General features: G+C 42.5%; 2 protein-coding genes across 3 annotated transcripts; both read right to left on the bottom strand.

Annotated features, from left to right (window-relative positions):
• Window positions 1-34,997: 34,997 nt before the first annotated feature.
• On the bottom strand, window positions 34,998-110,297 carry LOC139533942 (PRKC apoptosis WT1 regulator protein-like). Of its 2 annotated transcripts, none has more exons than XM_071332472.1 (7): window positions 110,045-110,297; window positions 109,010-109,732; window positions 64,065-64,196; window positions 47,969-48,003; window positions 45,159-45,282; window positions 42,621-42,725; window positions 34,998-38,265 (listed from the first exon to the last, which is right to left on the bottom strand). In XM_071332472.1, exons 2-7 carry the CDS (start codon window positions 109,574-109,576, stop codon window positions 38,179-38,181), a joined length of 1,050 nt encoding a protein of 349 aa, XP_071188573.1. In that variant the 5' UTR covers window positions 109,577-109,732; window positions 110,045-110,297; the 3' UTR covers window positions 34,998-38,178. The 2 variants fall into 2 exon arrangements, with proteins under 2 accessions (XP_071188573.1, XP_071188574.1); XM_071332473.1 differs by having other exon boundaries at window positions 45,159-45,279; window positions 110,045-110,292.
• Window positions 110,298-123,244: 12,947 nt separating this feature from the next.
• Window positions 123,245-139,404, bottom strand: LOC139533944 (putative ferric-chelate reductase 1). The gene is made up of 15 exons (XM_071332474.1): window positions 139,114-139,404; window positions 138,780-138,913; window positions 130,861-130,958; window positions 130,535-130,676; window positions 129,366-129,560; window positions 128,964-129,065; window positions 128,643-128,787; window positions 128,209-128,316; window positions 127,941-128,056; window positions 127,434-127,520; window positions 127,166-127,257; window positions 126,991-127,049; window positions 126,709-126,846; window positions 126,420-126,445; window positions 123,245-126,288 (listed from the first exon to the last, which is right to left on the bottom strand). The coding sequence occupies exons 1-15, from the start codon at window positions 139,304-139,306 to the stop codon at window positions 126,199-126,201; spliced, it is 1,725 nt and encodes a 574-aa protein (XP_071188575.1). The 5' UTR covers window positions 139,307-139,404; the 3' UTR covers window positions 123,245-126,198.
• Window positions 139,405-144,179: the final 4,775 nt, after the last annotated feature.

A 144,179-nucleotide genomic window follows, 5' to 3' on the forward strand; every position in this document is an offset into this window, starting at 1 on the left:
GTAGATACACTGTGCATCTTCAGTTAGAAGCCGTTTGACGCCTGGTGGTGCCTCTGAACAACTGCTTACCTCGTACAGATAGTCATCACAAATACCTACAGTACACTCTCAGCAAACAGTCTCTGTGCACTCGGGGATGGGGGAGCACCAATGGAAGTCCTCTCTAACTAACTTTGGTGTGTAGCACCAACAGCTGCCTGGTCAGTGGCTATAATAACATGATGACAAAAGCTAGTCCTTCAGAATGGTAAAGATCAGTCGCCATTTTAGCCAAGAAGATTATTGGTATAGATGACCTTGGCAATGACAGCTTGAACCCCCCTCCATACAAATGTCAATTTGATTTCCTTTGCCTTTCAGTCTATATCTTTACTCTACATAAGAAGGTCATTTACATGAATACAGGCACATGACTATATCTACTAGATTTTACAATGCACATCAACATAACTGGAAATCAAGCTTCCCCTGGTCTAATTCATTCACAAAAGGCAATGAACATTTTCATATGCAAGCCCCATTACATCCAGTAATTGCCCAATGTCCAATTTCCTCATAAGACACTCGTTCGAGAATCACGATTTACAACCATGATTCCCAAATTCTAAAGCTTCTCTCTAAAGGTGAGTCACCAAGCTCCCTGCTGAGCTATCCCCACCTCCCACACTCCAAGGTCATCCTGCTACCACACACCACAGTTACACAGAGCCATTAGCAGAGAAACATTAGAATATTCATACTTACATGTAATTGCCTTGGAACTTTGCAGCCATTCAAATTCCTCATCTCAAACTGAGTTCACTGAACTGTGTATTGGACAATTCCACAGTAACACAGTGACACAGACTCAGATTGTTCACTTTTTTTTGTTGTCAAACAATAAAGAATGATTGCAAAGTTAAACAAATCATACAGCACCATGCACAATAACTACTTTTAACAATTTCCACAGAAAATTTTACAAAAACTAATTTACTTGAAGAACGATGATTTGTGCTGTTTGTGCCGTCATTCTCTTACAAAACGTTGCGTCTGCACTGTTCTTCAAGTAAATGTATTCTTGTAAAAAAAATCTGTAGCAATTGTTCCAAGTAGTCCTAGAGTAGTGCATAGAGTTGTATGTTAAAGTGAAGAATGTGTTACTCTGTTAACGTGGAATTGCCCTACTATATTATTGGCTTTGGCCATAGATCTCTGTGCTGATTGTAGAGGGGGGGCCGGACCCATCCCATTTGGAGGCCATACGGCAGCTCAGTGGCTCTGGGCTGAATCCCCGTCAGCAGAGTTGGCCTGGCTGTGCGCTCCACAGTGGGGACACCAGCTGTACCCTTCCCGCTGGCCTTCACACATAGCCTGGCCCAGCGGCAGCCTGGCCAAGCCCCAGCCAACACCTCAACCCACTACGCTCCAACAGGCCCTGGCTGGCCCAACAGTAGATTTTCTGGAGGTTAGACTTCAGAGACTAAGAGGGAAGGGGGGGGGGGGGGGGGCAATATGAGGTTAGCACAGGGGATTGACGTAATGTCATTCACCCCTAGTTGTGATTCCACAGTCTGCAGTCACATGGTCTCTATAATTTAATGTCCTGACGAGAAAATCAAAGTGACAATATTAATCATGTGGTGGGGTAAAAAAAATGACAGACTAATAAAAAAGTTAATTAATCCCCCCTTCAGCCATCTGCACGGACAGATTACTGTTTGGCCGAGTGGGTAATGAAAGTGTGCATGCCTGTTTCTGCATGCAGTCATCAACAGCCAATCCGTCCGCAGACACCTGAAGTCTTTCTGCCCTAATAGAGAAAATATACAACCCAATAAAACTGTCACAGTCTTCATTTCATCACCTCAGAGTGAAAACCACAAAATCACCTCGTCAGTCCTGAGTTGAGGGGGTTCATCACGATTTTTTTTATAATTTGGACAACTCAAATGTTCCGGTATAATTTTTTTAAATGTAATCCTTCTCGCCATGAGTTCTTATGTGCATCACCGCTCCAGACAAGTGGTGATGTTTTGAGAGATATACATTCTGCCTATGGTTATGCTATAATGAGGATTTAGGTTTGCCGTTGCCAGACAACCTTAGAAGAATCCTTTCAACGTCTCAATTTAAGCATGTTGACAAGAACAACCACTCCACCAGGCGCTCTATCAATTCCTATTGATATAATGACATCATTCCCTCATCACAGAGTAACATAGTTCATTGATCATGCTCGTGGTTCCGGCAGGGTGTGCAGACACAGAAACAACATGCATCAAGAGGTGTTGGTCATTTCCACCTGGCGGTGTGCTGATCAGAAGTAGCTTCTGTCTGTGTCTTTGTGTGTCCCTTCTGGCGTGGCGTGGGGGAGAGTGAGTCATTCAGGAGGAGAGGCCTGCTTGGCCTGCTGGACGGGACACAGGGACGGCTGCGTCTCTCACTCCATTGTTTACAGATCCGTGGCATACCCGGTCCGGTCGACAGCCTCTGACAGCCTGATGGATGATGTGACACGGCAGAGCGCCATGTCACCCCCAAATCTACCCAGGGGGGGAGGATGGGGGGATGGGGGTGTAGGGGTGTAGGTGGATCAGGAGGTGTTACGGCACATACAGCATAGACAGCGGGGCCGAGTGGGCGGCTGTCAGCACGCGTGGTTGTCAACGGCTGGATGACAAGGCCAGACCTGCCCCAGATGATGCTGCGAGGGAAGCGAGGAAGACGAGACGTGCGACAGGCGGAGGACGAGAAATTACGAAAACGAGGCCAAATGCATCTGCATGGAAATGAGAGCCGCAGTGTCCAAATTACACATCTGAGGTCTTCTCTTTGAGAGGCACACCTTCCCCATCAGGTGAAGGAAGTAGAGGAAATTGAGACCACAGTCAGAGTAGCAACACGGCCTGTCAAGAGGATTACTGACCATATTTCCGTCGGGCAAATGGCATGCATAACTAATCTAGTTTTCCTCTCCACGTCGATGCTTCCTTACTCAGAATCGCACCAGAGGTGACTCAGCCTATGCATGTTCCTCGGATACGCACACAAACAAAACAACAGCCACGGACTACAATAGATTCATTAATTGCAAACGAATTAAGAGACGGTTCAAGCGATCAACATTGCTATTGAAGTATTCTTTCTTCCAATCAATACGATGTCTCCAGGAACATCTTAATATGTATGAAAAGCGGAATGACATCAAAATGATGAACTGTGATCGATGCTCTTTTAGATGAGACATTGTTGTTGATCTATGAAATTCATAGACCTTTAAATAATCCCATCATCGCCCTGTCTTATTAGTAATGCTCTGCATGCTGTTGGCTCAACCCATCGGCCTTCACATTGATCTGTTTTGTCTAGCAAAGCACTCGCTCACATAATTAAACCCGTTTTACACAGAAAAGACAACAGAGAGAGGTCACCGGGGTTCAAACCCCAGACATAATGGGTAAGGTGTTCAACGTGACACACATTCTCCATGGACCAACTACTGACAAATAATTACAAGAATTTCTAAAGCTGAATTGATTTTTCTATGAAACATTATTTGATTCCCCCAGAAGGACAGGGATGGATGGTTAGGGAAGAATGTTTGGCTGGAAACCATAGAATTTACTAGCCATTAGGAGTGACATTCAGATTAGAATGTTGGGCTTTACAGTCATGTTAATTGGATGTAAGTTTGGGTAATATACCGTTTATACTGTGTACTGGGGTATTTCAAAAATACCTACACTACCGTTCAAAAGTTTGACCTAGAAATGTCATTTTTTTAAAGAAAAGCACATTTTTTGTCCATTAAAATAACATCAAATTGATCAGAAATACAGTGTAGACATTGTTAATGTTGTAAATTACTATTGTAGCTGGAAACGGAAGATTATTTTATGAAATATCTATATAGGCGTACAGAGGCCCATTATCAGCAACCATCACTCCTGTGTTCCAATGACACGTTGTGTTAGCTAATCCAAGTTTATCCTTTTAAAAGGCTAATTGATCATTAGAAAACCCTTTTGCAATTATGTTAGCACAGCTGAAAACTGTTGTTCTGATTAAAGAAGCAATAAAACTGGCCTTTTTTAGACTAGTTGAGTATCTGGAGCATCAGCATTTGTGGGTTCGATAACAGGCTCAAAATGTCCAGAAACAAAGAACTTTCTTCTGAAACTACTGATAGGCATCAACAGGAGTGTTAGGAAATCATTCAACAGCAAGGTTCCAAACTGACATTCCAACTGAATTTTAATCATTTAAATTTAAATCATAATTAATTTTAAGAGGCCATGAGTTTACCATTTCCTGTAAATTAGGCAAATTGTGCTTGAAGTCAGCCAGATTGGATTCCACTTCCAGGGCTGTGCATGTTACACTCCCAGTAAACCTATACTCTCTCTTCCTTCCAATCAAGGTGACCCCAGGTACGCACTGGGTCAATGAGGGCCCACCGCTCCTCAGGCTGTTTGACTTGCTAATCCTCTCTCTCCCTCCGTATATCTCTCTTTCTCTGGTCTCTGTGTGTCTCACTCTCTCTCTATTTTACTGTCTCTCTCTCTCTCTCTTGCACTCCCTGTCTCTCTCTCTCTCTCCCCATCTCTTTTCATCCCTCATCTAGGGAGGCTGTGTCGCTGTGCTGGGATTTTATTGGCAGATTACTAATACTAATCGTTTCTTTTTGTCATATGGAAATTGAGTTCAGGAAATGAGCCATTAGACGAAACGTGAGGCAATCCTCTGCATGCACAATGTGCATGATTGACTTAATGGGGAGCTGTCATTATTATCTTGTCTGTCAAGTAAACAAGCAGCAAATACTCAAAGGAGAAGCTCCCTTGAGATGAAGAGCCAAGGTTACTCAGGTCATTAAATGAAATGATCACAATCATATCGCATTCTTCTTCTCTAATGCCAGATAATGTATATCATTTGGAGTGATACTGGCCATATTGACCGCTAATAATTTGCCATATCTTAAAGGTAGACTCAGCAAGATGTCGTTGCATGCACTACATTACAAACACAAAGTCTGGCATTGTGCTCATCTCAATAACTGCAGTGCTCTTCGTTGCAACATCGTTTCACTGGGTCTACCTTTAAGGTAAATCAGATTTACACCAAATGCTTAGAGACAACTGCAGGTGGTGGGGGACTACAGTAGCTTTAAAGGGTTCAATCCTCTTAAGGGTATACCGAGCACACAGGTCTTAAACTGAAGACCCACCTCTGATGGCGGGGAGCCACTTCTTATTATCAGTGGATCCAGACCTCCAGCCACCTGATCTCTGCTCATGCCCTTAGAGATGAGCCTGCAGTCACCATATGCCCAGGAGGCTCCACAGACATGTGCATCATATACAATCGACTTGTCTGTCGTCTCAGCCCTCTTTAGGAGAGGGTCTGCCTGAGAGCAGAAACGTTCTTCAGGAGCCATATGAAGATGCCTCCCACTTTTGCCCTCCAGCCCAAATCCAAGTCCAAAGTGCCTGTAGTGTGCCTTGCTGACAGTATTGATAGGATGTTGTGTTTCAGTTCATACCAAACAAGAGGGGTTTAGATCTACATTGAAAACATAGGAAATCCTTGGGCAACAGCTGATGGGAAAAAAATCTATATTTTGAGTTCCTTCTCCTTCATAGGACCACAGGTAATGTATGATGGCATAGATTGAAATATTTTTTTTAAATATTGTTGTTTAACAGGAGAAATGTCATCAAAGTAACAATTGAATATAGCCATGGGTAATGCCAAGCCTTTACAAAACAGAGGCTGAGCTGCCCGAATTGGTTACAAGCTTACATAAACACAGAGAGAGCTAACAGGCAGGCCTAAGGTTATCCCCAACAGAACACTAAAATATTCAGATCCATGGATTTGATCAGGCCCTCTCTGAGAGTGTCTTAATTGCACATTCCCTGCTTCCAAAACTTGCCCCCGGAGGCTCTTTATTGAAAGTGGATGGTTTAATGAGATGTGTAATCACATTATGTGGTCTTGAGATGTTTGATGGCTCATAAAACAAACAATAAGGTATAGATGTAGGATCTTAATTAGAGAGAGTTTGCTACAGCAGGAAAATAATCCTGCAGCAAAAGGAAATGTGAATTATTATGTGGATAATAATTAATGGACATTTTTTTGAAGGGGTTAATACATTTTTCATTAGGGCAAATCAAGTCTGACATTTTAAAGTGGAAATTACAAACTTTAGAAGCGTTTTTAATAAACCTTGAATAAACTACAAGTTAGCATTTTCATCAGCAGAAAAAATGTTGACCAAATTAAGATCCTTTTATGAGCCGTTTCCGGCCTCCTCAGGCTCAGCCTTACCCTGAACGTTCTGGACTCTTTAGTATGCTGCCTGATGCTCATGGTCATTTCCATGTAAAAGGACCCATGAGAACCAACATGTGAAGTTTATAGGAGCATACCAACGTTGGTGTCCTATGAAAACTAAGAGTCTATATTTTTGGGAAACGAAGGCATAGATATGTTTCCTATAAACAAGGGTTTTGATTTCTGGTCACACAGATGGGAAAATGGGTCTTAAAAAACATCTACGATAAAAGTCTTAAAATGTATTAGAAACACATACAAACAGAATAATGTTAAAGAAAAGATCCCTGCCAACTAATATCAACATTTATATTTAGATTTGCAGAAATGATTTGCCTTCCATAAGTTTAAGAAATATTGTCTAGTGTTTAGTCATTCTGTTACCAAAACCCCACATATCTTTAAGATAGTCTAATTTCTCTCCTCCGTGAGGAGGGAGCATTCTGAAAGTTCACAGAAGTAACAAGTAAAGGCAAATATAACAGTTATTAAGTGATTAAAAGGAGTCCCTCTGTTACTAAATCGGTAATGGAGTGACTGAAAAATCTGTTGCAGTAGATCACAGTAGAGCACAGTAGAGCACAGTAGATCACAGTTGAGCACAGTAGATCACAGTAGAGCACATTACAGCACAGTAGAGCACAGTAGATCACAGTAGAGCACAGTACAGCACCGTAGATCACAGTAGAGCACAGTAGAGCACGGTACAGCACAGTAGAGCACAGTACAGCACAGTAGATCACAGTAGAGCACAGTAGAGCACAGTAGAGCACAGTAGAGCACAGTAGAGCACAGTACAGTAAAGTACAGTATACTACTCTATTGGACTGTAATATACTCTACTTTTCTTTACTCTACTGTCTTTATTTTACATTTATTTAACTAGGCAAGTCAGTTAAGAACAAATTCTTATTTTCAATCACGGACTAGGAACAGTGGGTTAACTGCCTTATTCAGGGGCAGAAGGACAGATTTTTACCTTGTCAGCTCGGGGATTCGATCTTGCAACTTTTCAGTTACTAGTCCAACTCTCTAACCACTAGTCATTTTCTATCTTTACTTTTACTCAAGTATGACAATTGAGTACTTTTTCCACCATTGCAAATTTGGTCTTGTTTGGGGGAAGATTTCATTACAATAATAGCCAGTGTGTAGAATAATACCCAAGCATGAAAAAGAGGCTTTTACATTTGTCTACCTTTGTGTACTTATTCAAGATACATCACAGTGAAGACAATGACATTCATAATTATGTATTTCTGTATAGTACAGATCAAAGACCCATGATGTCATTCTGTTACCGTCATTCTGTTACCAGATTTTGATCCACTTCACTTACTGTAATTCAATAACCAACATAAACTCAGCAAAAAAAGAAACGTCCCTTTTTCAGGACCCTGTCTTTCAAAGATAATTCGTAAAAACCCAAATAACTTCACAGATCTTCATTGTAAAGGGTTTGAACACTGTTTCCATGCTTGTTCAATGAACCATACACAATTAATGAACCTGCACCTGTGGAACGGTCGTTAAGACACTAACAGCTTATAGACAGTAGGCAATTAAGGTCACAGTTATGAAAACGTAGGACACTAAAGAGGCCTTTCTACTGACTCTGAAAAACACCAAAAGAAAGATGCCCAGGGTCCCTGCTCATCTGCGTGAACGTGCCTTAGGCATGCTGCAAGGAGGCATGAGGACTGCAGATGTGGCCAGGGCAATGAATTGCAATGTCCGTAATGTGAGAAACGTAAGACAGAGCTACAGGGAGACAGGACGGACAGCGGTGGCAGACCACGTGTAACAACACCTGCACAGAATCGGTACATCCGAACATCACACCTGCGGGACACTTACAGGATGGCAACAACAACTTCCCGAGTTACACCAGGAACGGATAATCCCTCCATCAGTGCTCAGACTGTCCGCAATAGGCTGAGAGAGGCTGGACTGAGGGATTGTAGGCCTGTTGTAAGGCAGGTCCTCACCAGACATCACCGGCAAGAACGTCGCCTATGGGCACAAACCCACCATCGCTGGACCAGACAGGACTGGCAAAAAGTGCTCTTCACTGACGAGTCGCGGTTTTGTCTCACCGGGGGTGATGGTTGGATTCGCGTTTATCGTCGAAGGAATGAGCGTTACTGTACTCTCGAGCGGGATCGATTTGGAGGTGGAGGGTCCGTCATGGTCTGGGGCTTTGTGTCACAGCATCATCGGACTGAGCTTGTTGTCATTGCAGTCAATCTCAATGCTGTGCGTTACAGGGAAGACCTCCTCCTCCCTCATGTGGTACCCTTCCTGCAGACTCATCCTGACATGACCCTCCAGCATGACAATGCCACCAGCCATACTGCTCGTTCTATGTGTGATTTCCTGCAAGACAGGAATGTCAGTGTTCTGCCACGACCATCGAAGAGCCCGGATCTCAATCCCATTGAGCACGTCTGGTACCTGTTAGATCGGAGGGTGAGGGCTAGGGCCATTCCCCCCAGAAACTTTTGATTTTGACCCCCCCTATGTTCAGGGACACATTATTCCATTTCTGTTAGTCACATGTCTGTGGAACTTGTTCAGTTTATGTCTCAGTTGTTGAGTCTTGTTATGTTCATACAAATATTTACACATGTTAAATTTGCTGAAAATAAACACAGTTGACAGTGAGAGGACGTTTCTTTTTTTGCTGAGTTTAGATTTTTTTCAAAATCAAGGTGTTATATTAATACTGACACCCCATTCTCTCTGCAGACATCTTTGAATCTTAATTTGGAGTAGATATTTAACAGTGTTTTGGAAAATGTGGTTGCATAAAAAAACTGGAGATTTTACTGTCATTCTGTTACCAAACTTTGCATCTGCTCTGATCCTCAAGTAAATGTGTTTTAGTAAAATGTTCAGAGGCAATTGTTAAAAGTAGACTTCTGCATATTCTGTATGTGTGTGTGTGTGTAAAACTTCACAATCAATGGTTTTTGCTTGGCATATATCTTTTGGTGAAAAAGTCAGTCCCAGCATCACTCTGTGACTGTGGAATTACCCTCATGCATTAATAATGAGGACTTAGCTGGGGCAGGTGGGAGCAGTGTACAGACTGCATTTCTATTCATTAGATTAACGGTTGAGTGCCTTAGCGAGACTCTCAGGAGTCTCATCAACACTCCAGCAGGGGCTCAAGGCCCCATTTGAATGAATGCATAGGGAGGTGGACATGGGGTACAGGAAGGACAGCAAAATGGCTGCCATGGGGAGGTGCATGTCATATACATGTATCTGCATAATGACACTGTCTTTGGTCATGAAAGCAGTATTGTCTGAGACCTGAGAGTGGCGCCTGCACAATATGAGCATCTATTGGCCCTAGTCCTATAGGCTAAAGTGAAACAACCCATTCAAACTATTTTAGCAGACGCTTTTAGCCAGAGCGACGTACAGAAGCAATTATGGTTAAATGTTTTGCTAAAGGACACTTTGACAGATTTTTCATCTAGTCAGCTCGGAGATTCAAACCAGCAACCTTTCAGTTACCGGCTCAACGCTCTTAACCGCTAGGCTACCCGCCTTAATTTCTTAATTTTAATCTTAATCAAACCATTCCTGTGGCAACTAGCAGAAGAGGATTCCCATTGATGGGCGCATAGCATAGTACAGTAATGGGATGAGCCTCATTTACCTGACAGATACTAATTACAGCACAATGCACATTACTATGTCACTGACGGCACTGGAATCAATCTATTGCTCAATGTTGAAACTCCTCCTTATGGCAGACATCGGTAACTGGTGATTTAATCCCCTACTTCCCTCCAGCGAGTCTATTTAGAGTTATGGGCATTATCCCCATTGTATGTTGGGAGTGAGGTTATTTTTAGGCGGGTAGACACGTGATCACACCAGCTAGCTCGAGATTTAATTATGGCTCTCGTAACGAGAATACACGGCATGTGGAGTCACACAGCTCCAACATGCTAGACCCACACAGCCCAGAGCCTGAGACAAATAACTACTATCCTGTAGCTTTCAGTATATTCAGTAATACTCAATAATGCATGGCTATCTACAGACATTTTAGTCATTTCCTACGCCCTGAGGCTCTGTCAACCAACAGGCTAGTAGTTAATGTAATGGCACTGGCACTTCCTCCAGCGAAGTCTGATGGGAACCGTGATGCTTGGGGAGCCCCTGGGCAGTACATCACCTTTACTGTAAGACAAACACACATTATCTTCACCTTACACGCCCCAGTGAACAGATATTACCCCAGTCAACCACTGTCATGTTAACTCTCTGTTGTTTAGCCTACACCCCTCTGTATGTGGTATTGTACTCACTCACCTCAACACAGGTTTAGCATGGACAAGAGAGGTCATTACTTATCAATACATCACACTTCTACGACAATGTCTAGAAATCGCGACTGTCCTGTAAAAAAAAAAAAAATGCACTAACAAACAACAAACTGCTCTTAATGCAGAAGTTTGTGCCAGACTAACACCCTCACACACTCCTGTAGGGATCGAAGCTGATCTGAGGCCAATACAAATGAAACGGGTGTTTAAGTAGAAATGACAGAGATGACTGACACACTATAATTTACCGATGCGACTCTATCCATAATTTACCTCATTACATGGCACAAAGGGGTCATTACTCAAAAGCGCTCTATTAAATACTTTTGTTTTATAAGAATGGAGGCTTTGTCACACATGGCATGCTTGAGAGACAACTCTGTCATTTAAATTTCAAATCATCGGTGGGGGTTATAGTGGGCGGCAAGCATGGTCAACTGCTTCTGTTAAAAACAGTCACAACTCCCACACCTGAGAGAAAAATGATCTAAACCTGGGGTGGTGATTTCCTGCGGAACAATGAGAGAGATGTGTTCACTGTCAGTCACTGCACTTAAGGGGTGGACCTCTCATTATCTCTCTCGTCTGAAGCTATAATCACCAAGCAGATTGTCTGGTGTTTTGCAAAGTTCAGCAACAGGAGCAGCAGTTTGTGATGAAAATGAAAGTTCAGGTGTTTCATGAATAAGGTAAATCGGTACATTTACTGAGAGCGTGCTGATGCACACATGCTCTCCCTTTTGTTTATCTGTTGAATTAAGAAGTTTGAGCAGGTTTTCTTAATCTCACACAGATGCAGCAAAATACTGATGGGAATTGCGGCGTATTGCCTCACTATGGGGGATATTAAACCACATTAATTTCCAGCCGAATAAATTTCCATATAGCCTTTCCTCTTTCTCACCATTTGTCTCTCACTGTATTGCTGACTGACATTAGCAGATGTATTTCTGCTTTCTCCATTTGCATTACAACTACTCAGGCTTTTAGTGCATCGAAAAGAAAAAAAATTATAATGGCAAAACAGATTTGCTCCATGTTCAGACCTTTTACTAACGGAAAGGCTTTCAAAGCTTATTTTTACACAAATTATTCAAATACAAAGAGGAACGTCGTCTTTCATAAAACATGAGTTTCAGTGGAAGTCCCAGACCACTTTATAATGCCATTTTAAAGTGGGCTTCATATACACTAAGTGAGCTTCATATACACTATGCAGCAATGACAGGATAAATAGCAACCCACTGTGTGTCGACATAAAACATGCTTAGGCGGCATGCAGACACGTCCACGTCGCTCAGGGAGAGAGAGAGAAGAAAGAAAGAAAGAAAGAAAGAAAGAAAGAAAGAAAGAAAGAAAGAAAGAAAGAAAGAAAGAAAGAAAAAAAGAAAGAGAGATAGAGAAAATTAACAGACATCTCCTTGGAGGCCCTGAGGCATTGTTCGAGAAACCCTCTCCACCGGCTTCCTGAGACACAATGTCCCAGCCTCATTTCAATTACGTGATGCCAACTCATGCAGATCGATAAGTGGCTATTATGAAATTAACCAGTGATAAGCCATTCATTTATCTGACAAGACTGTGGCTGGAAAGCAGTGCCGAAGGAGGAGATGGTGGCAGGAGAGAGGACACAAATGCAGGGGGACAACACAAGGCATGAACCGCTGCTTTAACTATCTGGTACAAATGGAACTGAATGAGTATTGTACTCAATATATTTTAAATGTTAGATGTGGGTTACTATAGATTGGCTTGGTATACTCTAAGCCTAACTCGTAGCTTCGAGCAAGTACAACGACTAAGGTAGATGTGATCTTGGGTATTTTGTACCTCAGGCACAAGGTGCCCTTTCTTGATCCGCTGTCAGAGAGTCAGAGAGGCAGGGTTTAAACCTGCTTAGTTATGCTTCTAATCAGATAGATCACATAGTCGCTCTCCTTCTCAGAGTTCAACGTACGACCAGACAAGGTCTAAGGGTGGCACAGTGCCTCAATATTCAGGTCTTAAACAGGGATGTTGATAAGATGTATAACATGCATCATCTTTTTGCTGTGAAATACATATTGCTGTATGCTCAAAGGCATGCTTTCAGTCATTCTTTCTGAAAATGTCTTGGCATCCAAACAATCCTTTTCATGAATGAATTCACATCACACAAATACTCACAAGGGGTAGAATAGCATTTAATGGTACAGTTTTCATGAACCTCGTCAACCACAACAAACATTGAGTCATGATCCCATTTCCCCTTCTAACTCTCACACAGCAGGCAAATCAGAGTGTGAGGGTCGACTGATTGCAGCTTTGCAGCCAGTCAGCTGGAGCCGCTCAACCACCATTGTCTAATCACCAGAATGCTCTCCTACAGGGTTGTGACTAGATGGAGTACAGCTACAATCAGAAGTGACTTTTCATAGCAGGTTAGGAAAGCATTCAATCTAACGCTAACCTTTTTCCTAACCTTAACCTGATTCTCAAACCTACTACGTTAATTCTCCTAACCTGCTATGAAAAAATCACTTCCATTCATCGCTGTATATCACCTAGTCAAAACCCTCCTGTAGGGGGCTGTTCCTTTCTGCTGCAGAGCCACCGAGGGATGTGGGTACTGTATACCCCACAGTCAAGCTCCCCACTGAAACCTATACCTAAAAACCCAGAGACAAATGTGTTTTGAGGGCACACTGGGCCAAGTCACAAGATCAGACGGACACACTCGCTATCCTCGCCTCCCAGCTGTGCACCGCTGCACAATGGCATTGTGGGAGAACACTCCCTGGGCTGAGAACCTACCTGATCCCCTAAGCTGAGCGAACGTCAAGTCCTTAGATCCCATTGCCCCATATCCTGCTACTGCCAAGTCCATCTTCCCCTGGTACATGATTGTCTGTGGAGTGGCAAGTGGATATATCCCTTTCAAGTCCTTTTATGACAGAGCATAATGGCCATTCTATACAGGCTATGAAGTGAACAGCTCGCAGGCCTGAGAGGATATCTCAGCTGCAGTCATCGAAGGAGTGTGTTCAAAGAGGCGGTGATGACCTGCAATTGTTTGGCTGTGGAGTCGCACCCTAGTCAACTGTGCACTTAGTACCTACTATAAGGAGTTAGTGAAAACGTATCATGGTGTCTTTCATGGACACTGAATCATGACTACCTACAGTACAGTTTGGCCCGAATATTATACGGTCTATAACTCCATCAGTAGTCGTGATGTTTTTCTCAAGAAGTTGCTGTTCTATATTGGAGTCATTATTCTGCAGGGACAATGGCTGTAAAATCAAGCCTTTTGTTTTCTGTTCCCAAGACATGTTAATTAGAGCAAGAATATTGTCTTTTTCACACATCAGTTACTCCAGTTGGGAAAGAAGGACCGTGTTGAGTGCAACTATGATATTATCTATTTTCCGCTCTCAATTATTCTGTTTAAATTAGGGAACATTCAGAGTGTTTCTTAGAATGCTCTGATGCACACCAACAGAAAAAAGTATGTTTATTTCACGCAAGCTAAAAACGACCAGCAAAACTACAGTTACTGTCAATTGCTGATTGGTTATCCGTTTCACTTTGGAGTGCAGAGTGGTTTTGTAAATGAGATGTTTGTGTATTTCAGGAAAGCATTCAAAACAGAAAGGAGAGAGTGATAGCTAGATTATAACAGGTGATGCTAGTTCTGAACGGTATGATTTAATATAAAAAGTTTGAATGAGGATGAAAAAATATGTACCGGTATATCGTGTATACCCTGAAAGGAGATGATGTCAACAAGGCACTGAAAGAGTACGTCAAATTAAATCAAATTGTATTTGTCACATGCGCCGAATACAACAGGTGTAGTAGACCTTACAGTGAAATGCTTACTTACAAGTCCTTAAACAAACATTGCAGTTTTAAGAAAATCCCCCAAAAAGTAAGAGATAAGAATAACAAATAATTAAAGAACAGCAGTAAATAACAATAGCGGGGCTATATACAGGGGGTATCGGTACAGAGTAAATGTGTTAATGTGTAGGGGGCAATGCAAATTGTCTGGGTAGCCATTTGATTAGCTGTTCAGGAGTCTTATGGCTTGGGGGTAGAAGCTGTTTAGAAGCCTCTCGGACCTATACTTGGCGCTCCGGTACCGCTTGCCGTGCGGTAGCTGGGAGAACAGTCTATGACTAGGGTGTCTGGAGTCTTTGACAATTTTTAGGGCCTTCCTCTGACAACGCCTTGTATAGAGGTCCTGGATGGCAGGAAGCTTGGCCCCGATGATGTACTGGGCCGTACGCACTACCCTCTGTAGTGCCTTGTGGTCGGAGGCCGAGCAATTGCTATATCAGGCAGTGATACAACCTGTCAGGATGCTCTCGATGGTTCAGCTGTAAAACCTTTTGAGGATCTGAGGACCCATGCCAAATCTTTTTAGTCTCCTGAGGGGGAATAGGTTTCGTCGTGCCCTCTTCACGACTATCTTGGTGTGCTTGGACCATGTTAGTTTGTTGGTGATGTGGACACCAAGGAACTTGAAGCTCTCAACATGCTCCACTACAACCACGTCGATGAGAATGGGGGCGTGCTAGGTCCTCCTTTTCCTGTAGTCCACAATCATCTCCTTTGTCTTGATCATGTTGAGGGACAGGTTGTTGTCCTTGCACCACACGGTCAGGTCTCTGACCTCCTCCCTATAGGCTGTCTCATCGTTGTCGGTGATCAGGCCTACCACTGTTGTGTCATAAGCAAACTTAATGATGGTGTTGGAGTCGTGCCTGGCCTTGCAGTCATGAGTGAACAGGGAGTACAGGAGGGGACTTAGCATGCACCACTGTGGGGCCCCCGTGTTGAGGATCAGCATGGCGGATGTGTTGTTACCTACCCTTAACCACCTGGGGGCGACCCACCTGGAAGTCCAGGATCCAGTTGCAAAGGGAGGTGTTTAGTCCCAGGGTCCTTAGCTTAGTGATGAGCTTTGAGAGGACTATGGTGTTGAACGCTGAGCTGTAGTCAATGAATAGCATTCTCACGTAGGTGTTCCTTTTGTCCAGGTGGGAAAGGGCAGTGTTGAGTGCAATAGAGACTGCATAATCTGTGGATCTGTTGGTGTGGTATGCAAATTGGAGTGGGTCTAGGGTTTCTGGGATAATGGTGTTGATCTGACCCATGACCAGCCTTTCAAAGCATTTCATGGCTACAGACTTGAGTGCTACGGGTCGGTAGTCATTTAGGCAAGTTACCTTAGTGTTCTTGGGCACAGGGACTATGGTGGTCTGCTTGAAACATGTTGGTATTACAGACAGGGAGAGGTTGAAAATGTCAGTGAAGTCACTTGCCAGTTGGTCAGCGTATGCTCGGAGTACACGTCCTGGTAATCCATCTGGCCCAGCGGCCTTGTGAATGTTGACCTGTTTAAAGGTCTTACTCACATCAGCTGTGGAGAGCGTGATCACACAGTCGTCCGGAACAGCTGATGCTCTCATGCATGTTTCAGTGTTACTTGCCTCGGAGCAAGCATAGAAGTTATTTAGCTCGTCTGGTAGGCTCGTGTTACTGGGCAGCTCTCGGCTGTGCTTCCCTTTGTAGTCTGTAAAAGTTTGCAAGCCGTGCCACATCCGACGAGCGTCCGAGCCAGTGTAGTACGATTCGATCTTTGTCCTGTATTGCCTGTTTGATGTATCATCGGAGGGCATAGCAAGATTTCTTATAAGTTTCCGGGTTAGAGTCCCGCTCCTAGAAAGCGGCAGCTCTACCCTTTTGCTCAGTGCGAATGTTGCCTGTAAACCATGGCTTCTGGTATGTACGTACAGTCACTGTGGGGACGACATCCTCAATGCACTTATTGATAAAGCCAGTGACTGATGGGGTGTACTTCTCAATGCCATCGGAAGAATCCCCGAACATATTCCAGTCTGTCTAGCAAAACAGTCCTGTAGTTAGCACCTGCTTCATCTGACCACTTTTTTATAGACCGAGACTCTGGTGCTCCCTGCTTTAATTTTTGCTTGTAAGCAGGAATCAGGATCAGAATTATGGTCAGATTTGCCAAACGGAGGGCGAGGAAGAGCTTTGTGTGTGGAGTAAATGTGGTCTTGAATTTTTTCCCCCTCTGGTTGCACATTTAACATGCTGATAGAAATTAGGTAATTAGGTAAAACTCATAAAAAATCCTACAATGTGATTTTCTGGATTTTTTTTTCTCATTTTGTCTGTCATAGTTGAAGTGTATCTATGATGAAAATTACAGGCCTCTCTCATCTTTTTAAGTGGGAGAACTTGCACAATTGGTGGCTGACTAAATACTTTTTTGCCCCACTGTATGTGCTTTCAGTTCGTCCCATTTATTTTCCAGCGATTTAACGTCAGCTAGCGGAATGGGAGGAAGGGCAGATTAGCCACCCGTCGCCTGATCCTCACAAGGCATCCTCATCTCTTTCCGTGAAACCTACGTTTCCTTTTCCAGCAAATCACAGGGATCTGGGCCTGGTCGGGTGTCCGTAGTATATCTCTCACATCCGACTCATTGAAGAAGAATTCCCCGTCCAATATGAGGTGAGTAATCCCAGTTCTGATGTCCAGAAGCTCTTTTCGGTCATAAGAGACGGTAGCAGCAACATTATGTATAAAACATTTTTTATCCTGATTGCGTGAGATTACTCACCTAAGTGGTATTTTCAATGTTATTTTTGTATGGAGGGGAGCCTTTGATTTATCAAAGCACTTCTAATACACTCATACACATCTTTGTAAGAGCTGATGCCCATCATCCATTCAAGGTAAAGCTTGCCTATATATTATGTTGCTTGCTTACTAACAACCAATGATCAAAGCAGAAAGATGAAATTGTCAAGGCAGATTACCCTAACACATTGCCTGTAGTAGGACTATTTTGAATAATTCCCACCACAACAAAGGCCCATTGAACTCTAACCCGCTTTCATCTACCTGATGGTACACACACACACACACACACACACACACACACACACACACACACACACACACACACACACACACACACACACACACACACACACACACACACACACACACACACACACACACACACACACACACACACACACACACACACACACACACACAGCCATCTTCTTAGTTCACTCACTAATGGCTTTGGAAAAGTATTAAAACTACCTGTTACTCTCCCTTTCTAGAATCAATGCACCAGAAATGTCGATCTAAATGCCATGATCATCTAGGCCAATTACCTCAGTTGGTCAGGTGTAGTGCCTAGTTGGAACGTCATCCTGCAGTACCTGCATCACTCCAGGAACAGGGTTGTCTACCCCTGATCTAGGTAGCTAAATGTGCCATTTGAGATGCTGTGGGATGTTTCCAAACTACATTTAAATTATATACAGTAATACAATTGAACAAAATTCAAGATGACTGATCTGGTGATGGCTGCTGGAATGACACCAGTCTCTCATATTGGCAGTGATTTTGGAGTGAAATTTGAACTGAATGTGCAGAACATGTCAACAGCCTGTCACATTGCCTAAACATCAGACTGTTGCCATGGTTACTCCAGAAATGTTCAGTCTGACCGAAGTCACCCTAAAAAAGACTCAATGCGATCTACAAGCCAGAATGTTGAATAAAATGATACACTACATGACCAAAAGCATGGGCATTAATATGGAGTTGGTCTCCCCTTTGCTGCTATAACAGTCTCCACTCTTCTGGGAATGTTTTCACTAAATGTTGGAACATTGCTGCGGGAACTTGCTTCCATTCAGCCACAACAGCATTAGTGAGGTCGGGCACTGACATTGGGCGTTTAGGCCAGGCTCGCAGTTGGAGTTCCAATTCATCCCAAAGGTGTTCGATGGGGTTGAGGTCAGGGCTCTGTGCTGGGCTTTCAAGTTCTTCCACAACGATCTCAACAAACCATTTCTCTATGGACCTCGCTTTGTGCATGGGGGCATTGCCATGCTGTAACAGGAAAGAGCATTCCCCAAACTGTTGCCAATAAGTTGGAAGCACAGAATCATCTAGAATGTCATTGTATGCTGTAGCATTAAGAGGCCTAGCCCGAACCATGAAAAACAGCCCCATTATTCCACCTCCAAACTTTACAGTTGGCACTATGCATTTGGGCAGGTAGCATTCTCCTGGCATTAGCCAAACCCAGATATCTGTCAGACGGTGAAGCGTGATTCATCACTCCAGAGAACGCATTTCTACTGCTCTAGAGTCCAACGGTGGCGAGCTGTACACCACTCCAGCCAACACTTGGCATTGCGCATGGTGATCTTAGGCTTGTGTGCGGTTGCTCAGTCATGGAAACCGATTTTATGAAGCTGGATGAACAATTCTTGTGCTGACATTGCTTCCAGAGGCAGTTTGGAACTCAGTAGGGAGTGTTACAACTGAGCAAAGACAATTTTTACATACTACGCGCTTCAGCAGTTAAATTCTGTGAGCTTGTGTAGCCTACCACTTCGCAGCTGAGCCATTGTTGCTCCTAGACGTTTCCACTACACAATAACAGCACTTACAGTTGACCAGGGCAGCTTTATTTCTTTATTTATTTTACCCTTATTTTACCAGGTAAGCTGGCTGAGAACACATTCTCATTTACAGCAAAAACCTGGGGAATTGTTACAGGGAAGAAGAGGCGGGATGTTTAGGCCAATTGTAAGTTGGGGATGATTAGGTGACCGTGATGGTATGAGGGCCAGATTGGTAATTTAGCCAGGACACCGGGGTTAACAACCCTACACTTATGATAAGTGCCATGCGATCTTTAGTGACCACAGAGTGTCAGGACACCCATTTAACATGCCATCCAAAAGATGGAACCCTACACAGAGTAATGTCCATTTAGACCAGAGGAAAGGGTGCCTCGTACTGACCCTCCAACACCACTTCCAGCAGAATCTGGTGTCCCATCCAGGGATTGACCAGGACCAACGCTGCTTAGTTTCAGAAGCAAGCCAGCAGTGGGATGCAGGATGGTATGCTGCTGGTAGTTTAGCAGGGCAGAAATTTGATGAACCGACTTGATGGAAAGGTGGATTCCTATGACGGTGCCACGTTAAAAGTCACTGAGCTCTTCAGTAAGGCCATTCTACTGCCAATTTTTGTCTTTGCATGGCTGTGTGCTCAATTTTATACATCTGTCAGCAACAGGTGTGGCTGAAATAGCCAAATCCACAAATTTGAAGTGATGTCCACATACTTTTGTATGTGTATTTACAGTTACTTTACCGGTTGTACAGTACATGCTGTTGGTGCTTTTGGAGGTAGGAGGTAGAGATTTGGTATCCACAGGAAAGTGTTCAATTCTGTCACTTGTATTTTCAATCTCTTAAAGCATAGCAGATGATGCACAATATGTAAACACTAGCCAAATGTAACCGAACGTAGTCGACCGAAGCACATTTCCTCACAATCAGCTGAAATTGTTTGCAGTTTGGTCTGTGGTTCAGTTATGTTCAGCCATATATTATTCTCACTTGCGAATTGCATCAGTATTGAAAATAAAAACCGGACGTACAAACCGATATACAGACCAGTGTACTGAAGGTCGGGTTGATAACACTTCCCTGTGGATATGTTGTATCAGATTACCTCCGACATAGGGAGAAAAACGGCGGACAACAGGCAAAGTAAGTTGAAAATGAAGTATGTGCAACATTCTGACTTGTAATGGGACTTTTGGGGAATGCTGAGCCTACAAGTGTGTAAGTATTTCACTCTCCGATTCTAAAAGAAGCTACCTGTCACGGTGACCCTTGCATACAACAGTGAAATCTTATTCAGTTGTAAACAATATGTTTGTGGCGGTCTGACAATGGCAGTGTTTTCAGAAATGCGAGTAGGTCTACTAGGCTATTCTAATGAATAATTTGCTTCCAGGAAATATGTTTTGTTTCATGACTAGGTCTTATGACCTGTCCTTGTTATGATAAATTGAGAGATCCTGCAGTGGCGTCTATTGTTTTGCAAATGTGATTGGCCAGTGACTCACCTTCCTCCCGTGGGATGAAGCTCACACAAAATTTTCCATCTACACTTCGGTGCTGTCTCAACACTTGTGATTTTGAAAATTTCGGTGACATTTTTGAAAGGTTTGTTTTTAATGAACCGTTTCCTAGCTTGTTTATCTTAAGTGTAGTAGGGAAGTAGCCTGCTAGTAGGCCCGTGCTAGTAGAACGCGTGTGCGTTCGACGTTCAAACAAGCAGATAGATATGTTGTTTTATGGAAAGGAATGACTACATGTCATGAAGTCATCATTCCTTACATGATCTGGCCAATAGAATATATTTAAGTAATAAGGCCCAAAGAAGTGTGGCATATGGCCAATATACCACGGCTAAGGGCTGTTCTTACGCACGACGCAACGTGAAGTGCCTGAATACAGCCCTTAGCGGTGGTATATTGGCCATATACCACAAACTCCCGAGGTGCCTTATTGCTATTAGAAACTGGCTACCAACGCAATTAGAACAGTAAACAACAAGTCATTTTGCATCATAACCGTGGTATATTTAAGCAATGGCCTGAGGTGCCTAATTGCTATTATAAACTGGTTAACCATATAATTAGAACAGTAAAATGAAATGTTTTGTCATACCCGTGGTATACAGTCTGATATACCACAGCTTTCAGCTAATCAGCATTCAGGGATCAAACCACCAAGTTTATAATTAAGTGATAATGCTTGAGAGGCCAGTGTTTGGAGGATATGTTGGCACGGGTGTTGTTAGGCCCGAGACGAAGTCGAGGCAAACCGTGCCAATATATCCTCCAAACACCGGCTACGAGGGCATTATCCCTTTTATACAAAGGGTTACCAACCTATTCAAATAATGATTGACATATTTTCATGAAAAACTTTATTTTGATTAATTTATTTATACTATTTCATCCTTCCACAAGATATAGTCCCGAAAAACAAATCTACTGTAGGGTTGCTACCCAAGCCGGCTGGTCATTCGTTCTATTGGTTCGGTTGCCAGAGACGCAACCCAGTCGGTCAGTCTTTTTGTTCTGTATCTACGGACGCGACCCAGTCGTTCGTTCTACATGTTCCATTGCCATTCTGGCTGCAATATTCTTTTACCTTGCTTGCTAGCTAGCCAACTACGGCTGACTTACATTCACGTCAAACAGTGCAGACAGAACAGTAGCTGCATTTGCTTAAGCTGGGACATTTATTTGGATGCATCCATAACAATGAGCTAATGAGGCACGATTTCGCCTGGCATAGAAAATGTGCTCTCTCTTTAGTATACAAATCTCCGCTGTTGAAAACTAAATGTTAGCCTAAAGGAAATGTGAGATAATGTCTAGATGCTTTTTATAGTGGAGATCAAGTTTATAACTGCCCTGGCTGGGCTGATGAGACAGTGGATTGTGCAGTCAGATGGAACAGAGTAAATAGGCATTTTAAAGTCATAGATTTAGCCGGTGATAACTTGTGGAATAGACACCGGCTGTAATACACTTTTAACCAATCAACATTCAAGATTAGACCCACCTGTTGTATAATGTATGATATACCACGGCTTTCAGACAATCAGCATCCAGAACCCAAACTACCTGGTTTATAATTTAAAATATATATCTGCAACGTTGCGCCATCTGAATGTCCCTATTTCATTTAGTGAGAAACGTTTAGCCTTGTGAAATAGATACATTCCTCATAAATCATTTCTGTTTTTCTAAGTAGGCTATTCATTACAAAATGAGTGTGGAATTATAATAACTTCAATGCCAGGTCTTGAATGCAAAATATCCTCTGAATTCTGTAGCTACACGGTTTGTTCTTTGGAATGAAATAGTCTATTCACAGTCACTAAGGATTCCATGATATAGTATACAAACAGAGCTCTCATCCATTGGGCAAAAAACATTGATTACACAACTAGAGTAGTGTCCTCCATCTCTCCCCAGTAACAAGCCAACATGACCCTGGCTATGGCACCGCTGTCGTTCCGTGAGGTTGGTGACGTGCCGTGGCAGGGTGGACCCGTAGGCAGGACCACGCAGAGAGCGACCTTTCCAGTCATGTGTCACCTGCTTCTTGCGCTCAGGGAACCGCAGCGACTCTGAATGTCACTGTTGTGCTGCTCCACTGGAGCAACAAAGCACTGGAGCCAAGCATCAGCCGAACATACCCTGATGGTGTGAAATCACTTCTATTCATTAAGGACTAGTGCGGTGGTGTCAGATTGTATTTCCAGGGAGGCATTTGTATAATTCATTCCACATCCAATATGGATGTTTTCTTTGTATTGTTGTTGTTCTTGCCTCTGTGTTCCTCCTATGTGGAGGCTTCTCAGAAGACCCTGCTGCCCCTTGCAGGGTCTGTGTCCACCATCCTTCAGAGTGTCATTTAACCTGTGTCAGAGGGGCATCCCCAGTGGGATCAATGGCTCGTTAGATCCTCCTGTGATACTAACCCCCAAGTTGGGTTTTTATTTTCAAAATGTTTTTGTTTTCTGCTACCTTCGTGCCTGTAATTGGTTATGGTGATATCTTGTACGTACGTGTATGCCCCTGTGGCCTTATTACGTAGGCTGGACACTGTGTACTGTTGGGCGATGAGCTTTGTTGCAAACTCCAAAGCCCTCACTCATCACTGTACCGTCTATAAGAGAGTGGGCTGGCCTTCCTTCAGAGACTAAGTCATTGTTACGTTTTTGTTTATAAGGCCATACTGAGACAGCTCCCATTTTACCTGTGCATCTGCATTGTCCAGTAGATAAATGACAACTATCGCCTGAGCTCACATGACGGTGTTTTGTTGACTGTGACTGATGCTGCATTCGTAACCAAGTGGGAAGTTGGAATTGACCACTTACGACTGGGGAAAATCCACTTTAATAGCCCTCTGGCAATTACTATACATTTATCTTATTTGAATATATTTTACAAGATATTTGACCTTAATCATCTCATTAAGGTAAAATATGTTGAAAAATATATTCAAGTAAGATCAATTACTTTAGGTTAGGGCTTTTCAGGTTAAAATAAGCAAACTCATCATTAGATAATTTAGCTTGGTAAGAAAAAGGAAAAGAAAAAAATACAAACGTTAAGTGAATTATCACCTGATGTAAGACACACTTTTTGTAGTGGGGAACTCATCTATCATCCTGAGCTCCCACTTTTTCTACATGCTGACTAAGGAACTTTACTCTAAAACAGCATTTTTGGCAGTTAAACGCAACAACAAAACATTCTTTTTCTTAAAGCAATCTATTCATACGGTTTTGGAACATAATATAATTTGTTTACAAGCGTGATAGCTGTACTTTTACTTTATGGTTTACGCCGCTTGTTGGCCATTAGCAAATCGTTCAAAGCACGTGAATGCATCCAACTGGTATTTTTGACTTCATAACTGGTAAATCTCAACCTCCCATTTGGTTACGAACATAGCATAAGGCCTGTACATAGCTAGGGGGAAAAGCATTCCAGTTCTCTGCACTTATGTTTGGAACAACCTTCAAAAGGTCCTGAAATTGCAGGTTTAAATCTAGGGTAAACACTATGATGGGAAATTAAGTGGAGGGTCGTCAATGTTTTGACCCTTGGTTGCAACACACCACACCATCTTGCTGCTCAATGTGTAAATGTATGTTTTTTAAACTGTGGTGCTTCGTGTTTATGTTGTAAATGTGTCTGAAGCTTTGTGTGCTGCTATTTTGGCCAGGTCTCTCTTTTAAAATATATGTTTTATCTCAATGAGACACCTGCTAAAAATAAAGCTAAAATAAAAAAATAAAAAAGTGAAGGCTCATGGAAACGGACATGCATAGATGAACCGTACACCCACACTGCTGGCAATCATCTGTGAGTTCATAACTGGAAAATAAAGTGTTGATCATGTCAATGGAAATGGATGGATGGATGGGTGGGTGGGTAGATTCCATAATTGATTGATTCAATGATAGCTGAATGTTATTCTACCACAGAACCTGAATTGGAAGTTTTTATACATGACTTGTCTGATACAGTCCTATCACAGCTGTCAACAGAGTGTGAGTGAGAAAAACTTCAGGCACTTTGCTTACTGCACAAACATTATCCCCTGGAGGTATTCCGCTGTCTCTGCGTCAGCCCAGCGGATGAGTCGTGTTGTTCGTGTTTGCGTCCCCGGGGAGTACTGAGAATGAGACTGCCTCTCTCCTACAGAGAAAGGCAGCTTGTGTGTGTATGTATGTGTGTGAATCCTTAAATCATATTACATAACAACAAAACCACAACAAGCTTTCCCAGAAGGGGAGCCAGACAGGCTGTCATGGAAACAGTGTAAAGTGACCTTCAGGGACCATTGATGCTCCCCAGAGATGTTTCACATTCTGTATGTCGTGTGGCTTTATGTGTAACCATCACAACCTGGAGATCCATGCACTTTCACTGGAACGTGACAACTACTGTTATTGTGTCAAGAATTACATTTGGGATGCGTCACTATCATGAAACAAATGAAAGTGTCCAACGGTCACAAATATTATCAGGTTTTACAGTCCAGAATATTGACGGACTCAAGAGATCCTTTCTTTTCTCTGCCTCCATAGTATTGACAGTAACAGTCTTCTGCTTTTGTGTTTTGTCCATAGCTAGTGGTGGTGCTGTGAGAGGGAGGCTATTGTAGAACACAGGACTCCCACAGGGGCTTTATGAGTTTCCACAGGCTAGCATGCCACGTTAGCATAATAACAACACCGGTTTTCAGAACATGCTGTTCAATTGTGACTGTACAGTGCAAAGGGTATTTCTATGTAAGACAAAGAACAGCATTTGACTTAATTTGACCAGCACAAAAACATCCTGTGGCGTACGACATTAGAATCAAATAGCCCCCGCGATATGCAACTTTTCAGGGAAGTTACGAACCAATATAGACAGGCAGTTAGGAAAGCAAAGGCTAGCTTTTTCAAACAGAAATTTGCATCCTGCAGCACAAACTCCAAAAAGTTATGGGACACTAAAGTCCAATGGAGATTAAGAGCACCTCCTCCCAGCTGCCTACTGCACTGAGGCTAGGAAACACTGTCACCACCAATAAATCCACAATATTTGAGAATTTCAATAAGCATTTTTCTACACCAATACCCTGGTCCACAGCCCTGTACCCCCCACAGCAACTTGCCCAAGCCTCCCCCATTTCTCCTTCACCCAAATCCAGATAGCTGATGTTCTGAAAGAGCTGCAAAATCTGGACCCCTACAAATCAGCAGGCTAGACAATCTGGACCCTCTCTTTCTAAAATTATCAGCCGAAATTGTTGCAACCCCTATTACTAGCCTGTTCAACCTCCCTTTCGTATCGTCTGAGATCCCCAAAGATTGGAAATCTGCCACGGTCATCCCCCTCTTCAAAAGGGGGAGACATTCTAGACACAAACTGCTACAGACCTACAGTGGGGAGAACAAGTATTTGATACACTGACAATTTTGCAGGTTTTCCTACTTACAAAGCATGTAGAGGTCTGTAATTTTTATCATAGGTACACTTCAACTGTGAGAGAAGGAATCTAAAACAAAAATCCAGAAAATCACATTGTATGATTTTTAAGTAATTAATTTGCATTTTATTGCATGACATAAGTATTTGATACATCAGAAAAGCAGAACTGAATATTTGGTACAGAAACCTTAGTTTGCAATTACAGAGATCATACGTTTCCTGTAGTTCTTGACCAGGTTTGCACACACTGCAGCAGGGATTTTGGCCCACTCCTCCATACAGACCTTCTCCAGATCCTTCAGGTTTCGGGGCTGTCGCTGGGCAATACGGACTTTCGGCTCCCTCCAAAGATTTTCTATTGGGTTCAGGTCTGGAGACTGGCTAGGCCACTCCAGGACCTTGAGATGCTTCTTACGGAGCCACTCCTTAGTTGCCCTGGCTGTGTGTTTCGGGTCGTTGTCATGCTGGAAGACCCAGCCACGACCCATCTTCAATGCTCTTACTGAGGGAAGGAGGTTGTTGGTCAAGATCTCGCGATACATGGCCCCATCCATCCTCCCCTCAATACGGTGCAGTCGTCCTGTCCCCTTTGCAGAAAAGCATCCCCAAAGAATGATGTTTCCACCTCCATGCTTCACGGTTGGGATGGTGTTCTTGGGGTTGTACTCATCCTTCTATTCCTCCAAACACGGCGAGTGGAGTTTAGAGCAAAAAGCTCTATTTTTGTCTCATCAGACCACATGACCTTCTCCCATTCCTCCTCTGGATCATCCAGATGGTCATTGGCAAACTTCAGACGGGCCTGGACATGCGCTGGCTTGAGCAGGGGGACCTTGCGTGCGCTGCAGGATTTTAATCCATGACGGCGTAGTGTGTTACTAATGGTTTTCTTTGAGACTGTGGTCCCAGCTCTCTTCAGGTCATTGACCAGGTCCTGCCGTGTAGTTCTGGGCTGATCCCTCACATTCCTCATGATCATTGATGCCCCACGAGGTGAGATCTTGCATGGAGCCCCAGACCGAGGGTGATTGACCGTCATCTTGAACTTCTTCCATTTTCTAATAATTGTGCCAACAGTTGTTGCCTTCTCCCCAAGCTGCTTGCCTATTGTCCTGTAGCCCATCCCAGCCTTGTGCAGGTCTACAATTTTATCCCTGATGTCCTTACACAGCTCTCTGGTCTTGGCCATTGTGGAGAGGTTGGAGTCTGTTTGATTGAGTGTGTGGACAGGTGTCTTTTATACAGGTAACGAGTTCAAACAGGTGCAGTTAATACAGGTAATGAGTGGAGAACAGGAGGGCTTCTTAAAGAAAAACTAACAGGTCTGTGAGAGCCGGAATTCTTACTGGTTGGTAGGTGATCAAATACTTATGTCATGCAATAAAATGCAAATTAATTACTTAAAAATCATACAATGTGATTTTCTGGATTTTTGTTTTAGATTCCGTCTCTCACAGTTGAAGTGTACCTATGATAAAAATGACAGACCTCTACATGCTTTGTAAGTATGAAAACCTGCAAAATCGGCAGTGTATCAAATACTTGTTCTCCCCACTGTATATCTATCCTACCCTGCCTTTCTAAGGTCTTCGAAAGCCAAGTTAAACAGATCACCGACCATTTCGAATCCCACCGTACCTTCTCCACTGCAATCTGGTTTCCGAGTTGGTCATGGGTGCAACTAAGCCAAGCTCAAGGTCCTAAACGATATAATAACCGCCATCGATAAGAGACAATACTGTGCAGCTGTATTCATCGACCTGGCCAAGGCTTTCGACTCTGTCAATCACCGAATTCTTATCGGCAGACTCAACAGCCTTGGTTTCTCAAATGACTGCCTCGCCTGGTTCACCAACTACTTCTCAGACAGAGTTCAGTGTGTCAAATCGGAGGGCCTGTTGTCCGGACCTCTGGCAGTCTCTATGGGGGTGCCACAGGGTTAAATTCTCGGGTTAACTCTTTTCTCTGTATACATTGCAGCTGGTGATTCTCTGATCCACCTCTACGCAGACGACACCATTCTGTATGCTTCTGGCCTTTTTTTGGACACTGTGTTAACTAACCTCCAGACGAGCTTCAATGCCATACAACTCTCCTTCTGTGGCCTCCAACTGCTCTTAAATGCAAGTAAAACTAAATGCATGCTCTTCAACCGATCGCTGCCCGCACCTGCCCACCCATCCAGCATCACTACTCTGGACGGTTCTGACTTAGAATATGAGGACAACTACAAATACCTAGGTGTCTGGTTAGACTGTAAACTCTCCTTCCAGACTAGCATTATTCATCTCCAACCCAAAATGAAATCTAGAATCGGCTTCCTATTTCGCAACAAAGCATCCTTCACTCATGCTGCCAAACATACCCTCGTAAAACTGACTATCCTGCTGATCCTTGACTTCGGCGATGTCATTTACAAAATAGCCTCCAACACTCTACTCAGCAAATTGGATGCAGTCTATCACAGTGCCATCCGTTTTGTCACCAAAGCCCCATATACTACCCACCACTGCAACCTGTACGCTCTCATTGGCTGGCCCTCGCTTCATATTCATCGCCAAACCCACTGGCTCCAGGTCATCTATAAGTCTAGCTAGATAAAGCCCCGCCTTATCTCAGCTCACTGGTCACCATAGCAGCACCCACCCGTAGCATGCGCTCCAGCAGGTATATTTCACTGGTCACCCCAAAAGCCAATTCCTCCTTTGGCCGCCTTTCCTTCCAGTTCTCTGCTGCCAATGACTGGAACGAATTGCAAAAATCACTGAAGCTGGAGACCCATATCTCCCTCCTAGCTTTAAGCACCAGCTGTCAGAGCAGCTCACAGATCACTGCACCTGTACATAGCCCATCTGTAAATAGCCCATCCAACTACCTCATCCCCATACTGTTATTTTTGGTCCTTTGCACCCCAGTATCTCTACTTGCACAGTCATCTTCTGCACATCTATCACTCCAGTGTTTAATTGTTAAATTGTAATTATTTCACCACTATGGCCTATTTATTGCCTTATCTTACCTCATTTGCATACACTGTATATAGACTTTTTTTCTCTATTTTGTTATTGGCTGTATGTTTGTTTATTCCATGTGTAACTCTGTGTTGTTGTTTGTGTGGCACTGCTTAGCTTTATCTTGGCCAGGTCGCAGTTGTAAATGAGAACTTGTTCTCAAGTAGCCTACCTGGTTAAATAAAGGTGAAATAAAAAATAATTAAATAAAAATTGCAGTTGTTGAAGTCATTATTTTTTATTTCCTCTCAAACATACATACTGAGATATGGCAGGGAGGACTTTTGTATCCAAACAGAACAAGGGTATAGCATTAACAGGACACCGTGTGTGTAGGAAAGAGAGATATGAATCAGTGTAGTGCATATGTCAAACTCATTCCACGGAGGGCCGAGTGCCTGCAGGTTTTTGCTCCACCCTTGCACTTGATTGACAAATTAAGGTCACTATTCAGTAAGGAACTCCCCTCATCTGGTTGTCTAGGTCTTAATTGAAAGGAAAAACCAGACACTCGGCTCTCCGTGGAATGAGTTTGACACCCCAGTGTAGTGGCTTGAATAGGTTGCATGGATGTGGTGAGAACACTGCCATCCACTGGTAGAGCAGAGCAACTGAAGCAGGGTAGAAAAACATATCTGGTACCGAACATGATTGCTATCTACCTGCACAGTGTAGGTCGTGTGAGTCATTCTTTGAATTTAAATTCCTTTGGAAGTTGAAGACATTGGATATGTATGTTATTTCAACTCGTTTCTTCCACATAATTAAAATACGTGGTGCTCAAGGTAGTTTTGTCCAGCAATTTTTTTTTAAGTGGCACCAAAATTCCCAGTCTATATATGAGGTATTCTGTCATTAGTGTTCTCACCCAACAATGCAAAGGATGTTGGTGGAATTAGCAGCCAGGCAGGTTGTGTGTGTGTGTGTGTGTGTGTGTGTGTGTGTGTGTGTGTGTGTGTGTGTGTGTGTGTGTGTGTGTGTGTATTCATGGGTGTGCGCAGACCATGGTTTAGAAAGATTGATCGGGATTCGCATCATAGCTCGTTGCCATGGTGACCAAAATGATCTTTTGGAACAGCCAACTTTATTCCCAGCTGAGAAAAGAGGTACTGAAGCCTGTTGTGCTCTGGTTCTAATCATGGGACTTGACAATTCCATATGTTGTATGAGGATTTCTTGACTAGAGTATCAACAACTGTACACAAATACTATTGAATACATTCTGATTTACACAATCCATGTTGAGGCTGATGTAGCTCATTTTGAGGATGCAGCTTCAAGGTGACATTGATGCCTCCAACGTGACAGTGATCAGGACAATGAGGCACCAGTGGATTAAGAAAATAAAATGACATGTTACAACTACCATTACTACAGTGCCTGGCTATCCAACTGTCTGGCCTTAAAGTGAACTTGACCTCAAGTTTGACAAAAGGACCACATATAGAAATTCAGTTCCAACAATGTCTCTTGTCCCACTGGCCATCACAGACTAATGTCTATGTGGCTTTGAGGAGAGGCACTCAACTAAGAGGAAGAGAAACTGATTGTCATTTCAGAATGCAGTGGGGCACTCAGCAAAGCCAAGAGGACATGGTGTGCTTCTGTTTTTGTTTTTACTTAGATGTCAACCCCCCCCCCCCCCAAAAAAAAAAAAGTTGAATATACATTTTAAGTCAACAAGAGGAACAACTTCCTCAAGTCTTACCGATTCCTTATTATACCTATGTAGCCCCTGAAGGGACTCCTAACAACAAAGGGGGTTTATTGTCTTCTCAGGAACTCAACATTCTCTGTGTTGTCTTGCCAACCCCTCATCACACCTCTGAGAAGAAGAGGTTCTGTTGTCTTTACATCCTATAGGTCTGATATCTGATTGAGGTTAACTTTACAGTAATAATATTGGTCAACAACTCCGATTTTGAATAGAAACAACTCGGATGTTATAAAGGGGTCTTAAAATTCATTGTTTCTCTCTTTTGTTCTAGACCTGCGCCGGTGAGATACACTTTCTTCCTTCCTTCACCCCAGGGACTCTTGGTGCATGGTCTTTCAGGCTATGACCTCTCTCACTCTCCATGAGCATCCTTAGAATAGTGCCTTGTAATGCTTGTTAATGCTTTGTAACTTAAGTTTGTGCCTTGTATAATGTAGCATTCATCTTACAAATGAATGAAATACACTTGTATTTAGAATTTCATTCCTATTCCTTTATTGTTTGCCTATTACTAACTCAACAATAGTCTCTTGCATATTTGATTTATCTTTATGGAATGAGATAAACAGGCTAATTGCATAGTCTTATCATGGGTCACGTGAGGTATACAGTCGTGGCCAAAAGTTTTGAGAATGACACAAATATTAATTTCCACAAAGTTGGCTACTTCAGTGTCTTTAGATATTTTTGTCAGATGTTACTATGGAATACTGAAGTATATTTACAAGCATTTCATACGTGTCAAAGGCTTTTATTGACAATTACATGAAGTTGATGCAAAGAGTCAATATTTGCAGTGTTGACCCTTCTTTTTCAAGACCTCTGCAATCCGACCTGGCATGCTGTCAATTAACTTCTGGGCCACATCCTGACTGATGGCAGCCCATTCTTGCATAATCAATGCTTGGAATTTGTCAGAATTTATGGGTTTTCCGCGTCTTGAGGATTGACCACAAGTTCTCAATGGGATTAAGGTCTGGGGAGTTTCCTGGCCATGGACCCAAAATATCGATATTTTGTTCCCCGGGCCACTTAGTTATCACTTTTGCCTTATGGCAAGGTGCACCATCAAGCTGGAAAAGGCATTGTTCGTCACCAAACTGTTCCTGGATGGTTGGGAGAAGTTGCTCTCGGAGGATTTGTTGGTACCATTCTTTATTTATGGCTGTGTTCTTAGGCAAAATTGTGAGTGAGCCCACTCCCTTGGCTGAGAAGCAACCCCACACATGAATGGTCTCAGGATGCTTTACTGTTGGCATGACACAGGACTGATGGTGGCGCTCACCTTGTCTTCTCCGGACAAGCTTTTTTCCAGATGCCCCAAACAATCGGAAAGGGGATTCATCAGAGAAAATTACTTTACCCCAGTCCTCAGCAGTCCAATCCCTGTACCTTCTGCAGAATACCAGTCTGTCCCTAATGTTTTTCCTGAAGAGAAGTGATTTCTTTGCTGCCCTTCTTGACACCAGGCCATCCTCCAAAAGTCTTCGCCTCACTATGCGTGCAGATGCACTCACACCTGCCTGGTGCTATTCCTGAGCAAGCTCTGTACTGGTGATGCCCCGATCCCGCAGATGAATCAACTTTAGGAGACGGTCCTGGCGCTTACTTTAATTTCTTGGGCGCCCTGAAGCCTTCTTCAAAACAATTGAACCGCTCTCCTTGAAGTTCTTGATGATCCGATAAATGGTTGATTTAGGTGCAATCTTACTGGCAGCAATATCCTTGCACAAAAAGAGCTTCACAGGCAAAGCAATGATGATGGCATGTGTTTTCTTGCAGGAAACCATGGTTGACAGAGGAAGAACAATGATTCCAAGCACCACCCTCCTTTTGAAGCTTCCAGTCTGTTATTCGACCTGACAGAGTGATCTCCAGCCTTGTCCTCGTCAACACTCACACCTGTGTTAATGAGAGAATCACTGACATGTCAGCTGGTCCTTTTTTTGGCATGGCTGAAATGCAGTGGAAATGTTTTTGGGGGGATTCAGTTCATTTGCATGGCAAAGAGGGACGTTGCAATTAATTGCAATTCATCTAATCACTCTTCATAACATTCTAAGGTATATGCAATTTGCCATCATACAAACTGAGGCAGCAGACTTTGTCAAAATTAATATTTGTATCATTCTCAAAACTTTTGGCCACGACTGTATAACTATCGCACTATAGGAGAAATGGCAGTCATATGCAGTATATTCTATCACACTGAAATGCTTGCAGAGTTTTACAAATCATGTAAAAGACATACTGTATCAGAAATGTAATACTACAGCAATAACATATAACTTACTATAAGCCTAACCAAAGTACACAAACACCAAGAATGTGTGATTTACACCAAACCATATCTCAGTCATTGCTATGGTAACAGTTGTGGAAAAATTAAAGTATGAGAATCTATCGCACTATGAATCATACAGTCGTAGGAGCTCTGTGATGAATGAAATGCCTTTGGTCTGTCAACGGTTTATGTTACTTATTGGTGTGAAAATGGCGCCTTTCCTCCTTATTGACGTTTACAGGGCATTTCCGAAAGGGCAGCCCAGCTCGTGGTCGTGGCCCTGGTGTGTTGAGGGAAATGCATGTGTCTTGTGTTTTTCCACCTCCCCCTCTCTCTGACATGGTGTTGTTCGCGTTTCAGAGTGTTGGTGGGAGAGCACGAGTCGAAAAAATCCCTCACTAGTCCAGTAGCAAGCCACAGAGGTCCATCAGGCTTCCACAAATGCCAACGCTATTAATCTGTGTTACAAAAGACTCACTGCAGAATGTATCCTAATTTTGACACGAGTGTAACGTGTGGGAGATCTCGTAGGCTCCATATCAGTAGAACATGATCTACTGTTTACAAAAGGTTTTAGAGAAATGTTATCTTATTCTAAACAAAACTCTATATGGGCAATATTATTTTAGGAGGTATTTTTCTGAGCAGATGGTTCCAAGCCAGCCAGCCAATTCAGGGGAGACGAAATAACCCACATATATTCTCTCCCGCTTTCGCTCTCCCCGACCCCTGCCATCCTCAGCTGGGTGAGTGGTCGCTTGCACCAGAGATCCCAGAGATGGAAGAGATTGGCTCTGAGGACCAAGAGCAAGAAATCGCTGATAATGAAATATGGCCTCCTTCAAGAAACAAGATAAGGGTTTATTTTATTTTTTCTCCAATGACTATCAGTTCCACAAGATCAAATGCATTTCGGTGTACACGGATGTGCCCATTCCATCCATATCAACTAGCCTCCAGGCCTCATCTCAGTGAAGATCTTTAAGGTCACTGAAATAAAAAATTCTACCTCCATTACATTTCAGATCTACCAAAAAAAACAAAGTTATTGCTTAAAAGTACAAAGGTAAAATGATATCTGATAACGCTGCAGTCCTGTAATTTCATTAGTGCCGTTAGAGCTTTGATGAGAGCCCAACTGTGTCGTGTACCAGTAAGAATAATAATTACATTAATTTAGCATGAACAAAACCTACATACCTCCATTTTCCAAACATGTCCCCGTGAGGCTGTGTGGTGGTGGTGAGGGCCTTTCAGAGGGCTGGTTGAGGAACAGATGAGGGGTTTTAAATGAAGATACAGGTAGTGGGTTAAAACTCAGTTACTGCTAGTTTTACTACGCAGAGGAGAAGCAGTCAAGACTGTCAGGTTTGTGAATAACAAGACGGGAAAAAAGACAAAGCAGGCGGTTTAAAAAGGAGATTATTTCACAAACTAGAGGAAGGATGAGGAATGAACAGAATAGTTTCAGGCCTCCTATAATGTATTACTAAATCACATGCACCTTACAACTTCCTATAAAAATGCTAATAGGAATGGTGCTGGACCACCCTGGGGCAGTTCTAGGAAGATGAGACAATTACCTTTACATTAGTCCTGATAGGAAGCCCTCCTGTCCCTCTTCTCTCAAGGTGAGGGAGACTAATGACTTGGATGGCATTGCTATATTAGTCCAGCGTCGCAGTGTCTTGGAGACGCGGCTTGCCAGGGATGGGTGGTCCCTCTCCAGTCAGACTGCGAGGTGATTGGCGATGATGAATAACCATGGTCGGGGAGCACACAGTGTGTCTATTGTGACAACTGAACCACCGCTGTCACGTTACATTACCGGCTCAGTGGCATCGTATCATCACATCAAATTAGCCTTAATGAACACTAACGAGTCGACAGAGATAATCAAACTTTTATTAAATGACTTCATCTTTTGTACATGCATAATGTAGAGAGAGAAAGAGGTGTGTCCCTTACAGAAAAAACATGTCACATGATCATGTGAAGTTCATGTGATAACATGTGACATGTAAAACGTGATAACATGATATTATGTGAAATAAATGTGACAACGTGACACCATTAAACTACACTTGACACCATTTGAGTAAATGTGGGGATGGGGATGCAAAACTTTAACATGTGATAGCTTGAAACTACATGTGACAACATTTGAGCTAGACAAAAACCTTCAGGGGACCATGACACAACATACCAAGAATGCCCTAAAAACGTCCTGGAGAATATCCTTTCCTTGAAACAAACCGGGAACTAGATAAAACCTCCAGGGGACCACGACACAACATCCCAAGAACGTCCCAACAAGGTCCTTTGGGGTCATCCCTGGAACAAAACTGGAACTAGACAAAAACCTCCAGGGGACCACGACACAACATCCCAAGAAAGTCATTGAGGAACATGTTAGGATGTTTGTAAGATGTTCTCAAGACCTTTGCTTTACCATTCATCAGGACGTAACGTGATGATAAGTAAAGTAATTACATGGTATGGAGGTTTTAAAGTAAGTGGTAAGCTGTTCCGCTAAAATAGTTCAAACATATTTAATCAATGTCATTATGATTACATTAGACATGATCACTTAGTAGTTAAGTACTGACTTTTCAATATGACCCCACCTGGGATTTGAACTAACAACCTCTGGATTTGGGGTAAACTGATCTTTCTGCTGCGCCACAAACTCTGTAGCATTCCTCTACACCTCTACACTTACCAAAATAGTGGCGTCTACACTGCTATTTTAGTTAGCAGTTAATCTGACTATTCTCTCATCATTTAATTAATTAACTTATTTCAGCAATTTGAGGATTTTCTGTACAGTTGTCTAATGTTTGTGAGGCATATTATTCTGTTTTAACATTACTCCTGAATCACTCCGATAAATATGTACTTTTAACAAAGCTGAGATTTACTTTGAAGTCCAAAGTGTAGGAATATGTCAGAATGCCATGAACAAAGAGGTTGTGAGTTGAAATCCTAGGTGAGGACATGTGGAGTAATAATTACTGTGTAAACAAACATAAACAACGTAATCATGCATGTCAAAGTGTGCCAAATATGTAAGTTGAAAACATGATGTTAAAAGCACTGTTTGTGTGTTCTAACAACTCTGTTTTATTTGCAGGGCATCACCTGTGAAATCTCAAGTGAAAAATATCCCCCAAAAGATTCACATTTGATTCAAATGTGAAAGGTTATGTGAAACTTCACATGTGAAACATCATTACGTTGAAGTGTTCCAAAAACACATTGTTTCACGTGTTTTTTCCTGTAAGGGCTATGTGTGTGTGTGTGTGTGTGTGTGTGTGTGTGTGTGTGTGTCTACCGGTAAGAGGGGTTTCTATATCAAGATGTACCCCAGTAAAGTCTAAAAACCTGTGGGCTTTACAGAATACATGATGCAAACAGCCACACATTTGTTTCAGCACAAAAATGGGCCCCTGTATGTAATGCAAAGATCTAAATACGCCCGGGTTAAAGTAATTGAACTTCTCACAGCCACATCACTGTCTTGAGAAATCAAGAAGAGATGCATTTCAAAAAGTATGTTCCTTCAGTTGATTTGGTTATCATACAACAAAATGCACTGCAGTAGCGTACTCTATAAATCTTGCTCACTATATACCAAGAGCAGCTACATCTATCAATATTGCAAACAATTATAGTTGTAAACGCTTGAGCTACAGATGAAAAATGCATTTCAAAAGATTCCACGTGTGTTTCTACTGGGGTGTAACCCCAAGACCTCTCCCCATCAACAATACTATAACATTTCATTTTCAACATTGAAATGGCTATAAAGCATAGAATTAATGAAAACAAGTTTCTTGCTTTTTATGATTTATAATGGGGATATATATATTTGAATGACTTCAGGTTTAAAATATACCACCTGGACTAAAATCAGGGCGTCAATTGGGTTTGGCAGAGTATGGCAGTCATCATATCCTAGCTCAACACCAACAATATAAAATAGGCTACTAAAATCTTTCCAATCCCCATTAAAAGGCAATAGCAGTTTAGCGTATTATGACTGGAGTAAATTTTGCTTGTTTTTGCTGTTCTCTGAATAGCATTTTAGAGTTTTAAATTGTGTAGAAACGCAGTAAATAAAGTGTCAACTTTATCCCCCCACCCATGTCACTGGCATACCCTAGGTTTCGCTGAAACGACCCCACTGATTAAAATGTACCAAGTATAAATCGGAACAAGAGAGTAAAAGCTGCATCGACATGAACAGAAAAAGCACCAGGCTTTTTTTTTTATCCCCTTGGGGAAATGGAACTAATGGATTTTAAAAAAGACGCCCGTAACATGCAAGGCATTATGCCCACTTTGGCTGATGGTAGCAGGGATTTTGTCTTGAATTTGACACAGGCTCCATCACAGAGCCAGTTCTTTCACGTGCAGATGGAGACCAGGTTTTAGTGCTTTGAAGGACAATACGGCCTCTGGGCTGACAATGCATTTACACTGTAATAATGCAGATAAACAGAAGCACAGAGAGCCGGTTGCACATAATCTACGCAAGTACTGTATACCTTGGTCGACAGATCATTAGAGTCAAAATGTCCAAGAACTATTTTAGTTCCTAACACAAACAAAGCATCCCTCATGTGCTCGGTGATGCACCACGTACATTCAATTTCCTTTTTAAGATTCATCAAAAAGAACAACAAATCTAAATTGCCTATGTACAAGAGATTTACATTAAATATACCATCACAGAACCTCATTTAGACACCCCATGGGATCTAAATAGGACTAGACCTTTCGGTGGCTTCAGTTTCCCCTCAGAACTGAATAAAAGCATCCTTAGGGAGGACGCTTAAGACACAAAGGCTCTAGAAGCTACTTTTAAATGTCCTCTTCCACCCAGCGACAACAACAGAGACACCACCGACACAGAGAACGGACATGCTGCTGCTGGACTTGGAACGAGGGTGGAAAGGGAAGGGTGGGTGAGAGCAGGGGGTGTAAGGCCTTGAGAGGGGCACTCCGTTGGAGGGGTGGGGGGTGGTTTGTTTTCTTTTTGGAAGTGGGGATCCGTGGCCCGTTGGGTTCTACCTCGTCAGCTGGCCCACCACCTTCAGGAGAGTTTTGTTCTCCTGCTTCAGCTGCTCGTTCTCATCCTCAATGTCATCGAGGTCCTGCAAAACAAAAACAAAGGAGACAGCTCCACTTCAGCTTGATCGAAAGGAAGTCATATACCATCATTATGCAAGATCTGCCTTATTTTTACCTCAGAGGAGTTAGCGTGTCAGTTTAGAGAAAGATGAGAGTGAGAGGTGGAACGAAGAGTTTCACCTCCCGGGTCTCCCTTCAGCAGAATTGCCTTGATAATAACGAATTAAACTTGAACAGCTCCAATTAGGCACAAATGAGGAGCCCTGTTGCCACGACGCCCTCTCATCAAAGCGCTGATCTAAAAGTGACACTTCTCATTTTCGGCTTCCTCCATCACTGGCGGCAGTGACAGGCGACCGTCAGGATTAGCTAAGCCGCACTTGTCGGAAACTTAAAAAGCGAGATAGTCTGCGAATCAAACACTGGAGGTCACAGAGCCACAGACATGGTGTGGCTACAGAACAGCTCACTGTCTGAGCTCTGACAAGGGGAGAAAAGCCGTCTCATTTCGCATCAGACGGCTGCTAGATTCACTCGATAGCCATGACATCGTTTTTCTGGCCTCCGGCATACCACTTGAACCTTTTTAAGTTACAACCGACTAATAACTTTATTCACATTTCATTGAATCTCCCAACATAGATTATATCTACATGTACTTGCAACCTGCTTGAGCCTGTATTCTATGTAGCCAATACCCAGAGTCAGATGTTCTCCGGGGTCATATTGTCTGCCAGCACCTCAGCCTTATCCAAGCCTTCCCTACAAAACAAACTTTGCTAGTGAGTCACAGTTCAATCTTCAAGCGCCGCGAGAAAGAGACGCCACACTGGATCTGTTCCTTATCTCCTGCCTTCCCATCAGGCCTTGCAGTAACCTCTCCGAGGGACATTTCTGATCACTATCGCCCCGGCGAGTGTTCCCACAGGGAGACTTCCTCTTATGAGGTCCTGTTCATGTGATGCTATCAGGGCTCTCTGATCCAACAGTTATATGGCCTCCTCCACATGGCGAGATGGCTCATAGGCTGCAGACTGCAGTGGCTATCTTAACGAACAAATGTGATGATAATAAAGATAGTCAGGCATAGAGGACCCTTGCAAGTTCCTGAAATGTGCAAAATCAACACTGACCAGCAACTGTATTTGTTGGCAGGGGAGACACAGTGCTTGTTTGCATTGGAATGCCTCATCGAGGAGGGCTGCAAACTCTCTTTTGGAATATTTCAGAGATGAAAGGCTTTTGGGAAACCCAGCAGGAGGCCAAAAACATTGCCAAAACCTGTGACCCAGATAACGGGAGCAGGGGTCATGCGATGGGGAGATTTTGTTGATGGTCTCAGAGCGCTGGGAACACTGGAATACTGGCCCAAGACTGTAGACTCAGGAAACAGAAACTCTGACCTCTGATGAAACCAACAGCAAAGAGACCCGCTGTTGATGTTGCTTCTCAATATTCAATGCCAGGAGCTAGACAATGATCTATGAAACCTTCAAAGTGAGTGAATGCCATCTACTTTAGAAAAATACAAAATAACAACATCGGGGGAAATGCTGAGGAATTTGTGTTTCTGAGGACCCCAGAATTTGCCTCTCTGCATATTGTGGGTCTACAGTAGGTATGGAGACAGGTGGTGGGGTATTTGCCTCTCTGTATACAGTGTGGGTCTACAGTAGGTATGGAGACAGGTGGTGGGGTATTTGCCTCTCTGTATACAGTGTGGGTCTACAGTAGGTATGGAGACAGGGGGTGGGGTATTTGCCTCTGTATACAGTGTGGGTCTACAGTAGGTATGAAGACAGGGGGTGGGGTATTTGCCTCTCTGTATACAGTGTGGGTCTACAGTAGGTATGGAGACAGGGGGTGGGGTATTTGCCTCTCTGTATACAGTGTGGGTCTACAGTAGGTATGGAGACAGGTGGTGGGGGTTTTGCCTCTCTGTATACAGTGTGGGTCTACAGTAGGTATGAAGACAGGGGGTGGGGGTTTTGCCTCTCTGTATACAGTGTGGGTCTATAGTAGGTATGGAGACAGGGGGTGGGGGTTTTGCCTCTCTGTATACAGTGTGGGTCTATAGTAAGTATGAAGACAGGGGGTGGGGGTTTTGCCTCTCTGTATACAGTGTGGGTCTATAGTAAGTATGAAGACAGGGGGTGGGGGTTTTCCCTCTCTGTATACAGTGTGGGTCTACAGTAGGTATGGAGACAGGGTGTGGGGGTTGTGCCTCTCTGTATACAGTGTGGGTCTACAGTAGGTATGGAGACAGGGGGTGGGGTATTTGCCTCTCTGTATACAGTGTGGGTCTACAGTAGGTATGGAGACAGGGGGTGGGGTATTTGCCTCTGTATACAGTGTGGGTCTACAGTAGGTATGGAGACAGGGGGTGGGGTATTTGCCTCTGTATACAGTGTGGGTCTATAGTAAGTATGGAGACAGGGGGTGGGGTATTTGCCTCTGTATACAGTGTGGGTCTACAGTAGGTATGGAGACAGGGGGTGGGGGTATTTGCCTCTCTGTATACAGTGTGGGTCTACAGTAGGTATGAAGACAGGGGGTGGGGTATTTGCCTGTAGGCTGTCACAGATCTGACTCCCTGGTGCCAAGGAGAGGTAATATAATTGGTCTCGGGAGAAAGAGGCACATGAGACACAGCTGTCTCTTTAAATTCAGAGTCTTCGGATTTAGCCTAATGCATGGACTACTAAATGGTTACATAGCATTCAGGAGCGAATAGGAGTGGAGATTTAGTAACTCTTGACTAATGACGAACTAATTACAGGCTGATAACCCTAGTGGTTATAAGTCACGTTACATCAAGGGATGATTGAAATCAGACTTGTACTCCACACTAGAAGGGTTTCTCTTAACCACAGTGTGTAGGATGTTGATTGGCATAAGGACTCTTGACATATAGCAGGGGCCTAGTGTTTTCTTAAGACTAGATCCAATAGACTGTCAGGGAAGGGAAAATGTCATGTTTTGAAAAGAGCAGCTGTTTTAAGTTAGGCGGCACACAGCGAAACTCAAACGTTGTTTCTCCAAACTGCCAAGGGGTGCAGGGGAGTGGAACTGAAAAGCTCTGCACCTTGAACAGGTCTGCATATCGTTTACTTCAGGCTCTGCAGACCAAAACCGGATGGGGTTACGAACCGTGCGGTTGACAATGAGTTTAAAATGTTGATAAAATACCAAATCAGATCCAGTTCAGAGGTTGGGGTACGGAAGATAAATAGAGCGAGAGAGAACATGAGAAAATCACTTTTTTGGGGGGTGCCTGTGCGAGTGTTAATCCTTGCAAGCGCTGGATAATTGTAATCTTCTGCTTATCCGAGAAGCAGCTTTACAATATCAAGCTGATTGCCTGCAGATAGCGACGTGGTAATTTGGCAATCGGTTCTATTTAGTCCTCGGCTTCACTCAACACAGCTGTGTGAGACTGAATATCTCCAAGTTTCCTCTGCAGTGCACAGTTACTAAAAATGACAAGCTTTCAACTGACAAATAAGAGAAACTATAATAAGATTCACATAGAAATGGGTGTTATAGATCAGTCACTCATTGAAAGCAAGTCTAAGAAGTGGTAGATCTGTTCAATGTGTGCTATTTATATGCTTCCCTTACATTACATTTTTTACTTTTAGTTTTGTACACCAGCTTTAAACAACTGAAAATACAATATTTTGGGTTATGGAAAATATATTTCCCAACAGCTTAAATGGTGCAATGATTCTCTACACTATACTTGCCAGTTGTCACATAAACTGAAATTAAGCGAACTATTCTAATTTTTGCAACCAGGAAATGGCGGAGCGATTTCTGCTTTGTGCATCTTTAACTGTGGCAGTTAGACGTGGCAAGACAGAGTTGTCCATCAAAGGATTACTGGTAAAAAAAAACACATAGATATACATTACTATACCTGTGTTCAAGACTAGAAGGGCACCATACATATCACACATTATAATTTAAGGAGCATACTATTAATTACTAATAATTGTGAAAGTATATGTATTCAAAATACCTGTAAATGACTTTAACTAACAGTGCCTTAGTGGCTGCCCACCCTAGCCCACCTCTACCCCCTCAACCCTGGGCGACCGTCTCCAAAACTCCCCACCCTAGCCCACCTCTACCCCCTCAACCCTGGGCGACCGTCTCCAAAACTCCCCAGCCTAGCCAACCTCTACCCTCCCAACCCTGGTGTGACCCCCCCAACACTCTAGCCCACCTCTACCCTCTCAACCCTGAATGACTGTCTCCGACACCCCCCAGCCTTGCCCAACTCTACCTTCTCAACCCTGAATGACTGTCTCCGACACCCCCCAGCCTTGCCCAACTCTACCTTCTCAACCCTGGGCGAACCCTCTCCAATACTCACTCTATTCAGCAAGTCAATCTCCTCCTTCAGCTTTCCAATTAGGTCGTCTTTATCCTGGTGGGCTTTCAGCAGCTGCCCGTTCTCCTGCCTCTGTCTGGCCAGCTCCTGAGGAAGAAGGGACAAAGAGCTCTTTAACGTTAGAACACATACAGCAGCACGTTGGTACGGTCCACACACACACACACACACACACACACACACACACACACACACACACACACACACACACACACACACACACACACACACACACACACACACACACACACACACACACACACACACAGAGAGACAGAACAAATATAGACGCCTCAGCCATGTGGACATATGGTCATGCTTCACGTTGATCTTTACGCTGCTAAATGAAGGCTCGCCAGGAATCTGCCTCTCCAACTTATCTGTAGTAAAAACAAAGTTAAGTGTGAACTGGTTTCCATGGAAACCCATATAGCAACGAGAAAACATCAAACATAATGAATATAGCATGACGTCCATACCGTGGCAACAATAAACCTTCAGGATGCGGAAGACAAATGTTATTTTATGGAGGGTTACCCGAGTTACATGGGTAACTGAAGGTTCAAAGTAATACTTTCATTATCATGATGAATGACACTACAATGCGATACTCAAAGCAATCAAGGACACTGCACATTTGTCAATGTTGTATAAAGCTATGAAATCTACTGCATTTAAACAACAAGCCTGAGACCAGCGACAGAACTTGCTGAAATCAATACAAAACTAAAGTGCACCGACTGCTCTCTTGAACTCGCCAGTGATGTGCAAACTCTTAATTTTACAGGCGTCGTGGCAAGTGAAAGCAGTAGATTTTCTTTTATAAATGGACTGGACCGGGGTGACATTTGAGAATCTAAAAAGTGATTGAGAGGGAGTACAGAGTGTTTCATAAGAACAGGCTGTTGGGGAAGAGAGAACTCCCACTCTTCCTAACTCTAGTAAAATACATTCTCTGACTGAACACAGAGGAGTTATTGCCGCCAGGATTATAGGAAGGGCTACATCTGACTGAAGACGAACAGCGAGGCCAGACTGGGCAGCCGCTCAAACGATTCCGAGAGGAATTCATCTTTTACAAATAAATCCTCAAGATTTATCAGGATGCTGATAGCCGCTTTAAAAACAATTATAGGTCACCTCTCCCCAGGCCCTGTGCTGCTATCAAAGTATCTCTGCCCCTGTGACGGAGACAGACAATACAGGGCTTTCAGGAAATGTGAGATGGATATAGAAAGAGAAATCGCAGTAGACCGGAAGGATATCAAATACCAACAATGAAATGTCAAATGTGCCAAGAAGCATAACAGTCATTCTGAAGTAACCAACTAAAATATGTCGTATTTTAATATTTCAAACATCAGTCACATTATAAACATTAAGCATCTCCAATCCAAAAATTAAATCTAGAATCGGCTTCCTATTTTGCAACAAATCATCCTTCACTCATGCTGCCAAACATACCCTCGTAAAACTGTCCTAGCGATCCTTTACTTCGGCGATGTCATTTACAAAATAGCCTCCAACACTCTACTCAGCAAATTGGATGCAGTCTATCACAGTGCCATCCGTTTTGTCACCAAAGCCCCATATACTGCCCACCATTGCGACCTGTATGCTCTCGTTGACTGGCCCTCCCTTCATACTCGTCGCCAAACCCACTGGCTCATGGTCATCTACAAGTCTCTGCTAGGTGAAGCCCCGCCTTATCTCAGCTCACTGGTCACCATAGCAGCACCCACCCGTAGCATGCGCTCCAGCAGGTATATCTCACTAGTCACACCCAAAGCCAATTCCTCCTTTGGCCGCCTTTCCTTCCAGTTCTCTGTTGCCAATGACTGGAATGAATTGCAAAAATCACTGAAGCTGGAGACTCACATCTCCCTCACTAGCTTTAAGCACCAGCTGTCAGAGCAGCTCACAGATCACTGCACCTGTACATAGTCCATTTGTAAATAGCCCATCCAACTACCTCGTCCACATACTATATTTATTTAGTTATCTTGCTCCTTTGCACCCCAGTATCTCTACTTGCACATTCATCTTCTGCACATCAATCACTCCAGTGTTTAATTGGTATATTGTAATTACTTCGCCACCATGGCCTATTCATTGCCTTACCTCCCTTATCTTACCTCATTTGCACACACTGTATATAGACTTTTTCTATTGTATTATTGACTGTATGTTTGTTTATTCCATGTGTAACTCTGTGTTGTTGTATGTGTCGAACTGCTTTGCTTTATTCTTGGCCAGGTCGCAGTTGTAAATGAGAACTTGTTCTCAACTAGCCTACCTGGTTAAATAAAGGTGAAATAAAATTAAAATAAATAAAACATTGGATAGTGATGCTGGATAGACCTGCGTTGACATTCAGTTGTCAACTAGATAGGCAGAACTAACGCAGAACCTTCCCCCAGCTATGCTTGCTTGCACTAATCCAATGCGTTCAATGCATGAGGGGGAGTGACCGAGTGCACATTTCTGGCGGAATGGTAGAGCAAGCCTAATTTTGAGTACCTTTTCCAGTTCCTCCATCCTCCTCTCCAGTCCTCCGGGTGCGGCGGCGTTGCCGTGGCGGTTGCGGCGGTGTCGGCAGTTCCCCCCCGCCGCCTCCTCAGAACCAGGACCTCCAGAGCTGCTGCTGCCACAACACACACATCAATACTTCTGACCAACACCAATGTCCATGCTTTCAACACTGACTCATGTCCATAATAGAACTGGGTACGGTACACGTGCACAATGCGCACGCACACACATAGTTTGTGAAGTAAATCCAATAAACAACGTGTAAACCTTTTGAAAGTTCCCTGACATTGAAAAGCATCACATAAAAACTGAAAAGCTGTTGCAGCGTATGACTCAGAGCCTGCTGAACACACAATACAGCTCTAATGGTCAGACTTAAGTGTGAGGAGAACAAGTATTTATACCTTTCTGAAGCTTTTTTACCCTTTATTCCATTAGAACATAAAAGCTGTCAGAGTTCTATCTCGAAGGGCAAAGAATGGATCCTGAATATGAGGCAATTTCAATATGACCATCTTGAATGCTGAGATGTGTAAAGAGCGCCCTGCATAAATCCACTTCATGTCATTAGCAAACAAAGCGTCCCTATTCATTGGCTAGTGAAGAGAGGTGCTACGGGGTCCTTGGTCTGCAGCTAGTGAGGAACATAAACCTCTCTCTCCCCCCCCCTCTCTCTCTCTCTCTCTCTGAGAGAAGACTCCCGAGGGCAGCGATGGGAATATTGGAATTTATTTCCTAGTGGCTTATTTAAAAAAATTACCAACGTGGAAGTCCAGGAATGACTTGCGCTCCTCCTATTTTTACCCATGCGGATTGTGCCCGGTCCAATAACTCTCCCTGGGAATCAAATTATTGGGCAGCCTCTGGGCTTGCCTCATTGCTTGAGAGTGTTGTCTGCATATTTTTCAATGAGGACCACCAAAGAAAAAGTGAAGCTTCTGGAATTGCTACAGAACAGCATAATATTCCATTGTATACCACCTGTAGACATGTGTTCAGGCTGCTACCCACTGAGAATTCAATAGACCAGTTAAGCTAAGAGTGATCCCAGTCTCGTGGAGGAGTACAGTATGTCTGCATTACAGGAAAGTAAACTTCAATACTTTTTAAACGAGGTTGAATACCTACTTATGCTGAGCAGTAAAAAAATATTCAATTTCTGAGACTAAACAATCACAAGCTCCCTAGAGGCAGACCTCTCTCTCCCCTTCCATCTCTTTTTTTAGCCAGGAGGCACCACCACTCATAATAAAAACACTCAGATAATAATGCCGTTTTTTGGGGCTATTTGACATTTACTTCCCCACAGAGATTATTTTCACTCTTTTCAGAACTAAAGAGTGTTGTGCCCATTGCTTTTGATATAAAGTCCTTGAAATGCTCTCCATGGCACTTGCCTACGGCAATTTTTTTTTGCTGAGGGTCTTCGAGGCCACTCTTCCCTTGTAGATGCACGCACGCACACACACACACACACGCTCTCTCTACATCCCTCTGTCTCTAGGGCTTGCAGCATCTGCCAGGCACCCAGTCTAAACAGCCATGTCCTCAGTGCTAATCACCCCATCTGGTCCATTAGCACCCCGCAGAGAGCACACGGGAGACAGGCAGAGGCAATGATCCACTCCTGGAGGTCTCAGTAGGTGGGGGTTGGAGAGGAGAGGCAGAGCCAATAACAGAGTAGTAACCCAATGGCCACACACAACAAGCACTGAGATGCCTGGTGTGGTCTGCTAGCAGAGCCCAGGGGAACAGAGAAGGCCCATCCATCTTAAAGTCATAAACCATCTCCAAAGACTGACAACCAGCGACAGGCTGATCGCTATAATAGCCCATTTCGACCATAACGATAGTGTATTGAGAGAGGATGGTGTGAATGCATTAGCAGCCTGTTGTATTGTTTCGTTGGCGGTCCCAGAGACAGGGTTGTCCAATCTCTCAGCCATCTTGTGGCGCCCACCTGGCAGCCACTCCGCTCCACAACACCTGACCATCCGACAGTGGAGGCCAGCCAATCCCAGGAGGACATCTTTACTGGGCCAGATTGGGAGCGTCAGCCGGTGTGAACTTGGCCGGGATCACACAGAACTTAACAATTTGATGGTGATTGTCCTTATGCAAATAGTGGAAAAGAATGTCCAAATGGTGGTTAGGAATTTAGCAGTGTGGTGTCCAGAAAAACTGAGGTGTCAATGGCCACACCATAAACAACAAATATACTGATTTGGTGTGGATTAATTGGCTCTTGTATGCTCCAATATGTCAATCCTAGTAAGTGTGTGGTATAAAGAGGATGTAAGCTGTAATCAGCAACAACTCTTTCCGACCTTGATTGAACTTCAACCCCTTATCGAGACATCGGATCGGCTTGATATGCCCTCATGTCACGTCAACGTTGCATTGCCTGCAAACGATAGTCTGAACAAAATGTACACGCCTGTTGTTGGCGTACAGTCAACTACTAGAGCAGGGTCCGAAGTTGAGAAATCCTGTACTGGAGGACACCCGGCGAGTTAAGCTGTGTTGTCATTTCTGATGCATTGAAATAAAAAACTGGAACTAGATGTTCTGACAGGCACCGTAAACACAGAGGACATTTTCGATTGTGAAACTTTTAAATCTATTTAAGTACATGCAAGGTAATCTGCTATGGTAATTAATGACCTAAACTGCTGCCTTCTCTTCCTGGTCTTCCAGGTTCTCCGTTTCTTCACTTATCACCACATTTACTCCCACCATACCAGAAACAATAATACGCGCCCTCATTCTCAACAGAAGTAATACGGAAGGTTTCTCACCTCTGGTGGTGGCCACTCCCGGATCTTGGAGTATCCTAGGAAAACAAAGGAGAACCATGTTAGAGGAAGGGGATACTCAGACAACAAAAGGGCCAGGGTTCTTTTGTACAGTATATTACATACTGGTGGGCTATGTCAGGGGGAGGGCCATTTCTAATGGCTAAGAAATACATGAACAAAGGCAAGGGACGTCTATCATACACAGAGGTGGATATGTTTGTTAGGATGAATACTCTATGTGCCTGAGGAAAATTGATGATCTGTAGCTTGAGTTATGAAACTGTTTAGTCAGCATTTTCGTATTCAACACTTGTGTCCAGATTATGAAATGCACCGAGGAGACTCTCTTAAAATAATCAGCTTGAAAAGCTCATCACTGCCTGACACAAAGCCCACCTTTCCTCATTAATCTGCCTTGGGTGCAGACAAACACGCACGCACAGACAGACGTACGCGTACAGACGCACACCTAGGCTCACACACATACAGTGCAGGGGCATGTGGTTGTGTGCAACAGAAACACGACAACAAAATAGCATTGCGTCAACATCAGCAGAGAGTCATCAGGAGTAGCTACTACAGAGAGCCTGTAGGTTGTGTTATAAACCTTCTTGAACCTCTACTGCTGAACTGATATAGATCGCTCCTCTGAATCTAATAGCTCACCTATCACCACACAGCCTCCAGTTGTACCATGCATACAATCAGTTGTGTAACGCGAGGTGCACATATTAATCATTTTTCCCATTCTAGTATAATCTTAGAGTTAAAGGTCCATACATTGGCGATGTCCCCACTGATCCCCTATGGTACAAAAATTGCATAAAATAAATTACATTTTAAAAAGTCAGGACCAGAGATGCATACACACTACGGATGGATGCCCTGAACAGTGAAACTCCTCTGGTGTGCTTGAGGGTCTCTGCCTCTCCTCCACTCGATCAGAGTGGTTTAGTTGGTGCCGGTGGTGGACCTTAGTCCCTACTGTAGCTGTCTCCCTGACAGTAGAACCAGAAAGGCCCCTAAATAAACTCTGGAAGAACTTCAAAAGAATCACACTTACTTAGAGGCTTTAGGGCTTCAAATACGTAAGACGTAGGTTTCTCGCTATAGAGAAATCAGAATCATTTTGTATGGTACAGAACTTCCACAGAGCACTTCAAATGGTTGTCTAAATGCAAATCTGTAAGTGTAGTGTGTAAAGTACTATGTTTTATGAATTGACTACAGTTGTTCCTAGAGGCTCTGGCTTTCTATATCTATCTACTCATGTCCTTGGGCTTCGGGATGATTATGCTTATATCCTGCTCTATGGTGGAAACACTGCTGACAGTTTAATGAAAGAGGCACTGACACAGGGCTTTACTGTCAACTGTTGTTTTTCTACTTGTGTTAGTATGAGAAATACTAAATAATGCATTGTGTGTACACCAGCCACATACAGGTAACTGCCAAAATAAAGGAAACGTCAACATAAATTGTCTTAATAGGGTGTTGGGTCACCGCGAGAACAGCATCAATTCGCCTTGGCAAAGATTCTACAAGTGTCTGGAACTCTATTGGAGGGATGCAACACCATTCTTCCACGGGAAATTCCATCATTTGGTGTTGTTGATGGAAAACATTGTCTCAGGCGCTGCTCCAGAATCTCCCATAAGTGATCAATTGGGTTGAGATCTGGTGACACACACACACCCTGTAAATTCTCTATGCTCCTTTGAGACCCCTCTTTCAAAGTCACTGAGATCTCTTCTAGCCATAGTAGCCAAAATAATGAGCAACTGGGCATTTTTAGACATAACCCTAAGCATGATGGGATGTTAATTGCTTAATTAACTCATGAACCACACCTGTGTGGAAGCACAGCACTTTTTATCCCTCATTTACTTGAGTGTTTCGTTTACTTTGGCAGTTGTCTGTATATTTCCATAGTGATAAGATCAAATCAGATCCAAAAGGTTAGTGAACATAGCAAATGTTTTCCTATAAACCCTGGGATTTATAAACACACGATCAAGAGAGTAGTAGATTACAGCAGCTCTCGCATGTTGTGGTGCACAATGCATTGATCAAATAGATATTTGACTAGATAAAACAAGATGTACTTTATTGTCCATTAGCTTGCAGAGAACGGAATTAATGTTTTCCTGCTCACAACCCAACATGCATGCATACCTGAAAGTGTCTTAATCTGGTGTGTATAAAACACACACATGGTTACACAACCATACTGGCTTAAATGTGAGTGTCTGTCAGCCCTTTTACGGAGCTGTGTGCTGCTCTGCACGACTCCATGAATACCAAGGGAGTCAAGGACTCTGAGGCCTGCCTGGCTGTTCTGTCGAGAGTTGTGTGAGAGAGAAACATGACGCTGCTGCTGCGTGTCACGTTGAAAAAAATAACTTGTTCTCAGATATTCTCCCAGTTTGCATTCATCACATTAACAGTCCACCGTGCGGCAGTTGCTTCCCTTTGTGCTATCTTGCATCCCGGGCTGGGAGTTGCTGAGACAAGGTTAATGAAATTTAAGTGAGGAAACTTCACAGCATTGCATTATGGGGCTGTGGGCTCTATTTATCTTGCTTAACAGCCTCTGCTGCGGCCCTAAGAGACACTATCACAGAGAACAGACAGGCCTCAGAAAAGCAAAGAGCATCGGAAACAACACTATGAATGAGCTGTATTCATGTTACACTCCCAGCTCTTATGTTTAAAGTTTTTTTGGTTTCAAGTTCTATTGATAACACTCATATAGAAGTCAATACAAACAGAAATCCATGAGCATACAACATATTAATGGATAACAGCAACAAAATAAACAAGATCAATGTCTTGTGGTCTTAAAGTGACTCATTAATCAATGAGCAGACATATGGGATTGGTTTTGTCATGTACCTTTCTGTTCTAGACTTTGGTATAGTCCGTTCGTTTTGGCTGCGGCTGTTCCTGCTTCCGGTCAGGGGGTAGCCAGTCTCTGAATTTAGACTTTAGGAGGCTGACAGCTAAGTCAGTGCAGAGTTGTGTCTTTCATGAAGCCACGGTAGGTACAGTTGGCGTTCTTTTGATTTCATAGGTATACATATGATGGAAGAAAGATATGTACAACAGGATCTTAACAATAGAAAACAATCAAACTGAAACCATTTATATATACTGTGCACATGCCGGCACCGGTGATAGTGGGAGTAGGGGTATGCAGATGTCGGTGGGCGTCTATTTTAATAAATCCATTGAATATACACCATCACAAAGAAATCTATGATGATTTGGTTTAGGCAGGTGCTCAGAACCATAAGACTAATAAAATGCATTTTCAAAGGAATGAAATAGCATATTTACTGTAACATAATAAAATATCAATAATATTTTCCCACAACTTGAGTGTCACGGTAGCGCATGGAAACGCTGCCATGTAACAAAAAAGTTTTATTTTGAAACGGAGCCCATGCCCTCATTTTTCAGAGTTTGTAAGTGATTGTATGTTAGAAACCTTAGAATCTGCTCTTTCCAATAATGTAAAGATGGATGAACCTCCGTAGGATGATTTGAAAAAGTCACTGTTTTATCCATGTTTCATATTTTTTCCTACCCTCACTCTGCTTTGTTAGATATCATGCACATTGATATCTTGCTCACAAACGTCCTCGCCAACTGCCTTTTTAATAGTAGGCAGCAGATAGTTATCCACAGTAAATAGGACTAATTGTAGGATAGGGCAGCTCAGACCCCGAAGTCACTTAACAACCGTATGCAAGAATCTCCTCTGTGTTGTCTTAGGAATTCAGCATTCTCAGTTTTATTTCTCCAACCCCCATTGTCTCACCTCTGAGAAGCAGAGGTCACATCATATAGATCTGATACCTGATTGGAGTTTAACTTTACAGTAATACTATTGGCCAACTCAGATTTTGAATCCAAACAACTCAGATGCTTAAAAAAAGAGTCTAAGATTCATTGTTCTTTATCTTTTTTCTTCCTGACCTGCTGTAGTGAGATACCCCATAGATTTCTGGGGCATGGCCTTTCAGTCTATGATTTCTCTCCTTCTCTCTCTGATCAGGTATAGAATAGTGATTTGTTCATGTCAGTATTGCCTTGTAACTTCAGCTTTATGCCTTGTATGTGAATCCATTCATTTTCCAAAGATGTTCCATTCTCAGACATTTCTTGATTGCCTATTACTGTAACTCAACTATAGTGTTCTTTCATATTGCTAATTATCTTTATGGAGTCAGATAAACATTTTAATAGGCTAAATACTTAGTCTTATTACGAGTTGCACTTGAGGTATTTATAATATCATCTACACTGTACAAATATCTACACTGTCAACTATTACTTCCCACTACAGTAGCAAAACATGTCAACAAGATATTGTAGCCTATAGCTTTGTGTGACTCCAGGAAAAGAGGAATAGTGCCGTGGCAATGCTCTCCCTCTCATAAATCACATGCACATTGTTTAAAAAGGAATTTATGGGTGTTTGCGATGTGAAAGCCTTTGGCGCTTCACAGCCCATTAACATTTCAGAAATCCCAGAAGGCATGCTTAATAAAAGTTCACATTAAAAGGCGACTTGTAGTTTAAGTTTGACACGTATGTATATTTACCCATAATTTCTTAGGTAAATATAAGGACCTTTAAAAATGTACCTGTTAAATGTCAATACAAAAATATGAAATGGCACATTCCTGTGTGCGTTCCCTCAGGCTAAATGCTAAAGCATTTCTGTGACAATAGACAAGTCCAGCTCAAGGACAGAACTACAATAATGTAAATGGAGAGAATAAATGCATTAAAAGGAATTCAGTGAAGCTTTGTAATTGACAGGTTTGATGTCTGACAAAAATATAAATGTTCATGATTTATTGTGTGCCAAAGCCGGTAAGATAAAGGGCAATGTTTTATACTGAGGTGTTGGCGGGACTATTAAACATATTACTGCATTAAAGACTACCTCGCCAAAGAAATCAATGTACAGGCTTTGTTACAGACAATACCTTTCATGGTAAAGGTGGCAGCATTTCGAGTCAGTCAGTCTTTGTCGGTCTTCCCATCTATGCATGGCCAAATATATAATTCATGACAATGTTCTCCCACTCATAAATCACATGCACATTTTTTTTTTTTTTAAAGAAGGAATTTATGGGTTCGCAATCTGACAGCCTTTGTGCGCTAGACAGCCCATTAGAATGTCTGAAATCCCAGAAGGCATGCCTAATAAAAGTTCCACAATAGGCCTACTTTTGCGTTCCAGCATCCTCCATCTATGTCTCCTTGCAAGGCTGCTAAATATCCCTATCTGTTACTCTGGAGGCTCTCGGTCATATTAGGAGTCCACGATTGACATTTCAAAAGGTGAAGCCGAAGAATTCAACTGGAAAAATGAGAAGACTACAGCCAATGACCTATTTTAGCTGGCAGCAGTCTTGTAAAGGATAAATATTAATCTGGTTAACCTGATTTACAGACTTGTAATCTTGATCAACCAAGGTGATACCCTCTGAAAATATTGTCTCAGGCTATACAACCAAACTTCTGAACAGCTTAAAGAACATTACATCTAAGCAGGGAAGCTTCAGTTAATGCATTTGAAAACTGTTTAGGCAGGGAGGAGAAAGTGCCTGCCTTAAAGAAAAGATTCTCAAGCTTTGCTGGACTGACAGGTGCAAATAAAAAATGGAAATGAGGGTTGTTAAGGTGTTGGATACCACAATGGGGTGTGTGTAGGGGGGGTGTATGTGTCTTATTCATGTAGTTATGCTCTAGAAGGGTTTGCTTTAAAATAATTTGCACATACAGTACCACAATCAAAACATAATTGTTTTGCAAAACCATATACTGTAGCTACATGTGTATATATTTAAATGTAGTATACAACACCTGCTCTTTCCATGACAGACTGACCAGTTGAATCCAGGTGATAGGTATGATCCCTTATTGATGTCACTTGTTAAATCCACTTCAAATCAGTGTAGATGAAGGGGAGGAGACACGTTAAAGAAGGATTTGTTTTACCCATTTTTCTCTCCAATTTCGTAATATCCAATTGGAAGTTACAGTCGAGGCGAAGGTCGAGAGCCATGTGTCCTCTGAAACACAACCCAACCAAGCCGCACTGCTTCTTGACACAATGCCCACTTAACCCGGAAGCCTGGCGACTGTGTCAGCGTGCATGCGCCCGGCCCGCCACAGGAGTCACTAGAGCGCGATGGGACAAGGACATCCCGGCCGGCCAAACCCTCCCTTAACCCAGACGACGCTGGGCCAATTGTGTGTCGCTTTATGGGTCTCCCGGTCGCGACCGGCTGCAACAGAGCCCGGGATTGAACCCGGATCTGCACAACTGTGCCACTCGGGAGTCCCCCCCCAAAAAAATGTAAGCCTTGAGACAATTGAGACATGGATTGTGTATGTGTGCCATTCAGAGGGTGAATGGGCAAGACAAAATATTTAAGTGCCTTTGAACGGGGTATGGTACTGTAGTAAATGCCAGGCGCACCGGTTTGTGTCAAGAACTGCAACGTTGCAGGGTTTTTCACAATCAACAGTATCCCATGTGTATCAAGAATGATCCATCCCAACAAGGACATCCAGCCAACTTGACAACTGTGGGAAGCATTGGAGTCAACTTGGGCCAGCATCCCTGTGGAATGCTTTCGACACCTTGTAGAGTATATTCTCAGTTCAAGATGGCGGCGCAGTAGGACGTGTATATCTGTCTTTGTCTTATCCCGTGTCTTATCCCTTGTAAATAACCAGTCTTTTTTCGTATATATCTTAAGCTCACTTCTATCTACGAACTAAATCTACTTTCCTGCAACCTGCCTCACCCAATGTGGTACGGATCTGCTATTTTTATTCCTTATAACTGGAACTTCCATCAGGTGCTAGCCAGCTAACTAGCTAGTAGTCTGTTAGCCACAGCTAGCGATCCTCAAATCCCCCCCCCCCCCCCGGCATCAGCCAGCCCTAGCTCAGACAACACCTGCCAGTCTTGCACAGCGCGATATCAATCCCAGAGCATATCGGACTGCTTCTCTCTACCATATCACCGGATTCCTGCCGCTCTGGATCATTACACTGGATCATTACTCCTAGCTAGCTGCTAGCTAGCTGCAAACGAGTGGCTACTGTTAGCTAACACCTCTGGCCCGAAGTAAGCACCAGCTAGCCTCGAGTTAGGCCCATATACCAACTAATTCTAGGGCTACAATTACCTCCTTTGCCAATTGGCCTGGACCCTTTATTGTCGACACAGAGCCCCGCCGATCCATCACGACTGGAGTGCCGACTTGATCGCCCGATGTGGACTCAACAGGCTATTCTGTTACGATATCGCCGCATCTACAGAACCATCTACTAGCCCCGGCCAGTTAGCTTTTTCTGAATGCTGTGTCCTCTGCTCGCTCAGCGTTGTAGTGAATACCGTACAGCACCCTGACTCACCTATTGCTACTCTTTTGACCCAATGATCACTCAGCTACACAGCTGATGCCCCCTGGACTGTTTCAATAACACGGTACCTCATTTTGTTAACCTGTCGGCAATTTACCCGTTGTTGTCTTAGCTCTCCTGATCAACACCTGTGATTGCTTTATGCCTCTCTCAAATATCAAAATGCCTTGTCTACTGCTGTCTTGGCTAGTTTTTATTGCTTTATTTCACTGTAGAGCCCTCAGTCCTGCTCAAAATGCCGTAGATAGCTTTTTCGTCCCACCCCACACACATGCGGAGACCTCACTTATGTTAATTGATGCCTCCAGAGACGAAACCTCGCTCATCATCACGCAACACATAGGTTTAGCTCCACTGTACTCACATCCTACCATACCCTTGTCTGTACATTATGCCTTGAGTCTATTCTACCACACCCAGAAATCTGCTTATTTTATTCTTTGTCCCCAAAGCACTAGACAACCAGTTCTTATAGCCTTTAGCCGTACCCTTATCCTACTCCTCCTCTGTTCCTCTGGTGATGTAGAGGTTAACCCAGGCCCTGTAGCCCCCAGTTCCACTCCAACTCCCCAGGCGCCATCATTTGTTGACTTTTGTAACGGTAAAAGCCTTGGTTTCATGCATGCATCAGAAGCCTCCTCTCCCTAAGTGTGTTTTTTTCCACTGCTTTAGCACACTCCGCCAACCCTGATGTCCTAGCCGTGTCTAAATCCTGGCTTAGGAAGACCACCAAAAATTCAGAAATTTCCATCCCCAACATTTTCAACCAAGATAGAACTGCCAAAGGGGGTGGAGTTGCAATCTACTGCAGAGACAGAGTTCTGTCATGCTATCCAGGTCTGTTCCCAAACAGTAGAGCTTCTACTTTTAAAAATCCACCTTTCCAGAAATAAGTCTCTCACTGTCACCGCTTGTTACAGACCCCCCTCAGCCCTCAGTTGTGCCCTGGACACCATATGTGAATTAATTGCCCCCCATTTATCTTCAGAGTTTGTACTGTTAGGGGACCTAAACTGGGATACGCTTAACACCCCGGCCGTCCGACAATCTAAGCTATATGCCCTCAATATCACAAAATGATCATGGAACCTACCATGTACAACCCCAAATCCGTAAACTCGGGCACCCTCATAGATATCATCCTGATCAATTTTCCCTCTAAATACACCTCTGCGGTCTTCAACCAGGATCTCAGCGATCACTGCCTCATTGCCTGTGTCCGTAATGGGTCCGCAGTCAAACGACCACCCCTCATCACAGTCAAACGCTCCCCAAAACACTTCAGCGAGCAGGCCTTTCTATTCGACCTGGCCCGGGTATCCTGGAAAGACATTGACCTCATTCAGTCAGTAGAGGATGCCTGGTGATTCTTTAAAAGTGCTTTCCTCACCATCTTAAATAAGCATGCCTCATTCAAAATATTTTGAACCAGGAACAGATAAAGCCCTTGGTTCACTCAAGACCTGACTGCCCTTGACCAGCACAAAAACATCCTGTGGCATACTGCATTAGCATCGAATAGCCCCCGCGATATTCAACTTTTCAATTAAGTTAGGAACCAATATACACAGGCAGTAAGGAAAGCAAAGGCTAGCTTTTTCAAACAGAAATGTGCATCCTGTAGCAAACTCCAAGAAGTTCTGGGACACTGTAAAGTCCATGAAGAATAAGAGCACCTCCTCCCAGCTGCCCACTGCACTGAGGCTAGGAAACACTGTCACCACCGATAAATCTACGATAATCGAGAATTTGAAGAAGCATACTTTCCACGTGGCTACCCCTACCCCGGTCAACAGCTCTGCACCACCCACAGCAACTTGCCCAAGCCTCCCCCAATTCTCCTTCACCCAAATCCGGGTATAGCTGAGGTTTTGAAAGAGTTGCAAAATCTGGACCTCTACAAATCAGCTGGGCTAGACAATCTGGACCCTCTCGTTCTAAAATCTGGACCCTCTCTATCGGCCGAAATTGTTGCAACCCCTATTACTAGCCTGTTCAACCTCTCTTTCGTACAGTCCGAGATCCCCAAAGATTGGAAATTTGCCGCGGTCATCCCCCTCTTCAAAGGGGGAGAAACTCTAGAACCTGACTGTTACAGACCTATATCTATCCTACCCTGCCTTTCTAAGGTCTTCGAAAGCCAAGTTAACAAACAGCTCACCATTTCGAATCCCACCGTACCTTCTCCGCTATGCAATCTGGTTTCTGAACTGGACATGGGTGCACCTCAGCCACACTCAAGGTCCTAAACAATATCATAACCGCCATCAACAAAAGACAATACTGTGCAGTCGTATTCATTGACCTGGCTAAGGCTTTCGACTCTGTCAATCACCGCATTCTTATCGGCAGACTCAATAGCCTTGGTTTCTCAAATGACTGCCTCGCTTGGTTTACCAACTACTTCTCAGACAGAGTTCAGTGTGTCAAATCGGAGGGCCTGTTGTACGGAACTCTGGCAGTCTATGGGGGTGCCACAGGGTTCAATTCTCGGGCTGACTCTTTTCTCTGTATATATCAATGATGTCGCTCTTGCTGCTGGTGATTATCTGATCCACCTCTACTCAGACGACACCATTCTGTATACTTCTGGCCCTTCTTTGGACACTGTGTTAACTAACCTCCAGACGAGCTTCAATTCCATACAACTCTCCTTCCATGGCCTCCAACTGCGCTTAAATACAAGTAAAACTAAATGCATGCTCTTCAACCGATCGCTGCCCGCCCACCTAGCATCACTACTCTGGACGGTTCTGACTTAGAATATGTGGACAACTACAAATGCCTAGGTGTCTGGTTAGACTGTAAACTCTCCTTCCAGACTCACATTGAGCATCTCCAATACAAAATGTAATCTAGAATTGGCTTCCAATTTTGCAATAAAGCATCCTTCACTCATGCTGCCAAACATACCACCGTAAAACTGACTATCCTACTGATCCTCGACTTCGGTGATGTCATTTACAAAATAGCCTCAACACTCTACTCAGCAAATTGGATGCAGTCCATCACAGTATCATCCTTTTCGTCACCAAAGCCCTATATACTACCCACCACTGTGACCTGTATGCTCTCGTTGGCTGGCCCTCGCTTCATATTCGTCGCCAAACCCACTGGCTCCAGGTCATCTATAAGTCTAGCTAGATAAAGCACCGCCTTATCTCAGCTCACTGGTCACCATAGCAGCACCCACCCGTAGCATGCGCTCCAGCAGGTATATTTCACTGGTCACCCCAAAAGCCAACTCCTACTTTGGCCGCCTTTCCTTCCAGTTCTCTGCTGCCAATGACTGGAACTAATTGCAAAAATCAGTGAAGCTGGAGACTCATATCTCCCTCACTAACTTTAAGCATCATCTATCAGAGCAGCTTACAGATCATTGCACCTGTACATAGCCCATCTGTAAATAGAACATTGAACTACCTCATCCCATATTATTATTATTATTTATTTATTGCTCCTTTGCACCCCAGTATCTCTACTTGCACATTCATCTTCTGCACATTATCACTCCAGTGTTTATTTGCTCAATTGTAATTATTTCGCCACTACGGCCTATTTATTGCCTTACCTCCCTAATCTTACTTCATTTGCACACACTGTATATAGACTTTTCTATTGTGTTATTAACTGTACATTTGTTTATTCCATGTGTAACTCTGTGTTGTTTGTGTAGCACTGCTTTGCTTTATCTTGGCCAGGTCGCAGTTGTAAATGAGAACTTGTTCTCAACTGGCCTACCGGTTTAAATAAAGGTGAATTCTTTTATATTTTTAAATATGCCCTGATGAATTGAGGCTGTATTGAGGGGGAGGGGGGTTGTTAGTGTTCCTAATGTTTCATATACTCAGTGTTTACAGCGCACACCGTTTCAGAACCCAAAGCACTCCCCCCTTTGGACCAGGCGCCACATTAGAAGCAGATGAGTCGGTGGAATGTTACCTATGGTTTTGTTTATCTGACAAGGCTCCAGGTTTAGGGAAAGTGTTTTCCTTGTACGGCTCACATACCACAGAGGGGTAAGGCCTGATAACCAGGACCACATGGGGTCCCCAGAGAGAGGGCCTCTGTGACACGAACATCACTGAAACTACACTTGATTACACTACCTCACAGAAGAACGCAACCACAGGCAAGGAGAGAAAGACACCAATGTGTGTGTGTGAGTATTTGTATGTGCGTGCGTACAGGTGTGTGTGCGATTCCATGTGTATCACAAGGTGATAGTGTGTGGGGAGGACGGGTTGGCAGCAGGAGATAGGGATATGAAATAGATGAGTAGGAACAGAGAGAGGATGACAGTGGAGGAGATAGTGCTGCAGCCATTACAGGACTCCCTCTCTTCTCCCTCTCACTGAGACGGGCTGGTCAGTAGTGCCGGGAGGATACCAGTATCACGATACTCGTTAGTGGCAAGGAAACAAAACACAAAGTCGATTTAACGTCTTTAGGAAAACAGCCCTGATGTTGGAAACAAAAATCATTATGCTGTCATCCAGAGTCACGTTTATTTATTTTCCAAACTGTAGCACACAATATTTTACATACAGCAGGTTTTTAAAGGACCAAAGAGTTTGGTCTGCTTCGTGTTTTCATTTTTTTCCATGGAAAACATATTGCAATACTGGTATTGTCACAGCCCTACTGGTCAGTGCTAAAACGCTATTACCTAGTCTGATCTCCATGAACGGGTTGTTCTAGGGCAGGAACACACAGTGCTCACAGAGGAAGAAGAAGGGGAGGACAGTGTTTTACTTGGTTCAGATAGACAGACCCAAGAAAGGATGAAAAGAGAGAAATACGAATCAACTATCAAATGAAAGTCAGAAAGCTCATTAATCAAGTTCACTTCTTATTGATGCAACACTGTGTGGACTCAAAACGGTAGGGGATTATTTTATTCTGCAGAAACGTCAACGTTTCTTAGTATTTGAAGTTGCCAGTCCTGCCTCAGTCCAGACATCTTGATACCAGTGCAGAAGCTAAAAAGCCTGACAGTTTGATCTCGAGGTAGCTGTATATTACACAGACAACATGGAAACGCTTGTCTGTGTGATAAATGGGGTCAGAATGAAGTGGCACATTTTTGGAATGCTCTGTCTTTACAGATGTCGGCTTGACAGCTCCCTGTAAATCCACTCTCCAAATTCTCTACTGCTCTCTCTCCCCCCAAACCCCCACCCTCTCTCTCTTTCTCTGTCTGTCTCTCCTTCCCTCCTGTCTCTATTCCTCTGTTAGCTCGTCACTAAGGTCACAACGGCATGACACACAACCAAATATGACCGTCAAAAAACCCTAGACCAAAGGCAGGGAGTGGCAGAGCAATGGGTGAGATGCAGTGCGGGAGATCCCCAGTGGTTAGTCGTGGCAGTGCCCACATCTGCTCTGATTTAAGGGGAATATGTTGTAGTGGTAAGGTGGGCTCAGCAGGCACCTCCATGCCTCATTTCCAAGGGCTGATGGGTAATCTGCTGATGTTTCAGCGGGAAGGACGTGTTACGGCATGTCAACGGAGTCTCGTCACTTTCAACACACATGACACATCGGTTAAACGAGTGGGTGACTCTTATTTCTAGTGAATTAAGTGTTTGTGGACCTACTGACTTGATACATTAAATGATTAACTACATTTGGAAAGCTTTATATGAATATATCATCTGATACTGTATAGTACCGACAGAAAACATATCTGTTAATATAACACAGGGAGGAAATCCAAATCGTATTATATTCCAGCTCATAGACGAGTGCTTCCGCGGTTGCCTTCGTTACCAACATATTCTCAAGTCCTTTCATGTCTCTGCATAGAGCGTTTGACAGCACTTCAATTGCACACTTGTTGACTGCACAGTAATGATCTCCTCCAGGCGAAAGTAACAGAAAGATATATTTCCAACGTGACTGCTTATAGAAACAATCACATTAATCATAACCAACCTGATAGTAGGGACTCTGTCTTATTCACGTTATGTTATGCTCTGGAATGGTTTACTTTCAAATCAATTGCACAATCAAAACATAATTGTTTGCAAATATACTTATACATATACTGTAGCTACATGTGTATATATAAAATCCGTTTGGCCTTCCTATGATATCTATTAACGCAGGGGCCTCAATAGGCAGGGACTCCTCTGTTCCCAAACTGCATGCTCCATATCAATAGCATGTCATACATGCAGATTAATTCCTGATACGGCTCTGAAGTGTGTTTTTAGAGAGACTTGCTGCAACACAGGCTCCAAATGAACCTGTTAGCACTTAGCCCTGTGGACCTTGGAGCTGAGCTGTGTTGTGACCGTCTCAAAAACACAGCTATCTAAGCAATACGTTTTTAGTACTGCTCATGTCATCACACCCAGAGAATGGTTATGGAATGAGAACGCATTTGTATTTTGTAGCGTATTGTAGTGCATCATTTTTCCATACGAGCTGGTTTATATAGAGCAATGCACTCCCTCCTTCTCAAGCAGCCTATGTATGGAGTGCTTTCTCTCTGACCAACAGTGCCTCTGTTTGGTGGCACTGTAGTATCTATCTATCTATCTCATCATCACATTCTGCTCAAGGGAGGGGAGTGTGTAAGTTGGGGCTGGACTCAGCTGTAGATCACCATGGGAATCAAGAGATCTATCTTGTTTTGTACTATACACTTAAAAAAAAGGGTACTTTGGGGTTCTATATAGAACCTTTTGGTTCTTCGGATTATATTAAAGAACCCTATACTAAATATATATATATATATCCAGTGAAGACAAAAGAACCTTGAGGGTTCTATCCCTCCCCAGAGTGTAATGGGGATTTTAGAAATTAAACAGCAAACATAAGCTAACCCAGTCACATCAAACTCTGAAATGACAGCTAACATTCCCTCTTAATTTGTTTTAGCTGTTTTCCATTGACATTTATATCCATATTAATGATGCTGCTCTATGACTTCACCTGTTCAGAAAAATGGCGAGCTGAAGTCTGACAAGTTAGCTCTCTATGGCAAGGGAAAGATTTAAGTCATATTTTGCAACATTGTTGCCAAGGTCTGAGTGGCAAACAGCCAGGCACAAACTTGTGCCGTTACAAACTATTTCGTCTTGCTTCTAGCTAGAAGCAAGAGGAAATAATGTGTTTTATAAAAGCACACAATCCTATATAAAAAAAAGAGGTTCTAGAATCTTTTGGTTAACTCAAAATGTAACTACTATTCCTATTCAAAAACCAACTACCAATCCATTCCAGCATGACAAAGCAAGAGGACGGGGGTTGAACCAACTTGCAAAGAGCACGTTATTTTTCAATGTATTAAGGTAAGCAAAGTTGAGTATTTAATTAGAATATATGAACCCAAAGTCTTATTATAAGCTATATACTAGATAAATAAAGTTGAAACGTTATTAGAATGAGAATGTTTGTAAGCTAGCTAGCTAAACAGAAAAAGCTAGGCTACTTTAAATTTGCCACTTCACAAGCTAGCTTTCTCTTTTTAATAAACTATTTTTTATTATGAGATATGCCAAATAGAGCTACAGACCCAGTCTAACATTGGTAATTAGCTAATTCTCTCTTTCATTTCAGAGTCAATTGAGGGGACTATGTTCATTAAAACCATTAGAAGACTGTTTCTGAATGAGAAGAGGTATGTATAAATGATTTATAATAAATTATGAATAATAAGTATTGGTGATTCAATAGCCTAGTTAATCATTGCATGACTTTTAACACACAATCTATGTTTTGCTCTGTCTTGCAGTAACCCAGAACTATCCCAGAGGCTCTCTCTTTCGGCTGCTGCGGACAACGACATGTAAATTGTTCTTCTACATCATAATAATTGTATGTCTGCATAGCCTTTTAGCAGGTTTACTCATGCTTATTTCTGGAGATGAACTCATGTTCATTTTTTCTTCTCATCTGGAACCAGTCAAGCAGGTAGTCCAGTGGCTAAGGAGTTGGGCCTGTGGCCGAAAGGTGGCTGGTTCTAATCCCGGGCCGGGCGTTAAGAGAAAAGAAGAATGGCAGAATTGATCTGACAACTGGAGGGCTGCTGGGTTCATATCCTCAAAACATTCCCTTATGTTAGGCCCTTGAGCAAGGCCCTTAATCCCACAACATGCTTTCCATCAAGGGGCGATACATGCAGCTTGAACCTGTGGTCGTCTCAACTGTATGTGTGATGTCTGCTGTTTGGTGGTGGTTGAGAATGGAGCAGAAGACACCTTTTTGTTGATTACTAACTAAGTAAAAAAAGTGTTGTACAAAGTATTGTACTTCATATTTCCAAATTATGTTCGCATTGAATGGCAAATAATTCTAAAAACCATGCTGGTATTCTTTTGCCCATTATTTAATTGTTTATTAAAGTATATTCTTAGCTCAAAATATGATTATTTAAGAGTAGTAGCCATAATTCATAAATGGCACCATTCAGTGTTCTCCAGTATATGGAACCATTTTGTTTCAGTGATCAAAGAACCATATAAGTGTGTACAATAACTTGGGGAGCCAAAAGCCTTATTGGTTGATATGACTTCAGCCCAGAGTGTTTCCTGGTCCGGTTACATGGTCAGGCTAAACTCCAGGCCCTAGGTATTACACTAAGTGGTAAAGGTCAGTGAGGTTGGGTGACATGTGACCTTGTCCTCACCTGTAGTAAGTGGGTGGCAGCCCCAGGGTCAGAGGTCATGGCTTCGTTCTGTTCCGTGTTGAGCTGTGTCAGCTGCTGCTCCTCCTCCTTCGCCTTATCCCTTCCGTCGTCATCATCTAGCTCATCCAGGCTCTGCAATACAGAGAGAGAAAGAGTTGAACACACCTTTATTGAATAATTAAGGTGTGAATAGAGGGGTCAACTTATTGAATGGTTTTTAGGTGCAAAAAATTATGCTATAAACTAAGTAACATATCAAAAGGATGTACATATATTGTAAGAGAGAGAGAGAGATACAGCGATAGAGAGAGATACAGCGATAGAGAGAGATACAGCGATAGAGAGAGATACAGCGATAGAGAGAGATACAGCGATAGAGAGAGATATAACGATAGAGAGAGATATAACGATAGAGAGAGATACAACGATAGAGCGAGAGATACAGCGATAGAGAGAGATACAGAGATAGAGAGAGATACAACGATAGAGAGAGAGATACAGAGAAATAGAGAAATAAAGTGAGAGAGGCACGGGGAGTGAGACACCACCGTTGACGTGCGGTGACAGCCGGGGTCATTCTCACTGTAACCGTGGTAACCTCCAGAGAGATGTGGCCCCGGTCCCCTAAATCCTCTTAAGACATGATTTCTTTCACAGCACCTGGACAGCTCTAACGCAGCCTAGTCCACATTCACTGGGACACGCAGGCAACAGGAAGACAGCCGACAAGGGGTCCTTACACTGCTGCTGTGGACGTGTAGTCAGAGAGGCCTTTTTGACAAGTGGAATGTCCCCGAAAACACTGGGAGTCAACAACACAATGTGATGTAGGGGTCAGTCAGGGCACAGCGAGAAATTGTGCACATCTTTCTGAGAAGGCTTCCAACTTTACTGAGGCATCTCTGCTCTCAGCTTCATCTTAAATAGTTTATAATATATCATCTTGACTTCCTATTTAGGCAACTTATTCATGAAATATGCGATTGAGTTAAGTAGTGCATCAAAATAAATGAAGATACATTGAGAAAATGCAGTTTGACTTTGAACTTGATGGTTGTATCATCTGTATTGACAGAAACAGGAGCCAACCTGCCACTCGTACAGAACAAAAAACAGTCTTTCCTGTTTCCACGCTGTGCAACGAAGAAAAAAAGTGCTTACCGAACGAACAGGCCCTTGAATGGTAAAAATAGCCTTAAAAAAGGCTAAAAGGAATGTAGTCATTTGCAAAGACCTTCCTGCCAAAACATTTATCAGCACGCCTGGGGAAATGCCAACTCCTTTCTCCTCTAACTCAGCCAGAGGTGGACGCTAGCTGTTCTCGTCTGGCCTATGACATATTGAAACACACACACACACACACACACACACACACACACACACACACACACACACACACACACACACACACACACACACACACACACACACACACACGAGACAGACTTTCAGGAGCATGCTGCCTGTGTCCGTGCAAACTTCCTCAGTAAACACACACTGCCTGCCTTTAGCCATCTGACCCCTGCAAAGGGCACAGGGATGCTCTGTGCTGTTTGATTCGCCAAAACGTTTCCCTGCTCCCTCTCAACTGCCTACAGCAATACACAGCTGTAGACTCCAGGGGTCAGAAACATAGAACTAATAACAGCCATATGGAATAACGAGGGACATTACACAGTCTAACATAAGTCTGTCTACATCGACACAGTGATTTAGGACTAAAAACGTTGCTATGCAACAGTTACCCAAACAGAGGGACTTTAAATCTGGAACTGGGTTACGAACGTTTATTTTGGTTCACAGTGCTGGCTGTTTTACCCACTATTACTTCAAATCATTTCCATGCATTTCGTCTTATTCCAGATAAAACAATGGGAGATCTAGGCTCATCCTTTTAAAGGGATGTTTTTGTTTCTGATTTCAGTATATGTGAATGTATATGACTAATGTACAGTAACTAACTATTAAGAATGGGTATATAGTATCATGGTGTAACTTCACAAATTATCCAACAGACGGCTGTATTTAAAATACAGATAAACACACTTAGAACACATACACACACCTCAACTAGGGACAAGTATCACCTACTGAAAGCAGGAAGTGGGCACTAGTGGTTGCCCTGGGAAACACTGAGTACATTTCCTCCCGTCGAGGGGCTCAGATAAAGTGGTGATGATGACACACACCAGAGGGGAAGTGGAGGAGTGAGTTCTGAAAAGAAGCAGCCGAGACCCAACATTCCTTCCTCTTCCTGTTTATAATGTGTGGGATCTCGGCAGGCGTAAAGCGCGAGGCCTCTGAAGAGCGTTTACTCAACATGTTATTGAGGTCTCCAAACGCCATAACACCGGTGTTCATGGGGAGACAAGTCCAGTTAAGAAGCTACATCTGGACCCGACTGTGGCGGTCTATTAGGAATGTGTGTGCTGGGTGGAAATGTGGTCTTTTTGGGGTAAAGTGATCTGCAATCTATCATCCTAATGCTCTAGCCATGGCAGGAGGAATTTGCAAAATGTCTGACTTTTGGTGTCTATACCTCCCTGAATGGACATTTCTGTGTCTCAAATAACACTGCTTATGTAATGGAGGTGAAGAATCTGAACAGTTTACAGCATCCTCACCTTGTTATAAGATTTTATTTTAAATCCTCAAGAACAATTTCCAACAGCTGCTCCTTGACAGAACTATAGCTGCAGACAGCTCATACAGGCAGAGCACTCATAACATCCTCTCTCTCTCTCTCCTCAGTGTGGTTTTACTTAATATCCCCTTCCTAAACACTAACACCTATCTCTCTCCTCAGTGTGGTCATACCTAATATCCCCTTCCTAAACACTAACAATATCTTCTCTCTCTCCCCAGTGTGGTCATACTTAATATCCCCTTCCTAAACACTAACAATATCTTCTCTCTCTCTCCTCAGTGTGGTCATACTTAATATCCCCTTCCTAAACACTAACAATATCTTCTCTCTCTCCTCAGTGTGGTCATACTTAATATCCCCTTCCTAAACACTAACAATATCTTCTCTCTCTCCTCAGTGTGGTCATACTTAATATCCCCTTCCTAAACACTAACAATATCTTCTCTCTCTCTCCTCAGTGTGGTCATACTTAATATCCCCTTCCTAAACACTAACAATATCTTCTCTCTCTCCTCAGTGTGGTCATACTTAATATCCCCTTCCTAAACACTAACAATATCTTCTCTCTCTCCTCAGTGTGGTCATACTTAATATCCCCTTCCTAAACACTAACAATATCTTCTCTCTCTCCTCAGTGTGGTCATACTTAATATCCCCTTCCTAAACACTAACACTCATAATATCCTCCCTCCCTCCCCAGAGGACCCATTTGAAAAATCGAAGCTGACCGCCAGCACCGACTTGTTAACGTGCCAGCGCTCTGTCCGTTTACTCCTCAAATGTATTAATCAACAATCAAAAGGGCACCTCCGTCCACTGGTCTTGTCTTCCCACTGGAGGCTGCTGCTACAGTGGTATTGTGCGACCGTGCTTAATGACTTGTGTGCATTAATTACCTGCCGCATGCCCTGGCACTGACTGAGTTCATTTGGATGATGTGTTGAAGATGGAGCGGAGAGGAGCAGTGAGGAAAGGAGAGGAACAACAGCACTGAGGTGATTCACACACTGCCCACTGTCCGTTAATCATCAGCGTTGTTCGTTCAGCCTCAGGTATGACCTGGCTCACAAATACAACACAGAGCTCTCGGGAGGGACTGGAGGAACTCAGGTCTGTCAGAGATCTTAGGGAGAAAAAGCATCCACAGTGAGAGTCGGGGGGATAAATGTGACACTTGAGGACGTTGTTGCCTATGTGGGTTAAAGTAGAGGTTTGCCAGCTATGAGGCCTGAACCATGTCATCTGACAAGGTCATAAGAGCTTGTGTAAAATATGACTGTCGGGTTATCGTAACAACTTGTTATGGTCCTACGTGGAATAATAATATCATGGAGGCAGATTAGGTGAATGCTGAATTAAACTATGGTTGATTCACTGAGTAAAGAGAACAATGTGAGGATACAAATGCATTACCCACAATGCCTTTTGGCGGCATAAAGAGTCCAAGGGAGTGGTTTTCAGTGCCAGGATTCAGGCAAGCTGTCATGGCGCACACGCGCACACACACAATGAGAGCGATGAAGAGGCTGCAAACTGCTCAGTGGGCTGTCAGACAGATGGAGATGCTGGTCAGCTATGGGGCCAACCTTAGAGGCTCAGGGATGGTTTAAGTCAGTGCCAACTCTCTCTCCCCAAACCCAGAAAGTGGGATTTATCGCCCCTGTTAATCCCAGACTGATTTTGTTCCCAAAATATGTTGTTTTTCATTTAACTTCTGGGTTGAAATTCCAAATAAACTTGTTTTTCCTTGCAGGGGTTGGTTTGTGCCTTGAAGTCAAACTGTGTACAAGACATTCTCATAAAATGCAGCTTGTCTTGGCTGTGAGTACAACTTCTTTATGTATATATATATTTGGTAATCAATGTTTATCAAGCACAAGCCTGGACTGGGAAAGGACCATTAAACTGGGTCGAAAAAGTCCACATTTCCCCCTTTTTATCAACACTTTTCAGCAATAACGTTTTAACAAGCACGTTTAATACTCCACCAGACCTCACAGGGACGGAATCTCCATGTGGGGTGACAGTATGCCATTACAAAACATAGGCTACAACTACTAGGAAACACACTATATTTCCTCCGTGGTCACCAATCATGAGACAGTACCAGCATCAGCTTCCCTCTCTGTTGTAGTTACACCTGGGCAGCCAGGAGGCCAAGCAGAGGTCTACTGTCTGACCTCTGGCCCCAGCTTTAATCCATCTGTGGGAATAGACCATGCAACAACAACGCACTGTCTCTCACTGTGCTCTTGCTTTGCCAGCCTCATTCTATGCTCTATAACCTCTGTGGTTTGGACGAAGAGCCAGGAATTGAACTGCTGGGCATGTTATGAGGCTTTGGGGGAAGAGTTTGAGAGAGGGCAGAGAAGGTATTAAAACAGACTCAGGGCCTAAACTCCTAAAATGGTAGCTTACACTGCAATACCACCCAGCTCTCTGTACTAAACCCATTCCTAATGTTGTATCACAGAATGGGGTCGTCTTGTTTTCTGAGCATTACGATTTTTGGATCAACTGTGAAAGAGAATCAATGAAATGGAGCAATAACTGCCATGTGTAGCTAATGGATAACAATGTACTGGTTGGTTGTCCATCAGTCTATGTAGCCCCCAGGAGAGGCCTGAGGCAGACCTTATTAAACCTTGAATATATATGCCATTTGGCAGACGCTTTTATCCAAAGCGACTTACAGTCATGCGTGCATAACATTTTACATATGGGAATCGAACCCATGACCCTGGCGTTACAAGTGCCATGCTCTACCAACTGAGCTACAAAGGACCACCTGTCACTCTCCTGACAGAGGCACTGCTTTAGGCAGGATGAGCCCTGACCTCAGAGGATGTGGTCGTGACCTCTCCCCGGTTTCATCCGCAAGCTGACAGACCGGTCATAAGAACAACGAATGATAGTTTAGTGAGTTGCTCAACCGCCATGAAAATATCAATGGCTTTTTAATGGATACAAATAGGTGACAACATACTTAATTACATGTATTGCATTACGCATTCCCGGTGCAAAATTATCATTGATTTTCATAGGCATCCTGCTACTAGGAGAGTTCTCTCATTATTTAAAATGACTCAAACGGAGAAAATAACCTTGGAAGGAAGATGATGCCACACAACAAGCTCTGAAAAATCGTGTAAAATATTATGAATGCATGTCATTCGCTGATCTTATGTTACGATGTAGCAATTTTCCAGTCATATGGAGAATTGCTTAATTACATGGTTGCCTCTTCATTCCTAATGAATAATTAGCAGCTGGATGTTTGGTTGAATTTATGCAACAGAGGAAATTGGCTACTGTACACATGAGACTGTCTGTACACAGACTCACCTTGTAACTGTGATGGCCAACAGATCCACTCTCCCCCCGTTGTCATCCCTCCAGAACAAAGTGATTTTACACTGTGTAAAAAGGCAGCTTGACGTGAAGGCACATGTATAGCCCGATCCAGCTGTTATGATTTTGGACCATAACATACATCTTTCATACCAGGACACGGCATCCATTCATGAAATAAAACATGAATATTCAAGACAATAGATTTCAGCACAATAGTTCTATGTTGGAGTCCATACAGCACATTTGGGCTCATCAGCATCCAATGAGAGCAGTGTTTAATACATCGGTCTAGTCTTCGTAACCTATCAGATCCTCTTATAGAAGCATCCCAGCAGGACTGTATACTGTGCAGACCAAACTAACCCGTTGGCCAGGTGGTCTTTATCTCTGTGTGTTGACTCTAGCGCCCTGCATAAACTCTGCTTGCCTGGGTCTGATAGAAGGGTATGCAGCTTGTAGTTAAGGCCCCATTAGCAAGTCTACTGTTTGTTTTCTCTAGTGTTTGACCAGGGAGGAGTGCCCACACGCACATTCAACCGCAAACACATTCGAATGCAAACACACTCGGTCTGGTCCACTGCTCTGGCTACCCTAGAGCAGCTGGTTTGTGCAGGTAGACTCATTGTGCCATCATGATGACAGGAAACCTCTGCATGACCCGAGGTTCAGACATGCCTGTCCACAGGTATAGGGAAAGAGAAAGGGGGTAACTAGTCATTTGCCAGATGTTAAATGCATCTTCAGTTGCCTGCAGACAGTTTCAAGGCCCTCACACCAACTGAATGCATTCAACCGAAAGGTGTCTTCTGCATTTAACCCTCTGAATCAGAGAGGTACGGGGGGCTGCCTTAAATCGATGTTCCAATCATTGGCGCCTGTGGAGCAGTTGTTGGGGGTTAACTGCCTTGCTCAAGAGCAGGAAGGACAGATTTTTCCAACTTGCCGGCTCTGGGATTTGAACCAAGCCCTTCGGTTACTGGCCCAACGCTCTTAACCGCTATTCAAAGGCAGTGTGGTTTTCAAATGATACCAACAGTTACGTCCAACTCTTCTAGTATGACACGGTTGATACTCTTCCTGTTGGCATGACAACAACAACAATACCATCACGTCTCCAGAGTTGGCGTGAGGGCCTTGAAACTGTCTGAAGGCAAGTGTAGATGGGATACATTTAACATCTGGCTCTTCTATCCACAAGCTAAGGTGCCTGTACTGTACCGTAACGCAGACCAGTGTGAAACAGTGAGACCAGGCTGATGGTGGCTGGGACCTGCTAGAGTACTTAGACCCACAGCTCTGGAACCAGGACCATCATAATGAATCCCTGTAAACCAGAAGTAATAACAGGGTGTATAGTGGTGGTATATGGAGTCAGCAGGGAAGCTGGTACAGTGTTTTGTCTAACGCCTCGATCAGACTGATCATTGGTTTGGATACACCAGAAGTAGATTCATATCCAATGGATAAATCCAACGTATTAATCAAATTGTATTCGTAGACTTGACAGAAATAGCAGCAAAAGGTGAATGTTGAACTGTTGTTGCACACACATCCAGAACAAATGTTGGATAACTTTTGACTGCAGAATTTATTACGCCGCATTGATGCAATGACGCTGTCTGTCTGATCGAGGCGTAACCTCCTAATGTTGTTTTCGGCCTCAGCACTGGCACAAATACTTACACCCCCCCCCCCCCCACGAGGGTCACAGTGTTCCAACACATTAAATCACATTTTATTTGTCACATGCGCCGAATACACATGGTGTAGACTTTACCGTGAAATGCTTACTAACAAGCCCTTAACCAACAGTACAGTTCAAGAAATAGAGTTACGAAAATATTTACTAAATAAACTAAAGTAGAAAACAATCAAATAAAAATAATGGAGGCTATATACAGGGGTTACCGGTACCGAGTCAATGTGCGGGGGTACAGGTTAGTCGAGGTAATTTGTACATGTAGGTAGGGGTAAAGTGACTATGCACAGATAATAAACAGCGAGTAGCAGCAGTGTAAAAACAAAGGGGGGCGGGTGTCAATGTAAATAGTCCGGGTGGCCATTTGATGAATTGTTCAGCAGTCTTACGGCTTGGGGGTAGAAGCTGTCAAGGAGCCTTTTGGACCTAGACTTGCACTCCGGTACACGTAGAACAACCCCATGGTGTGAGGCTGTTTCTCACCCAGCGCCAGGCCGCCAAGCTCCCTCCATTGTTCTGTCATTCACCGCACCATCCACACAGTCCTACAGAAGCATGCAGGGGGAAGCAGTGCAGGTAGCCAGGAGACAAAAGGGAAAGCAGGGCAGCCTCAAATGAGTCCCCTCCCTTCCTTCCTTCCTTCCTTCCTTCCTTCCTTCCTTCCTTCCTTCCATCCATCCTCAATGGACAACCATGCGTGGCCGTTCCGCTGGCTGCCGACTCACGCTTAGGGGGATGTATGGGCATCAGGGGAGGTGGGCGGTGCTGTTCGGGAGTTACCATGGTGGTGGGAGGGAACAATGGAACAGATATACAGTGTATTCGGAAAGTATTCAGACCCCTTGACTTTTTGTTTGTTTTTTCTTCATCAATCTACACACAATACCCCATAACAACAAAGCAAAAACAGGTGTAAAAAAAATATATATATATTAAAAAAAAAATCTCCACATTTAGAAAAAACATAAAACTTCAATGTCAAGAATTAAGACCCTTTACTCAGTACTTTGTTGAAGCACCTTTGGCAGCGTTTACAGCCTTGAGTCTTCTTGGGTATGACACTACAAGCTTGGCACACCTGTATTTGGGAGTTTCTCCCATTCTTCTCTGCAGATCCTCTCAAGCTCTATCAGTCGCTGCACAGCTATTTTCAGGTCTCTCCAGAGATGTTCTACTGGGTTCAAATCCGGGCTCTGGCTGGGCCACTCAAGGACCTTCAGAGACTTGTTCTGAAGCCACTCCTGCGTTGTCTTGGCTGTGTGCTTAGGGTCGTTGTCCTGTTGGAAGGTGAACCGTCGCCTCAGTTTGTCCTGAGAGCTCCGGAGGTCGTTTTCATCAAGGATCTCTCTGTACTTTGCTCCGTTCATCTTACCCTCGATCCTGACTAGTCTCACAGTCCCTGCTGCTGAAAAACATCCCCACAAGATGATTCTGCCACCAGCATGCTTCACCTTGGGGATGGTACCAGGTTTCCTCCAGACGTGAAGCTTGACATTGAAACTAAGATTGAACTCTTTGGCCTCATCAGACCAGATAATCTTGTTTCTCATTGACTAAGAGTCCTTTAGGTGCCTTTTGGCAAACTCCAAGCAGGCTGTCATGTGTCTTTTACTGAGGAGTGGCTTCTGTCTGGCTACTCTTCCATTAAGCCCACATTGGTGGAGTGCTGCAGAGTTGGTTGTCCTTCTGGAAGGTTCTCCCATCTTCACAGAGGAACTCTAGAGCTCTGTCAGAGTGACCATCGGGATCTTGGTCACCTCCCTGACCAAGGCCCTTCTCCCCCGATTGCTCAGTTTGACCGGATGGCCAGCTCTAGGAATAGTCTTGGTGGTTCCAAACTTCTTCCATTTAAAAATGATGAAGGCCACTGTGTTCTTGGGGACCTTCAATGCTGCATAATTTGTGTTGGTGCCCTTCCCCAGATCAGTGCCTTGACACAATCCTATCTCAGCTCTATGGAGCTCTATGGACAATTCTTTCAAACTCATGGCTTAGTGCATGTCAGAGCAAAAACTATCAACTGTGGGACCTTATATGGACAGGTGTGTGCCCATCCAAATCATGTCCAATCAATTGAATATACAACAGGTGGACTCAAATCAAGTTGTAGAACTATCTCAAGGATGATCAATGGAAACAGTATGCACCTGAGCTCAATTTTCAAGTCTCATAGCAAAGGCTCTGAATACTTATGTAAATAAGGTATTTCTGTTTTGTATTTGTAATAAAAATGGGCAAACATTTCTAAAAACCTGTTTTCACTTTGTCATTATGGGGTATTGTGTGTAGATTGATGAGGAAAAATGTTTAGAATAAGGGGTCTGGAAAAAGTCAAGGGTTCTGATTACTTTCCGAATGCACTGTATGAGGCTAACCCAAGGTTTAATGGTCTGCTTATCTCCTGAGCCAGTCCTACTGTGTCTGCAGCCCATTACAACCTGACCTCTAGCCTCATACACCCTGTTGGAGGCAGACAGACCCACATTCTCCACACACCCTTCATCTTTGGAATGCCTAGTATCTGTACACATGAACCACCCATCAACCTCTGTCTGACCTGTTTTTAAGAATACCAGTACAAAAATGGGGCATTACACAGTAGCTGACACCCCATAATATTCTGTGTCAGCCTTTTGAATGCTTGGATCTAAGGCTACCTAGCAACCTGGCACAGAGAGGAGGGCTCATCCAAGCAGGAGGGGAATCAGCAACAGCAGCACTTAACACTGGGTTATTGTGTCAGTAGTGGTTTGCCCCAACAAAAGGAGGTAATAGAGAGATGAAGAGATGTCTTGGCCGTGCCAGTACGAGCCAATAAGACCCCTCGGGACGCTTAAAGAAAAGAAAACCATCGGTTCCTCGTCCCTTTCATTGGGTTTATCTAAAAAAATATATAAACATTTGCCAACGACAGTCAGAGCCAAGCGCCATTCAATCCCTCGCTCCTTTTGTGTGAGCCCTCGCGTTTTTTGGGCTCGGTTTCTTGGCAGCAGCTTCTTCACTCTCATACAGTCTCAACTCTGGGACTATTGGGGTTTCATAGAGCTATCAAAAGAGCCAAAGAGACGCTGGGCTGCAGCAAAGCCGGTCCACAGCAGCCAGCTAGAGCAGTAGCAGCAACAAATGTCTATCACGTCAGACTGGAAGATATCGTCACTTCTCATGGCCAGGATGAATTCAAACAACCTAAAGAGCCATGGTACAATACCAGCTTCCTTTGTCCTTTCATGGGGTAGAATAATATATTCTGTCTAGAACATGAGAAAGGATGTGTAAAACCAAATACAATAACAACTATGACCCTGTAAAACACAGAGCCAGGACAAACACAATGCATGAGAATGGAACAAGTCCTCTCTGACCGCAAGGTTGTGGAGTCAATTTCCAAGAGAGGTCTCAATAACTGTCACAACCTTTGCTTGGAATCCAGGTTCTTTAGATTCAGGTTAAACAAATACAAGAGGGAGATACGAATAAGATGGCTGTGCAGCTCTTCTGTAACGCATCAGGGTGCCCGCTCATCAAGTGACAGAAGGAGATGAGGAGATAAAAAGAAAAGTAGCGGTGAGTCAGACCAGTGTGTTGTGTCTCTATGGTTACTGATGGGCCAATAGGAGAGAGCAGAGCAGTAGTAGCCTGAAGGCACCTGATGGCAGTACTGACCCATCCTCCCCTGCCAGGCAGCCACCTTCCTCTACTATACACCTTTACAGGTCTACCACAGATACACCGATACAGCCACAGCACACACCTCCAACAACACAACACATACCAACAACACAACACACACCTCCAACGGGTCTCCTAGAAACACACTGACCTCAAGTACATGTAGGGAGCATGGAGCTGGACAGAGTGCAGAAGTATATGTATCAATCAGAACCATCTGATGTTAAATGCATAGTTTCTACCTCTCTCATACTCTGTCAGGCCCGTCTGTTTCATTTTCTGCTTTAGCTAACATTTTTTGGTCTTGTAATGATGTGGCGTTGTTGGTCTGGCACCCACGGCAATTTCAAAGTAGTGTGATAGCACAAACCACACTGTTATTGAGGGGGAACTGAGCACATTGAGTAGTGGGAGAACATGTTGTCCCTTTCTCCTACCCGCGTCATCCTTCACTTCACATTGGAGGTTGAGTTTGAAGGGGTATTCATCATTCAATCAAATACCACACACATACTCCCTTCAATGTGGTTTCACTCTCAGGAACGCTAGAGTGGTGGGGTATTGCTGTGTAGCCTAGTTCCAACAGCTCCAAGGCTGGACTCTTTTAGTGTGGGCCACTAGAAAAGTATGGCACTGAAGACTTGATTTCCTCCACAGGATACTTTTCCTCCATCTCATTAAGCAATTTCAACATTACAACAAGCTAATGTCTTATAACAAAACAAATACCTCTGGCAACCAGTGCAGGGCACTGATCTAGAATAGGTCACAATTCAATTATTTCAGATGGAGCTCCTTGTTCTCACAATGAGAGAAAAACAGAACACACTAAGACTGACTCCAAGAATCAAATGTAGTAATGGGATTACCGAGCCTTGGGAAACAAACTGTCCTCCTATTTTCTTATTAGCTTTGTCATTCATGCTCATTTTCTTCTTAGCTTTTGTATCATCCCCCTTTAATTTGAAGGAATCAAAAGAAGGAGCGGAATTTTAATTAGGCTAGGTTCTAAAATGAAATGCCACACACAGAGTATACCGCGTCGTCTCCCATTTGTACACCGGATCATCTGTTAGTCAAAACACATGAGGCGGCAGCGTTTTAAGCCGCGCAGTATATGGAGGGAAAAATGCCAGCCACCCTCAGATCCATGAGTGGTTGCTACTCTGGCAAAATATCAATCCATTTGCACCAATCCATGTTCCATCAACCACCATTTATTTACAGAAATCCTCATTTGTGCAGATGCACGGTACACAGTTTACATAAAGACGATCCCTCACAAAACATGGCATTTCCTTGGGGGGACGTTTGGAGGGGTTTAACGCTGCATGTTTCTATGGCAATTTATAAACCGAGGAGCATGGTGCAAAGTTGAGGTTTGGCATCAAATTGATGGACATCCTCCTCTTGGGCTTTGACTAACACTTTTGCGGTTGACACAATTTACATTATAGTGTTTATTAGTCATTTATATTTAGAGAACTATGCTAATGCACTTCTCCCAAACAAAGCATTTGAAAAGTAATGTGTATAAAAGCCCAATGGCCCAAACAAAAAATGTGCATGACCCTGGTCCTTGCATGGGTAGCCCCACATGAAGAATTCCCGATTGAGGTTAAGTTCTGTGTTAAGCTCACAAGAACAGCCTCTCTAAACACACACAGGGCTGACTGAACACCTACATTAACCTAACTACCTACCACACGGCTGTGGGAACTCCGGGGGACTATTATATCTGATTGACAGTCCTCTGGAAGAAAAAGAAAAAAACAGGAGAACACTGAAGATGTCCCTCCCACCTCTTATTCCCCCCAGCCAAGTCCCTTCAAAGCTCATTCCTACATTCATTTCCTCCAAGGGTTCTTGAAAGGGGGACCGAAAGGGAAGCTGGGAACAGGAGGCTCGGAAAAACACTGATGTTTTCTACAACAACAAAAAAGAGAGCTCAGCTGAAGAGTTCATTATTCAGCAGGACAGAGAAGCTCCCTGAATTCCTGGGCATTAACTAATGAGGAACTAACGAGCCGAGCGGAGCTCCCATGTAAAGGCTGGATAAATCACACAGCGCAACACAGGCTTCCGGATTCCTCACAGGCCTTGCGGCAGCACAACCCAACAACGTCAACACATTCCGCACCCATTTGTTACCATTTAACAACGCAAAACCGAGAGCATGCACTGTGTACACTTGCACATATGTTTATTGTGGATCAAATAACCCACACATAGCTGAAAGTCCAAGAAACACAGTGTCCAAGCCAGGTCATATTCACCAGGCAGGGCAGTGGGTGAAGAGTGACGAGTGGACAAGTGCTGAGGACAGCCACCACACTCCCATTCTGATTGGTTCAAGCTGGGGTTGGTCCAATGAGGGCAGAAGGCCCAGAGACAAGTCTCTCGGGGCCCATGTACAAGTCTAAAATACTCTCTCTGCATTAAAACTAAGGTATAACAATAGTTAAATGGGATAATCATAAAGTATTATGGCTTTGGGGTATATCACATATGTATAATTCTTAATCTTATAAAGACTCCTTTGTGACTTATATACTGTAATAACAGCGTTACCTTTTCAAGCCCATTGTATAAAACACACAGAAGGTAAAATATGGACTTTAATGAATCCCAAACCGGGGCCCAGTGTGTGTGTGTGTCTGCAGATGACTTGTGTTCTGGGGAAAATGTAATGAGTCTCTGAGTCCCCAGAGTGAGTTCTAATATCAGAGGAATGTAAATGAACTGTGCGGATCATCTGAGCAGTGGTGGCCAGTGGGAAGCTCATCAGGTTTCTGAGGGTTTTGCTTTGAGCTCTCTGCACTCCCAGCCATAGCGAGGGATGAGTAGCAGACTTTTAAGCAAATAAACCAGATTTCTAACAGCTCCCAAACAAGAAAATAGTCTGGTTGAGTGATTCAATTTTTGGGGCCACCGGCCAAATATTTTCGGCGTCGCCGCCGTGCAAGAACGCTGGGCTATGGTCGACGCTGTGGTGACAACAGGATGACAGGAGCTAAAGAAGCATTAGGGTTCTAGGCCTGTTTGTTATTGGTTAGATCCTCAGGACAGGAGACCCAAACCAACTATGTAATAAAATGGTGTTGACTTCTCATTTTGAAGACTAGAAAGTATGGGATTGATGAGAATGACAGACAAAACCTGACTTGAACAGAACAGTGTTCTACAAGCAAGGAAATTGCCCAGGGTGCTATGAGAGATCGAGACCCCACACAAAACACCCACAGACATCCCACTTGTTTCAGGGCCAGGTGTATTCTTATCCCCCTATGTTTGCAAGGCAAAACAAAATGAGTGAGCTTTGAGGCATTCTGTACTTCCTCTCCTCTCACTCAGTCTGCGCCTCTAGGCCGGGGACAAACATTCAATGTCTTTTTTTTTGCCAAGAGTGGCATTCAAGCACAAGAACTTCAGATATGAAGGGAAAACAAAAACATTTTCTTGATATCGCTCTCTATCTTTGTGTATTTCATGCTTCCTGAATCAGGATAAGCTGGGGTAATGCAACTCTCCTGAGGCTGGATCACAGCTGATGAGGCTTCTGTCTGTGAACTCTTTCTCTAATAAACATACTATTTGTTTCTAGGTTGAGTACTTCGGGACTGAACAGTGTGCTATAGCAGCACTAGAGGCTCTCTTCCACGTAGCCTGCTGTGGGTGGAATCACATGTAGGTGGATTGGAGCTGGAGGGAGAAGCCTCTGCCTGTGGTTTGGCTGTGTGATTCTCTTATGTAATCTCAATTGGGTCTGACAGAATGCTGTAATAATCACAGCAAGTAGGCTCACCATCGTGTTCCATACCAGTTTGTGCTCCATACTGATTACGTTTTGATTATGCTCTGCATTAGTGTCTAATGGTCCTTATCTTTTGTAGAGGAACTATTTCCCCTGCAGGACAATGACCCAGCCCATTCCTGCCAGACCCCTAAAGGGTATAGTACACTGGAGAGAAAGAGCCATCTGATTTCCTCAGTCCTACTGTACATCTCTAGAGCTACTAAACCTCATCTTCAGTTCAGGACATAAAAACAGTGTTTAAATACAATCCCCAAACCATAGATACACTTTGGAGTAATATCAAAATAACCCAGTTGTCCAATGAAGCGTTGCACAAGTCCCAGCATGCACTGCAAATCCACAAGCACTATGGGAAGAGAAGAGAGTCATGCAAAAGGGTAGAGATTCATTGGCATCTGTTCATAGACACGATGACGTCCACTGCACATGGAGACAAACAGACGGGGATTTGGTACACTGGGCATTAAAAAAAACATGGCCGCCGTGCCAAATCCCCAACCAATGCCAGAGGCTGATAAAGCACTTCACAGCACTACCGAGCTATAAAGTATGAACCAGCGCTCTAATGCCAGTTTACCCTCCTTTCCGGGACGAGCTGGCTGGCCTAACACCACCACCCCCGCTACCAGCTCTGGCAGCCCACCGTGTTAAAATAAGTCTGGCTAAGGGACACACTGCCACCTCTAAGGCTTTGAGTGAGAACAGAGCCGTGGCCACACTGAGTGAGGTAATGAGAGTGAGAATCATCAGCGTGAATTACAGACTACAGGTTCAACTCAAGTCATCAACTCCAGGCCCTGAGAGGGCAAGACCACCCACTCTGAGAAGATTATCTGATAATCCAAATATCAAACAAAGGCTATTCTACCATGTAGCAACTTCGGCCGCCACTGCTTAGCTTAAATTAACCTGGAATTAAAATGTTTGCTTTGATGTTGAGCAAAAAAATTGTTCAGGGCCGATAAGCAACTTGAAATTGAAACCAAAGTCAAAGAACCTCAAATCCTCCGTGAAGCGTAGAAGATAGAGCATAATTAAATTCCATCACCTCTCTGATATCAGAAGTTATTTGATCCATTTAAACTATTTGCCCTTTGTAGAAGATTCCCATAAGCACTAGGTTAACAGCACACGGCTTCAATAACACTTCTCTTCCACACATTCACACTTGTTCTCTCTCTGTCTCTCTTTCACATGTCCCCCTGAGCAGTCTCTCCCAGTCCTACCCATCCAATACACAATCCAGTCAGAACATGTTAAGCCAACGCCCTTTCACACCTGCTGCTTCACAAGGCAATGCACTAAACTACTCAACACAAAGGAGACTAGCATTAGCTAACATGTATAAGGGCAACATGGTGGGACTATGATACTACATACACCTTAGCCAAATACATTTAAACTCAGTTTGACAATTCCTGACATTTAAGCCTAGTAAAAATTCCCTGTCTTAGGTCAGTTAGGATCACCACTTTGTTTTAAGAATGTGAAATGTCAGAATAATAGTAGAGAGAATTATTTATTTCAGCTTTTATTTCTTTCATCACATTCCCAGTGGGTCAGAAGTTTACATACACTCAATTAGTATTTGGTAGCATTGCCTTTAAATTGTTTAACTTGGGTCAAACGTTTCGGGTAGCCTTCCAGCACACGCTTTATCAGTTCTGCCCACAAATTTTCTATGGGATTGAGGACAGGGTTTTGTGATGGCCACTCCCATACCTTGACTTTGTTGTCCTTAAGCCATTTTGTCACAACTTTGGAAGTATGCTTGGGGTCATTGTCTATTTGGAGGACACATTTTCAACCAAGCTTTAACTTCCTGACTGATGTCTTGAGATATTGCTTCAATATATCCACATAATTTTTCTTCCTCGTGATGCCATCTATTTTGTGCAGTGCACCAGTCCCTCCTGCAGCAAAGCACCCCCACAACATGATGCTGCCACCTCTGTACTTCACGGTTGGGATGGTGTTATTCGGCTTGCAAGCCTCCCCCTTTTTCCTCCAAACATAACGATGGTCATTTTTGCCAAACAGTTCTATTTTTGTTTAATCAGACCAGAGGACATTTCTCCAAAAAGTACAATCTTTTGTCCCCATGTGCATTTGCAAACCGTAGTCTGGCTTCTTTATGGTGGTTTTGGAGCAGTGGCTTCTTCCTTGCGGAGCGGCCTTTCAGGTTATGTCAATATAGGACTAATTTTACTGTGGATATAGATACTTTTGTACCCATTTCCTCCAGCATCTTCACAAGGTCCTTCCTGAGCGGTATGACGGCTGCGTGGTCCCATGGTGTTTATACTTGCATACTATTGTTTGTACAGATGAACGTGGTACCTTCAGGCGTTTGGAAATTGCTCCCAAGGATGAACCAGACTTGTGGAGGTCTACACGTTTTTTTCTGAGGTCTTTGCTGATTTCTTTTGATTTTCCCATGATGTCAAGCAAAGAGGCACTAGAGTTTGAAGGGTGGCGTTGAAATACATCCACAGGTACACCACCAATTGACTCAAATTCTGTCAATTAGCCTATCAGAAGGTTCCAAAGCCATGACATAATTTTCTGGAATTTTCAAAGCTGTTTAAAAGCACAGTCAACTTAGTGTATGTTAAACTTCTGACCCACTGGAATTGTGATAGAGTGAGTTATAAGTGAAATAATCTGTCTGTAAACAATTGTTGGAAAAATGACTTGTGTCATGCACAAAGTAGATGTCCTAACCGACTTGCCAAAACTATAGTTTGTTAACAAGAAATTTGTGGAGTGGTTGAAAAACAAGTTTTAATGACTCAAACCTAAGTGCTTGTAAACTTCCGACTTCAACTGTAGCAATGTAAAGTACCTACGGAGCCAGATGGAAGGAGCCCAGGACGGTGACTGGGCACAATGTTTGACACATTGTGCTTTGATCAGTGTGTGAGTGGAGCAAGTCAAGGAAATCCCAAGACACTCTGTTTTGACTGGCATACCCCGACTTGGGACATCTACTTATCTTACAGGCAGAACACACTGACAATGTTTCAATGTCTAGAGGGGGAGAAAGGGGTTGTAGAAACATAATGAGAGGGTGAACTGAGGAGATGAAGACAGAGAGAGCTGAGGAGATGATGACAGAGCGAGAGAGAGAGTGTAAGAGTGAGTGAGAGAGGGGGGTGGAGTTTGAGAGAGAGAGAGACTAAGTGGGATGGAGAATGTGGGGAGAAACTGGATCAATGGCTGATTTTTACAACAGTGTTACATAAGACTATTTAAAGTTTGGCAAGGCTCTTATCCAGGATGTGTTGATGGCTTCCAGGGTATTGTTCTTCTGGAGACACTTCAGAGAGATCTGGATTTTTGATGAAGTGAGAGGGTGTCACGCCAAGGCAGTGGAAATCGCCAGCTCATGTGAACTACACCTGTTGTTGCAGAGTTCCTGAGTTTATGACTCAAGTGAAGATCCATAAAATGCTAATCTGTTCATTATTAACCCATTACAATAAATGAAAGATGGTAAACAAGGGTTTCTTCAGTGCAAGTTAAAAGACCTTCAATGATCGTGTTAGCATTGTTGGTTTGGTCAGTGTGGCGATACCCACTACAGGTCAGGAAGAGAAGAGTATTTTTCATAAAGCAAATGCTACAGATACACAGAAATGTTAAAACATGATCTTTATTTGAAGAAGGAGAAAACACAACCTTCCTCATGTTTCTCCAGGGCTTCAAGGAGAATGTATTGCAATAGTTTGAACATACATTTTTAAGCCCATCATTTTCCCCAACGTAATTCTCCGTTGTCTCCAAACTAGAGGTCGACCGATTATGATTTTTCAACGCCGATACCGATACCGATTATTGGAGGACCAAAAAAGCCGATACCGATTAATCGGACGATTTTTTAAATGTATCTGTAATAATGACAATTACAACAATACTGAATGAACACTTATTTTAACTTAATATAATACATCAATAAAATCAATTTAGCCTCAAATAAATAATGAAACATGTTCAATTTGTTTTAAATAATGCAAAAACAAAGTGTTGGAGAAGAATGTAAAAGTGCAATATGTGCCATGTAAGAAAGCTAACGTTTAAGTTCCTTGCTCAGAACATGAGAACATATGAAAGCTGGTGGTCCCTTTTAACATGAGTCTTCAATATTACCAGGTAAGATGTTTTAGGTTGTAGTTATATTAGGACTATTTCTCTCTATACGATTTGTATTTCATATACCTTTGACTATTGGATGTTCTTATAGGCACTTTAGTATTGCCAGTGTAACAGTATAGCTTCCATCCCTCTCCTCACCACTACCTGGGCTCGAACCAGGAACACATCGACAACAGCCACCCTCGAAGCAGCGTTACCCATGCAGAGCAAGAGGAACAACTACTCCAAGTCTCAGAGAGAGTGACGTTTGAAACGATATTAGCGCTCACCCCGCTAACTAGCTAGCCATTTCACATCGGTTACACCAGCCTAATCTCGGGAGTTGATAGGCTTGAAGTCATAAACAGCGCAATGCTTGAAGCATTGCAAAACGCACTAAAGTGCTGTTTGAATGAATGCTTACGAGCCTGCTGGTGCCTACCACCGCTCAGTCAGACTGCTCTATCAAATCATAGACTTAATTATAACATAATAACACACAGAAATACCAGCCTTAGGTCATTAATATGGTCGAATCCGGAAACTATCATTTCGAAAAACAAAACGTTTATTCTTTCAGTGAAATACGGAACCGTTCCGTATTTTATCGAACGGGTGGCATCCCTAAGTCTAAATATTGCTGTTACATTGCACAACCTTCAATGTTATGTCATAATTACGTAACATTCTGGCAAATTAGTTCGCAATGAGCCAGGCGGCACAAACTGTTGCATATACCCTGACTCTGCGTGCAATGAATGCAAGAGAAGTGACACAATTTCACCTGGATAATATTGCCTGCTAACCTGGATTTCTTTCAGCTAAATATGCAGGTTTAAAAATATATACTTCTGTGTATTGATTTTAAGAAAGGCACTGATGTTTATGGTTAGGTACACGTTGGAGCAACGACCGTCCTTTTTCGCGAATGCACACCGCATCGATTATATGCAACGCAGGACACGCTAGATAAACTAGTAATATCATCAACCATGTGTAGTTATAAGTAGTGATTATGATTGATTGATTGTTTTTTATAAGATACGTTTAAATGCTAGCTTGCAACTTACCTTGGCTTCTTACTGCATTCACGTAACAGGCAGGCTCCTCGTGAGGCAGGTGGTTAGAGCGTTGGACTAGTTAACCGTAAGGTTGCAAGATTGAATCCCTGAGCTGACAAGGTAAAAATCTGTCGTTCTGCCCCTGAACAAGGCAGTTAACCCACCGTTCCAAGGCCGTCATTGAAAATAAGAATGTGTTCTTAACTGGCTTGCCTAGTTAAATAAAGGTGTAAAAATAATAATAAAACAAATAAAATAATTAAAGAAAATAAATAAATAAATACAAATTTAAATAAAAGTTAAAAAAAAAATAACAAAGTACATTATTTATATTTATTTTTTAATCGGCAAAATCGGCGTCCAAAAATACCGATTTCCGATTCTTATGAAAACTTGAAATCGGCCCTAATTAATCGTCCATTCCGATTAATCGGTCAACCTCTACTCCAAACCCCTTTTCATCTGTTTCAGAGATGTGCCTGTGTTGCTCAGCTTCGATGGAAGACACAGAACACCAACATAGATCTAACTTAGCCATATTTAGCGTTTAGCGAACATTATCTAAAATGGAGTACAACAAATAACTCCATAAACCGGAAATACTTGTCGTATGACTAAGTTCGCTGTCCCCACATGCGTCAAGATGGCCACCATTGTTCCTGTTCCCAAGAAAGCAAAGGTTGATTACCAACAACGACGAGATAGCCTACAGGGAGGAGGTGGGGGCCCTCGGAGTGTGGTGTTCGGAAAATAACTTCTCATTCAACAAAAGTCAACAAAACAGATGATCGTGGTGCCCCCCCGCTTAGGAGCCAGAAACAGGGTGGCCATGTCTATAGGCGCCATCATGATTATCATTGTCATTGATTTCAAAATGGAAAACCATTCTAATACAACAACAATATTCCAAGGGAGAGTAGAGAAAACACAAGAAACTTATTATTCAAACGAAAATTCCTGAATTCTGAGGCTAAAACATCAAAACAGCTGTTTTGCTCAAGATCGGATGGGGAGAAAATGTTGAACTTTAAACTCTCAGCTTGAAATATGCTTGGCATAGAGAGGCAGTAAAACACCTCTTTGGCACTGTAATAATGAGGCTGTGTTGGGCATGTCTTGTCTGGTATAAAAGAGAGTTCTGCTGCACGTGTGGCTCAGTTGGTAGAGTATGGAGCTTGCAACGTCAGGTTGTGGATTCAATTTCCACAGGGGCACCAGTACAAAAAATGTGGAAAACTGTATCCACTCACTACTGTAAGTCGCTCTGGATAAGAGAGTCTACTAAATGACTAAAATGGAAACAGCTCTACTTCTGAGGCTGAAAACAACCCACTAGCATATGGAATGTGCGGCTCTCTTTGATGAAATATTGTTGGGAAGCACATAATCTGTTTTATGTGACTGTAAACTGAGTTAAGTGAAGCTTCATGAGGGAAACAGTTGTTTATTTGAGGCTAAAGAAAGCTGAACTTTCACTTTGGCACACACACAAGCCAGCTTCAAGCTACTCCATTGCCATATCAAGTGAGAATGCCACAATGCCATGAAGTTGGCATTCCTTCCTTTGTCTGTGTGCATTTGAAAGACACACCTGGAAATGTTGGTCAAACACTGCAAGACAGGTGTGGTGCTGTCATGGCTGCTGTAAAAAGTGGAGAGAAACTCCCATCCTGGTGAGACACCATTCATTGTGAAAGAGGTCCATTGTTTCAGTGGTACAGAGCGGGGGGATACCATTCACCCCAGTGTTTCCGCGGCAGTTAATTCACTGTGGCGCTGCGCCATGGCAAAATGATTGCCGCCACGGCAACAAAATATGGGACAGGAAAAAATATTTCTGCAGAGGCGCACTTTGAAGATGTTAGAACAGTCCACATTTATTTTCCTCTGCAACAAAATGAGTAATGAGGAGAAAATACATACAACCCTAAGGTAGAATAGTTCTATGCAAGAGGAAAATCCCTCTCAAGTTGCATGTATAGGGACAGAAACATGCATTCTGACAAGCAGTGTCAACTCACAACAATTCAAAATGCAATCGTGGGGAAAACATCAGTTTTAATAGCCTTTCTTATAAAAAGGATCCCGGCTTTCCATTCCTACTTTATTTATTTCTCAACTACTAAATATTTTGCGAATTTTAAACCCAGAGTTTTTAGCAGCGGCATGGTGAAGCACCTTACCACTCTGCAATCCACCATGAGTACATAGGGGAGAGTGGGGCTGAATGGAACACGGGTCAATTGTAGGGCCGCTTGGGGTAAAACGAGACCCTAACTCAAAATCTTTTTGGGGACTGACAAATTGTGATGGGTGGGGTGGTTTCAGTGAGATGTACAGGTAGGGGCGTATTACCCTAGGTGCCGTTTTACCCTAAATTACCCTAACAGGTAGGCCTACATTATATTCACTGTATTTTTGCAAGTTTTTTGGGATATAAAATGAATCAATTTGATGATAACTTGTTAAAAGATCACATTTGGGATTTAGCTAATGATTAGCTCAACAGGGTAAATGCAGATAGGCAACCCCATGCTTCAGCCTATTTATTTCTAGCCACTATGCTGCATCAGTTGGGATACAGGTGATAATGCTTATTGCTAATAGCATACCTGATCATATTGACCATGAATAGGCTATATGCATGGCCCAATATGTTAAAATCATTCTACCAATATGTTATTGGGCTCATTTCTGGAGGTGGAAATTATATTTTTGACAGTGTTAGAATAATTTGATTTAAATTCATTTTGGAATAGAATGTCCTTTTAAAAAGTCACTAGAACTGAGATCACCAGTCCTTCTACATAAAAGTTATCCGGGGGACGACAGACCCCAAAACCACAGGGTTGCCCATCTGCATTTACCCTATAATAACTACCCCCCCGGCAAACGTTTCCCCCCACTGCAATTCTTTTCAGAGGAAACACTGATTCAGCCTAGATTACTGAATGTGTCACAACATTCCCCTCATTGCAAAACAAGAAAAGGGGAGGAGATGCTCTTCTTGGCAGAACAAGACACACAAAAAACAACACACATTCCCGACAACAGTGAAACTTCCTCTGCATCAGCATTGTTTGGGTCAGAGAGAGAGAGAATGTAGCCAAATTGCCCAGGTCTGATCTGAGGACTTTTGTTTTGAAGTGCTGACAAAGGAAAGCAATCTGTCAGACTGGGCTAGGCAGGGCAGGGCAGCAGAGTTGCGTGAATAGTGCATTCCTGCCCTGCCACTCCATTGGCAAAACAGTTAGGACAGACAGAGACAGCGGGTGGGCTTAGAGCAACAATGACAGGCCTGACACACTCTCTGTTAGAATGGATCACTGGTGGTAATTTACTCATGAACCCACCGGGCCCTTTCATCACTCCGAGACATGAGACAGTAGATTCAAAATGGCCACTGTGTTACCTGAGAACCGTTACTGAAATCCTCCTATCGCTCCCCTTAACCTGGCGGCGCAGGATGAGGGAACACAAAGAGATTAGAAACAACAAAGTTGGAGGTCGCCCCAGAGATAGTGACGAGAGGAATCACCTCATGCCAGGAACATACACACAAAATCAAAGTTTATTTGTCACATGAGCAGAATACAACAGGTGTAGACCTTACAGTGAAATGCTAACCAACAGTGCAATTTTTAGGTGAACAATAGATAAGTAAGGAAATAAAAAACAACATTAAAAAGAGTGAATAATAACAGAAGCGAGGCTATATGCCGTAGCGAGGCTATACACAGGCACCGGTTAGTCGGGCTAATTGAGGTAGTATGTACATGTAGGTATGGTTAAAGTGACTATGCATATACAGTTGAAGTCGGAAGTTTACATACACCTTAGCCAAGTACATTTAAACTAATTTTCACAATTCCTGACATTTAAGCCTAGTAAAAATTCCCTGTATTAAGTCAGTTAGGATCCCCAATTTATTTTAAGAATGTGAAATGTCAGAATAATAGTGGAGAGAATGATTTATTTCAGCTTTTATTTCTTTCGTCACATTCCCAGTGGGTCAGAAGTTTACATACACTCAATTAGTATTTGGTAGCATTGCCTTTAAAATTGTTTAACTTGGGTCAAACGTATCGGGTAGCCTTCCACAAGCTTCCCACAATAAGTTGGGTGAATTTTGGCCCAATCCTCCTGACAGAGCTGGTGTAACTGAGTCAGGTTTGTAGGCCTCCTTGCACACGCTTTATCAATTCTGCCCACAAATTTTCTAAAGGATGAGGTCAGGGCTTTGTGATGGCCACTCCAATACCTTGACTTTCTTGTCCTTAAGCCATTTTGCCACAACTTTGGAAGTATGCTTGGTGTCCTTGTCCATTTGAAAGACACATTTGCAACCAAGCTTTAACTTCCTGACTGATGTCTTGAGATGTTGCTTCAATATATCCACATCATTTGTCCCCCTCATGATGCCATCTATTTTGTGAAGTGCACCAGTCCCTCCTGCAGCAAAGCACCCCCACAACATGATGCTGCCACCCCCGTGCTTCACAGTTGGGATGGTGTTCTTTGGCTTGAAAGCCTCCCCCTTTTCCTCCAAACATAACGATGGTCATTATGGCAAACAGTTCTATTTTTGTTTAAATCAGACCAGAGGACATTTCTCCAAAAAGTACGATCTTTGTCCCCATGTGCAGTTGCAAACCGTAGTCTGGCTTTTTTATGGCGGTTTTGGAGCAGTGGCTTCTTACTTGCTGAGCAGCCTTTCAGGTTATGTCGATATAGGACTCATTTTACTGTGGATATAGATACCTTTTTACCTGTTTCCTCCAGCATCTTCACAAGGTCCTTTGCTGTTTTTCTGGGATTGATTTACACTTTCGCACCAAAGTATCTCTAGGAGACAGAACGCGTCTCCTTTCTGAGCGGTATGACGGCTGCATTGTCCCAATGTGTTATTTACTTGCGTACTATTGTTTGTACAGATGAACTTGGTACCTTCAGGCATTTGGAAATTTGTGGAGGTCTTCAAAAAGCAAAGAGGCACTGAGTTTGAAGGTAGGACTTGAAATACATCCAAAGGTACACCTCCAATTGACTCAAATGATGTCAATTAGCCTATCAGAAGCATCTAAAGCCATGACATAATTTTCTGTAATTTTCTAAGCTGTTTAAAGGCACAGTCAACTTAGTGTATGTAAACTTCTGACCCACTGGAATTGTGATATAGTGAGTTATAAGTGAAATAATCGGTCTGCAAACAATTGTTGGAAAAATTACTTGTATCATGCACAAAGTAGATGTCCTAACCGACTTACCAAAACTATAGTTTATTAACAAGAAATTTGTGGAGTGGTTAAAAAACGAGTTAATGACTCCAACCTAAGTGTATGTAAACTTCAACTGTATGATAATCATAAAGTGTTCGCAGTATATCCTGTGCGTCCTGCTTGTTGAAGAAAAAATATTTGTCTAATCCGAGGTGAGTGATCGCTGTCCTGATATCCAGAAGCTATTTTTTGCCATAAGATACGGTGGCAGAAACATTATGTACAAAATAAGTTACAAATAACACGAAGAAAAAAAACACATAATAGCACAATTGGTTAGACGCCCGTAAAACTGCTGCCATTTCTACAGGCGCCATTTGCTACACCAACAGTTTCCATAATTAGTGGGCCGTGTGGGTGGTTGACAGTTGACACACCAGGTGTGGTTCCGGGACAGGTGGCTGCGGGATAAGAGGCGTCTAGAGGTCTTCACATTCCATTGGTTCCCATCAGCAGAGGACAGCCGCATGGCAACTTCCTCCCTAGTTTATCTAAACAACACCTAGAGGGTAAAGCACCATCTCTGTTGTGTTGGGTATTAGTCTGTCTACCGTCGCATTCATAGTATACATCTCCTCCCTTTGCTTAAGTCTCGCCTGCAGAGAGGATCACTACAGAAATGTGTGGTGTGGCTTTCAAGGGAGCCGGAGGGTCCAACGTGGAAACAGAGAGACAGTAAATGTAAACGGCCAAGAGCGCAGCCCAGCATGCCGTTTGTTATTCATGATAAGAAAATGGCTCCCTGCTCCCCCGACGAGGATCTGGGAATGTTACTGTCTCGACAAAGTAACCTCCTCTCTCCCTTGCTCTCTGGATCTGAAACCAGACCAAGACGGCCAACGCCATTACAGTGTTTACGACCTCTCACCCCATCACTTCTTATCTGGCACAGAGGGAAGGGCGGCAGAGGGAAGTTCAGCGTGTGAGGTGGGGGTGGAGACAGAGAAAGTGAGAGAGAGAATGAGTGAGAGTTCAGAGTGCAGACTTCCCTGGAAGTAGACCAACAGGTCAAGCATTCACTGGGTAACAGTCTCCAAGAATTCATCAGGGAAAATTGCGGAGAAGGACAGAGGCAGGGGAAGTGAGATAGAGTGAGCGAGAGAAAGAGTGAGAGGGATAAAGTGAGGATTTCAGAGCCTTGCAGATATGCAAGCAGCCAAGTTCAACCAATGAGGAGTTGACAAAACAATCATAAGGCAGAAAGTGTATGCATGCCTGCATAAACAGGACAATGAGAAAAAATCTCAAGTTGAACTAAATCTCAAACACCACTTGGAGGCATACATCTAGGCATGCACGATTTTGACTACATCTGAAAATAGGCAAAACACGAAAGGGAAGGCCTCCAGAGCGAGATTACGGGGAGATATCAAGTCACGGCACCACATCATTTATCACAGCTAGCTGATAGCAGTTCCTTGAATATTTTAGAACCAAAGCGATCCGTTTGCCTGCTTCAAAGCGCCACTCGGGGGTGAGAGGGAGGGAAAGGACCGGAGAGGGAGGAGGCAGTGTTTCACATGTTATCAGGGAAGCCAACTGGAAACATGTTCATCTGATTAATGGGACTCTGGCAACCGTGTGTCTCCACAATATAGATTTAATTACCTGATAAGGACAGCAGAAGCCAACAGGTTTAAAGCGGGTGCTGTTGTGTTAGTGATGGTCATGCAAGCACCGATTTAGGCCACTAACCCTGCTTTTCCTATTGTATCCACCCCGATGATGATGATGATGGTGACGGTGTGAATTCACCCTGATATAAAACAATGTTAATGATCGGCGTAGCAGCACAACGTATTTGGATGACGGGCCTCCCTATAGTTATATTATTGTAATGGCTATACCATATCTGATATCTACACTGTGATAGGGTTATATAATACACTGTTCACAATATCATTACATAACAAGCCTCCATGACCAATTGATCCACTACTAATAATCATTTTAACATAAAGCACTGACGTTTTACTGGAACTTTCTCAGCTTTTGTTTAAGTAGGCTGGCGGCAGACAGGGGGAGTTCTATCCTCACGCTCCATTGCAGAACCTCTCCCTCCATCTCTCTGCATGTGACAGCATGCTGGATCTCACAACAATAATTCATCAGAAGGAGAGAGGAAGCAAAGCGAGAGATAAAGATTCAGAACACTGAGGTCTGTATTTTCTGAGTAATTATTCCAGAGATATTAACCCTCCTCAGAGAGGGAGAAAGAGAGAGGGAGAATAAGAGGGAGTGACGGGAAACCAACTGCCTCCACACTACAGGCATGTTACAACAAAGAAGCATCATCACCTCCAGGCATTTTAAGTGTCCTTATTACGCAACAGTCATCTGGAGAAGTTGAGGCAGTAGTTTTGCAGCAAAGTGGGGGGGTGGGGGGGGGGGGGTGGTGGGGGGAATCAAATCCATGTACACAAACAACAAATGTGAGGTTAAAATTGGCAAAAGACACATTTCTTTCCACAGGGCCGTGGGGTGAGACAGAGATGCAGCTTAAGCCAGGACCACAAATATAAATTCCATCTAGACACCGTAGCCCTAGAGCACACAAAAAACTTCCACAAAGCTGTGAACAAGCTGAGAGACAAGGCAAGAAGGGCCATCTATGCCATCAAAAGGAACATAAAATTCGACATACCAATTAGGATATGGATAAAAATACTTGAATCAGTTATGGAACCCTTTGCCCTTTATGGTTGTGAGGTCTGGGTTCCGCTCACCAACCAAGAATTCACAAAAAAATGGGACAAACACCAAATTGAGACTCTGCATGCAGAATACTGCAAAAATATCCTCTATGTACAATGTAAAACACCAAATAATGCATGCAGAGCAGAATTAGGAGGATACTCGCTAATAATCAAAATCCAGACAAGAGACGTTAAATTCTACCACCTAAAAGGAAGCGATTCCCAAACCTTCCATAACAAAGCCATCCCCTATAGAGAAATTAACCTGGAGAAGAGCCCCTTAAGCAAGCTGGTCCTGGGGCTCTGTTCACAAACACAAACAGACCCCACAAAACCCCAGGACAGCAACACAATTCGACCCAACCAAATAATGAGAAAACAAAAAGATAATTACTTGACACATTGGAAAGAATTAACAAAAAAACATAGCAAACTAGAAAGTTATTTGAATTGAAAGAGAGCGAGAGAGAGAGTGTTAACATATGCCAATAAAAGCACTTAAATTGAGAGAAGCAAAGAAGAAAGGAAAGCGAGGGACTGTTGGGAACATGAGGAAAAACCTGACAGTCTGCATGTGACTGCTGCAAGGCTTTGTGCCTGCCATCTCCTCCACAATCTGTCTGAAGTGTCTAACGTAACATATACTTTACGTTCCTCCCCCGTGACTTTTAGCAGCAAAGAGAAACATCAGAAAACCCTCACTCACCTTCTGCCAACACTGCCTGTTCCAGGAAACTAAAACTTTCCCAACGATAATACTAATAATTAGGTATTATGTTAGAGAACACCTACTGTGGATTGATGGTGGTGACAACCTCATTTTGTGGATTTGGGGAAAAGTGCTAAGTTAATCTGATAGAAGACACCTCAAAGTCCATATGTTTTAATGATTAAGAAACCACTCCTACGGTGGTTTTACCATTGTGCTTGGGACAATGTGGTTTTGGGAGTAACATTCAGGGAAAATAAAGCGCACCTTGCATGGCATGCCTAACGAGTAACACAATCTCCCAATATTCTGTGTCGGGAAACGGTTAAGGCATGTTTTGCATTCCTATGAGAAAGGGGGCTTTGTGTACAGTGGCCATTGTGTTAGGGCATTGGCAGACTAGAGTAGACCATGAGTCATAGAGAGCACTGTCTGGGTTCCAAGCAGGAGCCACTGGGATCACTGGGAATTGTGGGAAAGGTTAAGTCCATGTTTGATCAGGGGGAAAAACAGCATTTCCCTATTCCCCTTTTCACCTGAGAACTATAGATGTGCAGACATGACACAGAACACAAAACATCAGTACAAGAGCTGAACTGTAAAGAGAGTGGTTTTAAAATGACAGTTGTTCACAGAGCAAATAGCTTTTCTTAGCGTGGGGGGCTAACAGCGAAGCCCGGGAAACAGGAAATTCAATTTCATGTGCCGTGCTAACCACATCAAAAAGCTGCTGCTGCAGTCAAACTCAATTGCTGGAAATGTCCTTGTAAAATGTTGGGATCAGCTCTTTCGGGAGAGCTCCCCTTGTGAAGATCATCGTTCTCCTCGTGGTATCTGAGTTATGCTCACTGGGAATACTGGGAGAACGTTCACAGAATGAAGGCTAAGTGAGTTATTCTGTGAGAGAATATCCTCCTGACCACTATAACCCTATGTCAAGTTGTTAACACATTTTAAGAGAGAATCAGAAACAGGAAGCCATGATTTACTACTACGTTATACTGCCTTGGCACGATGCCCTGTTGTTACATTAAAACGACAAGCATATAACTAAGTTAGGTAGATAAATAACGAAAAGACAAGTGTTCAATATAAATATCATTATTATAACCAACAGGGGAGTGTTGTCATGAAACATCTGTCTGATATTAATACATTAAATTGGCTAATGCCTTAGCGCATTGCTCTGTATGAATTTGGTTGAGTTTCTTCCTGTGCATTCCTTTGAAAGTTAAATTCCATATACCAAGAAGCATGCGGTTTTCATTTGCATCATTCACGTTGACTGGAGGCACTCTATCCTCTATGTCCCTTTCTCCCTCTCTAGATAATGCTGGTCCATGGACTATTTGGACTTGATTGTGTGACCTTTGAGGCTGAGGAAAATAAATCCAGAGCTATGGACAGACGGAGCAGACGGCACCAGCCCCTTCATCCTGCTGGGGAAGGATCCAGCTATCTAGCTTTCACCGCTGGCCCACATGGGAAAGGGAAAGAAGGGGGAGAGAGACTAAGCTAGAGACACAGACAGAGCGAAAGAAAGAGAGCCAGAGAGAGAGAGAACCACACCTCATGAGCCCGGGCCACACACACACCTCATGAGCCCGAGCCACACACACACCTCATGAGCCCGGGCCACACAACTCATGAGCCCGGGCCACACAACTCATGAGCCCGGGCCACACAACTCATGAGCCTGGGCCACACACCTCATGAGCCCGGGCCACACAACTCATGAGCCCGGGCCACACAAAAGGAGGAGCAGTGCATCTCCGACTCTCTGGACAGTGGACACAAACAAACACGGTCTGGGCAGACTAGACTAGAGGACTGCCATGCAAATGAGCAGTTTCACAAGAAAAGCCAGAGAGGAGTGACCTCTAGTCCCCAGTCCAGAGAAAGAAAGGAATGCAAAAATGTGGAACCGGCCTAACATAAATAAATCATTTGTATCCACAGGCTAAATACAATGCAAGGACTCGAGCAGCTAGCCAAGCATAAAAGAGAGGAAGAACAAGAAATGGAAAAAGGGAGCAGAAAAGGGGACGGGCGGAATCCCAGACCAGGCATCCACAATCAATGAGGGCGTTTTGGGGATGAGAATCCCATCAGTCACACCAGAGTGAAGCGTTTCATTGGCCGTGCATCTTTTAAGAGGCCGCTGGGCTCCCCAGACAAAAAGGTTCATACCCACTGAGGAGCGGAGGCAACATGGCGCAGGGCAAGCTTGCTGGAGTTTATCATTTGGTTTCTTCTCTATGAAAATGCAGTCATCACCCAGGAGATTAAAGGGAGGCATTCTCCATCTCTCAGAGACTCTTGCTCTTCAACTTAAACTTTTGTGCAGGGTGATGAGAGATGAGAGGTGATGAGGGGGGTGACGCAAACTGGCAAAACCAATTAATCCTGCATTAATTATGCAACAGAGTACTTTTGAAAGAGAGGGGGAAAAAAACTGTTCCAAACTGATACTTATCAGTATGCAGAAGGAGAACGTCTAACAAGAGATAAGTGCTGGCGGGGACAGAGCAGTAACAGACTTCATTGCACTGATCTGACCACTGGACAGTTTTACAATGTAAGCGAGCAGATGATCTACATTGGAGGTGTGAGCAGACTCCTAGAGACAAACAGAGAGGAAATGACATGTACATGCTCTGTCTGTTTGGAATTACATTGCTGTTCTGAGTGTCGCTGTTTAATATAACCCTTTGTCACTGTGGAATTTCTTGCTACTGGGCAATTCAACAGTAACAGAACTGCCCTTTGACTCCGTTATCATACTTTAAAATGTATGCCAAAAACCATTGATTTAAAGTTTAACAAACATTAAAACTATACACAAGGACTACTTTTAACAATTTCCTCAGAAAATTTTACAAAAAAACGAATTTAGTGGAAGAACTGTGCAGATGCATATTTTTGTAATTGAATTAGGGTAAAAACTCCTTCAGGTTTTTATGCAAACACGTTTTCCAAAAATGAAAATATCTCCTTTGAATTAAGATTCAAAGATGTCTGCAGAAACAATGCGGTGTCAGCTATGACATCGCACCTTGAGTTTGAAAACAATTGTTTCGGTTATTGACCTACAGTAAGTGAAGTAGATTTACACACGGTAAAGGCATTCCGGTAACGGAATTATATAATTGGTCCCTGATCTGTAATAAGCTTGGGTGGTATACCGTATACTGGGGAATTTAGAAAAAGCCACAGGATGTTTTCTCTATACCGTCAAGACAATTTATTTGACGTTTTTCAATAAATGTGAATATTTGTAGCTACTTTAAGTTAATACTTGCAGTCAACTGCAATACATTAGGAGATAAAGCAGATTGCTTTCTTCATTTCACCCGTCACATTAGTTCACATTATGAAGCTTACCGTCGTTCCCCAGAACAGTTGAGCCAGTCACGTGTATGTTTGTAAATAGCACAACGGGAGAAGGCGATGATCTGGTGAGTCCATAGCGTTTTATATCTAAATCGGCAAGTCTCTGTTATGAGGTGAAGAAGTTACACTTGTATGCAATTCACTACAAAATATTTGCCATCAGATATCTTAGAATGGCTTTCTGCCAGAAGTCAAAGCTCAGGAACAGTTTTTTTGTGCTTCCCACTAGTGGTTTTTCCTGCTCCGTTCTTCTCCCCTCTGCTCCATGTACACATGCTGCTCTTCCTTCAGAAAAACATGAATCACAACATTGTACATTTGCATAATTTAATCTTGTTCACGATTGCTTGTAAATGTCTACACTCACCAAAAATGACATTCGGTAACTACTAGCTACGCTTGTATAACTTTATAAGCTGGATTTGCCAGTCTTTAGTTTTCACTTGTTAGCATTACCAATTTTCTAACGGAATTACAAGTTTTAAATCACTTAATGATAAAAGTAAAATCACTATAACTAATTGGTAGGTCTACCATTATTTGTTACTTCTGTGAACTTACATTATCCTCCCTTTCTCATGAGGGAGAGAAATGAGAAAAAATCTTAGACGTTTTTGGTAATGGAATTACAAGGCAATATTTCTTAAAACGTACAGAAGCTTAACAATAAAAAATATTAAATATAAAGTGTTGATATTATTTGGCAGGAGTCTTTACGTCAACATTGTGTTCTGATGTATTTCTGATACCATTTAAGACTTTTCTGGTTTCTAAGACCCCTTTTCCATCTGTTTACCCAGAAATCAAAGCCTTTACTTAGGTTTAATTTTTAAGATGGAAAACGGTTGAAAAAAAACTCTGTCCAAAAATATAGACAGATTTCCTTTGGCACCCAATGTGATATGCTACTATGAACTTAACATGTTGGAGCTCATGGGTCCATTGATCGAAGTCCCCTAAGGTGAAAATACATTTCAAATACATTTGAGGAGGACAAAGAAGTGCTACTCTGTTTAGTTTCAAACTGCGATGGTGGGCAGGTCACTGCGGTCTTGGACAACGGCTTCTCTCTGAGCTTTCACTTAGAGGAAAGATACCATACATGCCAACACCTCTTCATAATGGCTATGATTATCAGTGATAAATGGAGGTTCACCACTCATGCACTTGACAGCTTGTTAAATGCCAAGACGCATGCAATTGGGTGTAATAAACCAGCCTTGAGTAAACAGAATGACCCTAGATACTGTAGGCTACGTGGTTGCTCTGTTTTGATAGGACGTGTGATGAGGAAAGTGTGCCTATTGACAGGGCGTGTCCATATTGTCAAGATTCCTCAGCTCCGGGTTGGGGACACTGACACAGGGTTTGTTGATGTATCTGCCCATGTGATTCTAGAGCACCGTGTTTACTTTTCATGCCAGGCCACGTGTCACCTAAGGCCACCGGGTACAATACTGGTATTGTAGCCTAGTGGTTAGAGCTTTGGACTAGTAACCGAATGGTTGCAAGATCGAATCCCCGAGCTGACAAGGCAAGAATCTGTCGTTCTGCCCCTGAACAAGGCAGTTAACCCACTGTTCCTAGGCTGTCATTGAAAATAAGAATTTGTTCTTAACTGACTTGCCTAGTTAAATAAAGGGAAAATAAATAAATAAAGCAATCTTCTGATAGCAGAAGAATGGAACCTTCGGCTGGGTTAATCGTCGCCGTGGGCGTTACAAAACGCACAACCGTTCTCTAAGACGGGATGTCACTGAGGGGTGTAAGCAATGAGGGGTGTAAGCGGGCCAGACCAGGAGCAAGTGGTCTGGAACAATGGGGCGACTACTAATCCGGGTGTTCTGCTCCATGTCTCTGTTGTCTTTGGGCCTTGTACGACTCCTAGCAGTCTCAGGGAGGAAACCAAGCCTTCCTCCGGACCATAGCACATGGCTGGCATGATCCACATAACGGAGTCTTTGGGGCTTCCAGCACAAAAATAAAAACATGGATTTGGACAGCATCCCAGTGCCCCAGAGGCTTGCTGGAAAGATGTGAGAGGTTGGCGTCTTGGTTGGAAGGCCACCTGGGAACACATACATGGGTCACATGGGATACGCGGAAGGTAGGTATGCTGCCAGTAGCAGCCAATCGCTGGTCTGTTGTGGACATTGTGACGTGAGTGCCAGTAATGCATCATAGTTCAACACAGCTAAGTTGGCCCTCCGTCTACCCACAACAGCATCAGTAGGGGAAGGACACACTCACACACAAACACACAGAATGAGGTTCCAGCTTTATAGCCAGGGGTAGGATGGCATGTAGTTACTTTAATCCTCTAAAACACATGAATTTGTCTTTGTTTGGTTCAACAACTTAAAGATCAACGCTTTATATCCACAAGCACTTTGAACCCACATTTTCATTCGATTTAGAGTGTTTATAGGCTACATTCTCAAGCTGTTTTCCTGAACTTTCATTTGGTTCTCTTTTGATGTGAGCCTGCCTGGGTGTATTTTCCATAAATCAACAAGATGAGCCACACTAACAACATGCACGTCAAGTCAGAATATTCCATTTCCTCAAAGCATTATGAATTCCTCCCATTTCTCCGGCTTCCAACAAATAAACTTAAACCTCCTCAGGTATGCATGTAAAGTGAATGTGTTTTTTAAGATGGAGAGCTAGGCTTAAGACCCCCCACCCCACCCAACCGTCCTCCAGCAGCACACAGTGGAATGCCAAACACTCCTGACAGCCTCCACCTGTAGATCACCAATCGTATTCCCACACTCAGCTAGGTGTTGCTATGACACCGAGAAGACACTCTCTCCCCCTTATCCACACGGTGAAGCAGAATGAAAAGAGCAAAGACTTATGACGTATGATTTGCATGTTTATTATTCATCACCTTGGTTAGCTAGATTGTTATGCTGCCGTGTCTGATACCGTAGCCTACTTCTGCTGGACAAAGTCTGACAGGGAACCATGGTGCCATAATGGGAGGAGAGAGAACCCATTGGCCTGTGGTGGTGCTGGATCTCTCTAGCTGTGTGTGCAGTACCAACATAACACTCTGGAACTCTTTTAGAGCCACTGTATGTTGACATATCATCTATAAGAGCTCATCCATAAAAATGAAGCGAAAGGTGTTACCAAGAAGAACACCCCAAAACAACTGGTTCCGTGCCCATAGAAAGAGGAGAGAAAGAAAGAGAGACAGAAGTAGCAGCCACATACTATTCTGTTCTGTAATGAATCGAAACAGACAGTTCTCCTGAATGCCTAATCATGCAGTGGCCTGATTACAGCTGACTCACAAATCCCCCACTGCTGCCAAGCACACAGGAATGTCCAACAAATAAGTTACATTTATGCAGGAACACACACACACACCACAGCTACTGTCAATCAGCAAGCTGATCAGCAGACAAACCCCAATCCACTGAATCTCTCTATGGGATCTCTGCATGCAGCAGTTGAATGTGACAGCCCAAGCTTCCACAAGAACACAGTGGGGGGGCTAAGCGGCAGTTTCCAAAGGGGAGGCATGAAAACCACTACCCCATGCGTCCATGTGAAACCATAAGCTATTAGTAGATATCAGGGGCAGGACATTTCAGTTACAATAACACGCAACAGTTCATGTTAATACTGTTAGCGTGATGGCTGGTACTGGAGGGAACAGATATGGAAAAAGGAAAACTTAAGCCTAAACGTATGAAAGATGAAAGGAAATTACTGTCTCCACATCTGCTACTGGATTATGAAGGTGTTAACCTCAACGAGGGGAGACATCGACTTAGAAATCCCCATTTAGTTCAAAGGAGAAGGCTTCCATGTTCCGTGACACAATTCCAAAGCATTGGCATTTTACTCTAGGTCTTACTGTAAATCATGAAGTGCCTCGCGGGGAATTGGTACCAAATTGTTTGTGTCCAACGAAAAGTTTAAAGTATGGGTCAACAACACACCAAGAGTGAAGATCAGTCACGCTATGATTTACTATTAGAACAGCTGACTCATTATTCATAGTCACATTCCACAACACAGTAGGACATTAACCTCAACAACACCATATTAAGTAACCAAGAACACTCCCATATTGCTGCACGTCCTGGTTTTGATTGCGAGTTAATGATTGGCCAGTCAGACAGCCACTGCGTCATCCAAGCAGTGACAGAGGAGCATGTAATTTCTCACGCAAACAAAATGTGCAAACAGGCGTCTCTGTAAAAGGTAGATTCATAGGGACCGGCATACTACTGTCCATTGGGACCAAGACTGTGTGGTTCTGTTGTGATAAAGGGAGGGGAACGGGTTGTTACTCATTCAGCAGACACGTGCTCCAAACGTCAATGCCCATTGACCCTGGGCAATCAGCTTTGCATTCTCGGAGGCAGGCAGCACAAGGGAGCATTCTTTTTTGGACAATAATAATCTACCACATGGAGCTCCTATAGCCTCATAACTAAAGAGCACTGACTCAATTACAGCAGAGAAATCTATGGCCTGGGTTAGAACAGAACACTCTTCAAACCTACACATTCGGAACAGGACTCCAAATTAGGCAGGCTATTTTCTTGTCAGGCCTGCTGAAATACATACATTATTTTAAAAAACACTCCTGTGCTGTGATCGTGTTTTGTTACAAAACGTTTAAAACTGGATTCCTTGCCAGAAAGTGAGCTCATTAACCTGTGACAAGCAAAGAGGATGTGGGGAGTAAGCAGAGACCAGGTCAGCCAGAGGGCCATTAGAGGAGCAGCCGGGACTACTGTATTCTGAGTGAAGGCTCCAGTTTTCACATACCCTTGGTCTGATTAAGTGATATGATTCACCCTGACAGGGTAATGGACAGCTATTCACTGGGCCTCACCTAGTCAGAGGGCACATTAATGAGAGCTGTCGTTTACGCAAGATTCCAAAAACATGCACAAAACCATGTGCCACATCCCATTAGCGGGAGCGGGGTGTTTTATGAGGTGCTGAGAGAACTTCGGGTGCCCCCTGTATTAGGGGCCTACCTGGTAACCATGTCATGGAACAAGGCGAACAGTAGTTCCACAATCTTCCTCCTCTACAACTTCCTGTGGAATTCCCCTAACTTTCACCACACCGCTCTATTGGGACTTCTTTCTATTAGTCCCACCCCCCTTAACTTATTTTGCGAAAGATATCCTCGTAAACAATCAACAACTCCTGCTAATTAGTCAACCTGTCAAATGTTCTTGTAAACTCACATAACTGGCAAAGGAGCCTGGATATAAAAAATAATAATAATTGAAATGCTCTTTGGATTAGAGTAACATAACTTCAAATTCCTTTTGTTCCACCAACAGCCCAAAACCATGCCCAAATAATTCCTTGCTTATCCAAGTCCATGATCCAATCCCTATGGTATTTCCAGTGATGTGACCTTGTTTGGGGAAGGTTTTATGAGCAAGTAAAACAGGCTCCACCCAATGGCACACTTACATTCATTTAAAACAAATGTATAGAAAGCTTTACATTTTACCTAATTACCTTACAAATAAATAACACCCTATTGCACTGCTAATCAAAACATTCCCTGGCCATTGCTTTCATGCCTATTGGAAGAAGTGAATGACATCCATAACTGCAGTCTGTGGGAGGCCTTGAGAACAGAATAATTTATGATCGTACTACAGCAGGAGGAGAGGTATCTTCAGAGGGGGAAACTGAACACAGATGGATGAGAGAAAGTACCACAGCCACAGCATAAAGGTAAGGAAGTAGAGGAGCAAAAACGTATACAGCTCACAGAGGACGGGCAGAGAATGTAGCAGCATGAGAGATCTGCCGCGCTAGGATGTGTGATTTGATTTATTAGGATCCCCATTAGCCGACGCCAACGATTTACATGCATTTAAAAACAACATGTATTGTGTGTGTGCACGCATCAGTTACACATAGAGTACCAGTCAAAATTTTGGACACCTACTCATTCAAGGGTTTTCTGTATTTTTACTATTATCGACATGGTAGAATAATAGTGAAGACATCAAAACTATGAAATAACACATATAGAATCATGTAGTAACCAACAAAGTGTTAAATAAATCAAAATATATTTTATATTTGAGATTCTTCAAAGTAGCCTTGATGAGAGCTTTGCACACTCTTGGCATTCCCTCAACCAGCATCATTAGGTAGTCACCTAGAATGCATTTCAAATATATATTTTTTTTTTCACCTTTATTTAACCAGGGAGGCCAGTTGAGAACAAGTTCTCATTTACAACTGCGACCTGGACAAGATACAGCAAAGCAGTGCGACAAAAACAACAGATTTACACAAGGTATAAACAAACGTACAGTCAATAACACAAGAGAAAATCTGTATACAGTGTGTGCAAATGAAGTAAGGAGGTAAGGCAATAAATAGGCCATAGTGACAAAGTAATTACAATTCAGCAATTAACACGAGTGATAGATGTGCAGATGAGGATGTGCAAGTAGAAACACTGATGTGCAAAAAAAGCAGAAAAAAATATGGAGATGAGGTTGGTTGGATTGGGCTATTTTACGAGGGTGTGTTTGGCAGCATGAGTGAAGTAGGCTTTGTTGCGAAATAGGAAACTGATTCTAGATTTAATTTTGGATTGAAGATGCTTAATGTGAGTCTGGAAGGAGAGTTTACAGTCTAACCAGACACCTAGGTATTTGTAGTTGTCCACATATTCTAAGTCAGAACCGTCCAGAGTAGTGATGCTAGGCGGGCGGCCTTGTTAACGGGTGTGCCTTCTTAAAGTATCCTTCTTAATGCATTTTAGCCAATCAGTTGTATTGTGACAAGGTAGGTTTGGTATACAGAAGATTATTTGGTAAAAAACCAAGTCCCATATTATGGCAAGAACAGCTCAAATAAGCAAAGAGAAACTACAATCCATCATTACTTTAAGATATGAAGGTCAGTTAATCTGGAAATTTTCACAAACTTTGAAAGTTTCTTCAAGTGCAGTCAAAAACCATCAAGCGCTATGATGAAACTGTCTCTCATGTGGATCGCCACAGGAAAGGAAGACCCAGAGTTACCTCTGCTGCAGAGGATAAGTTCATTAGTTACCAGCCTCAGAAATTGCAGCCCAAATAAATGCTTCACAGAGTTCAAGTAACAGACTCATCAACTGTTCAGAGGAGACTGCGTGAATCAGCCCTTCCTGGTCGAATCGCTGCAAAGAAACCACTACTAAAGGACAATAATAAGAAGAAACTTGCTTGGGCCAAGAAACACGAACAATGGACATTAAACCGGTGGAAATCTGCCCTTTGGTCTGAGGAGTCCAAATCTGAGATTTTTGGTTCCAACCGTGTCTTTGTGAGATGCACAGTAAGTGAACGGATGATCTCCGCATGTGTGGTTCCCACCGTGAAGCATGGAGGAGAATGTGTGATGGTGTGGAGGTTCTTTGCTGGTGACACTGTTGGTGATATATTTAGAATTCAAAGCACACTTAACCAGCATGGCTACCACAGCATTCTGCAGTGATACGCCATCCCATCTGGTTAGTGCTTAGTGGGATTATCATTTGTTTTTCAACAGGACAATGACCCAAAACACACCTCCAGGTTGTGTAAGGGCTATTTGACCAAAAAGGAGAGTGATGGAGTGCTGCATCAGATGACCTGGCCTCCACAATCACCCGACCTCCACCCAATTGAGATGGTTTGGGATGAGTTGGAGCGCAGAGTGAAGGAAAAGCAGCCAACAAGTGCTCAGCATATGTAGGAACTCCTTCAAGACTGTTGGAAAAGCATTCCAGTTGACTACCTCATGAAGCTGGTTGAGAGAATGCCAAGCTGTCATCAAAGAAAAGGGTGGCTACTTGGAAGAATCAAAAATATAAAACATATTTTGATTTATTTAACACTTTTTTGGCTACTACATGATCCATATGCGTCATTTCATAGTTTTGATGTCTTCACTATTATTCTACAATGTAGAAAATAGTAAAAATAAAGAAAAACCCTTGAATGAGTAGGTGTGTCCAAACTTTTGACTGGTACTGTACATGTCAGTACATACACACAACAAGTAGGTCACATGGTGGAGAGGCGTTGTGCTGTGAGGTGTGTACATTCCCACACCTTCTGGTTGTGAGAGTCAGACTGGCTTGACCAGGATTTTTTTTTGAAAGCAAGATAAAAATATAAAGTAGAGCCAGGCCACTTTATCACATCAATGTTACATTCCCCAGGGCTTCAGTACAAGTCGAGGAGGGAGTTCATGTAGTTATAGGGCAAAACTCTGTCTCACCACATACCATATTTTCTGCTTTACCCCTCATTGACAGCACTGCTACTTTAAGCACAACAATAGCAAGTGATGCTGAAGAAAAACTGGGTTTCAACATGACGGTGTGTCACTCAAGAGGGTTTACAGATGTTTAGATGGTGTAATTGTAGCATGACGGCTTTGAAATACATTTGTGGTCTGTCTGCAGATAAGACTAAACTCACTCACCTGGAGAGAGCCTGTTGTGCATATATCCAGAGCTAGATATGATCCGATGGATCTTTAGAAACAGTGGGTTCAAACTAAACATTTTGAGGCAAAGCCAACTGTCAAGCAATGGGCCTTCCATTTATTAGCACTTTGTTGATGCAGATTCTCATTGGAAAACAAATGTTATAATCACATTGCTTTGTCCGTGGAGTGAAAGATATCAGCATGATTATGTAGACACATTATGTAGACACACAAGACACACTTCTCTTAGCTCATGACAGATATGCATAAACTACACAAAAGTGATTCAACAGCAACCAGGAAGAAGCTCTGAGAAATCCCCTCGGCTATACCCTCGGCCCTATCCTTTTTACATTTGACATTTTAGTAATTTAGCAGAATTAGGGTTGAGTGCCTTGTTCAACGGCCCAATTACAGATTTTTTTAACAAGTCGGCTCTGGGATTTTAACCAGTGACATTTTGGTTCCTGGACCAGCGCTCTTAAAATCGCTAAGCTACCTATCAGCACAGTAGCGGAATTACGCTGAGACTCACTTTAAAATTTATGCTAAACAAAAAAACATTGATTTCAAAGTTTAACAAACCATACAACTCTATGCACACTTGGAACAATTTACACAGAAAATAATTAAACATTTCCTGGAAACACAGTGCAGATGCAAATTTTGTGTTTTTGCAAAATTTCCTGTGGAAAACGTTAAAAGTAGCCCTTGTGCATAGAGTTGTATGATTTGTTAAACTTTGAAATCAATGCTTTTTGTTTGGTATACATTTTAAAGTGAAAAAATGTGAGTCTCAGCGTATTCCGTTACCATGGAATTGCCCAGTGCTAATTGGCACCAATGTGTAGCCTGCCCTATCATACCGCCTGTTCGCGGTTGCTACTGACGAATGCCCCTGGGTGTTCCAGACACAACAGCAGCAGCCTTGATCAGAGAGATCCAGCCCGCCACATGAAACAAAGTTCACGCTCCAGAGTGAAAGCAACTCAGTCTCCAAGCAGAGCCTTATAACAGACTGCTGGTCATAAAACATGGATGGCCCCAGACAATGAGGCTCATCAACTAGGCCTAAGCCAAGGTGAGGCCAACAGGAAACGGACCACTGACACAACACACACACACCCTAAAGAGAGAGAGAAAAGGAGAGAGAGCGAGATTGAAGATAACGCTGTCTGAGTGAGTACTCACCTCGAATGAGACAAACGCACACATCACTTAAGCAGTATTTCATTGTTCAGTAAGCATTTGTTAAGCAGGTCAGAGGTCCCCAACAGCCAGTAGACACATACCATTCTCCGTCAGAGAGGGTGAGACTGACAGGGAGGCTGAAACGAGACACCTTCCTGGAATGGAGGAGGTGGTCCTGATTGACACTCCACAGAAGAGCCAGTGTTTGCTTCGGTTAACCGTGAAGCCATTATCAGCCCATCATAGGGAGAGTGGCGCGATTGGGTTTCCTATTGCTCTGAAACCCCCTCAACAGCTATTGTGCCCCACAGAACATGCAGGCTGATTATGCCCCGGCGTACCTATTCAATAAAATTCATAACACAAGGGGCCTTGTGTGAGGAGGGTCCAAATCATACAGCGATCGCGATGTCAGGGTTTAGATTTACCATGGGAAAGATGCAACGCAATAAACACAGGCAATGTTGTCGCATGGGGCATGATCGCACATAGTTTGGCATGATCTGTGGGGTTGAAACCTAGCACCAACGGCTTGGCTTCTGACAAGCTTCTCAAACTCCTTGATTGGCATTGCCGACCGCCTAATAACAGGCTGTCACCAGCCAACTGAGACACTGGTCAACCTCCAGGTGAAACTCCACAGTCGGCAGCATGCTCTGGGTCTGGGCAGCTGTCAGAAGAGCCAGACCCCTAATATGTAGACTACACTCTGTGGATTCAAGGCACTGAGCCAGTGTCAACATCATAAAACATGCCCATTATACAGTGCCTTCAGAAAGTATTCATACCCCTTGACCTATTCCACATTTTGTTGTGTTAAAGCCTACATTAAAAATGGATTAAATCGAAAAGATTCTCACCCATCTACACACAATAACCCATAACGACAAAGTGAAAACATGTTTAAAATTTGTGCACATTTATTGACAATGAAATAGAGAAATATCTAATTTATGTAAGTATTCACACCCCTGAATCAACCTGTTAGAATCACCTTTGCCATCAATTACAGCTGGGAGTCTTTCTGGGTAAGTCTCTAAGAGATTTGCACACCTGGATTGTACAATATTTGCACATTATTTATTTTTTTATTCTTCAAGCTCTGTCAAGTTGGTTGTTGATCGTTGCTAGACAGCCATTTTCAAGTCTCGTTATAGATTTTCAAGTCAATTTAAGTCAAAACTAAGTAGGCCACTCAGGAACTTTCAATGTTGTCTACCAGTGTCTGTTGGAAAGCAGACGGAACCAGGTTTTCCTCTAGGATTTGCCTGTGCTTAGCTCTATTCTGTTTATTTTTATTCTATAAAACACTGGATTCCTTGCCAACGACAAGCATACCCATAATATGATGCAGCCCCCACCATGCTTGACAATATGAAGAGTGGTACTCAGTGATATGTTGAGTTGGATTTGGACCAAACATAACGCTTTGGATTGAGGAATTAAAGTTAATTTCTTTGCCACATTTTTTGCAGTTGTACTTTAGTGCCTTACTGCAAACAGGATTCATGTTTTGTAAAATTTGTATTCTGTACAGGCATCCTTCTTTTCACTCTGTCATTTAAGTTAGTATTGTGGAGTAACTACAACGTTGTTGATCCATCCTCAGTTTCCCCTATCATGGCGAAATCCCTGAGTTGTTTCCTTCCTCTCCAGCAACTGAGTTAGGAAGGACGCCTGTATCTTTGTAGTGACTAGGTGTACTGATACACTATCCAAACTGTAATTAATATCTTCACCATGCTCGAAGGGATATTCAATGGCAGGTTTTTTATTTATCTACCAATAAGTGCCCTTCATTGCGAGGCATTGGCTTGAATCTGTGTATGAAATTGACAGCTCAACTGAGGGACCTTACAGATAATTGCATGTGTGGGGTACAGAGATGAGGTAGTCATTCGAAAATCATGTTAACCACTATTATCGCACACAGATTGAGCCCATGCAACTTAATATATCTATTTACTTAAATGTAAATATATGACTTGTTAAGCAGATTTTTAGTCTTATTTAGGCTTTCCATGACAAAGGGGTTGAATACTTGACTCAAGACAATTCAGCTTTTCATTTTTTATGAATTTGTAAACATTTCTAAAAACATAATTCCACTTTGACATTATGGGGTATCATGTGTAGGCCAGTGACACAAAATCTGAATTTAATCCGTTTTCAAATCTGGCTGTAAACAAAATATGCAAAAGTCAAAGGATGTGAATACTTTCTGAAGGCACTGTATACATATAATTTCCCTGATGGTGGAAGTTCTTAGAATAACAGGACAGACATATTATTGAGTGGCGGACTGGTGGTTGACAAGCTTTCATCAGCGTCCCTGCTGCCAGGCTGTGACATGATTTAAGTGCAATAACAACGATACTGCTCACTCTGCACAATTTCAGCATTCTCATGGAGACTTTTTCATGTCTGTGCTAGACAGAAGTTCTTCATAAACACTCGACTGGAACAGACATGTTTATGTAGGCCTTTTGAAGGTCAGAAGAACGTTTTATAACTCAATTTGAATACTTCTCATTAGTCATTAAAGCTACTCAGTCTCAAACCATTATTTTCCCACAAACATCCAACCCATTTGGTACATTAAAATGTTTGTTTCATAACGATAATAACACAACCTAATGGACAGATAAGTCCCTCTTTAATGCCGTCTTTTCCACAGTGGTTTCATCAACTTTTATTTCTCGCTTAGGCCTACAGGTTGCCAGCACAGAGTGTAAACAGTCTCATCCTACACCATGCATCATGCTTAATAACTAGGCGATGATTTGTAAACAAATGAAAGTTACAGACAGCTTGGACTCACCTCGGTGGATGGCATGCTGACAACACCTGTTGATCTGCGCTTCTCCCTCAGCTTTCTCTTCTCTATCTGTCCTTTCCCCTTCCTGGCGCTTGGACCATTGTTTTTCTTCTCTTTGCCTTTACTGGGTGAGGGGCTCTCCTTGTCACTGCCATGGTCATTGCATGCAGTGGGGCTGGACTCTTGTGGGGTGCAGGGCACTTTCTCCGGCTGCGGTGTCTTCTTCAGGTTACTCCCTGGTGTATCCGCTCCTCTGACGGCTGGTGTCGGGTGTGGGTCATCGTCAGGTCTCTTCAAGGCTGAGGAGGATGATGAGCGAGCCATGGGGTATGATGTCCCGCGGTCCGGGTTGCCGTTGTTGTTAAGTTCGGTGCTCGAGGTAGCATTGCGCATCTCACTTTTGTTGCTGTGGCTCCCCAGGGACGCAGTGGCAGGGGCAATACCACCAGTGCACGCGCCGGTGGCCGCAGCGATGTCCCCGAGCATTTTTGCCCTCATTTTCTCCCGTTTAGCCTTCCATTCCTCCAGAAAGTCTGTCTGTGCATTTGGTTTAAATCCACCCGTTGCCATGTTCCTTTTTGAATGTGTGGGGTTTTCACCGGTGGCTTTACTAAGTTTGTAAACTACGCTCCTTCAGCAGTGAATTTGTAATTTCCGTTTTTAATCAGGTTACCGTGCAATCGTCCTTCGCTTCTAATGGCACCACATTTCTCAAAACGACTCGGTCTACAGGTAATGGAGAGTCACAGTTAGTGTAAATGTGGTCCAAACTTCAATGAAACGACCTCATTTCGAAATTACTATCCGTGTGTAAAGTGTATCAAATTGTTTTTACAAACTAGCCTTCCCATATACAAACAGGGTTTGAACTATATATAACTCATAGCAAAGTTGGTGCTCCAGTATATAATCACAACAAGTCGATCATTTTTAGAAGTTATATTTTCTCCCCCAAAATGTTAAAGTAACTTATTGGAAATAACATGAATCACTTAGTGAACCATTATAACAGTGACATGCGTTTCTAATAAGACTCACCTGTTATTTTGCAGTGCTTTCGCTCTCTCAGGTGAACATTCCGTAGGAATGAATTGTAGGCTACTTCACTGCAAACTCGATTAGTCACATGCAACCTAGGGAACAGTGCGGCTCGGACTCAACTCCCCCTCCTGGGCTTCTCCGAACCCATACGAAGACTCACGAATACATACGAAATTAAATGGATGTAGCCTATTCCGTTATTAAAAATGTTTGCGTTGTATCTAAACACTTTTCTTTAATATTTTCCAACTAAATGTTTCTTTTTTACAGCATCTAGGCTACAAGGTAGAAATAAACAAGAAGAAAAATGTCTCAGCCTAATCATAGACTATATAGTGTATATTCTTCTTAACCTATAGGCTGTATAGGTGGAGGTTGGTGGGAGGAGCTATAACAGTCTGACTACACCGCTAGCGTCGCGTGCACGAGCATTGCAAAATACATTTAAAAATCTATATTATTCAATTATTGCACCCACACTGCTCACGCGCGCCAACGAGCATCTGCGTTGCCAAGGGCTAACACGGAACCCAAACTGGCTGCTCACCTGCGCCATCCTGCATAAGTGTATTTTGTCCCCCCACACCAAACGCGATCATGACACGCAGGTTAAAACATCAAAACAAACTCTGAACCAATTACATTAATTTGGGGACAGGCCAAAAAGCATTAAACATTTATGGCAATTTAGCTAGCTTGCACTTGCTAGCTAATTTGTCCTATTTAGATATCTTGCTGTTGCTAGCTAATTTGTCCTGGGATATAGGGAGTTAGGGAGATATAGAGATATAGGGAGTTTTTCCTAGCCACCGTGCTTCTACACCTGCATTGCTTGCTGTTTGGGGTTTTAGGCTGGGTTTCTGTACAGCACTTCGAGATATTAGCTGATGTACGAAGGGCTATATAAAATAAACTTGATTTGATATAAACATTGAGTTGTTCTTTTACCTGAAATGCACAAGGTCCTCTACTCCGACAATTAATCCACACATAAAACGGTCAGCCAAATAGTTTCTAGTCATCTCTCCTCTTCCAGGATTTTTCTTCTCTGGACTTTATATTGCGATTGGCAACGTTCATAAATTAGGTGCATTACCGCCACCGACCTTGTTCGTCTTTCAGTCACCCATGTGGGTATATCCAATGAGGAGATGGCACGTGGGTACCTGCTTCTATAAACCAATGAGGAGATGGGAGAGGTGGGACAGCGCGATCTGCATCACAAATAGAACTGACTTCTATTTTAGCCCTTGGCAACGCAGACGCTCGCGAGCAGTGTGGGTGCAATAATTGAATAATATAGATTTCTAAATGTATTTTGCACGAGACACGAGCGGTGTAGTCAGCATGTAAAATAGAAGTCAGTTCTATTTGTGACGCAGATCGCGCTGCAAGTCCTGCCTCTCCCATCTCCTCATTGGTTTATAGAAGCAGGTACCCACGTGCCATCTCCTCATTGGTTATAGCCACGTGGGTGACAAAGACGAACGAGGTCAGTGGTGGTAAGGCGTTGGATGAGTCACCCAGCCCCAGAGCACTTCAGAGGTGAACATTATTAATCAATCGATAACAAAACAGGCATACCAACCCACTACGTGGCTATGTGTGAGGGTCATGATGTAAGTGCATAGTTGTTTCCACACTTCCCATAAGAGCTGGTTGAAAATAACCCTAGGATGAGTGAGGGTGCCAGACTGATTCACATTTTTTTATATATTTATTTATATTTATATTATTTATTTTATTAGGCAAGAACTAAATTACATTTTATTCGGTTAAGAACAAATTCTTATTTTGTAAATAATCTTATTTTGTCATTGTACTGGCCCAACACTCTAACCACTAGGCTACCTGCCACCCTTATATAGTGATGGTAATACAGCCATATGGATGAATGGGAGAAGACTCACTCAGATATCCAAGCTGGGTTCAAACAAGACAGTGACCTTGACTGAGCAGCCAGTATGCAGCCAATAGCACCTTTACCATTCACCACACCAGATTAATTACGTAAATGCAGGGGGTGCTTACAGTGTAGGTTCTCTTTGGGTTGATTAGGTTCTGTTCGGTTTAAGATATTTTACAATCATACCAAACAGAACCTAGGAACCCACTATATTCACATAACAAGCTGTGATGATGTGAATATGGTCGGTGCTTATTTTCAGCTCTCTTGCAACATGCTTTGGAAGCTGCTATATCTTCTGGAGTTATTTACATTTTATTTGGTCCTTATTTTTATGGATCTCTGTTTAAGGAAATATACTGCTGCATCTGTTGCGGTGTAGCGATGAATGCAGAGCTCCAGTGCAATAACTCTGGTTGACATTCCTAGCTATTCAATCTGTGTTCTCATTACCATTCCACTTCTCTGTGCAGCTCTTGCCTCCCTCTGAGGGCCCATTACTCCATCGCTACTCGCCCCGGACAAGCCCTAAACTTATAGGCTCTTGCTGTTTGAAACCTAATTTCATGCCGTGATAATGGCTCAATAGCTTAGCTGTGCTGCTGCACTGGGTTGGTTACTGCTGAAGGAGTGTGCTCAGGGTAGATATGCAGGAAGCTATAGCCTGTTTCCTAAGGTTGCACTGGTGTTTAGGCAACATTGTCAATGTCCAGATATGTGTTCAATAAAGACATGGCACACAGTCAGAGGACAGGTTTTTTTTCTGACCATGTGACCTGACCAGGAAAAGCTCCAGGCCCTAGAATTTTTTTAATATTTTTTTACCTTTAGTAAGGAGTCCCATTGAGACCAAGGCCTCTTTTCCAAGGGAGCACTGCATGAACACAATTGATAAAATGTGCAACATTGAAACATACAACGTAATTAGAACATACAATACTACTAGCAATTTAAGAAGTAAAACACATTCCTCAACAATGAGGTCATCCATTAGCAATTGAACTACATTCTATAATGTCTATATAATAATCTGTTTGTAATCTACATATATTAGACAGTATTGTACATGTTCTGAAATGATTTATTGGAGATAATCGAGAAAAGTACCTAGGTGAAAGGAATTAGACACCTTTGTCTTAAAATAGTGGCTCATTTAAGGGTAGAGGTCACACTGCTGTATATTTAGCATTTTTCTGTCTGCTTTTTGGGAAGCTGAAATACGAGAGGGCAGTTGTTGTCGCTCACAGCAGCTCGCTCCATGCCAACACAAACTGTGCTCCTCTTTCAACTAAACCCCACTTAGCAGTCCAATAATGCATTTCCACTGGGAGAGATAAGTGTGTGAACTCCCTTTCTGAATGTCTCACAGTGTTAAGACTTATCTCTGGTGGGTTAAAGACATTCTGTAAAAGCAGTCTGGTACTTTCAATAAATGCCAAGATAACTTTTTCCTCCATGTTACACATAGCCCAGACTGCACATTTCCGGTGGAGTTGTAGAAAAATACAGAGTGCAGCCAAACAGTAAAATCTTCCTAGCCAGTAATCTCAAAACATAACATAATATCCAAAATTTTTGGTTCACAGTTTTTTATCCATCCCACAGTTATGCATTAAGTTAAAAGCCATGAGGTGGTCTATAAAAGGAAAATTATTTCCCTTTGTTCAGTTTCAACTGGAGATTTTTGTGGATAATAACTTAGACTGAGTGGACAAAACATGACATAGACTGACCCGGTTAAACCCGGTGAAAGCTATGATCCCTTATTGGGTTGTGCAACTCAGTATTAGGAAGGTGTTCTTAATGATTTGTACACTTTGTGTATATTGTACTAACTCTATGAAAACATTCACATTCCGAAGGGATACTCTCACCAAACGGCATCATCCCTCACCACTACATAACATTCCCTTATTTACCCATTTTGGGTCATAATACTTAATTTTATGGTCTGAGTCATTATCTCCTTTCTGTTAGTGACTGGACAATCAGACGCACAACACAGACTGCACCATATGCCTTACAAGTCTTGTGAGTGTTTGACATACCAGAAGAGCTGAGGAGAAGGCATATGCCTCTCAGTAGCATGTACAGCATTGCTGACTGGCCCTCTGAAAGAAGCTTGGCCAGAGGCAGGAAGGAAGTGAGGCAGAGACGGACAACAGAGCCCTGGGTGAGACTTCCTCACACACTGAAGGAGTGAGGGAAGAGAGAGAGACTACCCCAAATGACATATAAAGAAGTTGACTAGCCACATCAGAACCAGATCATTCTCTACTGAACCAAAGGCCCCAGTCAGGTTTAGGGTTTGTCCCCTGCCTGTACTCCTCTGGTGATGTGAACTCTGACTCCATGGATCCATTCGTCTCTCTCTCTCTGTCCAGTATGTGTAGGTCCGTTACCCCTCCTGTGCCCTCCAACGGCCGCTCATGCCATCTGCGCGGTGCCATCTGGTGAGTGTGATGTGGTGGGTGACTATGTGAGACAGTCAGCCAACCTGTTCCATGTTCTGTACCACAGAGTCAGTACATCCCTCTGCTGATTGGCTTCTACTGTGGTTTAGCCAACAGGATGTCAGCTACAGATGTTGCATCAGTAGATGTATCATACCATCGTAGGCAGAGTGTGCATGAATCGATAGCCCTATTTCTGTCTTCCGTTAGCATGTATCCTTCGTCCTCCTGATCTTGACCTGATTTAGTCTATTTACACTTGTAAGATCTGATCACAGTCGGATCACAATGCGTCTTTTAATCATCTACACTAAAAATGTGGGCAAGATCAGGACAAAGGCTGCATGTTAGAACCATGTATAAACATGGCTAGAATAGGCTAATATGGTTAGCTGCATAAAAGTGGTGTTGTCTTGTCTGAACTTGCTTTGGTCTAATCCATTCCTATACCCTGAGTGTCTGAATAATATGTGGTTTGTCTGCTGCTGTAAGGCTATGTTTATGACTCCCTTTTTGACACCTCAGTGAGAGGGAGTGGAGAGTATGAGGGTGGGAATGGCAACTCTCAATGTTTTGTAACCCCGTTCCCAACCGCCCTACTGTACTGTACTGTATGTGGGGAATGACAGCGGACACAGAGACAGACAGACAGACACACAGGCAATTTGAACACTTCAAAAGCACAATGTTTTTCTAATTGCTCCAATTAACACTGCGTTTTCATTAATCATGCATCCAACTTGTTTGAATAGTCCAATCTACCAGATCTGGGCATCCGTAATGCGAGTATGGCACATGTTGTAACAGCCCGGTCAGCTATTGTACCATTGTCTGTCTGTGGAGCAGAGGGGCTTTGTTCACCCAGCGTGTCTGATATGGGCGGCAGAGAGCTTTGTGCTCGTCAGCTGTTCTGCCTCTGTTAGTTAGCTCACACCACACTCTGCAACTTCAGCAAAGTGCAGGACAGAGGAAAGGGAGATGAATAAGGCACAGACAGCAGTGGAAAAAATGAGGAGAGAAGGGAAGGAATCAGAACGCGGTGTACGACAGGAGCTGCTGTGGAGATCTAATTCCCCTCTCTGGATGATTTCAAACCCAGAAAAGCACATAATCTTATGGCAGAACTGTTGTCAGGAATCAAAGAATCAGGGCTCGCTACCAATCATGAGCTGCTTTTGGGTCTAAGCCCCCAGTGATTTGCTTTGAGCCTCAGTGAGGGAAAATTCTACCCTATCAAATACAACAGATGAAGTCTGCCTCTGATGAAATGTTTATGCTTCATTCTATTTACCTACTGAAATCTCAGGGAAACAGATAGGTTGTCATCTAAGTGTTTTCTGTCTGGTCCACAGGCTCACAGTGGAGATCAGGCAAAACAGAACACATTCATCCTTTGCAGTGAGAAGAGTGATTCCAGCCCCTGTGTGTGTGTGTGTGTGTGTGTGTGTGTGTGTGTGTGTGTGTGTGTGTGTGTGTGTGTGTGTGTGTGTGTGTGTGTGTGTGTGTGTGTGTGTGTGTGTGTGTGTGTGTGTGTGTGTGTGTGTGTGTGTGTGTGTGTGTGTGTGTGTCTGTGTGTGTGTGTGTGTGTGTCATTAAACACACAGAAACCACTACAAATGTCCTCTAGATGTGTTTGGTTTGATCATAATGGTATCATCAGATACTAATAAGAAGTCCACATACGCAGTGTCCTGACTATGTTTCTCAAACACTTGGTCTGTAATGCAAACATATGACATTGTGACAATTTCTGGTCTACAGTACCATTGTACTCTCTCTCTCTTGGGGATGCTGGGAAAGCAATGAATAGACTACACTAATTAAATCCATTTGTTTCTATAATTATCTCTGGTCATTTTCTAAACCTGGGAAGCTACCCAACTGATATTTTTCCCATTAGCTTTGCGCAAGGTCCTGAAGAAGACAATGTGTTTGAGGTAGCTATGGAAGAATGTCCATATGGACACCAGACACAGACCAGGCTCAGTCCCACTATCATTATGCTTGTGCAAAAAAGAAAATGGAAAAATACAAGTATTTTGCATGCTGACTCTTATCCCCAAAGTATTATCTAAGCTTGGAGTTGGTTCTTTGAAGAGCACCATTGGAGCAGGGCATTCTCTCTGCCAAGAGCAGTCAATGTAAATGATTAAATATTATTTATTAATAAGCAACTCCATCGGTTTTATTAAAAATATGTACTGACCACAGCAGTGAACTGTTGAAACTCTGGCTTGAGGTCTGATCCTCTTAGGTGGATCCTTTGTTCCCCATCTGATCACTGGATCAACTTAACCCTGATTAAATAACTGTCACCAGTATCCATGACATTGGTTGCCACTGATATTGACCCTGTAGTGTATATTCTTGTGTGTATTTATTTTATATAACTTAGTATCACTCCATTGTTGAGAAGGAGCTTGCAAGCAGCAAGCATTTCACTATACTGTTTACACTGGCTGTATCCTGTGCCTGTGACAAATCAACTCTGATTTGGGAGAGAGAAAAAGAAGAGGAGCAGACAAGAAAGTTTAAAACAATGGAAGTCACATTTGATGGGATATTCCCAGCGGTGGTAAAAGTACCCTATCATCATACTTGAGTAAAAGTAAAGATAACTTAATAGAAAATGACTCAGGTAAAAGTGAACGTCACCAAGTAAAATACTACTTGAGTAAAAGTCTAAAAGGATTTGGTTTAAAACTTAAGTATTACAAGTAAAAGTATAAATCATTTCAAATTTCTTGTATTAAGCGTACCAGAAGGCACCATTTAATTTTTTATATAGTCAGGGGCACTCTCCAACACTCAGACATAGAGTTGAAGTCGGAAGTTTACATACACTTAAGTTGGAGTCATTAAAACTCGTTTTTCAACCACTTCACAAATTTCTTGTTAACAAACTATAGTTTTGGCCAGTAGGTTAGGACATCTAGTTTGTGCATGACACAAGTAATTTTTCCAACAATTGTTTACAGACAGATTATTTCACTTATAATTCACTGTATCACAATTCCAGTGGGTCAGAAGTTTACATACACTAAGTTGACTATACCTTTAAACAGCTTGGAAAATTCAAGAAAAGGATGTCATGGCTTTAGAAGCTTCTGATAGGCTAATTGACATCATTTGAGTCAATTGGAGGTGTACCTGTGGATCTATTTCAAGGTCTACCTTCAAACGCAATGCGTCCTTGCTTGACATCATGGAAAAACCAAAAGAAATCAGCCAAGACCTCAGAAAAAAATTGTAGACCTCCTCAAGTCTGGTTCATCCTTGGGAGCAATTTCCAAACGCCTGAATGTACCATGTTCATCTGTACAAACAATAGTACGCAAGTATAAACACCATGGGACCACGCAGCCGTCATACCGCTCAGGAAGGAGACGAGTTCTGTCTCCTAAAGATGAGCGTACTTTGGTGCGAGAAGTGCAAATCAATCCCAGAACAACAGCAAAGGACCTTCTGAAGATGCTGGAGGAAACAAGTAAAAAAAGTATTTATATCCACAGTAAAACGAGTCCTATATCGACATAACCTGAAAGGCCGCTCAGCAAGGAAGAAGCCACTGCTCCAAAACCGTCATAAAAAAGCCAGACTATGGTTTGCAACTGCACATGGGGACAAAGATCGTACTTTTGGAGAAATGTCCCCTGGTCCGATGAAACAAAAATAGAACTGTTTGGCCATAATGACCATCGTTATGTTTGGAGGCAAAAAGGGGGAGGCTTGCAAGCCGAAGAACAGCATCCCAACCGTGAAGCACGGGGGTGGCAGCATCATGTTGTGGGGTTGCTTTGCTGCAGGAGGGACTGGTGCACTTCACAAAATAGATGGCATCATGAGGGAGGAAAATTATGTGGATATACTGAAGCAACATCTCAAGACATCAGTCAGAAGTTAAAGCTTGGTCGCAAATGGCTCTTCCAAATGGACAATGACCCCAAGTATACTTCCAAAGTTGTGGAAAAATGGCTTAAGGACAACAAAGTCAAGGTATTGAAGTGGCCATCACAAAGCCCTGACCTCAATCCTTTAGAAAATTTGTGGGCAGAACTGAAAAAGTGTGTGCGAGCAAGGAGGCCTACAAACCTGACTCAGTTACACCAGCTCTGTCAGGAGGAATGGGCCAAAATTCACCCAACTTATTGTGGGAAGGATACCTGAAACGTTTGACCCAAGTTAAACAATTTAAAGGCAATGCTACCAAATACTAATTGAGTGTATGTAAACTTCTGACCAACTGGGAATGGGATGAAAGAAATAAAAGCTGAAATAAATCATTCTCTCTACTATTATTCTGACATTTCACATTTTTAAAATAAAGTGGTGATCCTAACTGACCTAAAACAGGGAATTCTTACTTGGATTAAATGTCAGTAATTGTGAAAAACTGAGTTTAAATGTATTTGGCTAAGGTGTATGTAAACTGCCAACTTCAACTGTAACTCAGACATAATTTATGAGTCTGCCAGATCAGAGTTAGTAGGGATGACCAGGGATGTTCTCTTGATAAGTGTGTGAATTAGACAATTTTACTGTCCTGCTAAGCATTCAAAATGTAACGTGTACATTAGGGTATCAGGGAAAATGTAGGGAGTAAAAAGTACATTATTTTCTTTAGGAATGTAGTGAAGTAAAAGTAATTAAAAATAGAAATAGTAAAGTACAGATACCCAAAAAAACTACTTAAGTAGTCCTTTACACTATTTCTACTTAAGTACTTTACACCACTGGAGATTCCATAGAGTCCATAGTCTAGCATGGTATGAGTTGCAGTGGCCTCTATACCGTACCATGCATATGAGTACAAAGCATTGTATTATCGACGTGACCTTACCTCCTTTAAGCTTTGGTCCTGTGTACTCGTCCTCAACCACGGCATAGTGGAAAAACAATATTTGTCACAAAGTATTTAACAGCAGCCCAACCTTGAGGAAGAAGATCATCTTATTTTAAGAAGGGACTCAGGACTATGATCAGCCACTCTGCTGGCTTACTTCCCTAGGACTGGTCCATCTCTCACTCGCCCGTTTCCATCAACTATACAATTAAGCACATGATGGCACGGATAAAAACACAGATGTTACTGTAATATTTGAACATTCAATTGTGTCAACCAGACCACCCAAAAACCACCCACAGCCCTCTATGTTCATAGATATCAGAATTGTAGAGGGGTAGGTATAGCCAAGGACTTGCTTTCTGCAAGTGGCCATAACACACTGCAACCCCTGGGGGGCGCCACCAGCCTAGTTAACTTGATGTTAGACCGTTGCTCACCCTGAAGTAGTTTGACATTTATTGTCATGTGTCTTGTCCTGGAGGCAGAACTGAGCAATTTCCCCTTAGACAGGCCAGTTTCAAAGTCAAAATTGGCTATATTGAAAACAAAAATTACCTTTTTGGTCTTCATCTAAGGTTAGCCATTAGGGTTAGCAGTGTGGTTAAGGTTAAAATCTGATTTTATGACTTTGTGGCTGTGCCAGCTAGTGACCACTTTGCAGAGCTGCCTCCAGAACAAGATTCATGACGAAAAACACGAACCTGCAAGTAATCTATGGGCCAGTGGAAACTAATCCATGGTTGACATGGGTCTAAATCACATCCCTATTATTGCAGTTGAAACAAACTGACTTGAGGTGGTGGTGGATGTAGGCCTAGAGGAGCGTGGTTGCTGAGCTGGGTGTTTCCATTCAATGTGTGTTAAAATAAACCTGAACTTTTACTTGGTACACATGAATAGGAATAGGTAGACATTGTTATTTTTTAAAGCATGTACACTCTTGTTTGTTATAAACAAAATACAGGTAGCAGTTTTGACAGAGACACTAACATGGCTAACATAGCCCTCTAAGTTTGTCGATATCATAACTGTAGACAGTAGGTATGGCCAATGACTTACTTTCTGCAAGCAGCCATAACACACTGCATCCACCAGGGGATGCCATCAGCCTAATTTTGTAATAATATATATTTTTTAAATCTAATTTTGTAATAATGTTCTTATTGGAATTTCAGTTATCTTCCACATTGACAACAAAAAGATAAAACAACTACAATAAAGAAAATAATTAAGAAAAAACAAACAGAAGAAAATTAAATGCTAAAGTGCAGTTGAAATAGAGCAATAGGCCCAATACATGGAACGTACAATATAATCATGAGACAAGTAAACAAACTGCCTGCTGCCTGACGAAATCCCTATTTCAATAGTTCTTAAAAATAGATAAGGCATACTTTTAAGACTGCTGAATAACAACTATCAAACAATTATACTGATCGTTTTTTTTATTTGTCGGGTAGAGATACTGTACCTAAGCAACTGCTCTCTATCTCTCTTCTGTGCTAGAGATGGTAGCGACAGCAAGACATTCCACATCCAATTCTTTTCGGATCGGGACCACTATGGTGTACTCATTGACCCGTGCCCGATAGGGGGTGCCCAAGAGACTGTAGGGACAGCATTCAAGATGAACGTTCGTATACACCGCTTCATGGGGCATGCCATCTTTCTAGATCCAGTTTTACTGGGATTACTACGCTTGCGCACTAGCACTCAGTGCACACAAGGAGCAGTGACGATGTAATCACGTTATCCAAAAACATGACAGACATTGGACGAATATAAAATTGTAATATCTTCGGCTGTGAGTGAAAGCCAAAGATATAAAAAATGTATTCGTCCAATGTCTGTCTTTTTTTCTTCTTCTTCTTCTTATTTTTAATTTTTATTAACAACAAATCAATACAGAAAGTACATAAGGGAACACAAGTATATATAGATTATATATAATGGGCAATCGAGCTAGGGGGTGCCATATCACATTACAATTACACAAGAACCTTAAGGGACATACATACACTTACAATTCTAACAGCTTTTTTGTTAGTAGAGTATTTAACGGTCTTAAAATACAGTTCAATTTCTTTTTGTAGGGTAAGAAAATTTGTTTTTTTGTTAGTAAATTTACATTTGTGTATATGAAATTTGGCCTAAAGAATAATGAAATTAATTACATAAAAATGTTTCAGCTCATTTTTATCGTATGTAAAGAATCCAAGCAGTACATCTCTCCACAATAGTGTAAAATCTTCATAAATGTGTTCAATTATAAATCTACTGATGTCTTGCCACAGTTTTCTTACATGTATACAATGTCAAAAAAGATGCAACACTGTTTCTGGGTGGTCATTACAAAAGGAGCAATTTGAGTTGATGTTTTCCTTAAACTTCTTCATATAGTGGTTGGCAGGATAATATTTATGAATAATTTTAAAGGAAACTTCCTTAATTTTGTTAACAAGTAGGTATGTGTGTGGCAACATCCAAACTTTTTTCCAACAGATATTATCAATAAATCCATTCCAATAAGGCATGACATAAGGTATAGATACAACATCCTGCTGAAACAAGGTTCGTATCGCTCTGTTGTTGAATGGACCAGAAGAGAAACAAATCTTTCCTACTGATGAGTCAACAGGGTCAATAGAAGGTAGGCTCTGAGGGTCAGGTCTTGACACGTTCCTGAATAACAGAGCAACACCTGAGGGAATGGCGTCTAAAACAATTGCAAAATCTTTAGGTGTTACAGGGACCTTGTAAAGTGATAGGAATTCCTTATAACTGAGTAAAAGACCCTCTGCATTTACCAGTTGGCTCACCAATAGGATATTATTTCGGAACCAATATTCTAAAAACAAAGAAGTATTTTTATACAATATATCCCAATTATTCCATATATAATATCTGTGTGGAGAAAAATTGTGTTTATAAATTAAGGACCATGACAAGAAAACCTGCCGATGAACGGCAGAAAGTTTCACTGGAATTTTGTCAATATTATAATTGCACAACAACATGAAGTTAAGGCCACCAAAAGTAGAGAAGACATGATGAGGAATAAAATTCCAGATAGAAGTGGGTCTTCTTAGGAATTGTTTTATCCAATTGATCTTAAAAATATTATTTAAAGTAGTAAAGTCCAGAAAATTCAGTCCACCATTCTCATAAGTGTTCATTACAACAGTTTTCCTAATGTAATGGGTACGGTTTCTCCAAAGAAAGTTGAAAAGCATCTGGTCTATCTCCTTGCTTATCTTACTGTCAAGATATAAAGATAGAGCGCCATATGTTAGTCTAGAGATACCTTCAGCCTTGGTTATTAGGACTCTACCTTTTAAAGATAAGTCCCTCTGTAGCCATTGATTTAGCTTCTTCTGGGTATTTTTAATAAGAGTGTTAAAATTCCAATGTCTGTCATGTTTCTGGATAAAGTGATCACATCGTCACTGCTCCTTGTGTGCACTGAGTGCTAGTGCGCAGGCGTAGTAATCCCAGTAAAACTGGATCTAGAAAGATGGCAAGCCTCATGAAACGGTGTATACGAACGTCCATCTTGGATGCTGTCTCTACAGTCTCTTGTGACAAGGTAAGGGTGGTATACAGAAGATAGCCCTATTTGGTAAAATACCAAGTCCATATTATGGCAAGAACAGCTCAAATAAGCAAAGAGAAATGACAGTCATCATTACTTTAAGACATGAAGGTCAATCAATTGGACGGCCAAGAAGAAGCACGAAGCTGAAAAGTTACCACCGTTTCATTAGAACTACAACTCCCACCAGCTGTATATCTCACTTTCTCCACTTTTTGGGGGGGCATTTTCTAAAAGTACTGTCAGTCAGTAAAAAAAAAAAAAAGCGGCCTGTAACTAATGGGTTCTTACCATACTGTAAGTCCTCAGTTCAAACAGGCACACTAAATGTTGTACCATTTTATTTTATCAAATAAAATTGTAAACTTAAGTTTAAAAAAATGCAATGTTGACAATCCAAAAGGTTGTGGAACCAAAATGTATATATTTGTTTATTTGAAATTATTTGAAGAAAAGTGCAAGGGTGCCAATATACTTGGCTGTCACCTTATGATTATAATAGCAAGGTAAATAAGAAATTCATTATTTGTAAAATGTTGTACAGATTTTGAGCAATCACTTTATTATAAATCAGTTCCACTATTAAATGTCATGTAATATAATGATAATGGTGTGACAGAGTATAAAAACACAACTTAAAGTAACTGTCCAGTGAAAATCTTGTTTTATTTTTTATCTCATTTGTAAAGCTCATATTCTGTTTGCTAATACCCAAATAATGTTGTTGACTCTTAATTTACCGGTTGGACCTTTTTAATTCTACGAGCAGTACATTTTGCCAATATTTTTGCATGGTGGGGTAACTCCAATTCTTTTAAAGAGACTGGCTCTTTGTACTGCCCCCCTGGCTCCTGCTTCAGTAGGAGAGAGATCAGTCTCTAATTTTGTGTGTCTGATAGTTTATATACGAGTAATTAAAACATGACATTAATTGATCTTTCAGTAGTTCATAAAAAGCCTATCTCGATTGGAATGCCATCGAGGCCAGGCATTTTCCCCGTCTGAAAGTAATCAATTGCCAACCATAGTTAGTCCTGTGAAATTAGGCCTTCACAATATATTTTTGTGTAGCAGATACTCTAACATGATTTTTGGAGAAACGTACAGTACCAGTTAAGAGTTTGGACACATCTACTCATTCAAGGGTTTTTCTTTCTTTTTACTATTTTCTACATTGTAGAATAATAGTGAAGACATCAAAACTATGAAATAACACATTCTGGAATCATGTAGTAACCAAAAAAGTGTTAAACAAATCAAAATATGTTTTATATTTAAGATTCAAAGTAGCCACCATTTGCTTTGATGACAGCTTTGCACACTTGGCATTCTCTCAACCAAATTCATGAGGAATGCTTTTCCAACAGTCTTGAAGGCGTTCCCACATAAGCTGAGCACTTGTTGGCTGCTTTTCCTTCACTCTGCGCTCCTTCTCATCCCAAACCATCTCAATTGGGTGGAGGTCGGGTGATTGTGAAGGCCAGGTCATCTGATGCAGCACTCCATCACTCTCTTGGTCAAATAGCCCTTACACAGCCTGGTGGTGTGTTGGGTCATTGTCCTGTTGAAAACAAATGATAGTCCCACTAAGCACTAACCAGATGGGATGGCGTATCGCTGCAGAATGCTGTGGTAGCCATGCTGGTTAACTGTACCTTGAATTCTAAATAAATCACGACAGTGTCACCAGCAAAGCACCCCCTCACCATCACACCTCCTTCATGCTTCACGGTGGGACCCATACATGCAGAGATCATCCATTCACCTACTGTGTGTTTCACAAAGACACGACGGTTGGAACCAAAAATCTGAAATTTGGACTCATCAGACCAAAGGGAAGATTTCCACCAGTCTAATGTCCATTGCTCGTGTTTCTTGGCCCAAGCAAGTCTCTCCAAATTATTGGTGTCCTTTAGTAGTGGTTTCTTTGCAGCAAATTGACCATGAAGGCCTGATTCACGCAGTCCTCTGAACAGTTGATGTTGAGATGTGTCTGTTACTTGAACTCTGTAAAGCATTTATTTGGGCTGCAATCTGAGGTGCAGTTAAATCTAATGAATTTATCCTCTGCAGCAGAGGTAACTCTGGGTCTTCCTTTCCTGTGGCGGTCCTCATGAGAGCCAGTTTCATCATAGAGCTTGATGGTTTTTGCGACTGCACTTCAAGAAACTTTAAAAGTTCTTGAAATTTTACAAATTGACTGACCATGTCTTAAAGTAATGATGGACTGTCTTTTCTCTTTCCTTATTTGAGCTGTTCTTGCCATAATATGGACTTGGTCTTTTACCAAAGAGGGCTATCTTCTGTATACCACCCCTACCTTGTCACAACACAACTGATTGGCTCGAACGCATTAAGAAGGAAAGAAATTCCACAAATTAACTTTTAACAAGGCACACCTGTTAATTGAAATACATTCCAGGTGACTACCTCATGAAGCTGGTTGAGAGAATGCCAAGAGTATGCAAAGCTGTCATCAAGGCAAAGGGTGGCTACTTTGAAGAATCTCAAATATAAAATATATTTTTATTTGTTTAACACTGTTGGTTACTACATAATTCAATATGTGTTGTTTCATAGTTTTGATGTCTTCACTATTATTCTACAAGGTACAAAATAGTAAAAAGAAAAGAAAAACCCTTGAATGAGTAGGTGTGTCCAAACTTTTGACTGGTACTGTATATCACAAAACTCATCATCAACTCAGGTTGGAGGACCTTCCTCATTCAGAATCTCCTTTGGTGAGAAGGATTTCTCCATCGTTTGTAACTTTTTTCTGTGGGTTCTTTTTGGTCGGGTTACTGTATTGAATTTGCTCTGGGGAAAAAAAATGTTTTTTAACTCGGTCTTTCCTGAATAAATTCCTCAATCTCCTTTTGTTTTGTGTGTAGATTATTCAGGGATTCTGTGGTACATTCAACACCATTGATGTGTAATGTTAGATGTTCTATTTCTGTTTAAATTCTTTTCTCTGTTGACCGATACCGTTTTTGGGATGAAAATTGAATTCAATGGCCTCTAAAGCTACAATAATTGGGTCCACTGAACCAATATTGTGCAAGAAAAAGTCTGTTAAGAATTCCTTACTTTGTGTTAAGAAAGTAGTGTCAGTCAATAAACCCTGGTTAAATTTCCAATATGCCTGTCCTCGTGGAAGGTCTGTCATACTTATATGGAGGGATACTGTATAAATTGATGATCTGATCGCATTCAATCCTCAATCAATGGACAGATACTTTAAAACATTTGACAACAAACAAATACAAAACAACTTAAAATATACTGTACAGTGAGCTATTTTATAGATATACTGTATCACAACATTCCGATCTCAGTCCATTGCTCAGCGGATCTTCATGACGAGCCAATTCCAACAAGTAGTGCCACCAAAAAGGCTATATTTCCAAGGAAAAACAAGACCAGCAGTAACAACTCCATTCTTGTCTGGGGGAGAAATGAAAAGTCAAGTACAGCCGTGGCAGACAAAATAGTTGTTAAGAATGAGTCACTTACTAATTCACTGACACAATAAGTACATTTAAATGTGTGGGATTAAATGGTGGGATTCATCGTACCGATTCAGAAGCATTCTCTGCATGATCTAGAAGAACAACCAAAGTTATATTGAAGTATTTGAACAGAAAAGAGAAACCTGCACACTTCTCTTGCTTGTATCACTTTGTTTATTCAAGCTTACGTGTCGGCCTCTTGTCCTTCGTCAGAGCTTTGGACGTACGCCAAGAGGCCGACAAAAGTTATATGGCAGATCCACAATATGAGGATATTCAATATTATAGGGGGCTAGATATCATCAACCTGAATTTAACTAAATTAAGATCGATATCATTATGTATTTGATCTCACCATTGAGCTTCCAGCGGATGTGGAATTCTAGCAGGATGTACATCGTTGCCTCCCATCCAACAAACCCCCCCATCACCTTCAGAAGCCAACCATCCTCAGAGGTGTCAAAATACGACAGCCCAGTGAATATAGCTGCCACTGGAAGATAATGTCAACACAATTACTAACATGGTAGTAGTGCAACAGCAAACATGTTTGACAGATATTGGCTGAGAAGATACGGTACTTTGTACTATGCTAATAAAATCCAACAAAAACAATGTCATGATCACAGTTCCTTACCAGCTAAAAGTTTTATTGCCACTGCATTCAAAGCATGGGACCAATTGAAGAGGAATCGCCTGTGAAAAAACAATAACACAAAAATAATACATTACCTTGAGAAAACAAGCCACTTTTGGATTTACATACACATGAGCAAACTGACATACACTAGGTATGAGTCTGTATCCCTTACCAGTGATGATGAGGTCCACATCGGAACATGGCAGCGATAGGCTGGAAGAAGGCCAAGATCATAACGATGCAGCCCAACACAGGATGGGCTCCCTATAAACACAGATGGGCTCCCTATAAACACAGATGGGCTCATAAACTGTCTCTCATAACTCATAACTTCCATAATAGAGTAGGTTTCATAAAACTGTAGACGGTACAGCATTTGTCAGATAGGTCTGTTTGTTTTAAATAACAGTCGGCGTGCAGTAAAGGTTTATGATACATACCCCACTCCAGCCTCCAACTTCTGAGAAGGCCAAAATGAAGGCGATGATGGTGGCGGCAACAGTGAGTGTCATAAGAGACACGTGCGCCTGAGGAACATGCAAGTCAAGAGTACAGATTATATGACATTATTATTTGGAACTAAAAACATTACTAATTTTTATGTTCATTTTCTTATATATATTTGTTTTCTTATTGTCGTTGTATTGTCGAGAAGGAACCTGCAAGTCAGCATATTGTTGGACAGTGTATACCATGTGTATCCCGTACATACGACTAATAAAACTTGAAATTTGAAACGTGACGGACGTCAGTCTGCTTGCTTAATTAACAGCATAGCTTCCTCGCAAACACAAGTGACCGCCTGCTTGACACACTCTCCCAGTCACGCTATATGTAGAAAAGGCACCAATTCGATAGCAGTGAAAGCATTTCAAGTACAATCTAACTTACGGTACAATCTAATTTTGTTACACTAACACATTAGGGACAGTATTATAGAAACTCACCAGAAACCAAACATCTTTCCCAAAATAATGTTTCCCCTTGGCCACACCTTTCAGATACCTGGCTATGATCATTCCCAAACTACCTGTGGTCATCCACGCTATCAACATCAGGGAACCTGAAGTACAACAGGATAATAAATCAATCATCCATAATCAATACACAAATCTATAAGCTTGTATATGTAGTTATAATCAGTGTATTACCGTATAACAATTTGTTTGAGGTTATGCATGCAAACTCATCTCACCAAGGAAACGGCAACCTTACCATGTGCTTTAATAATAGGTGGCTCTTTTTCACTTGTAACAACTTGAGGACTTGAAATATCCACTTTAGTGTCACTGATGAAGGTGCCAGTGTGAAAGCCGATTGTCCCTGTCAAAGTCAACCGAAAAGTGAAATGGAAGAGAAATAGAATAAAAGGATATTATGAAACATATGACTGCTTGACTGAAGCAGACCGCTTTATTCATCAGTACCAGGTCCACAATATTTGAATACTTATTAAATAACAGTATTCATAAAATATCTCAGAGTAGGAGTGCTGAGTTAAGATCCCGTCTTCCATGTCCATGTAATGTCACTCATTATTATCTAAAGATGTCATAGCACTATGTAAATAAAATGACAGAGGGACACAACCACTTCCTCTGTACCAGGACTGGTGCTACAATGTTGTAAACTTTTGGCTCATACTGTACCAGTACTGGAGGGTCCATGAACGATCATGAGATAGTAGAGGGAACTAGACCCTCCGGATCGCTGAGTTGAAATGGGGTTCCTAGTCGTAAAGGAACAGCTAATGATACTATTATTCACTGAGGATTTAACATCAGAAACATTTCCCTAGAAAAGGACAAAGAGACATTTGAGTCATTACCGATTGTTTTGTGAGTCATTATAGCATCAGGGTTGGAGGTACATTCCATTTCAAATCAGTCAAATCAGAACTTTAATTCCAGTCCATATTCAATTTCTATCATCCTCCTAGCTTTTCATATGTCATAATAGCAAGCAAGTACCAGAGGAAGTATGTCCGGTATCTTCCTTCCTGTTGAAAAGGCGTGTTGCAATTGGATGAGCCCGCCACTGTCCCGTCCACAAATATAGATGTCATCATTTCCCTTATGTGATGCAGAGGAAAACAGATTATGAGAGGAACACAATCAACCCTGCCACAGGCCACTTGAAGGTGCAGGGTACAATAAACAAAAATTCATAAAATAAAAATAGCACACTGTTGAATGCTCCTGCAGTTTATTGGCTGCCTTCCAACTGCCCTCATACAATCCCTCTTCGTTTTAAAAATAAACTTGTTCACCGTTTTCATTGAAGTGAAAGTATCTGGACGAGTGCCTCGAAATTTGGATAAGCATATTGAATTGCAGGATGTGCATGCACTACTTCTGAAAAGGCTACATTACCATCCTCTGGTCATCTGAGAAGCCGATGGCGATGTAGCCATCTGAAGGGCCGGTCATCTCCAGCTGGACGGCTGTATCACCGGGAGAAGTCATAGCAGACAGGAAGTAACAGTCTGGACTGACCCCAGGGTCACAGTTCAGAGGTTGGCTGAAACAGACCTTAGTGCTGCCACATCCAGTGCTGGAGTTGGACAACTATTACAAACATAGTCAATGTTATTGTAAAGCACTTTGGGACAACTGATGTAAAAATAAATCTTATTGTTTGTTTGAAAATGTAATATGACAATATTGTCTGAGAGTGAGCGGCAGGTAGCCTAGAGGTTAGAGCGTTGGGCCAGTAACTGAAAGGTTGCTAGTTCGAATCCCTGAACCGACAAGGTGAAAAATCTGTTGATCTGCCTTTGAGCAAGGCACTTAACCCTAATTGCTCCAGGGTCGCCGTCAATGACCCCACTCTCGGGGAGTTGGGAAATGCAAAAAACACATTTCCATTTCACACCTCACGCTCGTACAGGTTACCCACTTCTACATGCAATGAAACAGGACAAATACAAATATCCCCTTTTGATAGACTATCAATTACACTTGTGATACATTGACAAGTTCTTAGAAAAAAGGGTTCCAAAAGGGTTCTGCAGCTGTCCCCATAGAAGGAGACGTTAAGGTTCCAGGTAGAATCCTTTTTAGTTCCAGGGTAGAACTCTTTTGCGTTCTATGTAGAACCCTCTGTGAAAAGGGTTCTACATGGAACCCAAAATTATTCTACTTGGAACCAAAAGGGTTCTACATGGAACCAAAAGGGGTTCTTCAAAGGGTTCTCCTGTTAGGTTCTAGATAGCACCTTTGAAGAGTGTAAACACCTTAATCGTAGTTCCAGCAGTGTATTTGATCTGCGCATGTGATAAAACCAGCAGTGCAAGCCTCCCTCCTTTGCACGAGTGAAGGGAGTTAAAAATGTCAGAAGTCAGAATCAAATAGGCTTCCCAAAAATAACATGGTAGCACGTATATTTTGATTGGCAATTGTCTGCATTTATCAAAGTCCCATCAGTAGCCTGATTTCGTGTCCAAATAAACAGGATTATTAGGGAAATCATTCTTCTTGCAAAGCATGCAAATGTTTTAATCAAATTATTATATTAATCTGAATATTGTAATCTTACTCACTTTTGAGGATGAGGTGAAGGAGGAGGTAGAGGTGATGGATATGGATGTGCTGTTAGTTGAGGGTGCAGCAGCAACGTTGTATGTAACTGTAGAACTTCTCACTCCAACCCAGAAGGTGGAGTAATCTTTTACAAAGGATGCACTGTAAAAATGGCATGGCAGAACAAATAGTAATGCAATGTAATAACATTAAGGGACGGATTTTCCATTGAAAGTGTGTTTTAGTCAAGAACGAGGCTTAATCTGTGTACCGGAAACCGGGCCCCAGGGTATAAGACGTGAACATTCTGCTTCACGAGCTAGGGGATATTGGATGGGTGAAACACCTGAATTGGATGGAGTTGAGGTTGCCTGATATGGGGGCCCTCCATATTCCCTGGATGGAGGATTTAGGTGAATCTGATGTGTGAGAAACTGCAGAATTCTGAGAAGAAAAAAAAGAAAAAAAAAGGATCCATGAAGATTTAGTTTTATTCAGATGCAACAGTATGATTCCATGCCAGGGAGACCCAAAGATATTTAGGGTTTCTTAGATTGTTCTGGCTATTCTCACATAAACATTTAATTGGGAGGAGGGATGTTTGTTATGCTTTTTAAATTTTTATTAAAACGATTAGGGGGGGGGTGGCATCATGATGAAAGTGCCCATTTTAGGCCCTTTTAGACCTACAGTGCATTATTGGGAAAGTATTCAGACCCCTTGACTTTTTCCAAATAATGTTATTTTACAGCCTTAATCTAAAATGTATTAAATTAAATGTTTTCCTTGTCAATCTACACACAATACCCCATAATGACAAAGTGAAAACAGGTTTTTAGAAATTCCTTATTTACATAAGTATTCAGAGCTTTTTCCATTGAGCCTCTAAATTGAGCTAAGGTGCATCCTGTTTCCATTGATAATCCTTGAGATCTTTCTACAACTTGATTGGAGTCCACCTGTGGTAAATTAGATTAATTGGACATGATTTGGAAAGGTACACACCTGGCTATATAAGGTCCAACAATTGACATTGCATGTCAGAGCAAAAACCAAGCCATTAAGTCGAAGGAATTGTCCGTAGAGCTCCGAGACAGGATTGTGTCGAGGGAAGGGTACCAAAACATTTCTGCAGCATTGAAGGTCCCCAAGAACACAGTGGCCTCCATCATTCTTAAATGAAAGACGTTTGGAACAACCAAGACTCTTCCAGAAGCTGGCCGCCTGGCCAAACTGAGCAATCGGGGGAGAAGGTCCTTGGTCAGGGAGGTGACCAAGAACCCGATGGTCAGTCTGACAGAGCTCCAGAATTCCTCTGTGGAGATGGGATAACCTTCCAGAAGGACAACCATCTCTGAGTGGCCAGACGGAAGCCACTCCTCAGTAAAAGGCACATGACAGCCTGCTTGGAGTTTGCCAAAAGGCACCTGAAGGACTCTCAGACCATGAGAAACAAGAATCTTTGGTCTGATGAAAGCAAGATTGAACTTGCTGGAGGAAACCTGGCACCATCGCTATGGTGAAGCTTGGTGGTGTCAGCATCATTATTTCCATTTTTTTTAAACCTATTTTTGCTTTGTCATTATGGGGTATTGTGTGTAGATTGAGGAGGACAACTTAATCCATTTTAGAATAAGGCTGTCACGTAACAAAATGTCAAGGGGTCTGAATACTTTCCGAATGCACTGTATACATGCCTCCTGTAAGATCCTATGATCCGTGAACCGTACATGTTACAGACAACATCTGTGCCATTATACTCCTGATGGTGTGCTCCAAAATATGGAGTATGTCTCGATTCTGATATTCAGAAATGTACTTTAATTTATTCAACATTCAAAATATGAATATCTCAAAAGAGATTCGTCTTCAAAGAAAGCAGAGCGCGCTCCCACTTTCCAAGGGGCAACCACAGAGCAGCCTCAACTCTCCCGACTTCTCAGTCTACTTGCCCCAGGAAATAGGGGAACCCTTAAGGTGCCTGCTACAATCAGTTTTCTGAGTTTTACCTGGTTACATTCAGGAAGAAGAAAAAAATCGCCCCACCACTCTGGGACCTGTGGTGCCACCTTTGAGATATGATACATTTTATGAGCACCACCAACACAGTGAATGGGAAAATGGATTCAAAGGAAACTCCGTCTGCTGGTGATTTGCCGAATGTGCAATCATAAAGGTCGCCGGAACTGTTCCCACCTGAGATTCAGGCAGTATATATACAGTACCAGTCAAAAGTTTGGACACACCTACTTATTCAAGGGTTTTTCTGTATTCTTACTATTTTCTACATTGTAGAATAACAGTGAAGACATCAAAACTATGAAATAACACATATGGAATCATGTAGCAACCAAAGAAGTGTTAAACAAATCAAAATATATTTTATATTTGAGATTCTTCAAAGTAGCCACCCTTTGCCTTGATGACAGGTTTGCCCACTCTTGGCACTCTTTCAACCAGCTTCATGAGGTAGTTATCTCTAATGCATTAACAGGTGTGCCTTGTTAAAAGTTTCCTTCTTAATGCATTTGAGCCAATCAGCTTTGTTGTGACAAGGTAGGGGTGGTATACAGAAGATAGCCCTATTTGATCAAATACTTACCTAGTTAAATAAAGGTGAAATAAAATTTAAAAAATAACTTAGCCTGAAGACCCGACGTTGAATTGCATAGAATTCTACTTTGGGCAGATATGTGCGTTTGGTTGAGCAAAGTTACCTCTCACGACCTCTACCAGCCAGAATGATTAATAAAATGATACTTTACCGGTTGTCTGTGAGGTTGGTCCTTTAGCAGGTAAGAATGTGACATCAAATATCGACAGATCAACCTGACCTTCAGTATGCTGGTCTGTATTTAATTTTTATTTACATTTTTTATTTTCAATACTGATGCAATTCACATGTGACAAACACTTGCACAATATGGCCGAGCCTAGCCGAACTTCCAGCTGATTGCGAGGAAACGTTCCCTTTGTCGACTATATTCAGCTATTGTTTACATATTGTGCATCACGCGCAATGCGTCAATAGATTGAAAATACAAGCGACAGAACCTACCTGCGCCGCAAACATTTGCGTAAGGTAAAGGTTTTCAGACCTGCGTGAGCTGCCAATGGAATCATCAGATACAACCAGAGAAGGTCCATGTGAGCAGCCGACTGAAGGAGCGGCTGGAGAACTGGTGGAGGGCCGAGAACCACATCCAACCATGGTAGCCTGGAGAGGCGGGACAAAGACCTCAAGCAGGAGTTCCGGGGTCTATGACAATCTAACCTCACATCCCTCACGTCTCCCAAGCTGAGCTTGCCAGCCAGAGCCCATGAATGGGTCTGCCAACACCAAGTCGACTGAGGGTTGACATAGCAGGGACTTCAACTCCACAGCAGGGTTTTGAAGTAGCAATGATGTTAACCTCAACCTCAACCCCAGCACCAGGAGACCAGTCCAGCAGCACCAATGTCAACCCTCCAGCATTCCTGTGGAAGGAGCCAAAAATGCCTTCTTACCAGCAGAGGGTGGACATTGAAAACTACCTGCTGAAGTTTTTAACGAATGGCCAAGGCGTGGCGGTGGCAAGAGGAAGAGTGGGCTGCCGTCTAAATCCATTGCTCAAGGGAAAGGCCATAGAGGCTTACACAGCAACTGATGAGGGGTTGTCCATAGTCTACAAGGACCTGAAGGAAGCACTGCTGGTGAAGTTGGACATCTCTCCAGAGACCTACCTTCAACGCTTCAGAGCTGGATCGACACCATCGGGAGAGTCACAGACGAAGACTTCCCACCGCCTCAGGGACTTCTACTGCCGATGGGTTCGACCGGAGAAGACACAGGACAAGATTGGTGAGGTCGTCATCCTCGAGCAACTTCTACAAGTTCTGCCACACAACACTCGGACCTGGGTCCGAGAGCATGAGCCCAAGGATGGGCTTATGGCGGCCAAGCTGGCACTGCAGTACCTCAACATACGAAAAGGAGGCCCATCACGACCTGCAGCATCCACTCCAAGAAGCTTCAGAGGCATAAGGGACACCAGGAACACCACAGATGGTGGAGGTAACTCTGGGGGGGGGGGTGTCTGGGAGGAGTAAGTAAGGGATCGTGCAGTTTGTTCAGATGGGAGGGACCTGTTTTTATTGTCAGCAGCAAGGGCACAAAGCTTCGATGTGTCCACCACGTAAGTCCAAGCTCTCAGGTTTACTGTTAAGTGCCCAGAGGGTGAGATGGTGTTCAGGATAGGCAGAGTGGGGGAGAGTCAGTCTTGCTACCTGTGAAAGTGAATGGTCAAAGTCTCACTGAAGTGCTTGACACTAGTAGTTCCCTGTCTCTGATGCAGACCTTTGGAAAATATACATTTTAAAAACTCTAATAAAACAATTTAATATAACCTACACAATCACAATAAATCCATAATTTATTTAAGGCAGGTCTAAAGAAACATGATATGAAGAAAATGTAGTCTATTTCAGAAGAACCAAATAGCATATTCTAAGTCGTCCATATGTTAGGCCCTGATCTGGCAATGTCATATGGTTGTGGGCTACAATAGCTAATTTAATAATTCCTGTGGCATTATTTACCTGTAGAGGTTAAGTCAAAACTGTAACTCTACCACTCCGGAACATTCACTGTCATCTTGGTAAGCAACTCCAGTGTAATTTTGGCCTTTTGTTTTAGGTTCTTGTCCTGATGAAAGGTGAATTCATCTCCCAGTGTCTGAGGGAAGGAGACTGAACCAGGTTTACCTCTAGGATTTTGCCAGTGCTTAGCTCCTTTTCCATTTATTTTTATCGTGAAAAACTCCCCAATCCTTAACGATTACAAGCATACCCATAACATGATGCAGCCAGCACTATGCTTGAAAATATGTAGCGTGGTACTCAGTAATGTGTTTTATTTGCCCCAAATTTGTTTTCAGGACAAAAAGTGAATTGTAAACAGAATGCATGTTTTGGAATACTTCTTATTCTGTAAATGCTTCCGTCTTTTCACTGTGTCAATTAGATTAGTATTGTGGATTAACTACAATGTTGTTGATCCATCCTCAGTTCTCCTATCACAGCCATTAAAGTCTCCTGCGCAATGTTTATAATCGGAGGCGGAGCCTGTCTGCATAGCTTGCTCACCCGCAGCTCACCAGCTGATGTAGGCTGTGTGTGTTGCATCCTTCCGAATGCTGTTGTGCTCATTAATTGTGCTCATCACTGAAAAGCTTTCAATCTCTCCAAAAACTCTCATTCCATTCAATTTAGTAGTCAGATTTTAGTCACAGAGATCATTTTGTTTCGTCTCGTTTTAGTCAACTGAATTGAATAGTAATTGTTGCTTAGGTATAGTTTCTTTCTGGGTCTATTTAGTTAGCTATAGTCTTGTCAGTTGCCACTGAAAAATAGGTGTTTGACATATTTTAGTTACTATTTTTGATCTGCACTGATTATGCACAATTACAGGAGGTGCTCTCCTAACACACACACAGTTTTCTATTGCTATCCTTGTGGGAACCAAAGAATTGATTTCCATCCAAAATCCTATTTTCCCTAACCCTAAATCTAACCCTAACCTAACCATAACCCTAAACCCCTAAAACTATACCTAATCGTAACTCCTAACCCCAAACCTAATTGTAACCCTAAACCTAGTCCCTAAGCCTAAAATAGGGTTTTTCCTCATGGGGACCGGCAAAATGTCCCCGAATTTTCCTTGTTTTACCTTGCCCACAAGGATAGTTAAACAAACACACACAACCTTACATAAATATATCCTTTTTCTCAGCCACTTTACCCTTGTTTGTATGCTTTTAACTACCTCATCTACAGTTGAAGTCGGAAATTTACATATACTTAGGTTGGAGTCACTAAAACTTGTTTTTCAACCACCACAAATTTCTTGTTCACAAACTATAGTTTTGGCAAGTCGGTTAGGACATCTACTTTTGTGCATGACACAAGTAACTTTTCCAACAATTGTTTACAGACAGATTATTTCACTTATAATTCATTGTATATCAATTCCAGTGGGTCAGAAGTTTACATACCCTAAGTTGACTGTGCCTTTAAACAGCTTGGGAAAATCCAGAAAATGATGTCATGGATTTAGAAGCTTCTGATAGGCTAATTGACATCATTTGAGTCAATTGGTGGTGTACCTGTGGATATATTTCAAGGCCACCCTTCAAACTCAGTGCCTCTTTGCTTGACATCATGGGGAATATCTAAAGAAATCAGCCAAGACCTCAAAAAAAAACCTTGTAGACCCCCACAAGTCAGGTTCATCCTTGGGCGCAATTTCCAAACGCCTGAAGGTACCACGTTCATCTGTACAAATAATAGTACGCAACTATAAACCCCATGGGACCACGCAGCCGTCATACCGCTCAGGAAGGAGACGCGTTCTGTCTCCTAGAGATGAACGTACTTTGGGGCGAAAAGTGCAAATCAATCCCAGAACAACAGCAAAGGACCTTGTGAAGATGCTGGAGGAAACAGGTACAAAAGTATCTATATCCACAGTAAAACGAGTCCTATATTGACATAACCTGAAAGGCCACTCAGCAAGGAAGAAGCCACTGCTCCAAAACTGCCATAAAGAAGCCAAACTACGGTTTGCAACTGCACATGGGGACAAAGATCGTACTTTTTGGAGAAATGTCCTCTGGTCTGATGAAACAAAAATAGAACTGTTTGGCCATAATGACCATCGTTATGTTTGGAGGAAAAAGGGGGAGGCTTGCAAGCCGAATAACACCATCCCAACCGTGAAGCACGGGGGTGGCAGTATCATGTTGTGGGGGTGCTTTGCTGCAGGAGGGACTGGTGCACTTCACAAAATAGATAGCATTATGAGGAAGAAAAATTATCTGGATATATTGAAGCAACATCTCAAGACATCAGTCAGGAAGTTAAAGCTTGGTCGCAAATGGATCTTCCAAATGGTCAATGACCCCAAGCATACTTCCAAAGTTGTGGCAAAATGGATTAAAGGCAACAAAGTCGAAGTATTGGAGTGGCCATCACAAAGCCCTGACCTCAATCCCATAGAAAATGTGTGGGCAGAACTGAAAAAGCATGCCAGCTCTGTCAGGAGGATTGGGCCAAAATTCACCCAACTTATTGTGGGAAGCTTGTGGAAGGCTACCCGAAACATTTGACCCAAGTTAAACAATTTAAAGGCAATGCTACCAAATACTAATTGAGTGTATGTAAACTTCTTACCCACTGGGAATGTGATGAAAGAAATAAAAGCTGAAATAAACCATTCTCTCTACTATTATTCTGACATTTCACATTCTTAAAATAAAGTGGTGATCCTATCCTAATTTTTACTAGGATTAAATGTCAGGAATTGTGAAAAACTGACTTTAAATGTATTTGGCTAAGGTGTATGTAAACTTCCGACTTCAACTGTATCACCAGTATACCTGCAGTCATATCAGTACATGTACATTCTTGTGTTCTTTCTCTACTGGAATTGACACTTACATTTATTTGTATTTTTTACTTCTATATTGACACTGCTATTTTTGATTTTTATACTGCATTGTTAAAGTTTTTCAGTGTAGACTTACAGCCTCTACTCTACCCGACAGGGTAGCAGGAGGACCCATGCAGGAACACGGAATAACGGAATCTTTAAAAAAAAATCAAGACTGTTGTTTTCTTCTGTCTCATAAATACATTTATAAGATCTAAACAACCATTACTGTTTCAATGTTATATGCAGGGGTGCAACTTTCACATTCTGAAATTGCATTTTTTTAACCATTATTTAACTAGGCAAGTCAGTTAAGAACAAATTCTTATTTACAATGACTGCCTACCCCGGCCAAACCCAGACGACGCTAGGACAATTGTGCGCCACCCTATGGGACTCCATCATGGCCGGATGTGATACAGCGTGGATTCGAACCAGGGTGTCTGTAGTGACGCCTCATGCACTGAGATGCAGTGCCTTAGACCGCTGCGCCACTCGGGTTCCCTATCATTGGAATGTGATACAAAACGAGGCAATGGTGTGCTTTAGGACCATGCGGATACCTCCGAGCGGTCGGGTAGGCTGTTTGGAGTGTTTATCCGAGTGGATAAAAATAATAATACAAAAAAATAGTTATGCACCCCCACTACTAAAACCAAAGTTACGCCCCTGGTTATATGTAATACTGTAGCTCTCATAACATAACAGAAAAGCAGGCAATAGGTCAGGTGGTAATAGATAGGTGGGAATAAACAGAATTAAATGGAATTAGACAGTCTCTATGGGAATAGACTCACAGGTAGTCCGTTGCAGGTGAGTAGCTGGGCCTTTCCACTTGTTACAGTGAAGGATCCCAGAGGACTGCTTCCTCCAACCTCTCTGGCTTGTAACATAAACCCAATGAATGGAGTGGAAGCTGCCAGGAGCCTGACTGTAAACAACAGTGTTTAGTTGATTTAAACACCACCATAGAAAATGGAGACGGTTATTCATTCCATATCTACTTTTCAGCATATCTACCTATAACAGCCAAACCATAGATAGATTAATAAAGCCTATAGGCCTAGTAGTGAGGGTTCAATATCTCTGCATGAACCCTCCAGTAATAGAGAAAACTACATGATGTCTCACCTATGATTTCATCGCCCTCCTTAAAGCTGAACCGGTCAGTGGTGACAGAGAATGGAGCGGGCCTTTGCTGCGCGCCGTTTTTGTGTTGCGGTGTCATATTGTCACACGCCCCAGTCACCTTTCCGGAGCTGTAGCACTGCACCGCACGCAGATAACACGCCAATAACACAATGATAAATATGTATCGTTCCATTTAGATTAAATTATTTAAACGAAAACTGTAAAAAATAGTCTACTGATGGAGACCATAACCCACCGATGCCAGCAAATTGTGAAGTTTGGGTGAGGGGCAGAATTTGTATTATAGTGCCTTGTGGGTGGAGAGTACTAGTATACTACTAGTCGCGACAGGTTATGCTGCGTTCATAACCAAGTGGGATGGTGGAAATGACCAATTGTGACGTCGTAAATATTAGTTGGATGCATTCACTTCTTGATAGAATGCTGATTGGCTAATGGCTAAGTTCGCCAACAAGCTCTGTCAACCATAAACTAAAAGTACAGCTATTATGCTTGTAAACAAATGATAGTGTTCAAAAACCACATTAATAGATTGTTTTTAAGAAATTGTGTTTTGTTGTTGCATTTAACTGCCGAAAATGTTGTTATCGAGGTCACTTCCTTGACTTCAGAGGTCAGCATGTGGGAGAAGTCGGGGCTCAGGTATGATAGACGAGTTTTCCTTTCGTAATTACCAGTTGGAGGGGCATTCAAGTGGATATTTCAGAGTTGTATGGGTAAATACCACCTTCCCACTGGGTTATGAATGCAGGGTATAACAGGTTGGCTAAATAGAGATGTGTAGAGCTCGAAACTTTGGGTTTCTTGACAAAATTTGCCATCTTCAAATTATTTGTTATTATGTTCCGGCCCCTTGACCATCCACTCAAGAAAAGAAAAATGGCCCGTGGCTGAATCTAGTTCCCATCCAGTTGACTACTTTAAAATGGTGAAAGTCCTCAATGGTGCTGCCCATGCTAAAACTGGCTTTTGGGTACTCGAGACCTCTATAGAGTACCACAGTATGAGTCGTAATACCCATAAAACCTAGCGGTCAAACAGGAAAAAGGTTCCAATCGTTTTTCCACCATTCATTTTTCCCATAGGGGATTTTAGAAACATTTAAAATAAGAGCTGTGTTTCGTGTAGGCTTACCCTGGCGTGATGTTTTGATAACCCTGTGAATCTCTTGGACAAGTTGACATTTATCAAAATTCCCTGTTTGACCGCTAGGTTTTATGGGTATTAGTTCACCTCCACTGTGGGGCTGTATATATCTCTATGGTTGCTTCCCACAATACCGTACCAATGTTCCTTCCAGGCTTACAGTTTTCTACATTAGCTTTGGTGCAATTATCACAAGTATGTGGTGAATTTTCTAAACTCTTAGTACAAAAATCCAAACCGATAACTGTAATCAAATTAAACAAAGGAATTTAATGAAACTTAACGATTAGCAGCCACTAGTTTGAATCAATCTTGAGCATTTGGCCATTGGTTCTCATCGACATCACAGTAACTCACCTCATTGTTCATACACCTGGGGGAAAAAACATCAAGCCTCAAATACAGTACCAGTCAAAACTTTGGACACATACTCATTCCAGGGTTTTTCTTTATTTGTACTTTTTTCTACATTGTAGAATAACAGTGAAGACATCAAAACTATGAAGTAACACATATGGAATCATGTAGTAACCAAAACAAGTGTTAAACAAATAAAACATATATTTTTGATTTTTCAAAGTTCCCTTTGCCTTGATGACGGCTTTGCGCACTCTTGGCATTCTCTCAACCAGCTTCACCTGGAATGCTTTTCCAACAGTCTTGAAGGGGTTCCTACATATGCTGAGCACTTGTTTGCTGATTTTCCTTCACTCTGCGGTCCAACTCATCCCAAACCATCTCAATTGGGTTGAGGTCGGGTGATTGCGGAGGCCAAGTCATCTGATACAGCACTCCATCCCTCCTTTGTCAAATAGCCCTTACACAGCCTGACTTGCCTAGTTAAATAAATGTTAAATAAAATAAAATACATTTACACATTCTGGAGGTGTGTTGGGTCATTGTCCTGTTGAAAAACAAATGATAGCCCCACTAAGCGCAAACCAAATTGGATGGCGTATCACTGTATAATGCTGGTTAAGCGTGCCTTGAATTTGAAATAAATCTCTGACAGTGTCACCAGCAAGCACCCCCACACCATCACACCTCCTCCTCCATGCTTAATTGTGGGAACCACACATGCAGAGATCATCTGTTCACCTACTCTGCGTCTCACAAAGACACAGCGGTTGGAACCAAAAATCTCAAATTTTGAATTATCAGACCAAAGTAAAGATTTCCACCGGTCTAATGTCCATTGCTCGTGTTTCTTGGCACAAGAAAGTCTCTTATTTGTATCCTTTAGTAGTGGTTTCTTTGCAGCAATTCAACTATGGCCTGATTCACGCAGTCTCCTCTGAGCAGTTGATGTTGAGATGTGTCTGTTACTTGAACTCTGTGAAGCATTTATTTGGGCTGCAATATCTGAGGCTGGTTACTCTAATGAACGTATCCTCTACAGCAGAGGTAACTCTGGGTCTTCCTTTCCTTTGGCGGTCCTCATGAGAGCTAGTTTCATGATAGCGCTAGATGTTTTTTTCGACTGCACTTGAAGAAACTTTCAAAGTTCTTGACCTTTTCCGGATTAACTGACCTTCATGTCTTAAAACCTCTTTGGGCTGCAGGAGCAGTATTGAGTAGCCTGGATAAAAGGTGCCCATTTCAAACGGCCTCGTACTCAATTCTTGCTCGTACAATATGCATAGTATTATTACTATTGGATAGAAAACACTCTCTAGTTTCTAAAACCGTTTGAATTATATCTGTGAGTAAAACAGAACTCATTTTGCAGCAAACTTCCTGACAGGAAGTGGAAAATCTGAAATCGATGCTCTGTTCTAGGGCCTGCCTATAAATGTGCTTGATATGTATTAGTATACATGCACTTCATACGCCTTCCACTAGATGTCAACAGGCAGTGAGAGAAGAAATGGAGTGTATAACATGATCTGAGGTCGAATAAAAGCTCTTGGCATGACGTGACCCCAATTTCCTGTTTTCTGGAACGCGCGAGAAGGGACCTGGTATTGCCTTCTGTAAAGCTGTCGTTATAGACGACTAATATCTCCGGCTTGGATTTTATTTGATAAATGTGACAATATCATCGTAAAGTATGTTTTTTCAATATAGTTTTATTAGATTATTGAAATTTTTTCGGGAAGTTAGGCGTGTTGCTTTGTCTGCGTTTGTTCACGAAGGAGAGCTTCGCGCCACTTTGCTAGCTTTCCGTGCTAATTGACTGGAGAAGAGGACATTCTAAAACCAAACAACGATTGTTCCCGACAAAGGACCCCTTGTACAACATTCTGATGGAAGATCATCAAAAGTAGGACCCATTTTATGATGCTATTTCATATATCTGTCGAACATGTGTACTAGTAGTTTGCGCCCAGATTTTGGGCACTCTCTCGCTATAACTAAGCTGGATGTCGTAATGAAGTTATTTTTAGAATTCTAACACGGCGATTGCATTAAGAACTAGTGTATCTATCATTTCCTATACAACATGTATTTTTTAGTAACGTTTATGAATAGTTATTTGGTCAGAATAGTTGTGTCATAAAAATATCCGGAAATTCTGGGAAAAAGATGCTACGTTAGCACAATGTATAACCACTGATTTCAGCTCTAAATATGCACATTTTCGAACAAAACATAAGTGTATGTATAACCTGATGTTATAGGACTGTCATCTGATGAAGCTTATCAAGGTTAGTCAAAAATTATATATCTTTTGCTGGTTTGTTACGATCGCTAACTTTCGCTGCTGGTAAATGGCTTGTGTTTCTGGCTATTGTGGTAAGCTAATATAATGCTATATTGTGTTTTCGCTGTAAAACACTTAAGAAATCGGAAATATTGGCTGGATTCACAAGATGCTTGTCTTTCATTTGCTGTACAACATTTACATTTACATTTAAGTCATTTAGCAGACGCTCTTATCCAGAGCGACTTACAAATTGGTGCATTCACCTTATGATATCCAGTGGAACAACCACTTTACAATAGTGCATCTAACTCTTTTAAGGGGGGGGGGGGGTTAGAAGGATTACTTTATCCTATCCTTTATTTATTTATTTATTTATTTATCCTATATGTATTTTTCAGAAATGTTTTATGATGAGTATTTAGGTATTTCACGTTGGTATCTGTAATTAGTCTGGCTGCTTCGGTGCTATTTGTGACGGTAGCTGTGATGGTAGCTGCAATGTAAAACTGATTTATACCTCAAATATGCACATTTTTCGAACAAAACATAGATTTATTGTATAACATGTTATAAGACTGTCATCTGATGAAGTTGTTTCTTGGTTAGTTTGGTTGGTTCTTGGTTAGTTAGGTTGGTTTTGTGCATGCTACCTGTGCTGTGAAAAATGTCTGTCCTTTTTGTATTTGGTGGTGAGCTAACATAAATATACGTGGTGTTTTCGCTGTAAAACATTTTAAAAATCGGACATGTTGGCTGGATTCACAAGATGTTTATCTTTCATTTGCTGTATTGGACTTGTTAATGTGTGAAAGTTAAATATTTCTAAAAAATATCTTTTGAATTTCGCGCCCTGCACTTGAAGTGGCTGTTGTCATATTGTGCCCGGCTTCGGGCTTGCAGCCCAAAGAAGTTAAAGTAATGATGGACTGTCATTTCTCTTTGCTTATTTGAGCTGTTCTTGCGATCAGTAAACAATGGACCTGATCGGACAGCTCAGAGCTTCTGCTCTTTTCTGTCCATAAAAAACAAATGGATTGGTGGAAGAGGCAGGGCAGGCCAGGAGCAAGGAAGGAGGGTGTGGTCAAGCAAGGCATCCCCATAGGGATATCTTCTGTATATCACACCTACGGCAGGTAGCCTAGTGGTTAGCGCGTTGGGCCAGTAACCGAAAGTTTGCTGGATCGAATCCCCGAGCTGACAAGGTAAAAACCTGTCTTCTGCCCCTGAACAAGGCAGTTAACCCACTGTTCCC

Source organism: Salvelinus alpinus, chromosome 11 (assembly GCF_045679555.1).
Source record: "Salvelinus alpinus chromosome 11, SLU_Salpinus.1, whole genome shotgun sequence".
Taxonomy (NCBI): domain Eukaryota; kingdom Metazoa; phylum Chordata; class Actinopteri; order Salmoniformes; family Salmonidae; genus Salvelinus; species Salvelinus alpinus.

Coding starts and splice junctions, on each gene's coding strand:
- LOC139533942 (XM_071332472.1), bottom strand. CDS start 109,576: ATGGCAACGGGTGGATTTAAACCAAATGCACAGACAGACTTTCTGGAG. Junction 64,197..109,009: donor TCAGCATGCCATCCACCGAG/GTGAGTCCAAGC, acceptor TCTGTATTGCAG/AGCCTGGATGAGCTAGATGA. Junction 38,266..42,620: donor AGATTGACTTGCTGAATAGA/GTGAGTATTGGA, acceptor TTTGTTTTGCAG/GACCTCGATGACATTGAGGA.
- LOC139533944 (XM_071332474.1), bottom strand. CDS start 139,306: ATGGAACGATACATATTTATCATTGTGTTATTGGCGTGTTATCTGCGT. Junction 130,959..138,779: donor TCACCTGCAACGGACTACCT/GTGAGTCTATTC, acceptor TTTTCTTCTCAG/AATTCTGCAGTTTCTCACAC. Junction 127,521..127,940: donor GGAAAGATGTTTGGTTTCTG/GTGAGTTTCTAT, acceptor CATGTTCCTCAG/GCGCACGTGTCTCTTATGAC.